The 138,168-nt window shown below is 34.4% G+C and overlaps 6 protein-coding genes and 2 long non-coding RNA genes across 21 annotated transcripts; 4 read left to right on the plus strand and 4 right to left on the minus strand.

Moving 5' to 3' along the window:
• Positions 1-19,499: 19,499 nt before the first annotated feature.
• Positions 19,500-22,651, plus strand: LOC108325102 (sulfite exporter TauE/SafE family protein 4). The gene is made up of 12 exons (XM_052874556.1): positions 19,500-19,738; positions 20,079-20,238; positions 20,403-20,603; positions 20,703-20,764; positions 20,856-20,946; positions 21,029-21,084; positions 21,192-21,278; positions 21,366-21,416; positions 21,510-21,749; positions 21,835-21,928; positions 22,053-22,193; positions 22,295-22,651. Exons 1-12 carry the CDS (start codon positions 19,586-19,588, stop codon positions 22,375-22,377), a joined length of 1,419 nt encoding a protein of 472 aa, XP_052730516.1. The 5' UTR covers positions 19,500-19,585; the 3' UTR covers positions 22,378-22,651.
• A 6,472-nt stretch (positions 22,652-29,123) lies between these two features.
• Positions 29,124-40,928, minus strand: LOC108325902 (uncharacterized). 2 transcript variants are annotated; one of them, XM_017559030.2, is made up of 4 exons: positions 40,473-40,928; positions 39,262-40,215; positions 30,018-30,065; positions 29,124-29,926 (listed from the first exon to the last, which is right to left on the minus strand). In XM_017559030.2, exons 1-4 carry the CDS (start codon positions 40,665-40,667, stop codon positions 29,501-29,503), a joined length of 1,623 nt encoding a protein of 540 aa, XP_017414519.1. In that variant the 5' UTR covers positions 40,668-40,928; the 3' UTR covers positions 29,124-29,500. The 2 variants fall into 2 exon arrangements, with proteins under 2 accessions (XP_017414519.1, XP_017414520.1); XM_017559031.2 differs by having other exon boundaries at positions 39,262-40,223; positions 40,473-40,613.
• A 3,645-nt stretch (positions 40,929-44,573) lies between these two features.
• Positions 44,574-55,255, plus strand: LOC128195742 (uncharacterized). The gene is made up of 2 exons (XR_008247551.1): positions 44,574-47,476; positions 48,049-55,255. It is a non-coding gene; the product is annotated as an uncharacterized LOC128195742 (long non-coding RNA).
• Positions 55,256-80,956: 25,701 nt separating this feature from the next.
• LOC108324526 (DEAD-box ATP-dependent RNA helicase 5-like) lies at positions 80,957-81,917 on the plus strand. Its single transcript, XM_017557467.1, has 3 exons — positions 80,957-81,036; positions 81,192-81,383; positions 81,425-81,917. The coding sequence occupies exons 1-3, from the start codon at positions 80,957-80,959 to the stop codon at positions 81,915-81,917; spliced, it is 765 nt and encodes a 254-aa protein (XP_017412956.1).
• Positions 81,918-83,866: 1,949 nt separating this feature from the next.
• Positions 83,867-84,677, minus strand: LOC108324525 (protein MAINTENANCE OF MERISTEMS-like). Its single transcript, XM_017557466.1, has 3 exons — positions 84,621-84,677; positions 84,368-84,526; positions 83,867-84,157 (listed from the first exon to the last, which is right to left on the minus strand). The coding sequence occupies exons 1-3, from the start codon at positions 84,675-84,677 to the stop codon at positions 83,867-83,869; spliced, it is 507 nt and encodes a 168-aa protein (XP_017412955.1).
• A 2,232-nt stretch (positions 84,678-86,909) lies between these two features.
• On the plus strand, positions 86,910-89,060 carry LOC108325109 (60S ribosomal protein L24). Its single transcript, XM_017558121.2, has 5 exons — positions 86,910-86,990; positions 87,969-88,044; positions 88,152-88,253; positions 88,440-88,588; positions 88,726-89,060. Exons 1-5 carry the CDS (start codon positions 86,980-86,982, stop codon positions 88,880-88,882), a joined length of 495 nt encoding a protein of 164 aa, XP_017413610.1. The 5' UTR covers positions 86,910-86,979; the 3' UTR covers positions 88,883-89,060.
• A 9,214-nt stretch (positions 89,061-98,274) lies between these two features.
• LOC108326555 (uncharacterized) lies at positions 98,275-102,514 on the minus strand. 13 transcript variants are annotated; one of them, XR_008247679.1, is made up of 8 exons: positions 102,024-102,514; positions 101,702-101,926; positions 101,562-101,614; positions 99,196-99,390; positions 98,950-99,085; positions 98,785-98,852; positions 98,620-98,655; positions 98,275-98,519 (listed from the first exon to the last, which is right to left on the minus strand). It is a non-coding gene; the product is annotated as an uncharacterized LOC108326555 (long non-coding RNA). The 13 variants fall into 13 exon arrangements; XR_008247678.1 differs by lacking the exon at positions 98,620-98,655 and adding an exon at positions 98,666-98,714; XR_008247680.1 differs by having other exon boundaries at positions 98,620-98,714.
• A 27,875-nt stretch (positions 102,515-130,389) lies between these two features.
• LOC108324330 (polyadenylate-binding protein 7) lies at positions 130,390-135,054 on the minus strand. Its single transcript, XM_017557262.2, has 9 exons — positions 134,596-135,054; positions 133,210-133,328; positions 132,915-133,108; positions 132,431-132,690; positions 132,224-132,330; positions 131,954-132,143; positions 131,306-131,586; positions 130,899-131,043; positions 130,390-130,806 (listed from the first exon to the last, which is right to left on the minus strand). The coding sequence occupies exons 1-9, from the start codon at positions 134,789-134,791 to the stop codon at positions 130,802-130,804; spliced, it is 1,497 nt and encodes a 498-aa protein (XP_017412751.1). The 5' UTR covers positions 134,792-135,054; the 3' UTR covers positions 130,390-130,801.
• Between the last annotated feature and the right edge of the window lie 3,114 nt (positions 135,055-138,168).

Here is a 138,168-nt window from a genome sequence, read left to right on the forward strand (position 1 = left end):
TGGACATAACCAAATGAGGCTATAACCTCATATCTCATCCTATGTTTGAACTTAATTTGTGTAAAAGGATCACTCTCAGTAGGGACACTAAAGTGCTCAATGAATATGGTAATCAAATGAGGATATGGTATATGGGCATTGTCTCGTAATGCCTTTTTCATCCTATATCTAATTAGATGTCCCCAGTTAATCTCAATAGAATTGAAAAAGATCCACACCAGCATAATATCCTCTTCCGATGCATGTCCAATATTGTTTGCGCGAAGAACTATTAGTCAACAAAGAACGTAATGAAGTATCCTATCTTGAACCTTCATATTCCCTACATATATTCTACTGGTTATGTCAGCATCAAGTTTACAAATGAGTTGCCTAGCTCTTATAGAATCATATTGCTCTTTCTAGTCATCAACAAGAGCGCCTTCTAAACGAACACCAGCAGATGGGAGGGAAATGAGTTGATGAAAAAGAGTTGGGCTTATTCTGATTTTGACCATTCTCACCAAGCTTCGAATAACTCCGATATCAAAAATACTCATGTTGTTGTATAAAACTCTCACTAGTTCAGGGTAGAAATGTCTTCTTAAAGACAAATTCCTTCAGTCCAACATTGACCAATATGTCGTAGAATTTAAATTTCTTCCTTCAAAGTAAACATCCTCATGTTATTTACTTTTGACAATTGGACGGTCAAAAAAATTGTTAACAAACCTTTCATATTGGTTATCAGTTGAAAAAAGGTCATTGCTTGTTTGTGGTGGGGATGGTGTTGGACTGTGGCGGCGACGATGTCCACTAGTGGAAGAAGATGGCCTTTGTTTCTTCGAAGCGCGATCAGCCATTACAGATTTGTTAGGGTTTTGTGTGGGGGGAAGAAAGTTGGAAGGGTATTTGAAGAGTGGGCAGTTAAAACCCAAAATGGGGGAAGTGGGTGAGAAATAAAACTGTCACGCGTAGAGTTTTGCCAGAAAAAAAAAATAGGATTTCAACAGTGGGCAGTTAACAGGGTTTTTATATGGCCGCACCTTGTAGTGTAATCGATTAAAGTTTAGTCGTAATCAATTACAATTTAGTCGTAATCGATTACAAGAGGGTTTTTTGGGCTAATCATGCATTTTGAAACATTAACCTGTGTAAATAAGGAACATGTTTTAAGTAACAGTAGTAGACATCAAAGGGCTTTTTCATAATGGTCATCAAGCAATGTATTATCTTCAATTTCATGTATTGATTTAGACAACAATTACACAAAAATGTAAGGCTAACCTACATATAATATACATAGAACATGGAAGTTATATACATCAAAGAAGGTTGTTATCTAATTTGTTATGTACAACCGACAACAATGACATAATCCCAACTCGAGGTACTTTGGATAGTTGTGATAATTGGTAAGGTTGGGATCCTAAATCGACGACCTCCTGACTTTCTCTGACATCAGTTGTTCTTGTCTCTTGATTGAACACAATTACAATTGAAAATACATTTAACAAAATTAAGTAATAAATGAAAGACTAAAGGAAATTAATTACTCACAGCTTCTTGTACTGATGGTGTTGAAATATTTTTTGTTGTAGCGGTTTTCCTTTTTTTTTCTTTCAACGGTTGACTTTAACCTGTTGGTGCGCAGTCGGCCTTTTCGCTTCACAACTACGGGGCTACCGTTATTTTTATACTTAATTTTGATATTAAAAACACCCTTTATGATTTAGAAACTAGCTTGAACTCATGTTTTTGCTTTAGTTTTGTGAATAAGAGAGTTGAGGTTATACTTGATGATTTTATCACTAAATTCCCTTAAATTTGTAGGTTATTGATATTATTTGGAAGAAGAGTAAAAGTACCAAGGAGTTGGAACCCAGAAAAGACAGAAACAACACCAGACCGAACGGTAGGATGCGGGAAAATCCAAATCGAACGGTTAAGAATCCAGACCGACCGGTTTGATAGAGGAGAAGATAGACCGAACGGTGAAGAAGATAGACCGAACGGGAACGGTGCAAGGCTGGCCGAACGGCTGGAGAAAAAGCTTGACAAACCGAACGGTTTGTGAAAGGAGAAGTTGAGTGAAGTGGTAGAAGATATGTCGAACGGTCAACAGTGTAAGGCCGAACGGTCCATCACATTTGCTGAATGTACTCTGCACCGCATCACGCCTAGGCGCCCCACTTAGGGCGTTGAGCGCCAGCGAAGTGGGCTTAGACCCGTTTTCTGTTATTTAGTGGGCTTGGACCTGTTTTCTGTTATTTTTCTGGTCTATTTAAGGAGTTGGACGTCCTAGGGAATGTATCATTTGATGGCTTGAGCACAGAAACACACTTTTAACCCCTTGGGGGTAGATTTGAGGATGTGACAGCTCTCCTCTTCTCTTTCTAGGGTTTTTCTATCTCTTTCATTCTTTCATTCCATTGTTCATATAGTTTCTCCATTATAATGGGGAACTAAACCTTATTTGTTTTTGGGAAAGATGTAACATTTGAAACTCACATGTATTGAATTGATTCTTATTATAAAATGCTTTACTTCATTAATTGTTAGGATTTTTCCTCTATACTCTATGCATGCTTTGTTTAACTCATTCAATTGCATGATCATTGATTTTGTCACTATGGACACATATGAGAAAATCTAGAACTGGGAAAATTCTCCCAAAAGCAATATTACCTAGACATAGGGATAGGAGGGTTGGTTGCCTTTAAACTTATGTGCGAATATAATGCATAATTAATTGTTGGGGATACAAGACATTGTGATCTAGTAATTAAGAGTAGGCTTTCTTCACCGAGACATCGGGTTTAAGGTAAATTAGAAAGTGGCATTAACATTAATGAAGAAGATGAATTCTTATATGCATGAGAGTGATTAGGTGAAATCTAAACCCCAACGACATATTCATCTCATATTTTCAATATCATCCATTCACCCTTGTGTTTAGCCTCAATTGATCAAATTTGCATTCATGTTTATTTTTATTGCATTTGCATTCAAAAATCCCAAAAATTGTTCTTAAGTCTTAATTGGTTAAGCGATTACATAATTGTTTAGTGTCGTGAGTCTCTTGGGAAACGATACTTGGTCTTACCATTTATTATTACTTGATACGATTCGGTACACTTGCCGAAGTGTTAACAAGTTTTTAGCCTACAGTACCGCTGACCAGATTGTCATATCTTAGTTGACCTCCCTCACTGATGATGTTATTTGTCAAGGATGAATTGAACCCAAACTTTTTAGCAAGGAAATTAAGTTTTTTTTTCCAACTCATCAGAAGCATCTTCCGGTTCACAAGCTACCTCAGCTATGTCATAGAATCATTTACACAAAAATTGGTATATTTGCATCGTCGGTTCACGATTCAAAGTATTGTACCCCGCTCTAATGAGCGTGTGCCTTCTACGGACATTTTTGCTCTAATGCCGTAGAACGTATTTAGAAGGCAGATTGTACACGTCTTGCTAACTAAATACAAATAGTGAATGACGACAAATTATACCTCTAAATTAAAACAATAGGCAAGAGCAGCTCGTATTGACTTTAAGGGCATTATCGTATTGAACCACAAATTATTGAAGTGTGGTACTGAAATTGATAAATCCATCAAAAAAATCATTCATTCCATCACTTCTTTGAGTAGTGGACATACCAGCCCAAAAATGATTCTTCAAGTAACAACGTACCCATTTTTGTCTCTCGTTATACAAATTACATAGTCATTCATTGTGTTGTAAGCCATGTTTGGTTAGTAGTTGTTCCCAACCATTCTCAAAGTCGGTTGAACTACCATACTCATACACAAGCGCTTTTAGATTGCTCTTGATAGCCACATAATTTTTATAGCCTTGAAATTTTTCTGGCAACTTTTTCATGATATGCCATAAACACCACTTGTGCTTTGTATTGGGAAAGACTTCTTCAATGGCATCTGTCATTGCCCTACATTAGTCGATTATAATATCATTAGGGGCCTTCTTACCCATGCATCTATGCCAACACTGGGATAACCATACAAATGAAGCAGTGTCCTCTGAAGAAAGCAATCCACAACCAAGTAAAATGGAGTGTCCTTGATGGTTTACTCCGACAAAGGTTGCAAATGGCATGTTGTACTTGTTTGTTAAGTAGGTGATGTCGAAGGACGCGACATCACCAAATTCTTTGCATGCAGATCAACTTCTAGCATCAGCCCAAAAGACACTACAAATTCTATTTCCTCTATCCAATTCGATGTCATAGAAGAACTCGTTATTTAAATCTTTCATGGGTTAAATATGTTTTTAGTCCTTAAACTATCAAGCGCTTTTGTTTTTAGTCCATCCTTCAAACTTTGCTACAATTTGATCATTTTCCTTAAGGAAACCATAATTTTTCGTCCTCCAAAACCAACAACGTTAAAAAGAAGCAGAGCTGGCTAACGGTGGAGTGACATGCCGTCTCAATGTCGCACTGCCAAAACAATGTCGTGTCGGCCAGCCACCATGTCGTCGTGAAGTCGCCCCCCCAGAAACCCTAGCTGCTGCCATCCTCCACCATCAACACCTAGACGCGAGCAACCTCATCGCGCCACCACCTAACGCGAGCAGTGCCATTACGAGTTCAATCTCTCCGCCACCACTCTCCCTTCATCATCGCAAGGTTGCCATCAAAACCTTGTCATCCTCTAAGCTAACATCGGACCACCACCATGAGCAATCATTCGTCGTCGTCGCGAGCCTCCACAGCCATAACCACCAGAATTGCAAAACCCCCAATCCTTTAGGAAACCTGCACCGTGTGACTTTTCTCTACATCACAAGCAATGTCGTCGAACATCCAAACGGCAAAGGTCCTCACGACTTTCTCCTCCTGACCTGTAAGACAAAATCCAGAATACGCAGCAGCCCAAAAAAAACCCCAAATCAAACCCAGAACAGAAACCCTAATGCATGCCTTGAGCTCGCGCAACCCCCATAGCACCTCACCACCTCCATCCACAACACCATCAAACCTGTAAGCATACCCTAAATCAAAACCTCCAACGTGCTACTACAAGGAAGAAATTTCAGCGCGTTTCTCCTTCGAGACAACAACCCTCGTCCCTCCCTCACTAGCGTCGTCTCCTTCCTTGCATTTTCGGAAAACACTGCCACTTCCTCTGCAGTGACGACAACCTGTTCGTAGGTACCAAGGCCTTTGTCGCTGGGGTGATTCTGGCCACAGGATTTGTCCACATGTTCTCTGATGCCACCGAAGCGCTCCAGCACCCGTGCTTGCCTTCGTTCCTGTGGTCCAAGTTCCCTTTCACCGGCTTCTCCACCATGATGGTTGCGCTCTTCACTCTCCTCCTCGATTTCGTGGGAACGCAATACTACGAGCATTAGATTAAGGTTTTTGTTTTGGGGAATGAGACTGGGAAGAGAGAGGGCGTTGTGGCGAGGTTGCAAGAGTAGAGGGGCGGTTTTGGAGAGAAAATTGTAGGGGTCGAAGAGGTGGGAGAGGAAGTGGGAGAGACGGGTGAAGTGAGGGTTGGCATGGGAAGTGATCAGGATTTGGATGTCGAGGGCGTCGCGAAGTTCCTGGAAGAACTGCCGACAGTGGCCCCAAGGGGTTGCGAAGACCGTAAAGGAGTCGAGGCGGGTCTCGCCATGGAGGACCAGGTTGGTGAGGAGGAACTTCTCGGAGACCGCGAAGGAGTCGAGACGGCGCCAGTGAGGGTGGGAGAAAAGTTGGGGAGATTGACTCAGTGTTAGAAAAGAAAAATGATGTGGCACTCCACCGTTAGCCAGCTCAGCTTCTTTTTAACACCATTGGTTTTGGAGGACGACAAATTATGGTTTCCTTAAAGAGAATGATCAAAATGTAGCAAAGTTTGAAAGAGAGACTAAACACAAAATCGCTTGATAGTTTAAGGACTAAAAACATATTTAACTCATCTTTCTTTGTTGAAAAGTGACGTAGTAGGGCTTGACCATCACCATCCTTACATAACGATCTTCTATGTTGGCCAATGTTGTTTCTAGCATCTCGCTCCACAAATTCCATATTCTTAAATCCACCTACTTCGTCGACGATGCTAAGGAAACTCTTATTAATCTGCACTCTCGCATCATTGTTCACCTCCAATGTGTGTTTGGCTTGCATGCTTAACTTTCTATTGCTACGAATTAGTTTGGAGGTGTTCGGGCAAAGATAATGGTTGTGGTCTAGTACTACAATCCTTATAAACCAATTGTCATCTTTTCTTGCAATGGTTATTCAAGCTAGACATTGTTTAGTCTGACAAGGAAGTGTTTTGACCTCAGGTCTGATGGAAGACACATACTTCCCTTCCGTTGAGCAAACCAATATCAAGTAATACACATCGTTGTTGTCATACTTTTTAGAAGTTCTTGTATGCACACCAAATTCATAAAGAAGCACATGTACCTCCACACCACGATTTAGTGTGCCCTTAAATGAAGGTCATCTGGTAGTCACCAACCTCCACACCAGGATATTAAAGTGGACTTTAATGAAGACAGATGGGAGAAGCCACAAAATTGACGTTGAAGGGAAGAAGATGAAGTGTTTTGGAAGGAAGTAGGGGTTGTTGAAAAGAAGCTACGTTGACAATCAATGCATTGATTTGGTTAAGGAACCATGCATTGAATGTGCTAACAAAAAAGTACTTGTGCAAGTTACTTTTCATTCCTCATATTTAATGCAAGTTTATTCAACCAAGAAAAAAGAATTTTTCTTACATGGGATTGTGCCAAAAAGTAACTAGCATGTTATTCAACCAACCTTGTTTCATTAAATGGAACATGAAATAGGAAGCGTAAGAATATTATATTATATTATTAAACTTTAAAATTAAATGACAAATACTTAATCCAGACGGGTTTATATATGTCCATGGCACATTGTAGTATAATCAAATTGTTCAATTATTTTTGGAAGTCATGTAATTTTTTTCCATTTCTTATCAATTTGTGTTACCTTCACATACATTGTTGATGTTACATAAACATGAAATTCAAATTTTTGCAGATTATTAAATTATGGATGCATGGAAAGGACTTGCTGTGGATGACGACGTTCTTGAAGCATTTTTGAAATAATGTGATGCTTCATCAACGCTTATACCTGGTCCAACTAAGAATGTTCAAGTGACATTCATGAATAAGACAACAAAAGAATAACCACAAATCACTCAAGAATTTGCTCGTGATGTTGCTCAGACAACACATGAATGAGATATCAACTCCAACGCATGGAAATAGGCACAAATGTTCATTGAACACCATGATAGGATATTCATTACAATCATTGAAATATAATGTTAAATGAAGCACTCCAATTTGTTGTTGACATCACATTGATAATTGCAGATCTCGTCACAAATGAAAAAATCGAGAATGTGAATCCACTTAAATCTGCAAAATCATTATCGGTCCTAATTTGTAGCTTGCATTGTCAAAGAGTGTAAGTCCAATGGATTGGGAGACATGAAACTGACTATCAAGGTAATATTTGTTCCAAACACCAACTTTTGTTGTTTAAGTCAACTAATGAATGATTTCATTTGACCAGGACCCAACTATGACGATGTTGGCTTCCTTGTATAGGAAAGTTCCTGAAGATCCTCAATTTGGACCACATATTGGAGTTGGTTCTATTCTGTTACTCAACCTTGTAACCCCTCCTATGACTACTTAAATTAAAATAAGTTTTATTTACCTTTCTAAGTGTTTTTTAGATTATTTATGACTGTTCATTTAGGTACCTTCCTTCCTTTAGAATCCATTACCTAAATATCGTGCATCGCAACGTAGTCAAGGTTTTTGCAGCTGACATTTGACCTCCGACAAACGACCTCGTCAAGGAAACCCCCAAATTTGTAATTTGACCCCCACTTTGGGCAGAAAATAATGTGGTTGACATCCTCCGCAAATTGGTTCCTCCATCTCAGCAACCATCAGCATCCAAACAACCAGAGAACAATTAGTTCTTTTATGATATTATTTTATGTTTATTTCCTAATGCAGGTGACATTATAACTTTTATGGACGATTGTAATATTTTTTTTTTTACCACTAAAACAATTTCTAGGATTACTGTAATATTACTAACCAAGACTTGATGATGTTCTTAAGGTTCAATGTATTAAATTTTATGTTCTTGATGTTATGGTATCATTGTAATGATCTTGTTCACCTTACTACAAATTTAATATAATGTTTGGGATTTTTTTTGCCATATATTGAATGACCCAACCTCCTAATTAGTGCACACAACAAACAACATGTGAATGGATTGACTAAAACATGTCAACAAAGGGAAACCTTGACCCACAACACACAAAAACTCTTGTTAGGTAGTGGTGTTGTCACAACTGGTACCTACAGTTGGACTTCATGTACAAAATGTCATTTTTGTTCGCGTAATTGATTACTAGCTGAATGTAATCGATTACCAAAACCCAAATTACCAGCATTGTTTTTGAAGTCAACCTCCTTAAGACCACACAATCAATAGGGATATGCTTGGAATGACTAAAACACACAACATGTCAATGGAATGACTAAAACATGTCAACAAAAGGAAACTTTGACCCTCAACACACCCAAAAGCTTGTGGGTAGTGGTGTTGTCACAGCTAGTACCTGTAGTTGTACTTTATGTACAAAATGTCATTTTTGTTTGCATAATCGATTACGACTTGAATGTAATCGATTACCAAAACCCAAATAACCAACATTGTTCTTGAAGTCAGCTCCCTTAAGACCACTGCACTAAGAGGGACATGCTTGGCCAAACATTCAATGAGCCAACATGTTAATTAATGCACAGAACAAACAACATGTCAATGGATGCTAATGCTTTGTTCACTTAAGATGATTTGGGGGAGAGTGATTGAATGGATTTGAGGGGATTTGAGGGTAAATTTTTTGTTGTTTGTTTGAGTGGATTTGAAGGTAATTGAGAGTGGATTTGGAAGTAAAGTTTGTGAGAATTAGTGTAAGATTAGATTGATGTGACAGATTTAAAAAATTTGTTTAATTGATAGAAATTAAAGATTATCAAAATGCCCTTAGTTATTAAAGTAATCTAAAATGATAATTATTAATGTTATATTTAATTGTAAAAAAATGTTTATAAAAAGTAAAAAATTAAAAATAATTAATAAAATAAATTTTTAAAATGTAAAAAAATTAATAATTATTTAAACAATACCATATTTTAGCTTAGTATAATTTTAAGATTAAAAAATTAAAATGTACTTTTACTTTGAGGCTAAAAGTTTAAATAGAAAACTTGTTACGCTATACTTTAAAATAATATAGTTTAATTAATAAAATAAAGTCATTTTTTCTTCTCCGTCCTCCTCTCTCCCCTCCGTACCTCTCACCTTCCATCCATTGTGCGGCGCTTCTCTAAAAAAGAGCTCACCGACGAGGCCCTCTTCTACGGCATCGACGTGCACCTGTCCAGCTTGATCTCTTTCTCCAGCTTCGATGACTGCTTAAAAGAGCATGGGATGGAGATCTCTGCATCCTCCACCATCATGAATCACGGACCAAGGCTGATCGTCCACCTTGGTGACATATCAGTCGTCCACCACCAACGAAATGTATTAAGGGCAAAAAAGTCATTTGCCTTCAACTCACCGTAAATCTTCTCAGTTCTGCGAGTGATACAAAAAGGAGATATCCCGCAAATCTCCTCAATTCTGTCATCGCAAATCGATGAAAGTGAACAACACTATCGTTTCTTTTCTTCGCTCGCAAACCCACGTGAACAGTAAAATCTGTTCAAGCGAACACTGCGTAAAACATGTCCACAACGGGAAACCTTGACCCATAACACACCCAAAAGCTTGTTAGGTAATGGTGTTGTCACAACTGGTACCTACAGTTGGACTTTATGTACAAAATGTCATTTTTGTTCGCATAATCGATTACGACCTGAATGTAATCGATTACCAAAACCCAAATAGCCAACAATGATGTTCAACTCAGCTTCCTTCACACCACACCACGAAGAGTGACATGCTTGGCCAAACATTCAATGACCAAACCTCCTAATTATTGCACGGAACGAACAACATGTCAATGGATTGACTAAAACATGTTAACAAAGGGAACCCTTGACCCACAACACACTCAAAAACTTGTTGGGTAGTGGTGTTGTCACAACTGGTACCTACAGTTGAACTTTATGTACAAGACGTCATTTATGTTCGCGTAATCTATTACGACCTGAATGTAATCGATTACCAGCCCCAAATAGCCAACAGTGATGTTCAACTCAGCTCCCTTCACACCATACCACTAAGAGGGACTTGGTTTGCCATACATTCACTGACCAAACCTTCTAATTAATGCACGAAACAAACAAGTCACTCGAATGACTAAAACATTTCAACAAAGGAAAACCTTGACCCAAAATAGACCCAAAAAGGTGTTTAGTGAGTGGTATTGTCACAGTTGGGTATTGTAGTTGGACTTTTTGTACAAAATCATTTTTTTTGTTCGCGTAATCGTTTATGAGCTCACTGTAATAGATTATCAGGCCACAATTTGCTCACATTGGTCTTGAACTCAGCTTCCTTCACACCACACCACTAAGAGGGACTTGGTTTGCCATACATTCACTGACCAAACCTCCTAATTAGTGTACAGAACAAACAACATGTTATTGGAATGACTTAAACATTTCAACAAAGAGAAACATTGACCCATAACAAACCCAAAAGGTTGTTGGTGACTGGTGTTGTCATAGTTGGGTACTGTTGATGGACTTTGTGTACTTAATCAAGTTTTTTTACGTGTAATCGATTACGAGCTCACTCTAATCAATTACCAAAACAAAAATTACCTAAATTGGTCTTCAACTAAGGTAATTTGAGACCAAACCAACTAATAATCAACGTTAAATAATCAATGTAATCAATACACAAAATAATCCAAGGTAAATGAAATCAAATTGGAAACTAACATTATATTGCAATAAATATGTACATAAATATGATTGTGTCTTACAAAGCCAAAAATCCACCATTGTCTAAATACAATCAAAAAGTTTACAAATGAAATCAATCCTATAACAATCCAAAATCCTGTAGCACTTGCATTCTTCGAATATTGTCATTGTTATGAATCCAATCGCATACATATTTATTTCTCAACCCAAGCAACTTCTCCTGAAACCAAGAATTTTCACTTTAGAAATTAACACAATCATCAACTATTTCTCACAAACATAATGTTACTTACATTGGTATATTGAGGCATGATTTTCCATTGTATTTGTCCTCATCATCCCACATTTCCATTACTTTCAACATTATAACACCACAATCGTGTCTGAAAGAATGCAACCACAACATATATCACTTGTAACAACATACATGAATGACAACACCAAATATTTAAAGACAATGATACTAAGAACTTATAAGTTTGGTTGGGATGGTATATTTGCTTGTTCAACTAACAAAGGTTCAATCATCCCTTCAGGTCTATGTACAAGATGCCAAAAAATACTTCAAGATTTTCAGCCTACCAAATACGAAGAAGAAAAACAAGTTAAATAAATCACACATTCAATGACATTAAGAAACTTATTTGGAAACAAAAATTGTGACACATACAACAGCTTTGTCAATCCTTTTACACCCTTTGATATCGGTGCCCAGTTAGTCAATGACAAATATTTATAATGTGCGAAGCTTCACTGCATAGCACCCCCAATGATCATCATGTACAATTGGGATAAAGAACTACAAAGAAACAAAACCAAATGTCAAAACATGAACAAAAAAAATCTAATAACATTGTCGTTACAAATTAAAGCTAACTCACAAAGTCAGTTGTCCCAATGTTTCCAAGTCCAAAAATATCAGAACGGAAATATGATCTGTAATTATGACGTGTAAACACATGTCGATTCTGGGGACGCCTCCTATAATCATGGAGAATATGGTCCTGGAAACAATTTCAAATTCATCAAAATACAATGTCTTATACATAAATTGTACCATCAAAGATATGCTATCATAAAAATATGTTTTACCCCATATAACGGACTAAAGAGAACCCTTTTTACCACACCGTACGTCCTTTTCTCAAAGTACATAAAAATAGTTATAGCAAAAAAAAAACAATCTACAAAAATATAACGTAAAGTAACATTAACATACTTAAAGTTCTTGATTCAATAACATCAATATGAACATTTAACATCAACTCATGTGACCAAATATTTACAATGTTTTCGACATATCTGGTTGGCCCTAAAGTGTAACATTTGTTTGTGTTGAAGGTTTGACCAATTATTTCGGATACAATCCTGGAAAAAAAAATATTCATTCAAATACCAATATTTTTCTTCAATGAAAAAGAAACATTTCATCAATTACCTCCATGGAATGTATCTTAGGTTGACTGTGTAGTACAACTTATTGACATCCAAAGTACTTGAAGGATCACCAACATAATGGTGCAAAAGGGGTATCGACAATGGTACATCATTACCATCCCCTTCATGATCCACAACATCATCATCAATTTGAATCACAACTCGTTCAATGGCACAACCACCAGCTTCTTCAACCTTTGCTTCTTCATCAAATGCAGTTGCAGCTTCTTCATTAACTCCACCTCCAACTTCTTCATCAGCTCCACCTACACGTTCTTCATCAAATGTAGGTTCTTCATCAACTTGAATCACAACTTGTTTAATGGCACAACCACCAGCTTCTTCAACCGCTGCTTCTTCATCAAATGCAGTTGCAGTTTCTTCATCAGCACCACCTTCAACTTCTTCATCAAATGCATTTGCAGGTTCTTCATCAACTCCACCTCCAACTTCTTCATCAGCTCCACCTCCAACTTCTTCATCAACTCCACCTGCAGGTTATTCATTGAGATCAGAACTTGGACGACCATCATCTCCTAGGTTTGCAGTTTGACAAATGTCACATAATTCTTGAGTAATAGGTGCAATCTTCGCATTCAATTTTCTTAGTTTTTTGTTGTTTGCCCTCATTCTCTCCTCAACAGCTGCTTCCCAAATGTCATCATCTGACATTTCATTTCCTTCTTCTTCAACCCTCGATCCTTCAGCCACCAGTTTCTCATCCAAATGGAAAGCAACACGGATGGTGGGCTTTCCACGATCCTGCTTTCTTACGTACCAATCGAAATATACCTATAACAATCAAACACAAAAACCCTACTCAAATAAGAACATCAATAATTAAAGAAAAGAAATAACAAATGTTAACACACTTACATCTCTTGTCTGAAACAAAACCTCAATTTTTTTCGTCTTTGACTTAAACGAAAACCATGTCCATATGTGCAGGAATCTTCAATGAGAAGAATGAGCATGCAAAGAAAGTCGTTCAAATGCCCAAAGCTACAACATCAGAAACAATAGTTAGCCAAATTTACAATGTAATCCACCACCTTACATAATCAATTATAACTCATGTTACCTGCAGCACAACGATATTGCCACTCAAACTCAACGACTCATGGATAGCTCCTGACATTATTTTCTTACAACATCTATTTAAATTATGTATAATATTTTTATGTACAGCGGTGGCCCAATCATATAGACACAAACTGTCCAAGTCATCTAACACTGCGTAAGGCATGTTAGAAACATGTATAGACTTCTTAGGGAAAAAAGTACAACCAAACACACTAATATAGATACAACCGACAAACTACATCAACATCAATGTCATCATTATGCACAATCATATTAAATATGTTCATGAGCTCCTTCAAAGTAGTTGTTTTTGGATTAAACATTTCACCAACCATACCAACTACTGATTGATCAAAAGGGACGTCTAAACCCCCTATTTCTAAACCTAAGCTCATAAACACATCAAAAAAATGAAACCACTTGTTGACTAACTCTAAAACCTTGATGGTGCCCAACCCACCGGCAAACCATCTCTTTCAACAATTTTAAATTCACCTCCAACGGGCTAACTATTTCCAAACACCGCCTAAATGGAGTCCTATTAATGCACGCTACATGAGGTTTTCGTAGTAAGTCATTCATTTCCACAATGTGGGATGAATCCATCGATGTTCGCAACCGCCACTACACAACATAAAGAAAACATGATCAATAACTAACATTCATCAATAACACATCATCTATAAAAATCAAAAAATACATTTAAACTTACTTTTCCTTTTTGGGATTCCATTGAACTTGCTGTTATGAAATATACAACAGTTATTAAGTAAACAATACACAACAACAATTTCAAAAAAAAACAAAAAATAAACAATAGAACATTGACTTAATGATTTGTTTAGGGTTTAACAATTTAATCAACATCAAAAACAATAAACCAACAACAAATAATCCTACCAACCTTGGATAAAGCTTCAATCCTGGGTGGCTTGCGGCAAAGAAATGCAAAAATGGTGAAATGCAGGAGACGAAGGTTAGGGTTCGTGCCACAAGAGAAATGGTGAGGACGAGAGCGAGACGGCCCAAGAGCAATTGTCGAGAGGGAGTGGGATACAACTTCAATGGTGGTTCGCGTCACACACGAAGAGCTGAACAGAATACCACAACAAGAAGGACCAACACCAATGGTGGAGACGGAGATGGGAGTTTAGGGTTCCAGTGACAGAAACAAAGAAGAGAACGAAAGAAGAATGGAGAAACCACAAATGGAAGATGAATGGGAAACCGCGAAAAGGATTTTCGTCTTTCTGCCTCAGCCTTCCAAAAATATCCTCCAACAATACATTAAAAATTGTAAAACTCTTATTTGAAATGCACCAATAGCCATCCACCATGTGGCGTTGTCAAAAGGTTGACAACTTTTAGTTGTCAAAGAAACGTTTTCCTAAAAGTATGGATTCTGCACTGAATATTTGGTAAAGTCCTCTCATGAAACAGAAACCCAAATATTGCTCCCCAAGCAGCTTATTCTCAATATACTCCTCTTTACATTCAACTTAGTTAATTCCTCAAATAGATTATCAAACCCTTTTTTATTTCTCGCAACTTCCCTAGTGACAATTTCTTCACAAATTGAACCAGTGTATGGTTGATCGCACCATAATTGACTTGTCAGTTCCACTTTCTTAATTGTCATACGGTACTCTTCCAAACTGTGGAGATTCAAATCCGACCCTTAATTTATTGTTCCATATGATTGGAATTCTCAATTTTCCACTGCTCTCTTCCATATATCCCACCCTTTAATTCAATTGCACCACTTCATTTCACACTCCTGCCAATTGTTGTTATTCTACATTATTAAATACTTTAACCACTATCAGATTAACACATAAAACAAAACCAAACTTGTGAGTTGATAATGAAGCACCAGAATCAGGTTTTGAATATTCACAACTACTTGTTTTACAGTAGTGACGCTAAGAAAATTCGCTTGCAAGCATTAATGTTTATAAATTAAGTGTAGTAATCAGTTTAATAATTTTATTGTTAAGATTAGTAATATTATTTAAACATTATTTGATGAAACAGAGTGGAGACATAAGAACAAATTGATGGTTTTCATAAGAGAGAATGAAGAGTGTTAAAGCAGTTAGAATGTTTTTGGAGAAACTTATATTGAGTCCAACAAATGGCAATTAAGTTGTAGAAATAAGTAAATGATAGTGTATGGTCCAACTACTTAATCGAACTATGAGCATAAAAACCCTTCCAACTACACTAATTATATATAGTCAAAACATAATAGATAAATGACAGTATATGGGATAAATTTTAGGGAAATCGACCGGACTGAAGTAAACTCCAGAAAATAGATAGTACGGAGGAACAATACAAATTAAAATAAGAATGCAATCATTCAAGAACGCCAATTTTGTAAACAGAAAATAAGTCAATCTGTTAGAGAATAATTATACCAACATAAACCCTAATTCATAAAAATGTACTCACCCATGGCACAACACACCATGGCAAGGGTTTCACCCACCACAGCCGAGAACTTCAACCACGACGAACAACTTCAAATGCCAAACAACAACTTCACCCAACTGGAACGACAGCCGAACGAGAACAATGACAAACGCCGAACAATAGCTTCACCCAACCGGAATGAAGAAGAATGGAGGAGAATGAAGGAAAATAGAGGAGAATGGAGGAGAACGAAGGAGGGAGTACGAGAACAACAAAGAAAATTGGATAATGGAGAAGATAAAGTATTGCGGGAAAAAGAATTTGAATATGTAAAATAATTCATACCTGTTATAATGTTTAATTGATATAGATCAATAATACTTGTTCTAGGGTTAACAAGTATAAAAAAAAGGATTTCTATACCTATTTTGATTGCAACCGGTATAAAATTATTTGTATTTTAACACAACATTGTCACCGCACCACTTTCTATACCTATTTTTATTATAACTGGTGTAGAAAAGTTTCTCATATTCAAAAACTACCTCCAAGCCACTTTTTATACCTGGTGGATTTTAAAGGTATAAAAAATCGTTATAAAAAGTATATTTTCCACTAATGACACTTCGAAGTACAACTAAACCTTAACCTGCGTTCGAACGCCAACAACCCTTAATTGTAGTTCGAACGCTGGTTAAGGGTCCACCACATTTCGAATGTCAATTATGGTTTTGTCATAATTCGAAATGTGGTTACCCTTTTATTATCAATGGAAAAGCACAAAGGAATAACAAAGAGAGAAAGAAAGTACTAACCGCATAGCACGATTGAGACACAGAGAAGTGCAACAAAAAAGCAAGAGAGAGAGGTGCAGCGATACAGGAAGGGAGACACAAAGCGACGAGAAAGGAAATGAGACATAAAACAGCAAGAAAAGCAAGAGAGAGATGAAGGTGGAAGGGGAAAATTGGAGGCATAAGAGAGAATGGGTTTTGAGGGTGTAAGGTTTGACTTTTAATTTTTGAAAAATAATCTTGATAAAAGATTCTTTCATTTTTTTTTAAATTGTCCAGCATTCAAAAGGACAATGTGATAAATTTGGAAGTGCAGGAGAATTCATAGAGGTGCAGGAGAACATCTCAATTTATTATTGGAAATAAGTATACAGTAACAAAACTGATCATCCGGTCCTATTGTCGTTACTATAAATAATACAATCAAAGAAAAAAAATAAAATAACATTATTTTTTGCGTTTAGAATAAGCACAACATTAAAAAATAAATAAAAACCCAAATTTATATAATATTTACATCTTGTAGCATAACATTAATGCTTCCATGTACAATAACATTAATCCTTCCAACTATGACATCACTATTTTGATAGATTATTTTAGTTAAATAACACGTCAAATGAAATGTTACAATTAATATAATATACTAGATATTAATCTAAATTATATTCACAAGTAATATTTATATTTAATGAAAAAAAATTAATTTGAATTTTAGAATTAAGTTTGAAAAGTTTAGAAGAATTTGGTAATTGATAATTAATTTCAATTTTTAGAATTTAACATCCTCTTCCACATTATCCACAAACAAACCAGTTTGAAGATATTAATACGAGAGATTATTTTTTTTTTTTAACAATGGGATTATCTAATCTATATTTCATGTTGTATTTTTTAATAAAATATTTTCTGTAAGGTTAACTTATTATTATTATTATTATTATTATTATTATTATTATTATTATTATTATGTTATCTTAATTGTAGATATTTTATCAAATATTAGTATACTTTGTACTCTATTTTCTCTTTGTCTTAAAAACTAAAAATTATAGATTTCAACTGAGGTCTGCATAAGCACGCAACTTATAAGTAAATAAATAAATTACTCAAAAATAAACTGTTTATTGACATTTCTGTATTTAAAGATTTGTTCTGCTTTTAGATTTGATATTTTAAAATAAATGCTTACAAAAAAAAAAAAACAAATAAACTCAACTTGAAGTTTTTGTCCAATTATTTCTCCTCATCAATCATTTCATACAAAGTTCTTCTGTGCATGATGCTTCCCACTCACTCTCATAGAGGCAAAAGGTGATTTTGCCATGAAGACTATATATTAAAAAATATGGTCTTCAATTTGTGTAATTAGAAAGAAATAAAACTTTTGAAAAAGGTGGTATGAGTATAGTAATAAGTGAAATTAATTCTAAAATAATCAAATATTTCACCTAATGAACTCCAGAATGGAGAAATATTTTGAATACCAATAAACATGATTCTGGTAATCACAAATTTGAAGAATAATGACTTTTAAAAATAACTAAACTACTTTTGGTTGATTAGATAATATTGGAAAATATCTGTAATTAACTTAACTGTACATATTAATATATAATAGTAATAATAAATTTTTATCTATAATTACATATAAAAGTAATTGGATTTTGTATTGTTATTGGGTGCAAAATATGTTTTTTTACCTTTTCTTTATGAATATAATTATTAGAGATTAGATTATCTAATTGTTTTTTGTACGTTATATTACTGCTTTTATTATTATAATATAAACTTAGTTAATTGTATTGATTTGATGATTACTCCCCACATTATATATTAGTTATACTAGAATAAAAAAATATTATAAAACTTAATAAAAGATAACTATTTTATGTATATATTTTCTATAATTTGTATGTAAATTTAATGATACATTGATTTAATAATTATTATAATATTTAGTTATATTATAATTTAAAAAAAGTAGACATATATACTTGCATATGTGTATATTTTTATTTTTTAATTTAAATAATAAATTTTTAAAACAATATAATAAAAGAATGTAACTGTTATTTTCTGTATAGATATTTTTTCTCTATCCCACACCCTTATTATCATAATTAATAGAGATTTTATTTTAATTGCTTATTTGATATATATAATAAATTTTTTACTATTTTTATCCTTGCAAACATAATTAATTTTACTGATTTAATAATCTGTAAAACAATTATTAACCATAAATATCAATTATTATAATGAAAATTATAATAAAATATAATATTTTATGTATATATTTATACAATTTAATGTAAATTTGATAATATTTGGTATTTAATAATAAAAAATATATATTTGCATTTCTCCATAATATACTTATCCCAATAAATTTTCTGAAAACCATTATGATAAACATAGTTTAAGAATGTTATGATTTTAGATCACAAATTAAACTAAAAAGTATTTTTTCAATCATGAATTTTAGAAACATTACCCAAATAATCATTCTTAATAAATATAATTTATAAGTTTTATTTTCTCAAAAGATAAATCAAAGGAAAAAAATATGGAGATTTTTTAAGAAAACAAAAATTTTCCCTTTTACCAACCAATGCATGTCTCATGAATTATGATTCCTCCCTCATACTTAGGATATTCTGGTTTACAGCAAATCTTGATAAAAATGGAAAGAAAAGAAAAGTAATCAATCAAACAGAGATTGAGACAAAAGTGATATTGTGAACGACCCTCCAGTAACAAGGTGCCACGTGTGACAAGTAGAAGCAGTTATAAATTTGCTACTGTTTCCTCCACTTATATGTTTGATGTGGAGCACAACAAAAACAACACACAACATAAACACAGTACAACTTTCATTAATCATTATCGTTTCATCTTGTGTTCATCACCATGCTGATGTCTTCACGAGGCTTCATAGCTTATCTCGTATCTGCTTTCTCTTGTGCTGTTCTGTCTGCGCTTTTTCTCACCAACCATTTTCATCATGGTCAAAATTCACCTTTGCTAGCCTCCAGGTTGTCTGGAACTCTTCGAGTTTGGCCTGTAAGCACTTTCTTTTTCTCAGTATGTGATTCATCAACAAAAGAGTTAATGCATACCAACATGGTATATGACTTGTGCTGTCTTATTTAGTATGTAGTGAGATGTTCAACTTAGGAAGGCTGTGTACGGAACAAGATATGTCTTACAAAAACATGCGTATTTATTACATACTTTACAAAATCATTAAGTAACTGAAAAACAGAAGTGGTAATTTGTTGTTTTGCTGTTATCATGAAAAGTTACTTGCTTTCTTTTTCTACTGTTAATTATTCTTGATACTTTGAAAGATGGTTTTTATTTAATAATGATTGTGGATTGTGTTGTGTTTTTCTGTGTGTAGGATTTGCAGCCAAGTTGGAGACTTGTGTTGGCGACGGTTATTGGGTTTGTTGGATCAGCATGTGGAACCGTTGGTGGGGTTGGAGGAGGAGGCATTTTCGTTCCTATGTTAAATCTGCTTCTTGGCTTTGATACTAAATCTGCTGCTGCTCTTTCTAAATGTACACAGATAACACTTTCTCTTATGACCAACTTTCTCTGCCGTGTTACTTTCTAGATTTGGTTTCTCAGAACATGTGGATCTATGTTGTGATAATTGTGGGTTGTGGTTGGTGTTTAAAAATCTGGTTTTGGTGTGGCTGACATGTTTGTCGTAAATGTTAAGGTATGATTATGGGGGCATCGGCATCATCGGTTTGGTTCAATGTGAGAGTGCCTCATCCAACGAAAGAGGTGCCCATATTAGACTATGATCTGGCGCTTCTGTTTCAGCCTATGCTCATGCTTGGAATCACAGTTGGTGTTGCTCTCAGTGTTGTCTTCCCTTACTGGCTTATTACTGTTCTTATCATCATTCTATTCATAGGTTAGAAACCAATCTTTTTCATTGAACGAATCAGTTTTAGGCCACAGTCATAGAAGAGTGCTTTTTTGTCTCATTTATATGGGTTTAATCTTTCTGCAGGAACTTCTTCAAGGTCTTTCTTCAAAGGAATCGGGATGTGGAGGGAAGAGACTATTTACAAGGTCAACTTTCTTGATTTGAGGCTATGAACTTTAATTCTTTTAATCCGAGTTTTTTACTTTCCCTGTTTAATTTTTGTTTGCTATCATGCAGAGAGAAAAGACCAAGCAACGAGCGACTCTGATTAATTCCCACGATGAAGATAAGACAGGCACGTACACTTTCACAGTACTATATTTTCATATAAAATGAAAAAAGTAAATAGTACAGAAAACTTTCATACTATTGTTTCTCTGACTGAATGAGTGTTGTCTTTGTTTATGCAGTTAGAATCGACACAAAATGTGAGCCTTTGATTCCTAGAGAAGAGAAGTCAACTGTGGTATGCAAACGTGTAGCACATTTCACAGATTATTCATTTTGCTTTATCAGAAATGAATAGGCAAATTTAAGATACTTGACTTTTTTTTGTCCAATGAAAATGTTCAGGAAATTTTATGTCTGAACCTTAGGTGGAAGAGGATTCTGGTACTGGTTCTGGTGTGGGCTGGTTTCCTACTAGTTCAAATCATCAAGGCAAGTGTCCCACCTCATTTTCCTTCTCTTTATCGCTTACATTTCCATTAAAATGTGTTCAACGTAATATCTACTTTTGGTCTGCAGAATGATGTGGAGAGCTGCAGTATATGGTATTGGGTGCTTTTTGGCTTGCAGGTTAGATTATAGAACTCATTAAACACATAAACTCAACTTATTATGTAACTGGACTAATGCTCTAGCACTTTTTATTCTCTCTTTGTCTTGCAGTTTCCAATTGCACTGTTGTTGTTTGGCTATGAAGCAGTGAAGTTGTACAAGGAGCACAAAAGGAGGATGAGCACAGGGAACTCTGAATGCATATGTGGAGCTTCTATAGAATGGACTGCTGTGAACCTTGCATTCTGTGCATTGTGTGGCATTGTAGGGGGAGTTGTTGGAGGCCTACTTGGTTCTGGAGGTGGATTTATTTTGGGCCCTCTTCTTCTAGAGATTGGTGTCATTCCTCAGGTAGATTCAAATGCCCTTTTGATTGAGCTAAAACAGTTAAATTTGGATCACAATTCAAGGTGTTTGATTTGATCATATCTTGTAGGTTGCCAGTGCAACAGCAACATTTGTGATGATGTTTTCCTCATCTCTGTCTGTGGTTGAATTCTACTTGCTCAAGAGGTTTCCCATTCCTTATGGTAATTTACATTAACTCTTCAGCCTTTAATCCCTTTTCTCACTTTCTGATGATGTTATTATCTTGTTACTAGTTACATTAATATAATAATAACTTTAGTCTTTTTCTTTGGATTTTTCTTGCAGCATTATACCTCACCTCAGTTTCTATTTTGGCTGGCTTCTGGGGCCAGTTTTTTGTGAGAAGAATTGTTGCATTTCTTGGAAGAGCATCAATCATTGTATTCATCCTCTCTGGTGTCATTTTTGCCAGTGCTCTCACAATGGGTAAAGAAAACCAACCCAAATTGCTGATTACAATTTTTTGTTCTTAATGTAGTTAATACATGGAAGTTTCTGATTGTGAAATTTTTTCTTTTTTCTTTCAGGTGTCGTTGGCATTGAGAGCAGCATTGAAATGATAAACAACCACGAGTTCATGGGATTCTTGGGATTCTGTTCCAGCCAGTGATATATCTTATATTATCTTAGACTGCATGAGAAATAGAAAAATCAAATTTGGTGTGAATGAAAATGAAGTGTGAAGAACAATGGCACTAACAAATGTTGGTCAATGCCTAGTTGACCACCATGAACGTCAGTGTCAATAATAAATAAGGCTTGTGAGAATAAATTTGTGGATGAGTGTTAGCTCCTCGCTAACACGTATATCACAGTGGTTTCAGATTTCTTAAATTTGTGTAAAGAAAAAAGAAACAATGGAAATTATATCACTTTGTTTTATATGTTTGGATGTTCAAAAGATGAAGATACCTCCTCAGATATTCTCGTATAAAATTGAGTGGGTCATCTTAAAGTATTATTAGTATATACCCAACATGCTTTAAGACTTATTGGAATATTAATATATAATAAATCAGAACACCATATAGGAATTTATGTCTTCAATTTGTAGCCATATCTGGTGGACCAAATATGTTGAGGTTCATAGCTTTTTCATGTGGTATGCAAATACATTGTGTTAGGGTCTTAAGGAAAATAAATATGAACAACAATGAATGACAAATAAATATCGCTGTCGTTGTCACGGATTTTGGTCATAAATGTGTGGATGTTTTAATAATAAAAGTTTTATTTTTTGGAGTTGGATTCTTTGAACAAATTGAATGAACTGAATTTTGGTGTGAAGAGTGTGGAAATCGAATACGGAATATGCATCGTTGGAATGTTGTCGGCTACTGCCTACAGAGGTGTCATAGTCAAAGAACATCACGTGACCACGTATTTGTTTTGCTACAATAATATAATAATGATATTTAAATTTGTCCCTTTCTGAAAAAAAATTACTAAGGTGAATTCTATTAAAAAAATGCTTTATTTTGTATCCATCCCTTCAAAATTTTGTTTGGATGTGAGGGAAATTTTATCACTATTATATATTGGAAAATGTTTTTGTAAGTAAGATGTCCCTTTTGAATTATGACGTCACTCGGTTCCTCTTGGTTGGCACTTAACCTCACCTCATCATTGGATCCTTTGAATAATGTGTTTAACTTTAGAAAGAAACCGCGAGCCATAAACAAAATTCTTAGACAATGATTGAACGTTGAATGATGATGGTTGAGCTTATGCTTAGCCGAAGGTTTAAGAATAAATGAACGCTAATTAATAAGAGAAATACATCTGAGTAAACAAATTAAAAGACGTCTGTCAGCTTGTCATTCATGTCGTGTTTGACTTGATTAATATTTATTGTTTAGCCCCAATAATGGTATTTACAATATTGTTTCGTCTTTTTTTTCCATTTTTTCCTTGTAATCATTTCGAATTACTAATAATTTAATTTCTCTCTCACTCTTCATCTTTAGGGATATTTTTCACTGCGCACAATGAGAATTAGATGAATTAGAAGACAAATTTGCAAGCACATGAACAGCAACAAAAAAATGTCTATTTTAATCGCAGGTGTATTTCTTTTAAAATGTGTATAATAAAGATAGAAATTAAATTAAAATCAGATATAAATGACATATAATTGTTAAAAAACACTTCCCATAAACAAACTAAAATGCATCCACCCAAATTTGGCTTTTTTTGGTGATTGGTTTTTATTTCTGTTATTAGATTCAACTTTTGGTTTTACATCGTTCGATTTTTTTTCTGTTCGTTCGGTCTTATTGTGTGATCGTTCGGGCTTTAGTTAATGTTTGGTCTGTGTTGGACTCCTACTATTAATAATCGTTCGGTTATTGACTTGTGTTTGTTACAGTTGCTTTGACTGGCTATATATTGTAGTTTGTAAATTTCTTTTTACAATCTCGAAGTATTATTCAGATAATTTTTCTCTCTGTCTTTTACTCTCTTATTCTTTCTTCTTTGCATCTAGGTTTTCTGTTCTCCGTTTCACGCGAACCCAACAATTGGCGCCCACCGTGGGACTGTGAAGCAAGAAATTCCAGAAACGATGGCAACCAAGTTCGACATAGAGAAATTCAATGGATCAAATGACTTCGGGCTGTGGAAGATCAAGATGGAGGCTATCTTGATACATCAGGGTTGTGATGATGCATTAGGGGGAGTTGAACATGGCTGCTACTCTGACGCAAGAAGAGAAGAAAAGAATGGTTGATAGGACAAGAAGTGCAATCATATTGTGTCTTGGTGATAAGGCGCTAAGGGAGGTTGCGAAGGAGAAGACTGTGGCTGGAATATGGGCAAAGTTGGAATCATTGTACATGACAAAGTCGTTGGCTCATAGGTTGTGTCTGAAGCAATAACTCTATTCGTTCAAGATGACAGAATCAAGAACCATAGAGGAGCAGCTTGCAGAATTCAGCAAGATTGTTGATGATCTAGAGAATATTGACGTGAGGTTGGAAGATAAAGATAAGGTTGTTATTCTTCTGAATGCGCTTCCAAGAACCTTTGAGCATTTCAGGGATGCTTTGCTCTATGGTAAGGATCAGGTGATTACTTTAGAGGAGGTTGTGACGTCAATTCGAACCAAGGAGTTCCAAAAACTTCAAGATTCGAAGGCAACTGAGGTGGAGGCATCTGAGCTCGTTACGGTGAAAGGCAAAGGGAAGAAGCAGGGGGGGAAATTGGAAGAAGCCAAAACCAGAAGGTACAAAACAGGTGAGATGTTTCAAGTTCCAGAAGATTGGACATATCAAGAAGTTTTACCTAGAGAAGGGCAAAGTCGTTCGGTCACAAGAAACTGCTGATGTGGTAGAGGTGTCCAAGGGATATGAATCTGCTGGTGTTCTGGTGGCTTCATCTGAAGATTCTCAAAGGAGTTGGGTCATGGATTCTGGCTGTACCTATCACATGTGCCTGGTGAAGGAATTCTTTGAGAGTTTGGAGCAAAAGGAGCATGGAAATGTGCTGCTCGGTAATAACAAGGCTTGCCGAGTGCAAGGATTGGGGTTGGTAAGGCTGAAGATGTTTGACAACCGGGAGATGGTGATGCAGGATGTGAGATATGTGCCTGAACTAAAGAGAAATTTGATTTTTATCAGTTTGTTTAATCTTAGGGGTTACTCCACGAGAGTTGAAGATGAAGTGATGAGAGTGTATTATGGAGATTCTGTGATTGTCAAAGGCAGAAGAAACAATGGTTTGTATATTCTAGAGGGTTTGACTGTCATTGGTCATGCCTCGGAAGCAAGTGAGAAGTCAGAGAATACTGCTCGGCTTTGGCACTTGAGGATGTGACATATCAGTGAGAAGGGCCTTGAAGAATAGGAGAAGCAAGGTTTATTTCTAGGAGATAAGCTACAAAAGCCGGATTTCTGTGACCACTGTGTCTTGGGAAAATCACACAGAATACCGTTTAGCAAAGGGAAACCCTTAACCGAACAACCATTCGAGTATGCTCATGCTGACTTATGGGGGCCTACAAGAACTCAAACTCATGTTGGAGGAGCGTATTTCCTGAGTATAATTGATGATTTTCAAGAAGTGTGTGGATCTACGTTCTGAAAAATAAGTCTGAAACGTTTCAAAGGTTCAAGGAGTGGCATACACAGACCGATAATCAATTGGGGTGTAAGTTGAAATGCCTGAGAATTGACAATGGTCTGGAGTTTGTTTCAGAGGAATTTAATGAGTTCTGCAAGGTTAAAGGGATCAGGAGGCACAGGACTGTAATGGGAACTCCTCAACATAACGGTTTGGCTGAAAGGATGAATAGAACAATTCTAGAGAAGGTTTTGTGCATGTTGCTTGGATCGGGGTTGTCAAAAGCTTTCTGGGGAGAAGCAGCCAATACGATAGTATACCTAATCAACAAGAGTCCGTCTTCGGCTCTCAATCATAAAACGCCAATGGAAGTTTGGAGTGGACAGCCAACAGATTACTCAAACTTAAGGTTGTTCGATTCTTTGGCGTTTGCACATGTCAAAGGGGATAAGCTAGAGGCCAGAGCGATGAAAAGTGTATTCCTTGGATATGCTGAATGAGTTAAGGGATACAGGTTGTGGAGGTTGGATAATAAACCTTCAAAATTGATCATTAGTATAGATGTTGTTTTTTATGAGACAAGAATGGCAATGCATGCTGAAAATCCTGAATTTGTGAAGAAGACTCTCATTGAGGTGAAGAAGTCTACTGATGAAGTCATTCGGTCGTTGACTGAGAAAGGCCGAATGGGTGAAGTTCAAGATGAAGTCGTTCGGCCATTAGCTAAGAACCGAACGGGTGGAGTTCCAAGAGAGTCTATCACATATCTTGGTGATGATACAAATGAAATGTCTGGTGATGTGAGTCACTCAAGAGAGGCTGGTGTTGAATTGAGAAATTATCAGCTTGTACATGATAGGGAAAGCAGAATCTCTAAGCCAACCAAACGGTTTAGAGAGGCATGTCTAAATTTCTACGCCTTGAATGCTGCTGAAGATCTTGAAAGCTCGGGTGAACCGAGAAGTTACAAGGAGGCTCTTGACAGCAGCGATCGACATCTTTGGCAGGATGCTATGGAGGAAGAGCTTGAGACTTTAAGGAAGAATAGCACCTGGAGATTGGTGGATCTGCCAAAGGGTAAAAAGGTCGTTGGTTCTAAATGGATCTTCAAGAAAAAAGAAGTGATACCAGGGGTTGAGAAAGCAAGGTACAAAGCGAGACTTGTTGCAAAAGGCTTCACCCAGATCGAAGGTATAGATTATCATGAGATTTTTGCTCCTATGGTAAAGCATTGTTCGGTCAGAGTTCTAATGGCTATAGTTACTCATCCAATTTGCATCTGGAACAATTGGATGTGAGAATTGCGTTTCTGCATGGAGATTTGGAGGAAACCGTTTATATGAAGCAGCCGGAGGGATTTGCTTTGGATGATAGGGTGTGTCTGTTGCAGAAGTCGTTATACGACTTGAAGCAAAATCCAAGGCAATGGTATAGGAAATTTGATGATTTCCTGATAAAGCTGAACTTTAAGTGGTGCAATTATGATGACTGTGTGTATACTCTGAACCGTGACAGTAAGGTACTGTATCTTCTACTATACGTGGATGATATTCTCATTGCCAGTAGTGACGAGTGCATGATTCATGAGTTGAAAGCGAAATTGAGTGGTGCTTTCGAGATGACGGAGTTAGGGGAAGCAAGGCGGGTCTTGGGCATTGATATAAAGAGAGATCAATTAAGGGAAAACTTGTTTTTATCTCAAAAGAATTACTTGCAGAAGGTGGTTTCAAGGTATCGGATGTCTCTATCCAAACCTGTTGGCACATCGATCGGTCAACACTTGAAACTCACCAAAGAACAATGCCTGAAGACAGAGGATGAGAGGAAGAAGATGGAGTTTGTTCCGTTTTCAAATGGGATTGGGAGCATCATATATGGAGTGGTCTGCACAAGACCTGACCTGGCACATGAAGTAAGTGTTCTCAGTCGGTTTATGGTTGATCCTGGACAAATCCACTAGGAAGCTTTGAAGTGGATGCTTAGATACATAAGGGGGTCTCTAGATACTAGATTACTCTTTCAAAATAACTTTCAAGGTGGAGGTTTTATTGAAGGATTTGTAGATTTAGATTTTGTCGGGTGTATGGACACAAGAAAGTCTCGTTCGGGATATGTGTTTACTCTGTTCGGAACTGCTGTTAGCTGGAAGTCTACATTGCAATCAGTTGTTGCCCTTTCAACCACTGAAGCAGAATATTGTGCGCTTGCTAAAGGGGTAAAGGAAGCATTTTGGTTAAAAGGCTTGATTCAGGAATTGGAGATTGATCAAAAGTCTGTCTGTGTTCATTGTTACAGTCAAAGCGTCATACATTTGGCCAACCATCAAATATACCATTCAAGAACAAAACATATTGATGTCAAACTGCACTTTGTCAGGAACATTGTAGAATCCGGTGTTGTCCAAATCTGCAAAATTGCATCTGAAGACAACCCTGCAAATATGCTAACTAAGCCGCTCACAAAAGAGAAAGTTTTGAAGTTTTTGTCCAAGATTGGTTCTGTACTGTTCAGTTTGTAATTGTTTACCGTTCGGTTTGTTTTTCTTGTAATAGTCGAGTCTAGGTGGAGATTTATTATTAGACTCAACTTTTGGTTTTAGACCTTCGGTCTTTTTCTGTCCATTCGGTCTTATTGTGTGTAACCGTTCGGGCTTTAACTAGTACTCAGCATGTGTTAGCCTCCTACTGTTAATAATCGTTCGGTCATTCTGTTGTGTTTGTTATAATTGCTTTGATTGGCTATATATTGTAGCCTATCTTTGCCGTTTGTAAGTTTTTTTTACAATCTCGAAGTATTATTCAGATTATTTTTCTCTCTGTCTTTCACTCTCTTATTCTTTCTTCTTTGCATCTGGATTTTTTGTTCTCTGTTTCACACGAACCCAACAATTTCGAAATACGACTACGAGCATGATCTTTTGCTGACCCAACTAACAAGAGTTTTACATAATTTATCCTTCAACAGGATTTGTTCTCTCTACTGCAATTTTGAAGTTACTGTATCGAAAAGCAAATAGTAATAATGATTGATTTAACTGGCAGAATCAGATAGCAACAAAATTTACTTAAATCAATTCCAATTCCTTGCAAGACTCTGCACTCCTTCATTACTAGATTCTGTGACAGACCGTAACCTCTGTAAGAGACTAATTCCCCTTCCCATTGATCAAAAAACAATAAAATACAAGAACCAAATCTATCCTTGATTTTAACGAAACTGTTTACTCCTTGACTTTCAACATTCCTGTTACTATAAAATTAAAAATTAGTTAATGAAATTCCTGAAAATGTCTACGTATTGTTTTAATATCAAGAATATCATTAAGCACAAGGGCACATGATAATCAACAACGTTCACAAACAAGTCAATGGAACCAGTTGACAGAGGCTCATCTATGACCTATTATAGGCATGAGAAACAAGGCAGAGGGTATATGATAGCAGTATTCTTAGTAGTGAGAGCTCTCGTATGCAATGTGAAAGACTAGAAAGGATTTAGCTGGCACCTGGCTTCAAACATCTCCGACCCCATCCAAATCAGAAGTTCAGGAAAACCCAGGAAATAGACATGCCCCAAAAACAATTCCCATGGGCACCAATAATTGAGAGAAATAATGCAGGGGCACGCTTAGAACATAGAAACAGCCACACAGGAAAGAGCTCTTGCCAGATGAACTACTGCTGGGTGGATTGGAAAGCTTTCTTTGATGGTGATTGCATCAGTGATTTAGAATCTGAATTGATAACAATATTTCCCATTCCTGCCTCCATGGCCTCCCTCTCATCTTTTTCCCTTTTCTTCTGATCCAAAACAGCAGTTCCAGCAGCTGGGTTGTGATTAGAAGACACGGATGGCTCCAAAAGACGTGGAGCTCCATTGATCCAAGGATGCAGAAGACACTGACCAGCTGAAGGCCGCTTTTCGGGAACAAAATTAAGAATAGGAACCAAAAAGTCCGTCAAATCATTTGCATCTTTCTCACTGAAATCGTACTTCTCCATGAGGACTTTATTCAAAGGCCAGAATCGCAATCTCCGGATGTGCCTTAAATCACCATATCTATTAAAGAAATCACGGGAATAACGCCCCCCTAGTGCTATCTGGGAATTATAATTCGCACACTCAAGTTAATCATGAACCAATGAACCATAACGGTTAAGACCCAAGAAATGGATAGAACAATATTGTTACCTTACGTGGCATCGATCCAAGAAGTTCCATCATTAATGCTAAGTGGTCCTGAGAAAAAATAAAAATATTAAACATCAAAACTGGAGCACAAATACTGTGAGGAATGAAGTCCCACATTGGTGGGAACTTGTAAAGGGTATGGCTTGGTGGCTATAAAAGAAACCACTTGCCCCCTTTGTTAATTATCTCATTCTCTCCTATTCTCTCATTTCTTGTATTTTCATATTGAAAGAGAGAGGTGCTGTAAATTTCTTCCACCAGTATAAAATTTATATTTTCTCTTCTCTATTTAAGTTGTGTGTGCTTGTGCTGTATGACTGATACCCAACAGTAGTATCAGAGTCCGGTTTGTTTGCAGTTTTACCCCATCTCCTATCAATTATCCTCAAGTATGAGTCTAGCAGTGAAGTGGAGAGTCCGGTTTGTTTGCAGTTTTACCCCATCTCCTATCAATTATCCTCAAGTATGAGTCTAGCAGTGAAGTGGAGAGGATGGAGAAGTCTCGAGTACCGTATACATCGGTGGTGGACAACCTAAACCTACCACGAACATATTAACCACTCCCACGGCTTGTGCAATTGAAGATTTGATTAGTTTCATCAAAATCTTCAAGTGGGAGATTGTGAGGAATGAAGTCCCACATTGGTGGAAACTTGTAAAGGGGTATGGCTTGGTGGCTATAAAAGAAACCCCTTGCCCCCTTTGTTAATCATCCCATTCTCTCCTATTCTCTCATTTCTTGTATTTTCATAATTTTGAGAAGTTTTGTATTGAAAGAGAGGTGCTAGAAATTTTATACTGGTGGAAGAAATTTCTATTTTCTCTTCTCTATTTAAGTTGTGTGTGCTTGTGCTGTATGACTAATACCCAACAAATACAAGTAAAAATTATTTCAAAACGTGTCAGCAGCACTGAAAATAACTTAACATAATATAAAGATTTAACCAATCACTCCCAAACAAAGTAAATTACTATGTCGTCCTTGGAAAGAATAAGAACATCCAAGAAATTGCATAAGTAAACAACAGCACGCAAACTAAACTGTTTCACCAACAGAAACACAATATGCCTGAATCAATCAATTCACCTAATAATATATTCTTTTTATAGAAATTTTATCTAAAAACGATTAGGCCGGCATTTAGACATTATACAGAAGGGATATGGTGCCACAACCCACGGGGCTAAGCTCTATTCCTCGCTAGTTTGTGTATTTTCCAAGCTTAAAGCGCAAATATCTTATACATTTGGGACATGTTAGTTAAAAATAAGGCAAAACATTCATGTGTCTTCGCCAAACAACTTACTTTGTCTTGATCTAAAGCAAATCACTAGATATTGTAGGAAGGGGACACGGGAGTTTTACAGCGTACAAGCAACTATCATACAAATGCTTGGGCCAAGCTCTACTCTCTGGAAGGATATGAGTTTTGTATATTGCTTTTGTTATCGTGTAGGGGTTATTCCAATGCTTTGAAATTTCATAAGAAAAATTAATTGCTGATGAGGTTAGTCCTATTGAGAGCGGCCCTGATGGTTTTATATGAGAATATGACCTCCTAGATTTAACTTCACCTAATGTCTAGTTCACGTCAACAAACAGAAAGCACACAAATTTCTGGTTAGGAAACATTATGTTACTAGACATGGTTGTCATAAACTCAATGCATATCTACTTCATTTTATGCTTATTCCAGATACACATCATGACTAAATGTAATCCGTCATGGATTAATTTTCAAAATGCACCATAAAGATAGGTATGTGTATGTATGTGTATATATATAAAATGGTGAGTACAACTGTCTCAGAGAAAGGTTACAGTCTATGTTCCTTAACCTAATGATAGGTACACCCAAAAACAGTATTATGTAAGTTGTACACTATTATAACAAACATAGACTATGTTCAAAATGCACCATAAAGATAGGTATGTGTATGTATGTGTATATATATAAAATGGTGAGTACAACTGTCTCAGAGAAAGGTTACAGTCTATGTTCCTTAACCTAATGATAGGTACACCCAAAAACAGTATTATGTAAGTTGTTCACTATTATAACAAACATAGTCTTAACACTTCCCCTCAAGCTCAATCATATAAATTGTAGGCATCAAGCTTGGAAATTGAATTTTAGGCCCTCTCAGAAATTAGTAAGAATGGCTACAAGTTGGTCATTAGAGCTGATAAATCCAGTACATAGTTCATTGGACAGCAGCTTCTCCATGATGAAATGACAATCAATCTCTATGTATTTGGTCTTTTTTACACGAAACACAAGATTGGAAGCAATATATCTATATTCATCTTTTGCACTAGATCTAGCAACGACACTTTATTTCATGCTCTTCCATGAGAAAATATTCTCTCCAATGAATACACAATATCATGCATTGCTCCATTTATGTTTTTCTTTCTCCACAATCCAATACATGAGAAAAATACAAAAGAATAGAGAATGAATTTCAGAGGATGGTTTTCCCTCACTTGGGATCTCATATTTATAATAGCTTTGGAAATTTCAGAAACAGGGAACATAAGAGAATAAGAAAACATGTATATAACTAGGTACAGCACAATGCACACAACTTTTGAATAAATTTTGTTCAAGACAACTTATTCTAACACCAGTGTGACAATGGGGTACAATGATGCGCAAAACTAGCGACACAAATACTAGTATTGTTCTTAAGGAAGTTAAATTTAAACTTAACATGACCTCACAAAGCTAGCTTGGTAAAATGAGGATTACACTCACTTATATAATGTAAATTTGACGATATTGCTCATCGATGTGAGATCTCCAGCACATTCCCTCATGTCGAGGACTGGACATCTCGGGTGTGGGACTAGGGAGGAACTCTCGTAATGGGTGACACGTTAGGTAAACATAATTGGCTAGGATACACTTTGAATGTCTCTCATGATACCATATTTAAAATGTTGACTTTATGTGTAATTTAATCCTACAAAATCAGTTTAGTAAGGTGAGATTTACACCCACTTATATATTATAATTTGGTCATAGATTTAGTCAATGTGACATCTCCAACAGACCTCACGTACTCGATAATAGATGATACGATTGGCCCAATAAACTTGACTAGGATAAGCTCTGAATGACTCTGATAACACCTTAAGAAAGTAGAATTTAAGCCTAACAAAATTAGCTTGGTTTGCACCCTTTTACTATAACTTTGGTCAATGTGGATCTTCAACAACCACAATACAACTTCATTTGCTCAACGTCAAAAAATTTCAACTCTTGAAGGCGTTGTTTGATTCACACAAGTTTACAAGGGGCCAAAGCCATAAATCTATATTCAAATTCTGCACTAGTTCCTAGCAGCAAGATTTTGTATCTTTCTCTTTCAGGAGAAAGTATTCTCTCCAATGGAAATATAGTATCCCATGATGGATCTTCTGTCAATGGAAAAAACCAAATCTGCATGGAAACACCTTATAATTTGAGCATTTTCTTTGTCCTCATACAACAATTCTTGTCTTGGAGCCTTTTGATAAATCTAACAATGCATATTACAACATTCCAATGATCGATGTGAGGATTCTATATGAATTGAAAAAACCAAATCTGCACGAAAACTGTTAGGAATAAAAGAGGGAAGTAACATAATGCCGAACGGTAAGGCAAAGGGAAAGTGAGGCCGATGAGAACGAAAGGGGGAAGCGAGGCCGAACGGTCCGAATGGTAAGGCAAGGGGGAAACTAGGCCGAACAGAGTAAGAGAGGGGAGACTAGGCCGAACGGTTAAGACAAGGGGGAAGCTAGGCCGAACAGGGTAAGAGAGGAGAAGCTAGGACGAACGGTGTAAGATAGGAGAAGTAGACCGAACGGTATCACGATAAGGTAGGGGGAAGTTAAAGGTCGAACGGTGGTTGCAAGGAAAGAGGGAGTTAAGGGCCGAACGGTAGCAGGAAGGAAGGAGGGAAGTATATGCCGAACAATAGCCAGAAGGGAGGATGGGAGTGTAGATCGAACGGTAGCCCGGAGGGAAAATGAAAGGGTAGACCGAACGATATTTAGTAGAAGCAATTTGGGTTAGCATAAAGGTTAGGACTTGGGAAGGCGACACTATAAATAGTCTTCCTGTAACTCTATTCAAGTAGGTCATTTCATTTTGATTATAAACTGAGCATATTTGCCAGTGGAGGAAGATAGGCTTCCTTGGGGGATAAATTTGACCAATTCCTTCATATGTAACTTCAGATCCATTAGCTACATTAACAAGGTGGGAAACTTTTGGAAAAGAGATAAATAAGAATGAAGAGATATTGCCAAAAATATGTGATAGGGTATGGAGAGTTTATGAAAGGAAGAAAAAAGGGAATAAAGAGGGGAGAGGCGTTAGACAGTTATAACTGTAATCATAGCTTGGGCGGGAAATAAAGCTCCTATAAAAGAGTTGATGTATTTGAGTAATAGGCACTTTTGGAATTGTATATTGTATAGTCATGATCACGTTTATCCTCTGAAGGGAGAATTTGGCTCTCTTGGAGGTTGTTTGGTTGCTATACTAAATAGAGAAATATACAGTTTATACTTCTTTTTTAGTTGTTGAGTATGAGTTAGTGCAATTTAGATAGGTTTCCAATTCAGAAACCTATCAATATGACTAGAGGCAACTAAGTCAAGTATCCATAGACATTGACCTTCCATAGATTGTACACGCTGAAACACTTGGCATCAAAGAAGATTGACCTTGATGGTGGAATTGACCAAAGAATGTTTGTTTCTTCCATCTTACAAGAGGATATCGTGAAGATTTGTCTACATCCAAGATCCTTTCTAGTGCATTTGTGTTCAATGGCAAACCAAACACATGAAAAGAATATGTAAGAGCTAAAGTACCTCGATGCTAGAATTTGGATTTGAGTTTTATTTGATGTTTAACCCATGGTGTTTGCAAATGTGTTTACTTTCTATTACTAATATTCAACAAGACTAGATAATTATGACAAAAACTAGCCAGGCCTTTTCCTAGGGTTGACTAAAAGTATGAAATGATGTCATCATATTCTATCATAACTTATGGATGAGTTTAGAATTAGCTTATTTACAACTTATACGGGCTTATCTTATGATACAAACACTTGATACGTCCAAACGTTATTTTCAGCATATTTTAGAAAGCTCTTCATGATATCTTATGTAACTTGCATAAGAAAAAGGCTAACCCCTTTTCCTCTTTAATAAAACCAACTTATGATAAGAACTTATTCAGCATGCACTAAACTATTTGTTTACCGAAACATATAAAAGCAAATTATTGACTTACCATTTTAGTTTTTGCCTGTAGTTTTTCAGTCTTCCTCTACTTCTAAGGCCTGGCCTACCCTCCATCTATCTAATCTCCTTTACAAATCTCTCCACAAATGCCCAAACCAACCAAGACAAGATTCTACCATCTGTTCTGCAATGTGCTACCCCAACCTTCTTCCTAATGCTTACATTCCTAATCAATATTGCCTAGTAAAACAGGGCAACTTTGTTGTGGAATTTGTTTGCTTTCACGTTTCTCTATATTTTAGAAGGCAAGGCACAACTTATCCTCTCTTATAAAATTATTTGTTTATGACAAAACAAAAACCTTAGAATATAGTTAACATATAAACAGAAAAATCATCTACCAAAACTGCTCATTGAGCTAGTAAGTTTATGTTCCACTGAAGGCTCACCAAGATTAGTGATCCCAATAGCAGTTATATGAGAGCTGGAAGATACACATCAGGCCCTCAAACAGCCACTACCATATGGAAAAGGAAAGGTACAAAGCTAACATTGTGCATAGGATATGGGACGCTCCATGCATTGATGCATAAAGAATTTTCTTTTTCAAATCAAAGATATTGATAGGTTCCTGAACTGGGAACCTAATCAAGAACTCACTTCTCACAGAAAACATAGAGAAAAGAAAGAAACTGAATATTATTCACAAAAAGAATGTTCTGTACAATCTGGATACAGAGGCTTAACCCTCTTCACAGGAAGTACCTGTCAACAATGATCTCTCCAAAAGTCCCTTCTAACTATACAATCAATCTATTTATACAATTCCTCTGCCTTCTATCCTAATCCCATTTCCCATTATATCCAAATACCCTATATCCTAACATTACACCCCGCTACAGAACAACCGTGTCCTCAAGGTTGGAATCGGGAAGCTTGGTCTCATGGCTCCTCTTCCTCGTCGGGTTACCATATGAAGGGAATCCACGGGCTATGCCCTCCAATTCAAGTCAGGAGGCTTGGGTGGTGGCAAATCCTCCCCTTCTTCTTCGGCCAATATCAACATTCGTAATCCCTTCTCCGGGCATTGATGGCCTAGACTAAACGGCCCTCCGCACCTAAAACGCCTTCCCTCCTCCCTCCTCTTCACGAACTCCGAGTAAGGTAAGTTTCGGATATTTCTCCCCCTACCATCGAAACTAGATTTCGCTATTCCGCTTCCTTGGGTCACCTCCTTATCCATTGATCCTACACTCTCCGCTACCCCTCCTTGGCCCAGCGCATCGCGACTGTGTTCGACTCGCGCTACCACCCCGGTCGTCCTCCCCCACGAACTCTGATTCTTGATTGTCAGTCCGCCTCAACGAAAGGTTACACAGCTTCTCCACGTTACGCGCGATTTGCATGGCTGTCATCAAATCTTGTGGATCATGCAGTCTCACTTGATCGCTCACCTCTTCTTGGAGACCCGCCATGAAGTAACCCAAAAGTTGTTCTTCGAGAATCTTGGTCGTCTGTCCCACCAAAACTTCAAAATCCCGAATGTAATCGTCCACCGGCCCTGCCTGTTTAATGGTCGCCATCCTCTCATAGACAGACCCTCGAGTTCCCCCTCCGAACCTAATCACCATCGCTCTCTTCAAGCCTTCCCAAGAGTTGTTCTTGGTTTTCTCCCTCCAAAAGCGAAACCAATACCCCGCCTATCCCTCCATGCTAATGAAGGCCAATTGCAATTTTTCTTCCTCGGTCACTCTGTACTTCGAAAAACTTTTCCGCCCTATTGATCCAATTCAATGGATCACCTCCTTCAAACACGGGTAACTCCACCCTTTTCCTCCAGTTCGTCAGTCCATCTTGATTCCCTTCTCCTCGTCTTCCTCTCTCCCCGTCCAGTCCTCCCTCGTTATCATTCACCGATGACTGGCTTCCATCTTGGCGCTGGCCGTGTGGGTCGTGGTTGCGATCTCCTAACATCTTTAGGATCGTTTGGATATCTTGGCGCATTGCTTCGTAGTTCTGTCTTAAGGCCCCTGTTTCATACCGCAGAAATACCGTATCAGCCTTCATTTCTGCTATCGCAATTTCCACCGCCTCCAACTGTCCTTCTACCGCCACCACTCTTCCCTCCAACTGTCATCAAATCTTGTTTTAGTTTCTTCACGGAAAGAATGTTTTGTACAATCTGGATACAGAGGCTTAACCCTCTTCACATGTCAGTACCTGAGTCCCTTCTAGCTATACAATCAATCTATTTATACAATTCCTCTGCCTTCTATCCTAATCCCATTTCCCATTATATCCAAATACCCTATATCCTAACAGATATACTGAATGTTACACAAATTAAGATAAATTGTTTTACTTGCACTCATTGAGCTCCACAAAAAGGTTTTGGTGCTGACTTGGGCTATAACTGTATCATTCCGTGAGTTAAAATTTTGTATTTTGGTTAATTGAGTTTTAAAAAAAGGTTTAAAAATAGTTAAAATCATTCCGTGAGTTTTATTACTTCAGTCAGTGGTCCTATTTATGGTTTCGATGATATTTGAGCTTTATATCAGAATTATTAACTTCAGCTGTGAAGTATGGTCATCCACATTAAGTAATTTCGTGTCCGGATTCAGAACACCTTCAACAATTTGTACTTGAAAAAGTCAACATATTTAATCCCTTCAACCAAGGAATGAAGAAATTGGAAACATGAAAGGGTAAAATATACTCCACGTAAATACGGCTAAATTTGGTTACCATCCCCCAAATCACATTTGTTAATTCTGATTGACACAAGATTTCCTAGTGAGATAAGACTTTTGTTGTTGTTGGTCCTCATAAATCTTGAAATTGTTGAAAATGGTATATATCACCACTTATTAACATGACATGCATGTAAACATGTCATGTTCTTATAATTTGGACTAATGACCTAACTCAACTCTAGAAAATTGGTTTGTAAAATGAAGACTACCCAATTTTATAAGAACTACATTAGTTATAACTCTAGTGAATGTGGGATCTCAACCCACTAAGAGTTGATGTCCTAGTGGTTTCACACTATGACACTTCACTCAGCCTTCCTATCCAGTCTCTCAGTAGGTAGCCCTTTATGAGACATTGACAACTAATTGTAATAGGCCACAACTAAGGTGAACAGGCCTTCCAACACACCCTTTTCATGCCCAAGGCTATGGGCATAAAGCGTGGCATGTAGTGGCCTAATGGTGGATCTAGAATAGGTTTTGATATTATCTTAAGATTTGGGTTAATGTCTAAATCAACCTCACAAAAGTTACTTGTAAGGTGAAGACTACTCATGATTTATAAGGACTACACAGGTCATATATCTAGTCAATGTAGGATTTTAATCCATTGAGAGTCAGCATCCTGGTGATTGTACATTACAGCGCTTAACTTAACCTTTTTAGTTAGCCCTTTTCTAAAACCAAAACCAACAACAAACTCTGGTAAGCCACAATTAAGGCAAGCTGAGGTGACCACAGTTAAAGCAGCATTCAACTCACATTGTATGCCACCTTAGAATGGTTGCTAACATGCCAAGATTAAATACATATCATGTTAGTACTAATTGGTGACAAGGATCATTTTAATACTTATGAGAATCAGATGCAGGAAGAAAATGGAAGGCCAAAACCAAATTTATCCATATTTACAAAGAACAAAAAACATCTCTAAACCAAAAATACAGGAGTCGTGAAGTCATCAACATGAATAATACCATAAAATTTCTACAGCCCATTCCATGAACAATGCCGGACTTTAATAGATCTTACCATACTAGCATATGTTTTATCTAGTCTGCAGTTTTCAAACACCCAAAGTTTGTGTGTAAACATAGTGGAAAATACTTTCTTTCCTCTATTTGTAGGGAGAGGGTATGCAAACCAAAAATACATAGATTGATTCCCACAACTGGTAAGGATGGCAATCTCATTAGAATGATCAGGTAGAACGTAAAAAAAGTAAACAAAATACACATACCTCATCCCTATCAAAGTTGTCACCACTGTGAGGATCAAATAACACATCTCCAGTTGCAAGCTCAAAACAAATGCAAGCTAAGGACCAAAGATCGGCAGACGTAGAATATTTTGACCCAAGAATCACCTCTGGGCACCGATACTGTCTTGTCTGGATATCATTAGTAAACTGTTTATATGTCCAGCAGGCATTACCAAAGTCCACTAACTTGCACTTGAGATCAACCGATGCCAGCAGCTTCTGTCTCATTGATCGGCTTCCTCTTTTGTTACCCTGCTCTTTCAACTTTGTTCCATCAGCATCCCATAACCTACTAGTTCCTGCAGAACTGGAAGCCCTTGTAGAACTCGCATTAGGAGACGACTCCACAGCCCCAGAAGTTTCAGGATTACCCTCAACTCCTTCAGAAACTTCCTCAAAACAACCATGGGCTGCTTGTTTAGCTTTTCTCTTAATCTTCTTCTTGTGATTCATAACCAAATCCCCATTCAACATCTTTGTATCTTTCACACCTGACGACTCTAGCACCATCTTGTCCTTACTATTAGGAAGAATAATCTGCGCCCCAGACTTCCTAGGATCCTTAGATGGATCAATCATCGACAAAAGCAGGATGTTTTCAGGCTTCAAGTCAGTATGTATGATGGAAAGCTGTTTGTGCAAGTAATCCAATCCAACCAGAATATGAAAGCAAATCTCCTTAACCATGGCGATAGGCAATCCACGGTAATCAGAGTACTTAATAAGTGTCAAAAGATTGTCCCCAAGGTACTCAAACACCATGCAGACATGCTGCCCATTGGGACCAGAATGCTTGAAATGGTCCAAAAGCTTCACCACACATTTCTTATCGTCAGGGTCTCCCTCCGCAATCTGTTGCAAAATCGTTATCTCATCCATGGCCGCCTCGGTGTAGTGCTGAGCACTCTTCTGAACCTTCAAAGCCACATACCTCTGCAGATCTCCACACACAAAAAAAAAAAACAAAACAAAACAAGTCAACAAAATCCAAAACACAAAAAAAAAACTCTCCCAATTTGGTGTCATCCACTGCCAAAACGCCAATAATCTCTTTCACAGATTCTAGAAAAAATAACCAGACTAACACGCAACTGAACTCAAAAAGGCAAAAACAAAACCATTCCTTGAATAAACCTAAAACAAACACGGGAAAAGATTTAAAAAAAAAGTAAACAGAGAGAGGAACAGACAGAATGTTTGATGTCCCAAGCGAGCCAGACAGTGGAGAAATGGCCCCAACCGAGCTTAGACTGAACGACGTAGCGACCGGCGTTGAAGGTGTCGCCGATTCGGATAGCGTGGTAGCCACCGCGGCGGTAATCCTCGGTGCCTTCGTCCTCGGAGGTGAAATCGCTGCTGTCGTCGAGATGGTGCTTGTCCCCCATTTCATCAACCACACAAGGATAGCAATAAGAAAGAAGCACTGTATGTGTTTGTGAATTTGTTCAAAAGAAAGAAAAAATAAAGAGATTGGAGTTGAAGTAGGGGTTTGTTGAAGAGAAAAAGGAGAGGTTTCTTTCAGTTCCTTCCTTCCTTCCTGGTTAATTTAATTATTGAGTGAGGTGTCATCTTCATCCATTCATAATGACTTGGATTATGTGTATACTCTCATTCCACCCTTTTTTTTTCATTGAATCACATTACTACCTTCTCATGGTTATGTCCTACCACTCACAAACACTAGTATAAGATACACAAAACTAAATCATTTCTTTCATTTTGGCTTTTCTTATTCGTCTTTCTTTGCTTTTGATAATTATTTAATGTGAAATGTTTAATACTGTTTTTGCTTTAAGATGCTATCATATATTCCATTTTTAGAAATTATATTTTAGAAATGTCATTTTTCATAATCAAGAATGATTGAGAAGTTCTTTCTCTAAATATATTTTTCTAGAAATGACTTTAAGCAATCACAAGTGTAGTATTGTATAATATAAATGAGTTTATTTATTATGCATGATTGTATCAACTAATTAAAAGTAATTTTAAATAGATGTTTTGATAAGAAAATTCCTTTAAATTAATAAACTTTCATTATGACTTTTTATTTAAGTTTTTATTATAGGTTCTTTAAAAATTAAATTTAAGGTAAATTTTAATTATTGGGTAATATTAAAATTGTTAACTATGATAGTGAAAATCTAACAATTTTGGTATACATATTTCATATTTTTATTTTACTTTTAATTATTTGGTAATATTAAAATTGTTAACTATGATATTTTAAAAGTATAATATTTATAATGTATATTTTATATTCATACTTTATAAAAACCTAGAAAATAAAGTATTAAAGTTGGTAGGTGTATTAAAATAATGAAACCGAGTACTTTATTATAAAATAATTTCATAATATAAATAGAATTTTATAAAATTGTCTCATTATTTAAAACATACTTTAAGCATTTTAACTCCTTGATCATTTGTTTGACGATCATGAGGTACCTAGACGATCACAACGTCAAGACCTACAAATCTATCCAATCAATTCGTTGTTTAGAGCAAGTAAGTTTGTACTCCTTCCTTTGGTATTTTTAGGGTTCATGATCATGCAAAGGGATTCTGTTTTGCATGTGTTAAGAACTTTTCTTCCTGGATTCTTGGTTCAATTGAGGCTCTAAAGTCTGTCTTTGATCACCAATCGGTGATTTGTAGGTGATTTTAGAAGTTCCTTGTGGTGGAAGAAATCGGTGAAACGTTTTGAGAAGTTAGGACAGTTGGTTTAGAGGTAAGGGAAGTTAGATTGTTCTTTAATAACTGATTGGTAGTGTAAGTTTGAAAATTATATGAATAGTAAATTGTTTGGGTGAAATTCTATGGTATGCTAGTTGTAACAAAATTAATTGAGTGTTCTTGAGAATGTGGTGATAAAATGCAGTGAATTGTATTGGATGATGATTTGGATTGGAAGTGAATGTTTATGTGTTAAATTTTCTGTTTTGAATGTGTATTGTGAAGTTTAGAGAAGAAAAAGTTGAAAACTTAGGATTGTTGGTGGTGTTTGGAGAAAAATATGAGGTTTTAGGTACTGAAGTTATGAGAGAGGGAAGGAAAATTGGTTTGTGGTATTTGGGGTCTGTTATAGGAGGTTTTATGATTGTTAAAACATTAACATGGAAGAAAATGGAAGTAAGAATGTTTGGTAGTTGGTAAGTATAGTTCAGTTGGGTCTAGAATTAGTTTAAAGGGGGTTTGAACTAGTGAAAAGTTGAATTTAGGGTTATGGTTCTAAATGATCATTTTGGCTGGTGTTAATAAGTCTTTTAGGACTTGTTGGAGTCCCTGACTTGTTTAAAAACAAGCTAAAAGTAGTATAATTCAATTTGGATCTATAAACTGAAGTTTGGTAAATTTTGGAGTGGAATCTTGTAAGCAATCACTTTAAAATGAGTTTAGGATGATTTAGATACAACTGTTTAAGTTTACTTGAGTGTATAATACGATCTAGGAGTATTAGAAGTTGGGAAAAATGTATCCAATAGGTCAAGGGTGGTGCATGGTGCAAATTCTGCAGTTTGTGCTATAGAATTATGTAGACTAGTTGAGCGAGATGGGTTGTTGAACGACAGGTGAGGGGCTCTGAACCTCTATCTTTGTATTCGCACATCCACAAATAGACCACCTGTATTGGAAAATAAGAATGCAATTTTTTCTTGAATCAGTAGACAAGGGTGTATGGGATGCTACACTCAATGGTCCATTTGACCCACTCATGTGATTAATGGAAAAACTGTTTTGAAATTTTTTCCTGAGTGGACTCAAGAGGAAAATAAGAGAACACAATATGATGTAAAAGCACGAAATGTTATTGCCTATGCTCTTACTATGGATGAGTTTTTCAGGGTTTCCCAATGCAAGACAACTAAAGAAATGTGGGAAGTTTTAGAAGTTACGCATGAGGTAACAAATGAAGTCAAGAGGGCCAGAAAGAATTCCCTGGTGCGGGAGTGTGAGATGTTTAGGATGAAAGCTGGATAGACCATTTATGACGTGAAGAAAAGGTTCACACATATAGTCAACCATCTGATGGTTCTAGCAAGGCTTTTGAAAAGGAAGAAATTAACATCAAAATTCTGAAAGCCTAAACAGAAGCTGGCAACCAAAGGTAACTGTCATATCCGAGTCAAAAGATTTAACTAACATGAATGTGACAACTTTGTTTGGCAATCTCAGGGAACATAAACTGAAGCTTGGTAGATTGAGGGAAGAAGAGGAGATTGAATAGAAACAATCGATTGCACTCAAGGGCTACAAATAAAAGATCCTCCAAGAAGGGTGAATCCGATGTTGAGTCTGACGCAAAGATAATTGAGAAAGAGGTCATGAATATGATGGTAAAAAGGTTTACTAAATTCATGAAAATAAAACTGTTGCAATTCACTATGCAGGTAACTCTAAAGGAGGGAGAAAGAACTCCAAGACCAGCATTGTTACATGTTATGAATGCGGCAAAGATGGTTATATCAAGCCAGAGTGTCCAGAGTTGAAAAACAGACAAAAGGCTGACTCCAAGTATCCACAGGACAAGACAAGAAGTAAGCAAATGAATACTTACATTGCTTGGGAAAACAGTGATGGTGATTCATCAAGTGATGATGATCAAAGTGTAGAGGAGAAGTCAAATCTGTGTTTCATGGCTGGTTCAACGCATTCAGAAGACAGTGATAGCGATTTTGAAAATGAGCCTATCGAAGTAAAGTATCACATGCTGCTAGACACATATCAAGAACTGCATGTAGAAGTTATGAAACTACAATACAATGTAAATCGATTAAACTCTGAAAGAAGAGATTTTGAATATCGAATTAACAACTGATAACTCTCTATATTTGCCCATTTTTTTTGTGTTTGAGAGTCTTTCTTATCTTCTTTTAGTTTCTTATTATTTAGAATTAGGCTAGTTTTATGTTTTTCTCTTAATTCTTTAGTTTTGTAATATTTTAGTTAAAAATAGATTTTTAGGTGTAATTTTTAGTTTTTGTTAATAATTAGAATATTTTATTTTATTTTCTTAGAAAATCTTTCATAAAAATATTTCTTTATTAAATTTCTGTTTCTTTTCTTTAATTCTGGATTATTATTTTTTTGGTGCAGAATGGGCCTTATAAATTGGGCTGAGTTGACAAATGAGCTGCTGATTTAAAGCATTGAATGAAATAAACATTGGGCTGGCAGAATTGATTTTTTTTTACTTGTTGGGCCGCTGACGCTGCTGATTGGAAGAAAAGGCCCTGGAGCGCTGCTGAAATGTTGATTGAGTAGGCACTGCTGCACTTGGCATTTCTGCCTCTGCCACGCTTGGAGAATTGGGCCTCAGTTTTGGGCCGTTGTTGCTGCAGCAAGCACTGGCTGATGTTGATTGAAGAAGAATAGGTCGCTGTTGTGCATTGTTGCCATTTGGAGCTGATGCTGATTTAAGAAGTAGACCGCTACTGTTGATTGAAGATTGGGCCACTGGCTGAATATTAGGCTTTAGTGGGACGCTGCCGTTTTGAGGTCTGAAAGTGGTTTGGGATGAAATTAAGTGGAACGACGTCGTCTGGTGCATTATTGTTGTTGTGGGAGTAAAGCTCGAAGACATGTTTCATTTAGAGCAAAGCACACTCGAGCAAGTCGTTTGGTAAAGGGAGAACACACCCAAAAGCTAGGGCTCCTGTGTGAGACGAAGAGAGGAGGCGTCCTGACCAAAGATGACAACGCCAAGCTGGAGTGCATCACCTGCCCGAAGAGAAGATGAATGAAGGAGCTGCCCGGAGAGCTGACCGGAGCTGAACTGGCAAAGATGGAAGTTGATCGGAGGGTTTAAATAGAAGGATGAACAGTGGCCGTCGATTATGAAGCTTCTCGAGCAAGGTTCCTCTTTCCCATTTTTTTCCTTTCTCCACTTCTCAGACCCTATAAAAAGGGCTTTCACCATGTAAATAGACACTTTAGAACACATTACGCACTTTACTTTCAGTTTACAGTTCTCCATTCTTTAGTTTAGGGTTTTATTCGCTTTTCTTAGAGTAGAGATACTATTCTTGATTCTGGATTTCGCTGATGAGATTCTTGGAACTGTGACAATCTGTGAGCTCCTCATTCAGTGATCTCTGGTATAGTGTTTGTAATTTTCCTTTTTCATATTAATAAAATTTGATTTCGTGTTTTCCTTTTATTCTTGTTTGTTGTGTTGAAATTGTTCTATGTTTTTTATTTTTTCCAATTGTTATGTTCTGAGAAAATGAATTGGACTCTAATTCTCTGCATCTTTGCAATTCCTTTTGGAATTGAATGACTCTGTAGTGAGCATTCTTTATTGAGATGTCTTCTCGAGTCAGAGATGAGTCCAATGTATAAAGACTCATTCGGTTTTGTGTTTCTATTGTTTTTCTTCTATTATTTATGTTTGTGTGTTTTGATTTGAGGAAAATTGAGTTAAACTCGGAAATCTGCACATTTTAAATTCCTTTTTGGAATTATACGACCCCGAGGTGGGCGTAAATGAACAAGATGTCTTCTCGAGACAGATAGGGGTTCAACCAATGAAAAAATTATTTTAATTCATGTTGTTTTAGTTGCTGTTAATTAGTGTTAGTTAGGAATAGGTTCAATTGTGTTTCATTTGTTGATTTGGCTAAAAATCATTAAAATTGAATTGAATCTGTTTTGTTTTGGGAAATCAATTGATTGTTATTCATTTTAAGTTCTAGATTAGAACTTGAGACCCCGAGGTGGGCAATTTATGAACAGGATGTCTTTCTGTATTATAATAAATCAATTGATACGCCATTTCAAGCAAATTTAGTTCAGCTTTGTGACTTTTATCCAACAACTTTGTTCTGATTAGTAGTTTAGGTTGTGTTTTGTTCGTAATGATTAGAGTTAGTTTTGATTTATGAGTTTCTCGCTCTATTCTTTGCTTTTAACCATTAGTTCTAGGTGTTTCTTATTGACTTTTCTTTACTGTAGATTTTACAATTCTTTCTGCAACATTTAATTTCAGTTACCTCATATTTGTACATATTCATTTGGCTTTTAGGATTCGTTTAGCTTTTAAATTTCAAATTTGAGTTTCTTGTTTCCAGTTCTGATTTTATATCATTTTAATTGCATTTAATTTTCATATTAGTTTAAGTTTTTGTTGCAGTTTTAGATAGTTATAGTAATTAGGTTTTATTTCTATTTTGAGTAGTCTAAACTGTTATTTCCTTTTCTTTTATTGCATTTCAATTTCTTTATTCTTTTAACCAGATTTTAGTTTAGACTAGTTTCAATTCTTTTATTTTGTTTAGTTTTATTCATTTTAATGTCCCCACCTGCTTAGTAGTTAGTAAATAAATAATTAGTAAATAAACACAAGACCTTAACCATACACTTTAATCTTAATTAGTTGAGTCCTAGGATTGATATTCTGGTTGCCCTATGCTACATTAGTGGGGACCAGACTTTGTTATGCCTTAGGCGACTAAAAGGCAGTTTAACAAATGACGCCATTGTCGGGGACTCGGTGAGTTAAGTCTTAAGGTGTTTAGTTAGTCTTGTTAGTTCTGTTTTAGTAGTCTGTGTGCTTGGTTTCTGTGTGTATAGCTTGTATAGTTTTTCTTTTCTTTATTAGGTTTTTGCTTGAGTTTTGTACTAGTGGTCTTAGAGGTCTGATTGGTGTTTTTCCAGTGAGCTTTGGTAAGCATGAATCACTACTCTGCATATGATAATTGCTCTTTTCCTTATAATGCTCAACCACCGATATTTGACCTATTCTATGAGCCTATTTCTGAGGATTTTTTGCAGCCAGTTAATCAAGCTTTCCAGCAGCAACCACCACCTTGTTTTCTACCCTATGGTGAGCAGCAATCCTGGCCTATGCATCAACAGCTGCCACACGTATACTGGGACCAATATGCTGAACCAGAGCAGGAGAATTTCCAGTCAGAATAGTCATGGCAACCATCTTGGAACCATTATGATGCACCAGAGCAAGAGGAATTCCAATCAGTGCAGCCATGGCAGACGCAATTCTGTGATAAGTGGCAGCGGGGATTCCAGCATCTGATTTTCAAGAAATGACCACCCAAGTGGCTCAATTGGTAGCTTTGTCAACAAGCTAATAGGGAGAGCTGAAGAAAAGGAGGCACTTGATGCCATTGGTGAGAATCCTGATGAAGCTAGTGAATCTGCTGTGAGCACAGGTTCTGAGTTGCAACCAGTACAGGTTTTCTCTAAACTTAGCATTCCTATTAATTTGCTTGAAATTCAAACTGGTTTTGATGTCTTTGATATGTTGAACATTAAATTCATAGAACCTGCTTTGAGCTCTGTTACTTTGATGCCTGTGCATTCTTGAATTCTTAATTCAACATTGGAAAGTATATTGATATATCTCTTGATGTTTCAGATTCATGCCATGACTTTGATATTGTTTTATGTGAGGACAACTTTTCAGTATGTATTGATGTACCTACTGAGTTTCTTGATACTAGTGAGGTTTTTTTGAGTAAGCAGTTCAGGTTAACTTTAAACTTAATCATGCTACTGGTATAGCTTAAATGCACATTGTTTTCAATCTCTTGCATGAGTTACCTATTGTGCCTGATGCTCCTTATAATTCTGAATTGGTAGAAACAACTTTTGATGTGAGTCATACAAATGCATCTACTGATGAGTGCTTTGATTATGATGCTTATGTTCTTGATGATCTATTAAATGATCCTGATTTTTCCTGTGACAGTTCAGCATAGTGTGATGATTCAACTGTTCATATTAACTTTGATCTGGATGTTGCAGATGATACACTTAATGCAGGTACTGATATTGAGGAGGCTGCATACAATGAAGGCAAAAAGGTTACCCTGGTGGAGGCAAGAGAGGATGTCAATGCTGTTGATTTGGAAGATGATAAACGCACTAAAGCAATTTTTCTGGATGAAGGAGGCATAACTGATGCTGGTGGCACACCTACAAGCCCCATTCCAGTTTCATGCAACCAACAACAGCCAGCACTGAAGGGGAAGCCAAGGTTGCTGCAACAAATGCTTGAGCAGGAGAACTTCAATGCAGCCATGGAAACCTTACAAGAGGGAGCTGAGCATGGAGAAAAACCAATAAGATCTTTCTTTCGCTTACTCTTAAATAGTAGTTATAGGTATTTGATAGTAGTTAGCATAGTAATAGGTAGTATCATAAATAATAGGATAGATAATATGTTATTTTTCATAAAAATAAAAAGAATTAACTTTGATCTGTGGCCCATTTGAATAAATTCTCTTTTTCTTGTAGCTTTGTAGTTTAGTTTAGCTTTTTAGTTCTGTTCTATTGTGTTTACTTTTCTTAGTCTTGCTCATATACGTTGTGTGCTCTGTTGAGTTTAGTTTTCTTAGTTCTATTATGTTATATGCATTCTTTTTCAATTTTAGTTCTTTTTCATATCTGTTTTGAATAAGTCTGATGATGTTTGTCATGTTTGATTTGTATATACTTGTTCTGTTCTTGTTCAATTCTGGCTATTTTTGTGTTTTTCAGTTTCTGTTATGTAAATATTTGTTGTTGTTTGTCTTGTTTATACCTATTACATATGTCTGTGTTGATATAAAACCTTACTCACTCACACATTGAGGGCAATGTGCCTCTAAGTGTGGGGGTGAGAGGGTATAGTTTAAAATTTTCGTTTTCTGTCTTTTGTAAATGATGTTTGATATGTTCTGTTAGAATAGGGATAATTTTTTTTTCTCTGAACTGTTTTTCCTTTAGTTTAGGTCTGATTTGGTTTAGTTTTAAATCCCTAGTGTAGATTACTATTTCTTGTTCTAATCTGTAAATACCTTTTATGATCTGTTTTAGTTTGTAAATAGGAATTTGTTCAGTTTTTAGCCTTGTTGTTTTAGTTTAGTTTCTTTTACTTTCAATTCTGTTTTAGAACTTCTTTTAGGTCCCTTTTCTTTGCTTATTTCTATTATTTTCTCTTCCTTTGTAGTTACTTGTTCTGTTTTAAGCTCTTGATTAGTTTCATGCTTTGTTTCAAGTTTTCAATTAGGATTTTGTTCATAATTATGTTCTATTTTCTGTCTATTACTGTTTTAAAACTATTTTGAACCTGTTTATCTTTCTTTTTGTCAATTCTCTATTCTGGTTATATTGCATATGTCAGGTAGGTTATAGAAATAGGTTAGGTTTATCTTCTGTCAATATATTAGGTAGTTTAGGACTGATTCTAGGTTCCTTTAATCTCTAACTTTTATTTTCTTATTTTAGGTTCCTTTTATTTCTCTAACCTTTGTTTCTATTTTGTAGGTCCGTTTTAGGTTGAACATGGTTGTGTCTTAGTTTGGTTTAGATTTATTTTTCCTTTTCCTTTTACTGTTTTACTTTGTTTTAGCTTGGTTTAGGTTCACTACTCTATGTTTCTTGTTGTTTCTTACTTGCTCATTTCTTTTCCATTCTATCGTTTCTATTTGCATAGAAGTTTTTGTTAGTTGTTGTTTGTAGATTTGGTTAAAAATGATGAAGTTGAATGGAATCTGTTTTGTTTTGGTAAGTCAATTGATTGTTATTCATTTTAGGTTCCATATTAGAACTTGAGACCCCGAGGTGGGCATATTATGAACAGGATGTCTTCCTGTATAATAACAAATCAATTGATACACCATTCCAAATAATTTCAGTTCAGGTTTATGATTTTTATCCAATGACTTTGTTTTGTTTAGTGTTTTAGGTTATGTTTTTAAATCTGACTTCCATGATTAGATTTTAGCTACTGTTCCTGCATACTTTAGTTAGTTTCTGCTTGATAGGATTTATGTTAATAGGTTGATTGAGATAATAGTAGAATAGGTTTCTGAATCTGATCTTGGTTAGAAACAAAAGTTAGAGTTGGATTTACTGTGGTTTGGTGAATTGATTGGAAGATCACATATTTTGAGTTCATCATATGAACTTTAAGACCCTGTGATGGGCTTAACTTCCCAGGATGTCTTCCTGAAAAGTGATCACACATTCTTTGCACTGATCCGCATGGATTTGATTCTAATTTCTGCTCTAACTAGTGTTTCTTGCTTTGTTTCTTTGATTTTTCGTTTTCCTGTGAATATAGATTAGATACATTAGCTTAGATAATGAGATTTTCTATTCTTTCATTTGGTTTTGTTATGTGTACATATCTTTCATTTTTGCTGAATTGATTTCATACATAATTTGATTTCATAGCCAGTTTATTTCTAGTCTTCTTTTGTCATTGTTTCATAGCATTTATAGGTTAGTTTCGTTACTGTTTAGAGTTGTATATATAGATTATATAGTTTATCTTAGGTTTTATTTTCTTACATTTTATTTTCTTCTTTTCTTTTTAAAACATATTTCTTTTCTCTTTTCTTTTTAATTTTCTTTCTTATAATTTCATTTAATGTCCCCACCTTGTTTAGCTAGTTAATAAATAATACAAGATCTAACTTTACATTTTATAAACTTGATTTTCACTCAGTCTACGGATTGATTCCCTGGTTGTCCTATACTACATTAGTGGGGACTAGGGTTTGTTGACTTTTAGTGCAACCTAAAAGCCTGTTAACAACAACCTTGTTGATGAAAATGAAAAGCTTAAAAAAGAACTTGAAATTGCTTTAAAATCTGCTAGTAATGCTAAAACTGAGATCAAAATTGCGGAAAAAGAATGTGTAAATTGCCCTGTTCATATTGAAAAGATAGAATACTTGACCAGCACGCTATCTATCTTGGTAGAGATAATTTGGAAGTTGTGTTAAAGTCACAAGGTAGGGCAATTAACAGGCAAGGTATTGGTTATAAGGCTAAGAGCAATAGAATTAATTCTAAGAAATTTATTGATCTGAGCAAACTTGTTACAAATGCATGTTTTTATTGTAATACCATTGGGCATTCTGTTAGGAATTGTTACTACAGAAAGGTTGGTGTTACAAGAGGAAAGTACAAGTGCATTCCAAAGGAACAACCTCCTGTGACTAACCATAAAGGCCCCAAGTTTATTTGGGTACCTGCAACAAAAACTTTTGTTTGTTTTGCAGGAAAGTAAGCTGCTACAGAGGCAGAGAAGTGCTCAAGGATGGAATTCAATGGAATAAATCACAAATTCTTGAGTAACTCAATGTGGTAACGAAAAATGTTAAATTCATGCACTCATGCATTATAAGTTTTTGTATGTGAATGAATGATGTGTGTATGATTGATGAATGCATGTCTGATTGATATTTTTGTATGTAAAACTATTTTCACGACTTTTAATCGGTTATGTTATAAACGAAATCGATTAGAGTTTCTATGTGTTTCCCTGGTTTGGTTGAATCTGATAAAATTGAAATCAATTACAAATTTAATAAAATCGATTAAAAATCCTGATATGAGTTTTTCTGCTTTTTTATTTTCAAATTGAAACCTGATGAAATCAATTGTGTTTGCAAATGGCGCGAAAGTGGAAATTGTTTAATTTCCTCCAAATTATATTTCTAACCTATAATCTCTAAACCAAGAAGCGTGTCAATAACATTTTCTCTACAAACTCTATGATCTTTCCTTCATGGGATTTCTGAAATTAGTCTGTTACATTCTATATCTATGGCTTCTTCTTCGGCACAAAAGAAGAGGATCAAAACTCTTGGGAGGAAGAATATGTATAGAGGACCTACCCTTGATGGGTGGATCAGCGATGAAAGTGGTCAGTCAAATGTCTTGGACAACTAGAAAATGAGAAAATTGATTGCTCACAAGTATGTTAAGTTGAGCTTCTTCAGAAGAGAGGGATTCAACTTTCCAGAGTGGTTTAGCAAACAAAGGCTGAAAAAATTCATCAAGATGGCAGATCCCTGGTATCCCGAACTGGCAAGAGTTTTTTATTCAAATTTGAAGATAAGGGATGAGACTCCATGTTCTAGAGTGAAAGGAATAGACATTAAGCTAACTGATGAAATTTGGATTGAGATAGCTGGTCTCAGACTGGGTGGTGAAAAATGTCATCTGGGTGTGGAAGGATTCCACAAGTTCACTGTTTATCAGGATTGTTTAAGGAATCCAGATGAAGTAAGGGATTACTCCCACTATAAGACGAGCAACATGAAGAAAGATGATTGCCTATGTGCATTCATCATCTCATGGATTCTAATGCCTAGAGGGAGCAACCACGCTCAAGCAACTACTGAGGACTTATGCCTCTTGTACGCTCTAAAAGAGAACATCCAAACTGATTGGCCTGCAACTATATCAGAAAACATGCTCAAGGTGACTAGACTTGAGTCTGAAATGCTACCCTACTGTGTCTTTATCTCTAGAATATTGATCCACTTTGGTGTGGAATGTGTTAGTGAGTCTTATGAATCATATGGAAAGAGTAATGTGATAGAAAAGTCCACATTACATCATATGGGACTACAACATGGTCCAAATGACTGACTCTTCAAGGATGAATACGCAGATGAAGAGGAAGAAGCAACTGGCTCATCATTAATCCCTTATCGACCTCGTTCTGAATTTGAAAAATACATGGTGAAGGAGCTGTGCTCTCTGAAAATTCTCTGTTAGAACACTAGTCAAGATGTTATGGCAATCAAAAAGCATTTGAACATGGATGGTTCTGATGAGGAAAATAGGGCTTCAGAAGAGAGTGGTGAAGAAGAGAGTACTGCCAAAGGGAATGAAGAAGAAGAAGAAAGTGAAGAGGACAATGTTGTGGAAGAAAGTTCTAGTGACATGTTAATCTATAACTTGAAGAAAAAGAAAAGAATATAAAAATTGTTACTAAAGTTTTTTTTACTCTGCTTTCTCTTGTTTTGTAATGAATGGCCTTACATGCCATATATTTTACTTCGTCTTGTTCTAATCGCTTGGACTATGAATGAAAATTATATTTCTGGTTATTAATCAACTTGTGTGAATTGTGGTTGACTGCATTGAGCTGATTAATAATAAATTCAATCACTAGTATGTATGTATGTATGCATTTTTCATATCTCATTGTTACATCTTGTTATTGAATAATCATACATAAACTGTGATAATGATTATTGTACTGCATAAATACTAAAATGCTTGATCTAGATGAATTTGAAAGGTTATGCAGGAATATTGATTGTTGGCTGAGCTAAAAGGAGAAATTCACATTACTGTGCAACATGAAATCGATTAAAAGGAAGCAATAATTGATTATGATTCGTCAATTGGTTTGAAGTCTCCAAACCTCTGATTTTCATATTTTTAACCTTGACTAATGATTAGTGATATATTTGTTCATAATATATCTCAATATGTTTAATATCTAAGTTGCTCTGATACTGTAAATGTAATTTTGTATGGTACATTGAACATATCTAGATGATACATACTCTATTACATCTCTATTATGCATATGTAATAATGAAATTTGATGTGCATAATGATACGTACTCTATTACATCTCTAGGAGGAGTATTATATGTTATTATATGTTGGTTCAAATGTTGAAAATGCTAAATTCATATGAATATTATTGAAAGGGGGAGCATTATTATATTTCTGACAATTTGTTTGATGCATCTCTACATGATTTATTAACTATGTTTCAATTACATCATATTACATATCCTTTTTTGCTATTGAAACTTGATTGAGATAATTGAGCATGGTTGAAACTGTGTAAACTGTTGTTGATTATCTACTGTTCAAACATGGTTTTGTTAATCATGGTTGTGCATCATCAAAAAAGGGGAAGATTGTTGATAGGGGGCACTATGATAGTTGAACCTAATCCCTGTGATAGTGATTTTTGATGATGACAACACATTGATAATAAAAACACATGAATATATACTGAGGTATATGCCATATGTTGTATGTGTTTATGATTATTGTGAAATATGCACATATTGTGATTGTCACATGTGTTGAACATATAATGTGTTGATTGTTGCATATTGTGTTAGTAAAGTGATCATATCTGTGTATGCATACTGTATGTTTTGGTGATAAGGAAATCATGTGCACAAAAGCATATATGAATGACTAAATAGATTACAAAAGTGTGATAATCAATTCAGGTCATCAAACAACTTGTGTTTTTAAACTGAGGCAAAACAACATGTTTTGAATCGAATACATTAATTAGTGAATAAGTTAAAACACGGATGTTTGCATATATATTTTTAAATGTGTTGTGTTGTGAATTGGATAGAAAAAGTTTTCAAAAATGTGCTAAGTGTTGAAGCTTAATTGATTACATGGATTATATATTCAATTAAGTCTGTTATTGATTTGAAAATTGTTTTATGCTTGTCATAACTGTTTCAACGGTCATATTTTTAAATGTGTTGACTAAGCATTAAATGGAAATCGATTGCATTAATTGCGAATTCAGTTAAGGAGCTTAATTGGTTATAAGTCTGTTACAAGTATTTAATGTAACTAATTAGATTAAAAGAGTAATCAATTAAATTACGTCTGAATTAACTAAAACTATATATAGACGCATTAATTGGATTTTTGTAAGACAATTTGAGATTAAAATTTTCATATCTAGTTTAGATTGTGCTAAAAGTTTCACAGAGGTTATCAAACCTCCTAGAAACTAGAAATTAAAGTGGTGGACCATTCTTGAAGATTTCTTGAGAGACAAGATTGACTGATTTGAAGATTCTGATCTTTTTGCACAACTGAGGTGTTTGCTGTGTGATTAGGAGAAGTTTCTCAATCTGTGTGTTGTACTGCCCTGTGCGTGTTGCTAGGAAGAAGAACGAGGAGTTCTTGTACTTTGAGAGGGTTCTCAAAGGGGTGACTACAGGAGAGGATTGTTCTTGCTGCAGGTCTTTGCAGTTGGCTATATTAGATTAGTGAGTTAGATAGGTGATTTACATTTTGACAGTATGGTCGCTGTAAAACCCTTGTTGTAAAAACTCAGATCTCTATAGTGCAAATTGGCTTTCAATCTTAGGTTGATTGAAAGGATATTGGATGTAGGCATTGAGGTCAAACTAGTATAAAACTCAAACTTTGATTTTCCTTCTCCCTATCTCTCTACATTAATCGATTACTTACTGTCATAATTCGAATACGCATATTGTTATATTGCATACACATTGCTTGTTGCTCGAGAAAGGTTTAAAGATTCATCCTATTTGTGAAAAAGATTTGAAAAGCGAGTATGTTTATAAAATAGGAATTCACCCCCTCTTGGTGGTGAAAAACAAAGCTCATCATTTCTAACAATTGTGGCATGGGGGTGGAGGTTCAATCTCGAGTTCCTTTCTCATTATTACATGCCCAATATTTGGCTGGATGATTCCCTTTGAGTGTGTGAAAGTGGTTGCCTCAAGGCCATTTTCCTCCCCATTGAGAGTTATAGTCATGAAGTTTGCAATCTCGTAAGTATACATTTTCTCTAGGTAGTTTTTGAAAGGTGAAGTGTAATATAGAGGGAGCCCATATGAAAGGAAGTTTTGGATCTTCTAAGCCCTTTGCCAGTGGGCGTAGAAGAAGTCTCTCCAATGGTTTTTAGTGCCTTTAATGTCTTCATGATATGACCCATTTTCTCTTTTAACGGTTAAATATTGACCTTCATCGCATCTTGAGCTTCTCCCAAATTCTCAATGATCTTTTAATCAACAAGCCCTATTAGGTGCACCTTGTTTTTGTTTTATTGGCATGCACTTAAATTAATATAGAATGAAACAAATGTTTGTAATGACGATGTTAAGTTATATGCAAAGTGACATGAAAATGCAAGATATTATGAATTTGAAAATTATCTACATGAATGTGACAACATATGAATGAATGATATGTGGTATGCAAGACAACATGAGAATAAATGTTGGATTATGCAAGATTTTGTAAGGATGCATTTGACATTGTGTACATGATACCATGAATAAAGACAAAATGTGAATGTGATGCATGTTTGTGCTCAAAAGGACACTTATTCACATGATATATTGATGCAAATGTGATGCATTTATAAATGAAAAACACTATGCATGTTATGCAACTAACTAACACAACAAAATGCAACGCATGTAGATCCATATGATGTGTTGATAAAGAATGTGACACATTTATTGATATGTAGAATATTAATGTGAGGGATGGAGAATGCAAACAATCTCTCTTTTGTGCCTTAACGAAGGTTTGACACTTAAGGGCAAAGACAAAGTACAAACGTTCACAAGGATGATTTGCTAATACTTAAGAATTAAGGTCATTAAAGCTATGACTCACTTTTCAACATTTTTCACAACAGTTAGGAGTCAACAAGATGCAAAAGTGTTAATGAAGTGAACAAGCAATGATTGAGGTTCTCATAATGACTACTTGGAAACTACATCCATTGTGACACTACTTTACAATCCCTTCCAATTTTAAGCTACTTACACTCAAACATAGGGTTTCACTTATATTATGCACAAAATGTATGTGAAAGGAGAATTATGCATACTCAAAACCTCTACTTGTAAAACAATCTGAAAATTCTGGACATATATAATAATGTCTTTTATCTTAAAGTTTAATATTCAACAATTCAATTATTTCAAAAATAAAAACAGATAAAAATATACACATATAAAAAAAGAAAAAAAATTAAAAAAACCACATTAAATTTACATATTCAATCAAGTATGTTTGACTCTCTAATAATCTTTAATAGACTCATCATCTGTCATAACAAGTATCATAATAAGACGACATATAAAAAAATAATATTTGAAATAAATATTTGAAGATGCAACATATTTTACTTTGAAAAACTAAGTAAAATCCATAAACAAAAAACATAATCTCTAAAAAATGGATATTTTTAATCAAAAAGTTAAGAAAGATAATAATATCCTATTTGTCTATATAAGATGTACCTTTTTATTTTTTTCAAAAAATAAAAAAATATTATAAAATATATATTTTTTTTATTTTAGACCCAATAAAATTTAACTTCGTTGTTACATATTTTTATTCATAACAGATAGTAAAGTTTACGTAGTTATATAAAATTATTTAAATTTGTTTTTAGATGAATTTGATATTTACAATAAAATATCAAAGATTGTGAAATTTGAAAAAAATAAGTTTTTTGAATATTGATTTAATTTTTCTTAATTTTAAAAACCTTTTATAGTTTTTTTATATATGAATTATTGAAAGAAAATGTTTATACGGTGGATCGCGTCCTCTAAAATCTTTTATACGAAATTTAAAGTATATTAAATATTGGTATCAACTTTACATTTTTTCCCCCTAAAATATATGAAAACATACTTAATTGCTTGAACGAATAAATTAGGTTTGGATTGTATTTAACGCCAACAACGATTAAATGAAAGTGACCTTTTTCCCTTTCGAAAACTGATAGTGAGATTTGTGCCGCATTCAAACTCAACCCTTACCAAAAGACTTCTATAAATACAGTTTCATAATGTAAAATAATTTTTTTTTTTTTTATATTTCAGACTATCAACATCTTTCTCTATATAGATCGTTCTATTTTTTCTAGATATTTATCTATTTTTTAGTGCATGAATATATATATATATATATATATATATATATATATATATATATATAATTTACTGGTAACTTTTTAATTGTAACAAATTTTAGTTAAAAAAATAATGAATTTTCAGTTTTAAAGTTAAATATATTGAATATTTTTATTTTTATTTTAAATTAAAAATAAAAATTATTAAACTATTTTTGTATTTAAAATATTTTTTTTTATTAATAATAATTTATTTGTCCACTAAAATTTAATAAGATTACATAAATTAACCAATTTATATATATATATATATATATATATATATATATATATATATATATATATATATATATTATGATTTATTTGACAGTAAAAAATATGTTATAGCTAACAGTCCTGGGCAAATCCAATAATAATTGATCCTGATTTGGTTGGTGAAGCAGTTCACCTGCCATCGCTTTGTTTCCCAAGTAACACGGCTATAAAAATAAGTATTTTCCCAAATCTTAAATATTTATGATCACAGTTCAAATATGAAACAACTGAATTCTTAATTACATTCTTGTTCATCCTGGCCAAAAATAGATCATAATTCAGCTATCCAGAACTAAATTTTAACATAAATTCTCAACTATTTTTATTAAATTTAAGAAAAAATTTAGAGTACAAATTTTGAAATTTGAATTAAAATATAATTGAAATCTATTTTTGTAAAAATTTAAATAAATTGCTCCGTGTAATTAATATTCAAATTTGATGATAAAAAATGGAAATTTAAATTAATGATTACAACATTTTTCGTTACATATATATTTATTAACTTAACTATACGAAATATAGAATAACATTTTCATTATTTAAGAGTTATGTTAAAATTCAATTTCTCGAGATCGTTTTGTTTTCCGTGACAACAGACTAAAACACAATTTAGAATTTAACTATTTAAAATTGAATTATGACTATACAAATTAAATAATATTATTTAGATAAATATTGTGAACGAAGACCTATGAAGATTTTATTAACATGCTGGTTGAGAAAAATTTGACTAATTATTATAATATTTATAAGTAATGAGTTTTTATTATTTTAAACTTACTTTTTATTTAATATTTTGTAAGTATTTATGACGGTATCACATATATCTCAACCCATAATATTTTTTTTTTTAAGATATACTCTACTCTAATAAGATGAGTCTCACTGCAATGTATAGCATATTACATGTGGGTCAAAACAACTTTTATAAAAGATATTATTAAATTAACCACTCTAAAATTACCATTAAGATAGTATTAACATGATTAAGTCAAAAGCTAATCAAGATGATTAACTACATATATCAAACATATATAGATAAAATTTCATAAATCATAATATAAATAGCACAATATAAGAGGTACAATATTGCGTTTATTAATTATCGAATTTATTATCATCCGATGCACTTACTTGACTTGAGTATTGAAGTGTCTTTTACATACACAACTCCTATTCGATGAAGACGAGTATCCTTGAAGTTGGAGGTTGGAGTGTTTAGTGGTGGAGTATTTGTAGAGTATATTCGGCTTTGTAAGAATAATTTAAGTCCACCTAGGGACGGTCATATACTTTGTGAAGAGAATAATTATATGGTGTCTACAAGGAGTAGGATGGTTAGAACAAAGGAAACAAGTCCATGACCCTTTTTGGCTAACATAACCGTGATGCTTGAGACACAGATACTAATGTAAAGAATTTATTGAGTTCAAAAAACGAAGTGCTGAAGAAATGGATGCCTTAAGGCGAGAGAAAGCTAGGTTGAGAAGGAGGGTCAAGTTTGAAGGAGTAACTTATAAGTGGAAGGGGAAGGAAATTCTTGAGAATGTAGTTAAGTGTAGAAAGTTGAATCTCATCTTCGTGTTGTTCATGAACTTGAAGAAGAAAGCGACTATAAGATTGTAGGGGTAACAAACAACTCCTCGGCAATAGGAGTAAATCGTCGACACCCCTTCGTCGATGGTATCACGGATACCCTACTCCCTAAGTAATGGAAGACCCTAAAACTATACTGATATGATGATAGCACTGACCCCAATAAACTGCTTGCCTACATATCACTCAAGTCACCTTGTACTTGACTAACAATGTTGCTATGTGTAAGACCTTTCCTACAACCTTGAAAGGAGTCGCCTTGGAGTGGTTTGCCTGCTTATGTCCCTACTGCTTTGACACCTTGACATAGTCCTTTATGATGCAGTTCTCTACTAGTTGGCACTACCATCTCACTTCTCAACGTGAGGCAAGAAAATGGGGAATATCTATGAACATTTATTGATAGGTTCGACAAAATGGCATTAAAGATTAGGAACCTGAATCCTAAATTTGTTTTACACTACATGATCACGACGCTAAGGTTGCAAGACCTTTTGTGGACGATTTGTGCATAATGTCACTTGCAAGTATGGATTAGTTGAGGTAGAGGGCTGCCAAGTTTATGCGGCTAGAGGAAATGAGAGAGTATAGAAACAAGATTAGAGTTGAGACCATGCCATGTTGAAACCATTATAAGACATACCTATTACTAGAAGACACTAATACATTGGGCTTCTCTTAAAAGATGTTGATAGCAAAGTAAACTCTCAACAACCAGGGTGCTCAACTAGAACAAATGAATCCCTTATTTATAGCAAAATGTTCACAACTTTTCGTCTCCCAAACCCTTTATCTCAACCTTTATATCTCTTTAGATCTAATGGCTAGAGGGAACAACTTTTAAACTTCTCAACATTGTCTTGTTTCTTGTGTAGCCTGACTACTCTTCATCTCTTACATCTAGTGAGAACTGACATTTCATCATTACAACCTCTTTATTGTTACGATTCTCAAGGTTGGAGGGTTATTATACCCATAAGGTTAGATAACCAAAGAGTTTGAAATTTTATTTGCATATAATTGCGTGCCACCAAAGACATATCCAGTCTTAACACTCAACTATAGACATATCCAGCTTGTGAGACTACTTTATCATATATATTCGAGCACATCTCAACCTCCTATGCATAAATGTACTCAGCCCTTAAGTCTGCATCACAATGACATGACTGACTACATGTCAATCAAAACAACTTATAAGCGCTAACTAAGTTGACCACTCTAAAACCATGATTAAGGTAAGATTAGCACATTTATTAACCCATAAGCCAATCCAAGTAATTAACTTCGTAAATGAGATCCATCCAAGTAAAAGACCCATAAATCATAATATAAATAATACAATACACAAAATACATTATTACGTCCATTAATACCTTTATTACTATTTGACGCACTTAATTGACTTGAAAGTAAAAATGTCTTTTGCATACATAATCTTCATTTGAATTAAAGAGGACGAATATCATTAAAGTTAAAACTTAGAATGCTTAAAATATTTAAAATTAAAGTTTTTACAAAATATATTCGACTATATAAAAATAAGGGTTAAATATGTTTTTAGTCTCTAAACTATCAAGCAATTTTAGTTTTAGTCTCTCTTTCAAACTATAGTACACTTTGATCCTTGTTCTTAAGGAAATTATAATTTTTTGTCCTTGAAAACTAACAGTGTTAAATATAACATGATGTGGCTAACGGAATGCTACGTGTACACTTAAAAATTTGGAATCTTTTCACAACAATGATCATCTCTTCTTTTTATTCTTCGTCACCAATGACCAACCTGCGTTTCAACTTTCTTTATCTTCTTCTCTCTTCTCTCATCTTAAAAATATTTCCATCACATTACCTCCAACCATAAACAGACACACCTCTTCAAAACCCCATTCATTCATCTGCAACCAAAACCCTAAACCGCGCCAGAGTGCCTGGCAGTGGAATTGATTGAGCGTTTATTTTTTAGTAGAAAGAGAATTGATTTGATTTGAGTTGAAAGTCAACGAAGTCACACAGCACATAGTCATAGAGTCCTAGTGTTGTTAACAACCAGATCGCTCTTTTCTTTCTCTGCAATCCCAATCTCAGTTTCTTCCATTCTTCCCTCCACTCTCACAATGTGAATCCTTCTCCTTCTCTCACCGGACCACCACCAACACCACTTCGATGACGGCAATGACGACTTTGACGACTCCGAGGCCTACAAGCAGCCTCAGGTTGACGAGAAAGATGTCGTCGTTTTGAAGGACAAGAATTTCAGCGACGTCATTAAGAACAACTGCTTTGTCATGGTCGAATTCTACGCGCCGTGATGCGGCCACTGTCAGGCACTCGCACCGAAGTAATCCGCCGCCACCGAGCTCAAGGGCGAAGATGTCATTTTGGCGAAGGTCGATGCCACGAAGGAGAATGAATTGGGGGTGTAAAACGATGTGCCGGGTTTTCCCACTTTCTACTTCTTCGCTGATGGCATTCACAAGCCTTATAATGGCCAAAGGACCAAGTAAGACTCCCTCCCGTTCTCTCTCTTTCATTGCAACTCTTGATTTGATTGGATGAATGGTGGTTTAGGGTTTAGGCACTCTGGCACGGTTTAGGGTTTTGGTTGCAGATGAATGAATGGGGTTTTGAAGAGGTGTGTGTTTATGGTTGGAGATAATGTGATGGAAATGTTTTTAAGATGAGAAAAGCAAATGCGATGTCTTTTAACAAGAGAGAGAGGAAGTTGAAATGCAGCTTGGTTGTTGGTGACGAAGAATAAAAAGAAGAGTCGGTCGTTGCTGTGGAAAGAGTCCAGATTTTTAAGTGTACACGTAGCATTCCGTTAGCCACATCATGTTAAATTTAACGCTGTTAATTTTCGAGGACAAAAAATTATAATTTTCTTAAGGACAAGGATCAAAGTGTACTATAGTTTGAAAGAGGGACTAAAACTAAAATCGCTTGATAGTTTAGGGACTAAAAACATATCTAATCCTAAAAGTAATAATTATACTAAATTTCAAATAATGTGCATATTTTAAATTTTTTAAATAGAATAAGACGTTTATATTAGATAATATTAAAAATACCAATTAAAGAACCTTTTACAATTTATCATAAATGTAAATGTAAAACAAATATAATATATTTGATAGTTAATATTTTATATCTCATTGAGATTAGAAAATAGTAAATAAATATTTAAAAGGTAATTGTTAACAATTCATTCTAATATATTTTTTTTATCACGTTATAATATTTTTATATTCTTGTATGGTAACATACAAATAAGTTAGAAATTGGGTAGAAGTAACGGAAATAGGGATGACATGTAAAAACTTGTGTTTGGTTACTTTCAGATTTTCAAAATTTTGATCAAAATTAATTTTAAAAAACACTCCAAAATGTTAGTAATTAGAGTATTAATTAATGGATGAATTATTAAATATTTACATACTGTAACATCCCAAAAATACAACATAAAATTATATCTAGAATACTCACAATTAATAATATTACAGTTCAGTTCTGAGAAGCAAAGGTACAAATATGGCCGAACGGCCTTACGAAAATACTACAGAATTCAAACTTTACAGAACTACAGTCTAGACCGAACGATTTCAAAACTAAGCTTATACCGAACGGTTTTCAAAATAAAACCCAACCTAACGATCGAACAGTTCTAAGGTTCCGCTTTCACTTCCACTTCTTCCATAGCCTCTTCCAGCAGCTCTTCTCCTTCTGCTCACATCCACATGATGATCATTGCAACAGGAAAAGACAACCGAACGGACAAAACAGACAATACGAAAAAATAGGGTAAGCTTATGTAATTTAATTAATTCAGTAAAAACCTAAACTTCACATAAATCTAACATAATTCAATATACAATCGTGTAACAACCAATCATGCACTTCCAATCAAAATTTCAAGTCAAAGCATGCAATGACCGACAACTTTACGTTGACTATCCGGACTGTATAAATTATGTTTAACTATGATGTTTTTGCACCCGGGTGATGTAATAGCTGGGATGCCCTCAACAGCGGCCACCCGAGGTTAGTCCGTTCCGTCCAAGTTCACCTTATGGACTAGGGCCTCCTGCCATTCTCATACATGACTTACTCCTCTCTACTTGAGAATGAGTAATCACAAAATATCAGGATAACCGCCAGCTAAGCATAACCACATTCATACTCTACCATTCAATAACCACTCATGAGATATTCCTCCCTGGAATACTCTTTCATTTCCATACTATTCCATTTATATTCCATAATACAATCAAACCGAACCAATAGAAACAGATCCCATCTGAAATTAAAACTGAACAATAACATTTCCCCCAGAGACAAGACCGAACGTTTCAAATACGTTCCAGACTAACACAGCTGAACACTTAGTGTAAGACCGAGCGGTCTTCCACTTATATACAGAACAGGATCGAACGGTCCATTCCAGATAAAACTCATCATAAGCCGAACACTCATGATAATATTTGGACGTTTACGGATTACTCAACAGTTACTACAGAACGTTAATTTACTAGACAAAACTTCTAAGAAGGTACATAATACTAAAGAATACTTATATTTTAGATTTAACTGAAAATCATAATAATTATTGATGAAACCTAAGAACTTAAACCGAACCCTACAAGCTTAAACCAAATACTATTGAATTGGACCGAACACTCTAAGTTCAAATATAGTACACATTAGAGTATAATGAAACTACCGAACGCTTGGTGAAAGACCAATCACTATGGAGACCGAGCGCTTGGTTCAAAACCGAGCACTACTGATGAGTCAATATTTTATTGATTTCACTTAGTTTATTGTACCGGATTTAATCAAGGAACTGTGCTTGAATGTACAATATTATCCTATTTTTCCTAATTGTGCTAAATTTGATTGGAAATTCATATTTTAACTAATTTGAATTATCTGAGCTAATTATTTTACAAGGAAAATTTGGAGATACAATTTGGGACATTTGAAGGTTAAATGAGAAATGGCAATTAAGCCCAATGCATCTCAGTCATTTCAATTTTCGCACAGTGCTGCGTGAATTTTGTGTCAACTTGTTTGTTTTCGTTCGAGTTCAATTCTTATCTGTTTTCCATGCAATTTTTTTTTCATAGTTTCGTTTAGATGTCTATTTTCACGTATAGTTTTTCGTTTGTTCAAATTCGTTTTGTGCTGTTCCCAGTATTTTTTTTTACTCTCCTATGTCAGTCTAGTGTTTACTGTTTGAGTAATTTCTAATCTTTTTGCATTGTTTGATTGTTGTTTGGTATTTGTGGTGGCTGGAATATCATGGTATTGGCTTGATCCAACAACACATCTCATGGCCATGAGTGGTTTAAATTTTAGGACTCTTGCTATGTTGACATGGAGGTGCACTTACGGTAGAAAGAAATTTAGCAACATCCAAAATGGAAAATGGGCTTGCAAGTGAAAGGAAGAAAGTAATTCAATTCTTGAAGCACAAATTATCTTGCAACCAACACACCACACGGCCCACAATAAAAGAAGCACATGCACTCATTTGCTAAGAGGTGTTCACGGTTCTAGCTGGAAAAGCACATGCCGTCCTTAACTCATTTTCTTTATTTTAGAAAAGCTAGACCAAGCATTCATTTTCCAAGTGCACACAGCTGCGTTTATTTTTGGCCTATGAAAAGAAGCGTTGATTCATGGTACAAGGGTGACATCCAGCAATTCCCATCCAACAAGCAACACAAAGCATGCAAGGACTTCACACTTCAGTAGCTAATTCACGCATGCAGCAAAGGGGGTCCATGTTCTTTGGGATTGGGTCTTGGTGTGCACGGTCTTTATTCTAGCTTGGATGGAGAATTTAGTGGGAGGAAGCATCATGCAGAGGACGGGCTGCACTCATCTAGCAGTTTTGAAGCAGTAACAATACGTCCAGCAGAAGGAAAGAGCACACCACGGCTGCCTCATTTGGAAGTTGTTGTTACGTATAACCAAGAGAAGCGTGATGGTGATTGAGTTGTGGTACTGTACGGAGAAGGAAGTGTACCATGGTGATGGATTTGTAATTTCCTTCTTGGAAAGAAGCAAGTAGAAAGGTGTGTACCAAGAGTATTGATTCATTCACGGTAAAAATTTTGTTGTTCTTGAAGTGAAGAGGTGATTGGTTGAATGAAGTGGTGAAGAGAAGGGAAGAGAGGGCCCTTTCACGTCTGCTGTTGGAACGTAGGATGGTGGAGAAATGATTGAAGTAAATTTCCTAAAGGACAAAACTTCATGAAGAAGTGGGCCGCTTAGTAGCACCATGTTTAATTCTTTTATTAAGTAGATGGTGAGAAGGTAGAGGGGGGGAGAAGCTCTCTTCCAGAGGGCTTCAGCAGAGTAATTTCCAGTAACTCCAATAGTGGAGTGGAGAACCGTGAGCAACCAGGGATATTGGAGGAAGAAGGAAACAAATCTCTGTTGGAATGGAGGATGAAGTAGCTTGAACCCTTGCTGTCTTCTCATCTGGTTTTATTCATCTTTTCATTAAGTTTTTGTTCATTTGCTGTTACACTCTTGTATGGATTCTATAAATTGTAATCTGGACTTTGTTTGTGCAAGTTAGTTTCATTTTGGAAGCATTTTCTTTCTTTTGATTTATGATGCAAAAATTCACGGTTGTTAAAAGCTATGTTCATTTCTTCATTTAGTTTTCTTTGATGCATTTGGTTGAATGTTTCTATTGTTCAAAACTTGAATGATTCACGGCTGTCCAAGGGTTAAAGGAGATTTGTTTCATGATTTTGTTTTAATGTTTTTAAGAATGAAAGTAAGCTCTGGGTTAAATTCAATTTCAGCATCAATGTTTTGAATTCTTCTTGTTTCTTAGATGATCATTCATTGCTGAAAATAGTAGGTGTGTTACGTGAAAAGCCTTCTTTTTTTTGTAAGAAGTCCAATAACTTTCTTCTAAAAATTCCATTAGTATTTAACCTTTTCTTGCATTGAATTGTATTTTCATGAGCTGTATTGGAGAAAGAATATCATGGCTGGAATCTTGTGCACGTTGGGTGATGTGAGAATACAATTTAATTTGCTTTTCATTTAGGAAAAAGACAAGAAGTGTTAAATAAAGTTGGTAATATGTTTTCTTTGTAAAATAAATTTGGCATGGATGTTGTAAGGCACGGTGTTGGATGAAGGAACCTAATTTTATTTTTCTGTTTTAACTGAAACAATGTTCAAGGCACCTAGAGGATTTTTAGAAGGCAATTCTAAAATTTAATTTCTTTAGGAGGATGTTGTATATTTTCTACTTCAAATTTACGATTTCTGCACTACTGTAATCAAATTTCGTTTTTACCATTTTACCATCTTTTACTGTTCCTTCTTACTGTTTCACATTTGTTGTTTTTACGTTTACTATTTCAATTCCATTTTTACCATTTTGTGATTTTACTATTTTCTTTATTTTTGGTTTACTGTTTTAATTTTCGTTTTCTGTCTTTTACTGCTTCAATTTACTATTTTTAATTTATTTCAAGGTTAATTTTGAATTACTGTTTCAATTGTGTTTTTACAGTTTTTAATTTATTTTCATAATTTAATTTTTCTGCAATAAAAACAATCAATCAAACCCCCCACTTTGTGTAAAAAGATCTAAAATTGAACTGCAAAATTATTGGTCCTTGAGAGACGACATAGGAGTCACTTCCTAGTATCTATACTGCATTATTTTGTTGTATCAAATTTGTATGACCGCGACAGTCGTATCAACTACTTGGACCAAACGCTACTTGGTGAAGGAGAATACACATATATATATATATATATACACACACACACACACAATTACACAACATTTATTTTCAATGAAGGATGAAGACAACGTCTATGACTTTAAATATTATAGAATATATTAACTAATTGTTTAAGAAGCATAAAAGAAGAAACTATACTTAGACCGAACGCCTACTTACAAATATACTAAGAGAAAATCGATCGGTCATTAACTGAAATTCTTCATAGAAGAAGAATCCAGTTCAGACCGAATACCCAAGGACAAACCGAACGGTCAATAATGACTCTCGGTTATAGTTTACAGAATTCTACAGATTAATGCAGAATCACGATCAACTATATTCCTACCCAGTTATACATTTTCATTAATCAGTAATACACCCAAACAAACATGCATTATTACAACATCAACCAACTCATCAAACATAACATCATTCCATCCAATAAACCATCATCAAGTAAGAATTATAATTAAATTACAAGCTTCCCTTACCTCTAAAAGTAGTCGAACGTTCACAGATGCAGGATATGGCTCACCACTACTAGTCTTATACACTCAGAGCTCACCGATTTAAAAACTAAACCAAATACCAGACCAGAATTGCTATCAGAATGAGATAATACACTTATGCAACCAGAATTTAGGTTTGCATGTGACAGAAAAACGAACGGTCTAAGAAGAGAAGTACTCACTCGTTTAAACCACAACTTGATCGGTTTAAATGAAAGCCCTTGACGCCGGAAGAGTTCAAACGGTGTCTGATTGGTGATCGGAAGAAGAAAAAGATGATAATTCTTAGAGAGAAGGTGGAGGAAATCTAGAGAGATGGAGGAGAAAATGGGGTTCAACAGTTTGGAGAAGAAGGGTGCATGCAGAAAGTGGCACGAAGTTTGAAATTTAGCCTTAAATACTACCGTCACTAAAACTAATCGGCCACTCAGCGCTGCACACTTGTCTTCCACTATCTGAAAATTCGAACCCTTTTATTGACACCTGACTTCCACTACTTGGGGTTTTTAATGGGTTTTAACACATACCAAACATAAAATGAAACATTCAATCTTAAATTATTATAAACCTAAGAGTTAAAATAAAAATACATAACACAACCATACATTTCTCTTTGAAAAGATTACATTATTAAGGTTATTATTAAGGTTATTCTTAAATAAACTTTAGGATTAAATATGGTAGTAGTCTCTTGATCAAAAAATTGAATTTCATTTTCTTTTTTTAATCCTTTTATATTTTAGTCTTCAAATTTTGAATATAAGGGAATATAATCATTTTAATATTTGAGTTAAACTTTTTTTTTATAAAATGATATTTTAGCCTAACATTTGAAATATTTATATTATTTAATATGTTTCAATTTAAACACAGTCTAAAACATCATTTAATACATAACATAATTAAATTAAAATGATTATATTTATTATTTTTAAATTTTAAGAACTAAATATATAAATATTTAAGATTTGAACAAATTTTAATTTATGTTTAAATTCAAAAACTACAAACATATTTAACGTTAGATTTTAATTAAATAAAAGCATAGAAAAACTAAAAAGAACATTAACATATTATATAAACAATACACCCATACAACCCATCATTGAAAAAGAAAACTATAATTTTTTTGGATTAAAAAGTACATTGGAATTTTATCATGGTTTTGAAGAGAGAAGTTATCTTGGTTTAAAATTAAAGAGGGTTTCACTTTACAGTTCTAAGCTTTTCATACTACACCTCCAATTTTTTAAAATACTCCACCTCCAATTTTTTAAAATACTTCTAATTAATTAGGTGATTACCTCCAATTTTTTAAAATACTCCTAATTAATTAGGTGATTATTTATTAATTTTATGTTTATCGACTATTTCTGTGTTTAGCATTGACTACACCCCCATTTTTCTCCTATCACATAACATGCACCCCTATACCCTAGCACCCCATTTGAATTGCACCTCTGATAATCTTTCTTCTCCTTAATATTTTTTCTCTCCATTCCATTTGATTTATTTTGGTTGAAGTTTTTCTTTTCCAACTTATATCAATTGTTATATTTGTGAGTGAGTGTGGTATTCAAAATTAAAGATATTTTAGAGGGGTTGTTAGTGTTCCACTGCAGCTTGGAGTGGTGCTTCGAGCAAGCTTGGGTTGCTTTGTGGTGGTGCGTTCCTAGTGTGCTTGGGGTGCTTCGTGATGGTGCTTGGGGTGTTTCTTCTTGGTGTTCTTGCTAATGTTGGTGGGAGATTACTGGTTGCATTGCTTCGAGCAAGGTTAGGATTTTATTTATTTTAATATGTTTGCATGAGATACAAAAGACAACAAACATGATTCGGATATGAAAATCCGAAAAGGAGAATATCAGCTATTGAGATTCGATGAAGGATAAATCGGATGTGGACATCCAATGTAAGGTTTTTCGTCTTTTCACATCCAATTAATATTTAGGTTTAATGTATTCGGAGGTCCCTATTTCTATGGATTCGTATCAATTGGGTCATCCTATTTTGGAAGTGCTCAATTGGGTCCCTAATTTGACAAAATTGAGTCAATAATACCCTTTCCATTAAATGCAATGGACGACGTTAACTTTTTAAACAGGTGGCATGCTGAGGCATCCTTTTATTTGCAGGTGGCACAGTTTGAGCTTAATACGTGGATTTTATATCATTTTAAAGCATTGGTAAGAAGTTGGATTTATTTAATCTCTCAATTTTAAGGTCAAAATCCTTAAATTCAAAGGGTGTGTTAGGAGGTCGACCTTGTAGTTCTGTGACGCAGGTGGGTGTAGTGGTGTTGGAGCTTGTGCTTGTTCTTGGTTGAAGGCAATGTCGAAGGAGCACTCTTGCTATTCATCGAGTTGCAGTGCCAGGCGGAAGGAAAATGGTACGTCTTCACCGATCTGCCACCGTGGTCAGAGATATGTGGTGAGAACTGCCAAAACTATGAAGAATCGGGGCAAGCAATTTTAGGGATGCTCCAAGTATAAGGTATGTTAGATTCAACCTAATTAAGTTGTGGTACTGTTTCTGAGAACACGACATTGTTCAATGGTGGTGAAGACAATGGTACTCACTAATTAAGTTGAATGTTGTCTTTACAGAACGGTGGTGAAGACGGTGGTTGCAACTTCTTCAAATGGTGCAATGATATTAGGTTTAACGAAAGGGGTAACTACTTCAACAGTGAAGGAAACAAAGAAACTTTGGTGAACAGTGAAGACATGGATAGTACTAGGAAAATCATACTGAATTTACAAAAATCAATGTTCATTGTTCAAAAGTGGATGAAGGTGTTCATGTTGTTGGTTTCTGTTTTATGTGTAATAGAGATAATTTTAGTTTCAATGTTGATGAGGAAGGGATGATTTCTTGTAACTTTGTTGTAGGTTGGTTCTGTTGTAATGAAATGAATGAAATGAAGAGTTGTTTCGTAATTAATGGAGTTGTGCTTATAAAATCTGATATGTGTTCATCAGTAAGCATGGGATGATTGTAATTTGACTTGAATATAAAGAATTGGTTTACATAGAATTGAGTTATAGAATTAGTATAGTAATGCACATAATCTGTTAAGGTAAGGAAGAAAACATTGCAGTGTTCAGCTTGATACTTCTGTTTCATATAACTTATCAAACCTTAAGTGTACTCAGTCCTGTTTTATATAACTTGATATTTTATCCTTATGAAACCTTAAGTGGTATGAATCATTCCATAAAAGGAAAGATAACATTCAATAAAAGCAAATATAAACAACAGAATTGGTTACAGCAGTGAGATAAACATCAGAATTGGTTAAAAAAAGATTTGCTGAAATTGTGACATCAGAATTGGGTCAACATCAGAATTGGTTCAACATCAGAAATGTTTACATCATTAAAAGGTAAAAAAAAGATGTACTGAAATTGTGACATCAGATTTGGTTCAACATCAGAATTGTTTACATCATTAAAAGGTAAAAAAAAGATGTGCTGAAATTGTCACAGGTAAACATCAGAATTGGTTACAGCACTAAGATAAGCATCAAAATTCCCTTCCTATGCTTCAGGCTCATTTGATGATGGTATGTTTGGTTCATTTGCTGGGTTGCTTTGTTGTGTTTGGTCAGGGTTGACATCACGATCTTGGGTTGATTTCTGGCAAGAAGTTATGTTGTGACCCAGCTCCCTGCAAATGCCACATCTTTTATGTATACCACCATTCCTCATTCTTGTGTCGTCCCTAACTAACTCCCATTCCTGCAACCTTCTTTTCTTCTTCGGCCTCCCTGGAAATATTCTCTTTTTTGGGGGAACACATCATTATATGGGGTAATCTGCCACATGTTCTCACCATTAATTTGATACACAATGGAAGAGTACATTTCTTCATATGTTGACTTCCTAAAACAAACAGGGATGAAGTCCTCTGCATCTAAATTCAGAAACTTCATAGCAGTCAACGCATGACAACATGGAATGCCCGAGATAGCCCATTTCCTGCATGTGCATTCGTATTTGTTTATATCAACTATAAACTTGTCCCCAGCTTGGGACACATGACAAACTTCAAACAGCTTCAGTGCTGACCAACTGGAAAAACAAAATTAATATTCAGAACCTTCACATTTGTTTAAGTGTTGAACAGATGATAAATGTTAATAAATTAAGCTTACCTAGGAATCCAAAATTTAGTTAGCTGAGAATCCTTATTAACTCTACTCTTGATTTTAGGACAAATCAACCCAGACAATGATTCACTTTTTGTTCGGTTTGTTGCCCATCTGTTCATCAAGTAAAGGCGGATCTCCTCCAACATGGTTAAGATTGGCTTTGACCTTGTATGCACAAAAACACTGTTGAATGCCTTTGACATGTTGTTTACCAAAGTATCACACTTAGAAGTGGTGGTAAACCTTGATCGTGACCAGTATCTACATTGCAAGAGATTATGAAATATTATTATCACATTATGGCACTTGCACAAGTATGAATTGAATCACAAACACATTTATTGAAGAACATACCTAGGAGGAATTTTTATTAGGTATTTGAAAGCCTCAATGTTGACTTCCTTTAATTTTTTCATTTCAGTTTCCCAAGCTTGTGGATGGGTTGCTGTAGCTGCTTTCCAGGGAACTTTTTCCTAAAATTTGCGTAAAGGTGCCTAACACAAAAGCGTTGATCAACTCCAGGGACCACTTCTTGAATAGCTTGCATTAAGCCCTGTAATTTGAAATTGTCAGTGTTGTTAAAGGTCTGATATCAATAACAATGAAAATGAACATACGTTTTTAGGAAAAAAAGGCATGTGAATAACCTTTTGTTGATCTGATATGAATGTCAATGATGCATGTACTGGCTCCCTACCAACGTCTTCAACCAGAAGTTCCAGAAACCATTTCCACGTGTCCTTGTTCTGTACTTCCACAATGGCATATGCTAGAGGTAGCATCTAGGCATTTGTGTCTCTTCCAACAGCAATTAACAATTCCCCACCATATTTACCTTTTAAAAAAGCACCATCCAGCCCTATAATTGGCCTGCAGGACACAAAACTGTCCTTGTAGGCCTTTAGAAAAACATAGAACCTCTTGAAAATATGTCCACCAACATTCGCTTCCACTTGCACCTTCACTGTGGATCCAGGATTACGAGTTAGGAGCTCATTCGCATAATCATATATTCTTTTATATTGCTCTTTGAAAGACCTATCTACATGGTCTGAAGCAATGGCCTTTGCCCTATAAGCCATGGATCTAGTTACACCTACATTCCACTTTCTACTTATCTTGTCACGAATTTCCACTCCCTTGACTTTGGGATTTTCTATCACAGTTTTCTCCAACCTCTTACTCAGCCATTTTGAATTAAGTAATTTGACTTTATGCTCTCTACTACAATTGTGGTTGTCAACAATAGTCCTTAATTGCCACGTTCGTACTGCATTCATATAAGCACAATATGCCATCCAGGGGCAGTTTCCTTTACCACCCATACATTTGACCCTAATTCTCTTCTTATCATTTTTAACATATGTTAGATTTCTTCCATTTTCTACTGCATCACCTTCCTCTTAACACTCACCGTCACCTTGTTCACACTCACCATCACCTTCCTCTTGACACTCACCATGACCTTGTTCACACTCACTATCATGCCTCACAGGTTGAACTTCTTCTTCACCTATATTATGAGGAACATTTTCTAACTAGTGCATGATCTCAGGTTCAGACATTGTGTGAACAACAAATAGATGAACCTCACCATTTAGCCTAGCTAAGTTAATCATGTGCATGACTCCTTTATCATCACACAAAGGCTCTAACCTATTATCTAACACAGAACCCCCCTACACAATACCACAACTCCTTAAACCCATCATATCCAAGTCCTTTTACTACACTAACTACAATGAAGTAGCTCCACATGTCTAGGTCAAAAGATAGAGTTGTACTTTCCTCCTCATACTTAAGTGGCCCATCATTTATGAAATTACCTCCATGATGGATGATAACTTCAAAATGATCCTCCATGTACAACACTATAATAGTATATATCCTATAAAATAATTAGAGGGCCAACGACAACAAAAATTATACAAAATTAGAACCAGGACAAGGAAACATGGGGACCAACGACAACATAACTTAAACAAAATAAAAAGCACAAGAAACAAACATGGGGGACCACATTGCAACAACAATATAAAGCACAACAACAATTAAACATGGGGGACCACACTAGCACACCACTTCAAACATGGGGGACCACGAATGAGCATGCATCATTGTCCAAAATATACCAAAAATTCAACATTTACTAACCTGAACACGTGTTGCACCTCCAACGACCTTCGCGAAACTCTTCCACGTGATTCACTGTCAACAATTAGCTGCTTCCACCGAAAACCACCGATAGATTACTACAATTTCATACAACGAAAGGTTATGTATAGGTAATTTCTGACATAAGCGCAATGTTTCCCAAATCCCAGCACAAGGACGAACCCACCCACGAACCTTACTTTCCCCAATTTCGCACACACAAAATATCTGACCCCAAAATAGGAAACATTGGTTTAATAAGTTTTAATTATATTATACTTTACATTTGATCATAATCATGCTTTTATTATATTTTACAATTTAAAATATATAAAATCCACGTATTAAGCTCAAACTGTGCCACGTGGAAATAAAAGGATGTCTCAACATGCCACCTGTTTAAAAAGTTAACGCCGTCCATTGCATTTAACGGAAAGGGTATTATTGACTCAATTTTGTCAAATTAGAGACTCAATTGAGCACTTCCAAAATAGGAGGACCCAATTGATACGAATCCGTAGAAATAAGAACCTCCGAATACATTAAACCTAATATTTATCTATGTTTAAATTATATTCCTTATTTATTTGTTATATTAGTTTACAATTATTTTTAAAATTATGTATGAGTTTATAATGTAAGTTTATAATTTTTAATTGATATCAATTTAATTTTATGAATTTAATAAAATTAATAAAATTATTTTAGAATAAAAAAAACTTAACATGTGCCTATCAAACATAAGAATCCAATTATACGGGTATCGGATATGGATATCCAATGTTTTGATGCTCACATGTCCATATTCCATTTATGTTTAATATTTTACATAAAAGTTTTATTATATTGCTTATATAATTATTTTATTAGTTTATAATTATATTTAGGTTTATGTATGAATTTTTATGAATTTATAATTTAATTAGATAATATTTAATTGTTAAAAAATATTTTTTATGAATTTTTGTGATTTAAGATAAATATTTTAGAAAAAATGAAATTGTGAAGATTTGTATCGGATATGAAAATCCGAGAAAGGTGTCGTTGAATATTCGATAGAAGAACAATTAGATTAGATTAGATATGGAGATCCGATTAATTTATGTTTTGTGTGGTTACTTTATATCCGATGCAATGCATGTGTTTATGTTTTTCTTTATTTGTTTTTCATCTTTCTTTATTAATGTTTGCTACATGTTTATTTTCATGTTCCTTTATTAATATTATTTAACCAGTTAATTTAATTTTTATAATTATTAATTTTTGATAATATAAACAATGCATTTTAAACGTTTAATTTTTATAATATAAATGTTTAACTTTTATAATATAAAAAATTGCATATTTATAGTTATTTAAATTATTTGTAAGTTGAATATATTATTTATAAATGTATAATTTATAGTATTAGATTATGATTTTATAATTTAATTATAAATGATTAATTTATTGTTTTAGTTTTGTATTTGTTCAAATTTTTGTATAAAATAAATTAATAATTTTTGTTTTATTTAATAAAAAGAGTTTGGTATTTAAAATTTATATCAAAACTTTTAATAATTATTTAGATAGTTTTAAGTATTTTTGTTTTGGTGTTTTTTTAAAGTTGGTACAATACCTATTTTGATCCCAATTTTAGTTGGGAATATTCGAAATGGTCCCAATTTTTTTTTGCTGTTTAATGTAGTCCTAAAGAATGTAATTTGTGTTCAATTTGGTTCTTTTTGCAAACGTCGTTTAAATCGTTAATGGCCAGTTGGAAGGCAGGAAGAGGTCGAGCAGTGAGGGAGAAGAAGAAGGGAACCGAACGACTGAAGGGATGAGGCTACCGAACGGTGGAGGTGATGGAGGTGTGTGCCGCGTCGGTGCGTTGAAGGAGGGAGAGTAGTAGTAGTAGCGGCGGCCATGGAGATTCCGCTGGTGGCTATGAATGTTGTACGAAACTCGCGATTTAGGTTGGTGCTAAAGGAGGAAGACTCGTGATTTGCTGCAGGTTTGATGGCGGCCTAAGGTTTTGGAAGCGCGAGGAAGATGATGCGCGAAGATGGTGGTCTGGCAAGCTGAGACCCTAATCAGAAATACATTTTCAACAATTAGGGCTTAGGTGGTGGAGAAGATGATGGAGGTGCGAAGATGGTGGTTGGTCGTGACCGTGGCGGCGACGGTTAGGGTTAGGTGGTGGCTAGGGTTTCTGTGTTGGGGAAATTAGGATTTCTGGAAGTAGGAGATGATGATGACGTGTCAAGGGTCTTGACATCTGGCCGTTAACGATTTAAACACCGTCTGCAAAAAGGACTAAGTTGAACATAAATTACGTTCTTTAGGACAACATTGAATATCAACAAAAAATTGGGACCATTTCGAATATTCCTAACCAAAATTGGGACCAAAATATGTATTATACCTTTAAAGTTTATTACATCATTAATAAATTTATAAATGTATAGTTTATTGTATTAGTTTATGATTATATAATATAATTTTAAATTTTAAATTTATTGTATTAGTTTTTTATTTTGTTATAGGTGATTATAGTCTAAATGGACGAATATCGTTATGGGATGGATTCTGAAATAAATTCTACCATGCTATCAAATGAGATATGAGGAGTATTGAAATGCAAGAGAGAGAAGTATAAGGGAAAGCATATTCGTGCACACTAACAATGTTCAAGAATCTTTGACCACTTTTGTTTTTTTTTAAATATTAAAAACTTCTTTACTATGGGGTAATGTAGACATTTTATAAAACTTTGGAAGTGTAGGATGAAGAACTTGGAAGTACACGATGAAACACCCAAAATTAAACTAGTTGGCCCCAACTCTATGGTAAAGCGATTTGAGTGTTTCACCCTGCACCTCCAAGCATTTCACTCTACACCCCCAATTTCCTAAAATGCCCCTAACTAATAAGTGGTTTAAAAGTTTAATTTTTTTATTATTGAAAAATTTTGTGCGCTACCATTAACTCCACCTCCATTTTCCTTCAATCACCAAACATGCATTCCTGAACCTCTACACCCTTGCATCCCTACACCCATGCACCCCATTTCACTTTTATAAAGAAACCCTACACCCCATGTACCTTTGAATTGCAGCTCTTTGATAATATTTTTCCTCAGCTTTTTACTTTGCAGCTCATATCAATTGTTATATTTATGAGTGAGTGTTGTCTAAAGATAATTGAGAGGGATTGTTCGAGTGCAGTTTGAAGTGGTGCATCCACAAAGCTTGACTTGTTTTTGTGGTGGTGCACTTGATGTGCTTCGTGTTAGCTGATTCTTCTTTGTGTTCTTGCTGAAGAGGGATGTTAGTATTTTTTTTTAATCTGTGTGCGTAGTTAGACTTGTTGGTTGCATTGATATTGATGGAGAGGTATTTTATTTTTGTTAATATGTTTGCATGCATGAAATGAAAAACCGAAACTAAACTTATCGACTATGAGCATGCAGGTGGACTCGGATGTGGACATCCGATTTACGAAGCTTCGGATATAGATATCAAATACACGACTTACATTATATTATGTATGTTTACATTATATACTTCTTATATTAGTTTTTTTTAATACTTCTTATATTAGTTTTTTTTATGTATGACTTTATAATGTATTATATAATTTCTAATTAATATACATTAATTTCTATGAATGTATTAAAATAAATAAAACTAATTTTGAATAAAAAAAAACTTAAAATGACCATATCGGATATGAGAATCCAAATGTACCAAAATCAGAATTGGATATCCGATATCATCATTTCGGATATGGAAATATGAGTAATGTTTAATATTTTATATAAAAAATTTAATTATATTACTTATTTAATTATTTTATTATTTTCTAATTATTTTTAAAATTATGTATGATTTTGTATGAGTTTATAATGTAATTATATATAATTTTTAATTAATATAAATTAATTTATATGAATTTATTAAAATTAATAAAACTGATTTTGAAAAAAAATTAAATTTAATACCTATCGGATATGAAAATCTGAATGTGTAAGAATCGGATGTGGAGATTCGGTGGTGACAATTTCGGATATCATGTTTTATATGTTATATATAAAAGTTTAATTATATTACTATTTTAATTATTTTATAATTGTTTTTAAAATTATGTATGATTTTGTATTAGTTTATAATGAAATTATATATTTTTTAATTGATATAAATTATTTTCTATGAATTTATTAATATTAATAAAACTAATTTAAATTAAAAAAAATTATATATTACTATCATATAAAAATCCGATTATATATATATATAGATGTATGTGTCACATCATTAATTTATATAAAATTTTAGTTATATTACTTATTATTTTATAATTATATTTAAGTTTATGTATAATTTTTATAAATTTTTAATATAGTTAGATAATATGTAATTGTTAAAAAATAATTGTTACGAATTTTTCATATTTTTTCATGTTGTTTTATTAATATTATTTAACTAGGTTTGTTTTATACAAAATTTAATAAAACTAGTTAACTTCATTTTTATAATTATTAATTTTTGTTAATATAAAAAGTGCATTTTAAATATTTAATTTTTATAATTTTTTAGGTATAAAAATTGATGTGAAATTTTTTAATAATTTTTTATATAGTTTTAAATTTATTTAATTTGGTGTTTTTTTTAAAAATTGATTACATTGTTAATAAATTTATAATTGTATAATGTATTGTATTAGTTTTTGATTTTATAATATAATTATAAATTTTAAATTTATTGCAGTAGTTTTTTATTTTGTTATAGGTGACTATAGTCTAAATGGACAAATATCGTTATGCGATGGATTCTCAAATAAATTCTAGCATGTTATCAAAATTTTCATCTTTTATAAATGAGGTTTTTGAGGGAAATCTAACGAATAATTTCACAATAAATGGAATTTTTTCTTCTTGTGAAAACTTAATTGAATGGGTAAAAGGGATTACATATAATTTAGGATTTGTTGTGGTGACTATAAGATCCGTTAAAGCTACCGGTCAACCTAGGAGGAAGACGTTTGTGGTTCTAGGATGTAAAAGAGGCGAAAAATATAGAAAATACAAACCCGATGTCCAACCTAGTAGGTAAGACACCCAAAAATGTGAGTGTCTTTTCTAGTTAAGGGGCAAGCCATATCGTAATGGCGATGGGTGAGTATTGCAAGTGATATGTGGATACCACAACCACGATTTAGCAAAAACTTTAGGGGGATATCCTTATGTTGGTAGGTTAAATCCTACTGAACAAGCAGTACTTGTTGATATGACTAAAACCCAAGTAATACCGACAAATATTTTGACTCTGAAGCAAAATAATAAGCATAGTGTAATTACAATAAAACAAGTTTACATAGCAAGGTATACATATAAACGCTCATTGAGAGGATCGAGAACTGAGTTGTAACAATTGATGATGATGTTGGATCGCGACAAATACATATATTGGAGTAGATGTGCGGAGGATTCCGAGGTTGTCAGTCACCTATTTTAGACACATCCTGATGCAATCAAGTTATTGAATGCATTTAATGTTGTTTTGTTAGTGGATTCAACTTATAAAACAAATAAATATCAATTGTCGTTGTTAGAGATTGTTGGTATGACATCTAGTAGGTTAACCTACCCAGCTGCATTTGCATTCTTATCAAGTGAGCGTCAAAACAATTTCACTTGGGTTCTTCAAAAGCTTAGAGGTTTATTTTTGACATTTGAGGCTGGTCCACAAGTCATTGTCAGCAATAGAGACTTGTCTTTGATGAATTCCAGCGGTAATGTGTTTCCTAAGTCATATCAGTTGTTATGTCGCTTCCATATTATAAAAAATGTCAAAGCGAAGTGCAAAATGTTAATTGATTGTGTGGAAGCATGGGATGTCGTAATGGAAGCATGTAAGAACGTCATGGATTGTGAAGATGAATTGATGATTGTGTGAATCGCCTTGAATGCATATGTCGTTCATGGCCTTTATTCTTTGAATATGTGAATAATACTTGGTGTTAAACTGATTTTTGTCGCCTAAAATCAGAACAAACTAAGTTTCCCCACTAATGTAGTAAAGGGATAACCTAAGTATCAAGCCTCAGACTCAGTACAATTAAGTTAAAAATTGTTTGGTTAAAATCTTGTTATTCTACTACTAGTATTTATTAAAACAAAACAGGGCGGGGAAAACAAATTAAACAAAAAAATTAAAAAGAAAAGAATAAGGAAACAAAATCTCTTTTAAAAAGAAAAGAAGAAACTAAAATGTAAGAAAATAAAACCTAAGCTAAACTATAGATTCTGTGTATAATAGAACATAACCTAAACTAAAAGGAGAAGTGAATGCAACTAAAACTAACCTATGAATGATAAAAATTAACAAAGCAAGGAAACTAAAATTAAAACTGAATAAGAAACTAAGGATGCATAAAAGAAGTGGTATATACATGTATTAGAACCAAAAGAATGGACAGTTTAACATCTAAGCTACTGAACCTAATCTTTATTCACAGGAAGACAAATATCAAAGAATCAGAGTAAAAAGTATTATCAACTAAAACTGAAATCAACAACTAAATGAAATATGCAGATTTAAAACAACACCAAATCAGAAAATATAACATGCACAAATCAACTAATTACAAGCCTAAGAAAGCAAAACAAAATCAAAGTCTATTACTATCAAAACAATTAAAAATCTCAAAGCAGAATTGAGTTCATAGGTGAAATTGCTCCATCCCCTTCCTCAGTAAATCTTCTATGGCCACCTCCATGGATCTCACGCTTGTGCCGTTGACGCCACCTTCTTATGCTCTTGATTCTTCTTCAACTTCTTCTTTGTATACATGATTTCCTGTTATAAAAGAAAAGTATGTGATTTACTTAAGTCCCTAATTTAACCTAATTTGAGAGAATCCTAATTAAAAGGTGCCTGAATGTTGATGGAGCCTGAATGTGCTCGCAAAAATTTGAAACAACTTACTCACTCTTGTAGCTTTATAAGAAGAACATTGCATTGGATGATAGGAACCAAATCGAAGAAGAAGAAAAAGAAGAAACACCACGACTCCAAAGAGAATGTAGGGGAAACCAACGGTGATATGAAGAACGGCAACAGTGCTAATCGCGATGAAACGGTAGCAGACAGGTCTGTAGTGGTTACTGGAAAGAATGTCGGAGATGCGAAGTATGTGGTGGTGAAAAGCTTTTCGGATTCGGGACTGTTAGAGAATGTGGTGGAATGTTGCAAGGGTTTCGAGAAGCCTTCTTCAATTCAATCGCGGGCGTGGCCTTTCTTATTGGATCGTGTGATTTGATTGGAATCGCTACCACTGGATTAGGGAAAACGTTGGCGTTCGGGATACCGACGATTAAGCATGTTTTGGGAAAGCGAAAGGGTAAAGGTTCCAGGGGACAAAACCCTCTTTGCCTCATGCTCTCTCCTACTCGAGAGCTAACACAACAAATATTAGATGTCATCTGTGATGCGAGTAGTTCTTGTGGTGTTGAATCAATTTGTTTGTATGGTGGAACCGCCAAGGGCCCACAAATCTCCTCACTAAAATCTGGAACGGACATTGTCATTGGAACTCCTTATCGTATTCAGGATCTAATTGAAATGGGTGTCTGTTGCCTCAAAGAAGTATCTTTTGTGGTACTTGATGAAGCAGATCAGATGCTTGACAAGGGTTTATCAAATTTTCTTTTTTTCGATTGTTGAGGCTAACTGGGTTAATTAAGTTCGTCTTTTATTGTTTTGGAAAAGGTTTTACAGAAGAAAAGAAACATGGAAGGTGGATTTTTTCCATCTTGGGAAAATGCTTCATGGTTGGAGATAATTTGAGAGGATGTGTAGGAGAATGAGCAATTTAAACTGGTATCATCCTTGTCGCCGTTGCCTAAGCCACAAACATTGCGTGAACCCATGGAGTTCTTGTCCAGGTCTTGGAGTCTCTTTGTACATGGAGTTCAAAATTTAAATGGATTCCACATAAATTTCAAGTTAAGACACACCAATTTTAACGTCATCGATTAAATTTAACGGTAAAGTCAAAATTGATCAAATTTTACAGAAAATGGACCTAATTGGGATCAAACAAAATACGAGGACATATTTAAGACGATTCTATACAAATAGGAACCTCTGAAATGATTAAACCTATTATGTTTAATTTCAAAGATTTATTACTAATAGGTAATTTACAGGTTGAACTAGAAGATGGTTGTCCTTTGCCTATGATAGATGTGATATGCTCAAGTCATTGTTATCCAGAGGCGCGAATGTGGTCATATTCGTATACAAATAGGATGCAAGCATTTCCAGAGTTGATGGATGTTACTTCCTCCTATGTTGACTTAGTAGATTCATGATGTAATGTTGTTTTAGTTCAAAAATGTAATGTAAAGAAACATTAAATATCATGCATATATAAAATTTAATGTTATTTTACAGGAAAAAATAACATAAAAAATTAGTCCAAAATAATTATTTAATGGGATACAATAAAAGTATAAAAGCTAATTCAATTTGAAGTAGACCATCTTCCACGAACATGCCCATCACGAACATTCCTGACAGCTGTTCTAGTCGGTGAATACTCTTTAACGGTTGCTTCAGGTAGATCTAGTAGCTCCCGTGCATGAGTATCCTACCGTCCCCACGGGAATTTCCTGCAAGAGAGCATTTGGTGTAACCTTCTGGCAAATGTCCTCACTACACTCTGCATTATAACAATGACACAATTTTATAAACAATCACAACAAAATTATATAACACAAACAATGTAGGTCAACATACTAGCACATGAGACTGTGAAGCCGATCTACGACGTTGCAACACTTCATATGGAATGTCATGTCGGAGTTTGGGTGCAAGACTCGACCGATCTTTATCAACAACAAGAATAATGTAAGGATGAGATATCATCCTAAACCAAGGAAGGTAACCATCAACATAATCAGATGTGAATCGGCCGATGGACACACCCTAACCACATGGTCATGATAGTGCAACCAGACATCATCAATCGCTAGTATGTCAGTGGCTGCAACAACGGGTAGGTCTCGAGGGATGGACTACTGAAACTCAAACTGCCTCAAAACACACTCACGTAAATGTCAGCAGAACGTGTCACCAATCTTGATCCATCCCGAGAACATACAAACGCTATAAAAAGGACGAGTCTATGTGACTCATAAGGGTACCAGATGACTGAATCATATGTAAGCGCATCCAAGTGTACCCTAACCTGTAAAAGGATGGAACCCTGCCTCAATGACTCCCACTTTGTAGCACAAGGTATGTCTTCCATGTACGAAGACATTAGACACCTAGGGAAGTGTTCATATATCAAACTCTACAAAATAGAAAATTACAAATTATTTCATAATCCACATCGAAAAAATTCAACCAAATCAAAGTGTAAACTAAATTTGTACCTATAACAAAGTCAAATAATCTCCCATCTGTTTGGTCGAAGCCAAGCTGACATCTCCTAACTGCTCATACATATATGCTAGTGCAACAACGTCCCAAGCATGTCAGCCACATGCGTGTATGCCTCTAAAGAGAAAAAGATAAGACACACGAATGGATGTGGCAGTCTTATCAACAAATATACTGCATCCAACTAGATGCAACAAGTATGCCTAGATAGCGTACTCCTAGTGCTACTGCTCACAGTGCTCAATGTAGATTTCTCGAAGCCAACTCAATATGACTTTCACACCATGAGCTACATGTAACTCAACACTAACTCTCTCGCTATCCACTCCTAAAAGCTCCACAATGGCGCATCTACTTTCTTCAAAATCTACTTCCTTTAGATGACATAGCTGACCTAAAATTGGGAGGTGCAACAAGGATGACACATCATCTAAAGTCACAAAAATCTCACCCATGGAGAGATGGAAACTGCTAGTCTCGAAATGAAATCTCTCTACAAATGCCAACAGTAGTCCCTATCAACGTAGTCATATGAGATGCCCACCAGAGACATCAGACCAGAACCATTAACGATGTCTCTAATGCCCTCATGGTAGGATCCTAATCTGTTTAGCTTCTTCCCATGGGAGATCAACTTGATTTCCTCCCATTTCCTAAACAATAATATTTAATATAAAATTATTTCAACTAAACAATAATCATTAAAATTAAAGTTTTGCACTTACCCGACTATGCCATATCGCATAAGCAACATGGTGAATGTAATGTGTCAATACTGAAGCGTCTACTGGACCTCCAGGAAATCCACCTTCAGCAACATCCTCATGCTCCTCCTCTTGCTGAGTATCATGCTCCTTAAATGCATGATCCTCAACTGCATCCTCCTGAAACCTCACATCTCCATGGTCCTCAACATGAACATAAGACTCAACTACTCCACGTCTTTGCGAGTAGAAGCAATAAGTTTCCTCCTTTCACCTTGTGAGGAACTCTCTTTTTGCGATGTGAAGATAAACCTCCTCGAGTACGAGCCATATCTATTTTTATTAACAACATTACACAAAAAATAACCAATTCAATTAATTATACAATTAAAAAAAATAATTAAAATATTTATATAAATAAATATTTATATAAATAACACTCTTTGTTATGCAACACCGTCGCTCCTATGTTAGTGCTGCATTTTGATTTCTAACACCGTGGCTCCCTTACTTAAATCTCCATTTTGATTTCTAACACCACCCAATGCCAAGTCGCATAATCTTCCTTATCTTTCTTTGTTTTCTTCTCCCATAATCAAACTTATGTACACCACTTCCCCAAAATACATGCTAACCCTCCACAACATTAAATGATTCTAACTAATACATGCCTCAGATCATCTTCATAGGTTTGAAAACGCTCCACCACCCTCACTTTTCTTTATATCAATGACCCATGCATCAATTCCACTTCTCTTCATATATCTATTCTACTCTAATCCCATGAGTACATCAAAAACCAACCCTTAATCACTTCTCTTAAATCACAAGCCCTCACTCATTCACCATAAATTCTAAGAAAACATTCTAAATCACACACCTTCACCAAAAAAAACTCCTCCATTTTCTATACTTAACTCAACCACATAACACTCACTTTTTCCTCTCATGAACACCAATGTCAGAGTTAGAGTGTTATTTACATAAATAAGATGTTATTATGCTACTAAACAACTTAACAACAATTTCAAATATACCACAACATACTAATATATACTAATATGGAGTATAGGTCATGTACAATTTAGGTTGGAAAGAGACAAAGGAAAATATACGGGAAAGGTTGAAGAAGATAGATAGCATACATAGAGGACAAACAGAGGTCAAAGACGAATCTGCGTTTGGTGGGATATGCAAAGGCGAAGGGGGCTGAATCAGATCTGCATATTCGATTCAGCCTACATCGGATATAGAAAACCGATGTAGTATGAATCGAATATGCAAATTCGATTCAACCCCCTTCGCCTTTGCATATCCCACCAAACGCAGATCATACCACCGTAACAACTTCTAATCATCTACACTACTATATCCACAACACAATATCAAAATAAATATGGCACGATCCACCAACCTTTGGCCACCAGCGAAAAGAAGCGAGAAATTATGTTGTCTGTATGCCCTGGAAGCAGCAGAAGAACACGAACCTGTGGAAGCAGTGGTGGTGTGGTGTTTGTGTGTGCCGCTTGGAGTATGCATCCAAGTAGTGAAAAAAGATGAAGAAAAGGAATTGTGCTATGTGTGTGTTCGACTGAAATGAGATGCGAAAACTGTGTCTGGAAAATGAGATGAGAGGGTTTTTTAAAAAATGAAAAAGAGTGAAAGTGTTTTTTCAAAAATGAAAAAGAGTGAAAGTGAGAAAGTGAGATTTGAAAGCACCGTGAAGAATAAAAATTGACTAGTGTAGAGAATCTTTGACCATTTAAATGATTTAAATATTAATAATGTTTTAAGTAGGGATAGAGCTGACATTCTGAAAATACTTGAAGGTGTAGTATGAACTGCTTGGAGGTGTAGGGTGAAACCCTCAAACGATTTTGGGTTTTTTTAATAAATTTCTTACAATTAGCCGATGCCCAATTATCTAATATGCTTTTTTTTTCGTAATAGGTGCACTTTTGTAATAGTTATTTTGGAATATAAAATAATTCTAAAATAGATGTTTCAAAATAAATTTTTTAAATTTGAAAATATCTTTTGGAATATTTATTTTAAAACTTATTTTTTCATTTCTAATTTAAAAATATATTTAAGTGATTCTAAATATAAAAAGGAGTTACATTCTTGGATGTTTTAAATTTCTCTTTTAAATAACTCAAACAATTTCTTTCTCATCATTATTTTTCTTCAATTTTTCTTTTTTCCTTCTATCTTTCACCTCTCATCAATGTTGAGGGGGATTTTACATTTAATCTTGTATGACTTTGTGTGAAAAAAAAAATTAGAGGGAGGAAGGTGCAGAACATTTTGCGATACAAGAAAGAAAAGGACGGTGAAATTAGGGTTTTTAATACTTTTTTAATAAAGGGTAAAGTGAGATATTATAACTTATGGGGGTGCAGTTAGAAATGTGGAGGTACAGGAAATAGCAGCCTTTTCCCCTCCTTCTTTAGAAGTGGGCTTTCTAACTATACATGTTGACGGTCCGGCCTAATTTCAGGTGGCATTATCGTATTTTTATTACAAACCAAGGCTATTTACTGAGATTTTGGGTATACATAGATATAAACAACCATTACATCCTAGGGTTTCTATACGGAAAAGGAGATTCAGGAGGAGGAACAACAGCGACAATGGTTCTCAAGTAAGTTTTCTCCAAAATCGAACTCTGTGCTTTCGCTCAATAATCTTATTCCTTGTTTTCATGCACTCTAGATCTCTATTGAAACGTCTCTGCTCTTTGTTTTCGTTTTTTTTATCGGTGCGAGCACGCGACTTTTCCTTTTGTCATTCTTGTAGTTGATAGCTGCACCATCTTTTTGGGATGGGCAAATTGTTAGAGTGTTGAACAATCGATTTAGGCTGGCTTAAGCGGGGTTGTTTTTTCTATTAGAGATTATTGTTGTTTTGTTATGTATTTGTTAGAAATTGACATCGTTGATCGAATAATTTATAATAGATGAGAGATTTGCAATGCTGTCATGTTTTGTTTTTTTTTATGTTTGGCAAATAAAACCTTTAGTTTTCTGAAATGCCGAAGTGTATTTTTTGTTTTTGTGATTGTTGATCTGGTGATATGTTTGAATGTTGATCGTCATGATCATCATCCCAGTGGAATAATAAATTTTTAGATCGTTTCCGAACTACTTTAGATCGTTTCAGAACTACTGTTTTCTGTTTGAAACGTTTTCTGCCTGAGTTTGTGCTGTCGAGTTGATTTGCCTGAGTTTGTGCTGTCGAGTTGATTGGATGTATTTATCCGAAATTTGTTATTGTTAGACTAGATAATAAAACATGGAAAACACACATTGCAGTTACTCTTGGTGTTATCTAAGTTTTTGAGGCGCAATATACGTGGGAGTTCAAAATTTTTCGCACTTTTTATGTATCAGTGCTAGTATCAAGTAATTTGCACTTTTTATGTATCAGTGCTAGTATCAAGTTATTTGTTTTTTCGAAAAAAAAAGTTGTGTCTATATATATAAAACTCTTGTTCACTAATAAAGGGTATAGTCTTTTATGGATCATTGTATTAGTATGAATTAAATGGTTGGTGATATTTCAAATTATAATCTCTGCACCTAAACTGTATGCTAACTGGTAGCTGATGTTTGTATGTTAGGACCGAACTTTGCCGTTTCAGTGGTGCAAAAATCTACCCTGGTAAAGGCATAAGATTTGTGCGTGGTGATTCTCAGGTAACATTATTGTGTCATTTACTGAATTTTACGGATGGTATAGTACCATGCAATGCTGCCTTGATAATTGGTTACTTATGCGAGAGTATTGATTTTTAAATGAGTAGGTCTTCCTCTTTGCGAACTCCAAATGCAAGAGGTATTTCCACAACCGATTGAAGCCTTCAAAGCTCACCTGGACTGCCATGTACAGGAAACAGCATAAGAAGGTAAATATGTAAATGAAATTATTTGTTTCATAACAATCTTATTATTCCTTATTTTAAATTTTTACACACTCAAACAGCTTACTGTACCACGATATTGGTGATGATGTTACCTGATATCTCTATGCACCTGTGTATGTGTTGATTAAATTTTACATTGGTTTTCAATCTGTGTGTTGTAATGTGTAGGATATTGCCCAAGAAGCTGTGAAAAAGAGGCGTAGGGCCACAAAGAAACCTTACTCAAGGTCCATTGTTGGTGCTACACTGGAAGTTATTCAGAAAAAAAGAACAGAGAAACCAGAAGTTCGCGATGCTGCAAGAGAAGCTGCTCTGCGGTGTGTTTTCTTTTCTTTTTAGTTATCTCATGCTAAAATTCAATGTTGTCGTTGAGTGATTATATAACAACATCTGTATTTCATCGCATACAAATATAGAACAGTATCTCATTATCTGAAGTTGACATGTTCTGCAGCGAAATCAAAGAAAGGGTAAAGAAAACAAAGGATGAGAAGAAGGCAAAGAAGGCTGAAGTTCAGGCAAAGTTACAAAAATCCCAAGGCAAAGGTGCTGTCAGCAAGGGTGCTGCACCCAAAGGACCCAAGCTTGGTGGTGGCGGTGGCAAGCGCTGAGTCTAAAGTTTTGTTCCATTTTGGCCTTGTACTCAAATAGAGCTGTTTTGTTCCTTTTGTGCTGATATTTTATTTGCTTCATTATTCAAAACCTGTTTGGGCTTATAGTACCTTATATTGAATGGATTTTCCCGTAGAGCTAATTTTAATTTTATAAAAATACCTTGTGTTTTTCAAATCGTAGAATGGAATATCACTCCTTACCTTTCCAACCAGTTCTTAGTCATGCATGTGGTTCAAATATCAAATAATTATATATTTATGTTGTCGTTAGAGATTGCAGTATTCTCAACCCTGTGTAATGGAATTGGGACCGTAACTTAATGCATGTGTTTCAAATATCAAATATCAAATAATTATATAGTTATATTGTTATTAGAGATTGCAGTATTCTCAACCATGTGATGGAATTAGGACAGTAACTTAATTACAAGAGGTTGATTTTAATTTTGAAAAGTTTACAAGCATCTATTCAGTTTTATTGTACCTCATAAGACGCTTTGTTTCAATATATGTAAAATCAAAGTTCTTAATTGTGCAACAATCCTTCCAGTCTCAAAAATCATATAGTTGGACCGTCACTTTAAGGGTTTTTTTTACCTACTCTTTAAATTACATCTCTTCGTCGGTACCCAAAAGAAAAAAAAAAACTAAATTATTGTCTCCCAATTAAGAATTCGAATGTATGAGTAAAGATTGAATGCTTTTTACATAATTAGAAAATATATTCAAGATAATCGTTTGATTGTAGAATGAATTTCTTTTGCACTTGCAGTATCAAAATCAGTGATATAGTTGGGAAAACAATTCCAGCATGTATTAATTAAAAGTAGAAAATTTCTTATAGAGGTCGATTACTATTGTTCATTGACAGAGACAAATAACTTTATTAACGTTGATTGACATTGGAAAAGAAGTAGTTCTATGTTATGTTTTTTGTTTCGATTAATTTTTATTGAAAATATTGGTAATTGACTTCAATTAAAAAGAAAACAGTTACTAATATTAATTAATAAATATTATTTATCTACGGTGAAAAAAAAAATTGATGATGGTGATTGAAAAGTAACCTTGATTCATTTTAACCTGAAAGAAAGCATGTCAATATTAGTGTACAAAATACCGAGTAGACGACTTTACGATCTTAGTTGAATTAATAATGTTTCTACTATAGTCAAGTCAGAAATATTATAAAAAGAGAAAAAATCATAAATGAGAGTATAAAATCTTTAAATTCTTATTTTCTTTTTAACTAAATTTTAAAATTATCTAATTATTAAACTATTATTATAATTTATGTTGAGCTTAAGTACAATTAGGTAATATTGATAGAGTCAATTTGTAGAGATATTGTCTGATTTTTTTGTATGAAACTTTTTCATAGTTTTGTTTTTAAAATATGTATTGGAAGATTGGAGAAATAATGTGTTTAAATTGTCATTGAGGGACGTAGGTTAATTATAATTAGTTTTTGGAATTTCATTTCCATTGTTACAAAAGACTTTAGATCTTAAGTTCATTGAGATGATATCATTAAGGTTAATAGCTGCATTTAATGATGTACTCTTTTAGAGCTTAAAATCTTTTTACGATTTTATTTTTAAAACATGTTTCGAAAGATTAGAAAAGAAATGTGTATTTAAATTAGAATTGTCAAAATGTGGCTCTGAGTCGACTTATCAAAGATTGATCACTTAGTAATTAATCCAACCTAACTCATTTACTTAGGAAGTCTAAAAAATTTGAATCCAACTTAGCTCATCAAGGATTGGTGGATTAAACATGTTGACTCACTTAATTGTAATTTTTTTTAATCGAAAAAAATAACACTTTCTTTTAGTTGAAAACCAAGGTTGTTGTCCTTGAAGTGAAAAGAGGAACTTGTGAAGGAGCACGGTCAGTGGAGCATGGAAAGTAGTACGATCTACTTTAAATATGCGGAGCATGGAAAGTAGTACGATCTACTTTAAATATGCGGAGCATGGAAAGTAGCACGATCTACTTTAAATCTGCGAAAAAGCATGATTTGAGAAACACAATCGGAGAAACATGCGAAGGAGCACGATCTGCTTTAAATCTATGAAGAAGCACAATTGAAGGAGCACGGTCAGAGGAGCATAGTTGGAGAGTACGACCTCTTTCAAATCAAATCAGCCAGAGCATTTAAGGTTTCTAATTTTTAATATAATTTAATATTTAGAATTTATGAGTGGATTGGTGAGCCAACCTAACTTACCACGAGTTCAACTTCAGTGAACCGAATTTTTAATGGGCTGAGTTTGCTCATGGATTTTAACCCATTTTGACAATTCAAATTTAAATTATCTTTGGTCTTGTGATAACGGTTGAATATACTGTTATCTATGATGCAACTTTGATACTAAAACAACCCTTATTGACTTAGAAGCTTGCTTGAACTTATGTTTTTAGCTTATTTGTGTGAATAAGAAAGTTTAGGTTATACTTGAGGATTTTATCACTAAATTCTCTTGATTTAGTAGGAAGTTGGAATGAATTTGAAGAGGATTAAAATATCAAGGAGTTGGAACTCAGAAAGGACATAAAGAACACCAGAAGAGAAGGCTGTAGAAGCTCGAGAGACGCTTGGGTACCCTTTTCTGGAGCCCTCAGCGTTGGAAGTCTCACACCCACGCCTGGGCCCCCTTTTAGGGACCCTGAGTGCCAGCCTTCGAGCACCGTTTCACGCCTGGGCGCCCTTCTTAGGGCGCTCAGCGCTGACGACGTTGGCCCATGATCCAATTCAGCCCTATTTAAGGACTTGCACGTTTTAGAGAGGGTATCTTTTTGACAGAAGGGACGCAAATTCAAATATTCTCAGCTTTCTGGAGGCAGAATTGGACGCAGAAGCTCTCCTTTTCGGTTTTTAGGGTTTATCTTTCATTCTTATTCCATTGTTTATCTAGTTTCTCCATGACAAGGGGGAACTAAATTCAATTTGTTGTTGGGGGAAGATGTAACCTCTAAACTCTCATGTATTTGAATTGATTCCAATTTATTTATGCTTCTTCTCCTTTGCTCTATGCTTGTTATGTTTAACTCATTCATGGCATGATTATTGGTTTTCTTTGATATGGGCACATACGGAGAAACCTAGAATTAGGGAATTTCTCCCATGGGAACTATTGCCTAGACATAGGGATAAAACGCTTTTGTTGTCTTAAGCTTACGTTCGTAATGCAAAATTAATTATTAGGGAGACAAGACATTGTAAACTAGTAATTAAGGATAGAATTTTTTCGCCAAGACATCAGGTTCTAACTACTTTAGAAAGTGACATTAACAATTAATAAAGATGAAGAATTCATATATGCATGAGAGTGATTAGGTGAAATCTAAACCCCAACAACATCTTCATCTCATAGTTTAAACATCATCATTCACTTTTTTGTTTCTTTTCAATTGATCAAAATTTCATTCATATTTACTTTCTTGTTTTTGCATTTAAAAACCCTAAATTGTTCTTCGAAGTCTTAATTAGTTAAGTAATTACATAATTGTTTAGTGTCGTGAGTCTTCTGGAATACGATACATGGTCTTACCATTTTATATTACTTGATATGATTCGGTACACATGCCAACATCTTAACAAGCTTTTGGCACCGTTGCTGGGAACTCGTGGTTTAAACTATACTTTTGTGTGATACTTAACTGATTAGACTTTATTTTATTTTTATTTGTTTGTTTTTAATGTTTTTATCTGTTGGTGCTAATTGGGTGCTCTAGCGTTTTGTTCTCTAGTGTATGCAGGGTACAATTCGGACTAGAAGCACGAAAGTTTCTGAACCTCTTCTTGCAGGTCTGGACAATAGTAGAAGAAAAAGGAGGAATAGGACGTCCAAAGAACTTTTCCCTTCTCCTGAGGCTCTTTTACAGTCTTCACCTCAAAGATTTGACCAGGAAAGAAAAAATATGGCTGAAGAGCATAATGGTAGACGTACCTTAGCAGATTATGCAATAGTTATTGGCCCTCATCATTTTAATATCATTGCAAGGCCGAGGGTTAATGCTGCAAATATGGAGATGAAACCTGCTTTGATTCAATTGGGGAAGAGCAACCGATTCAATGGATTATCACATGAAAATTCATATGAGCATTTGGCCACATTCAATGAGATATGCAATATTGTGAAGATCAATGGCGTGCCAGATGAAGCTATTAGACTTAGCTTGTTCCCTTTCTCTTTGGGAAGCAATGCTAAGATGTGGTTAAACTCTTTTCCAAAGAACAACTTTACTGAGTGGGAACCTGTGGTTGCAAAGTTTCTAAAGAAATACTTCCCACAATCAAAAGTAAACAAAGGTAAACAAGAAATTTCTTCTTTCAGGCAGAGCATGGATGAGACATTAGGTCAAGAGTGGGACAAATTTATAGGCCTGTTGAGGAATATGCCCACTCATGGATTTGATGATCCTACAGTAGTCATTCTATTCCTTGGAGGTCTAAGCTCACAGACTAAATTGATGTTGGATTCCTTAGTTGGAGGTAATATCAAGTGCAAGACTCCAAAGGAAGCCTATGAGTTGATTAAAAATATGGCTACAAATGATAATGAGATGCACAATGAAAGAACTCAACTTCAACAAAAAGGAGTTCTACAACTACAATCTCAAGATGCTCTGTTGGCACAAAACAAGATTATGACTCAACAACTGGAAACTCTGATGAAGAAAATATCTATATTACCAAAAGAGTTGCAGAATATTTCACAAGTTCAACAACAACTCTGTAATTTATGCGGTGGAGATCATATTAATGGTCAATGTGATATACCATAAGTTACCCAAGAGGAAGTCAATTTTATGGGTCAAGGTAATCAATTTCGTCCAGGTAATTACAACCAAGGGTGGAAACCTCACCCAAGTATGAGTCAAGGGTAAGCTGGGCAATTCAATAGACCACAACAACAACAATGGCCGCAACAACCTTACTTATCTGACAGAATGTCAAAGCTAGATGACACATTTCAACAACTTATGCAAGTATCCAACTCCAATCACAAAAGCACTGAAGCTGCAATTAGAAGGTTGGAGACACAAGTTGGTCAACTAGTTAAGAAGATAGAAGATTTTGGGGCTAATATTGAAGTTACCCCTAGGGAGGAGTGTAAAGCCATTACTAGAAGTGGCAAGGTCTTAGATGAGAGAAAAATAGAGAGAAAAGAAAAAGAGAGGTTGAGTGAAAAAGAAGAAAGTGAGAGAAAAGAAAATGAGAAAGATGAGGGGAGAGAAAAGAAGAAGATGAGAAGAAAAAGAAAAAATCATTTGAAAAACCCATTCCTTACCCAAAGAATTATTCTAGGAAGGAGAAAGAAAAATAGTTTGAGCATTTTATGGAAATTTTCAAGAAATTGGAGATTAACATACCCTTCTCTGAGGCACTGCAGCAAATGCCTTCATATGCTAAATTTTTGAAGGAACTTCTCACGAAAAAGAGGAAATACATTGAAGAAGAAACTATTGAAGTGCAAGGGAATTGTAGTATAAAGATTCATCATTCCATGTACTATAGGGAAGTTAACTGTTGGAAGAACTTTGATTGATTTGGGAGCCAACATCAATCTAATGTCGCTTTCTATGTTTAAAAAAATTGAAGGTTTGGAACTCAAGCCTACTCGGATGACTCTCCAATTAGCGAATAGATCTCTTAAATATCCTTATGGGGTGGTTGAAGATGTGTTTGTTAAAGTGGACAAATTCTTATTTCTGGTGGATTTTGTCATCATGGAGATGGAAGAGGATATTGATTTGCCTCTTATTCTTGGGAGACCCTTTATGAAGACGGCTCGAGTCTTAATTGATGTGGAAAATGGCAAACTCAAGGTGAGAGTACAAGATGAAGAAGTGAATTTTGACGTGTTTGAAGCCATGTTTCATCCAAAAGGCGTGTTTTCATCTTGATGCACTAGATGAAGTATGTATGATTCAAGAGAAGATGATCGTTGTTCTTCTCCTTTGGAGAAAACGCTCATTGATGCATGTAAAGATTTGAATGAGGAAAAAGAGGAATTGATTGATGAGTGCTTGACTGACTTGGATTCATTGAAAGAAATCCCTCTTCATGAGGCGAAAATTGAAGAGATTAATACCAAGGAAAAAGTCAAGGAAAATAAACCGGGATTGAAGATGTTACCTCCACATTTAAAGTATGTTTTCTTAGAAGAAGGTGGGAATAAGCCGGTCATCATCAATAATTCTTTATCCTCCAAAGAAGAAGAAAAGTTGGTGGAAGTATTAAAAGCCAACAAAGGGACTATTGGATGGTCAATCTCAGATCTCAAAGGCATAAGCCCAACTTATTGCATGCACAAGATAATCATGGAAGATGAGTATAAGCCAGTTGCCCAACCACAAAGAAGACTGAATCCTGTGATGAAAGAGGAGGTTAGAAAAGAAGTGTTAAAGCTTCTGAAGACTGGTATTATATACCCTATTTCTGATAGTGCTTGGGTAAGCCCAGTACTGGTGGTGCCAAAGAAAAGTGGAATGACAATTATATACAATGACAAGAATAAGCTCATACCTACTAGGACGGTTACTGGGTGGAGGATGTGCGTTGATTATAGAAAGTTGAATAAAGCTACAAGGAAGGATCACTTTCCTCTTCCTTTCATGGATCAAATGTTGGAGAGATTGGCTAGACAAGCTTGTTATTGTTATCTGTGATGCAATTTTTATACTTTTGGGGTTGTGATAACGGTTGAATATATTATTATTTGTGATGCAATTTTGATACTGAAATAACCCTTTTTGACTTAGAAGCTTGCTTGAACTTATGTTTTTAGCTTATTGTGTAAATAAGAGAGTTTAGGTTATACTTGAGGATTTTATCACTAAATTCCCTCTATTTTGTAGGAAATTGGAATGAATTTGAAGAGGATTAAAATATCAAGGAGTTGGAACTCAGAAAGGAAAAAAAGAGCACCAGAAGAGAAGACTACAGAAGCTCGTAGGATGCTTGGGCGCCCTTTTCTGGAGCCCTCAGCACCGGAAGTCTCGCAGCCATGCTTGGGCGCCTTTTCAAGGATGCTGAGCGCCAGCCTTCGAGCACCGTTTCATGCCTGGGCGCCCTTCTTGGGGCGCAGAGCGCCATTCTTCTCGCAAGCTCGCTTGGGCGCCCTAAGTAGGGGCGCTGAGCGCTGACGACGTTTGCCCATGACCCAATTCAACCCTATTTAAGGACTTGAACGTTCTAGAGAGGGTATCTTTTGATAGAAGGGACGCAAATTCAAATATTCTCAGCTCTCTAGAGGCAGAATTGGATGCAGAAGCTCTCCTTTTCGGTTTTTAGGGTTTATCTTTCATTATCATTCCATTGTTCATCTAGTTTCTCCATGACAAGGGGGAACTAAATTCAATTTGTTGTTGGGGAAGATGTAACCTCTAAACTCTCATGTATTTGAATTGATTCCAATTTATTTATGCTTCTTTCATTAATTGTTAGGGTTATTCTCCTTTGCTCTATGTTTGTTATGTTTAACTCATTCATGGCATGATTATTGATTTTCTTTGATATGGACACATACAGAGAAACCTAGAACTAGGGAATTTCTCCCATGGGAACTATTGCCTAGACATAAGGATAGAACGCTTGGTTGTCTTAAGCTTCTGTTCGTAATGCAAAATTAATTAATAGAGAGACAAAACATTGTAAACTAGTAATTGAGGATAGACTTTTTTCGTCAAGACACCGACTTCTAAGTACTTTAGAAAGTGACATTAAAAATTAATAAAGAAGAAGAATTCATATATGCATGAGAATGATTAGGTGAAATCTAAACCCCAACAACATCTTCATCTCATAGTTTAAACATCATCATTCACTTTTGCATTTCTTTTCAATTGATCAAAATTGCATTCATATTTACTTTCTTGTTTTTCTTTTAAAAACCCTAAATTGTTCTTCAAAGTCTTAATTAGTTAAGTAATTACATAACTCTTTAGTGTCGTGAGTCTTATGGGATACGATACTTGATCTTACCATTTAATATTACTTGATACAATTCGTACATTTGTCGACATCTTAACATCTTCACTCCTAAATAATATGAGAGTATGAAAGTTGAAAATATATTTAAATTATTTATAAAAACTTAAGGAGTTGAAAATTGTTTTGTCCTTCATTCTTAGAATTTTAAATTCTTTTAATTATTAAAAACCAACTTATACGTTATTATTAGACATTCTAATATTTTTTTATAAAATTATTCTATGAAACTATTTTAAAGTGATTATTAGTTGGGAATACAACTATTTTATTCTCAGTAATTTTATATTGAATGTTACGGTTCACTATTTTGTCAACAAATAAATTGAAATATTTAGAACTTTAATTTCTTTCATTCAATTTTTCTTAAATGTTTTTTTGTATAATTCAATTCAAATATTCTAAATTTCAAATTAGATAAAAAAATTGATATTTCCTGAATACAGAACAATTAAATATAATTTTAAAAATAAAACTTCATAATTAAATTATTTGAATATAAAAATAAGATTATTTAAAATATTTAATATAAATAGTATTGAAGTAATTCAAAAATACAAATTTTAACACTTTTTTATTATATCAATATAATAATATAAAGAAAAGAGAAAGAGAGAAAAGAGAAAAGAGAGATAAAAGATAAAGAAGAGAAATGAGAAGAGAGATTGAACAAAGAAGAGGATAAAGAATATAAAAGAAAAGATAATACATGTTGTTGAGAATGTATATTGATATGCGATGTGGACATGAAACTATGTTATTTTTATGTACTGTGATCAATCATCTGTGAGCTTTTCGTATTGCGTTACATTAAGAATGTGTTGAACTCTCGTTTAGAGATAGTGATTCGAGTGTAACTTTTCTCTGCGCAGGGATGTGGATGTCTCGCCCAAAAAGACTTCAGCTCGTGCTGAGTATAGTGTACTAGTGGAAAAATCACTTTCTTATGATAGGTAACCAGACATCATAGTTCTGGGCATCATAATAGGTTATGATGTACATAAAACTCCATCATAATAGGTCCAGCATATTTTGATATACTTTTTGTCACCTATCATAATAGGTTCAGTTTATGATAGATTTTCACTTATAAGTCATAATATAGCAAATTTATTATGATGCAGCTGAATTTACTTATCATAATCCGTAGCATTTTATGATGTAGATTTTTTCACCTATCATAATATGTAAAATATATTATGACAAGTAATTATTCACCTTATCATAATATATGTTTTTCAGAAATAAGTTTTTGTTACATACATTGTTCACCTATCATAAAAACTTGTTTTGTAAAAAAATAAATTCATTATTACATTTGACATATCCATTCAATTTACAATTAATTTCCTGTATTATAATCTCATCAATCAATTTATAATCAATATAACATGAAATGAACATATTCAATTAAACTATCATAATGAAATTCATTTCAAACATTCAAATATGTAATAATATTTAATACATAATTTCTAAATCAAACCATATATTAAATCCAAATATAACATTAACCTATACTACATTGTAGTCAAGTTTCTACAATTTACTAACACTTAAAATAAAAGAAGTCTACTTGGTATTAATGTCTTCAATGTTCGGAACTTCCATTCGAGGTAAATCATTAAAGATCTACAAATAAAATAATTAAGTTAGAACAATTTTGTAATGAACCGTTAGATAAGTATTTAAAATAAGGACACACAAGATCATATTATACTCTAGCTATAACCTTTGTAACATGTAGCTTTGATAATTTTGGTAAACCCTGTACATACCAGTCTTATTAATCATGTCCTTCATGAGGGAGCTTGTAACGATAATAAGCTATTAAAACAAAGGAGACAGAACAGTCACAATTCTAGAAGGTAGGGTGACTATAAGAGAGCAAACATACTTGGAGGGTGCAGTAGAAAACAAAGTGAAAAAGTGCTAGGAGGATGTGGCTGTTGCAGAAGGCTAGCTCTGTTTGTACAATATATATACCGTAATTAACTTGGATTTTAATGACACACCAAAGAAGAAAAATTCTAAACAAATTTAAGGATGAATTTTATCTCACGTGATTATACCAAGCTTGGTCCTTGTTGTATATGAGAGTTACGCCTAAACTTCTAGCATGGATAAGTTCCTGTCATAGGAATTGTAGCCAAGTGCACCAGAAAGACAGCAAAACCAATAGGCAAAGGTGCTAAAATCTAGCACATTCACATGTGTATCATTAGATTATCATAGAACACAATGTTACATTACTAATTTGATATAGTTGAATAGAAAAGATGCATTATTATAGAAAAGTATTGCTCACAAGAACATGCAAGTCTTTAGCATTTCGTTTTGCATGTGGTTGAGAAAACTGACTAAACCAGAATAAATGTGCCTACAATTTCTGCTCCAAGATCACCTTTAGAGTATCTTTTACTCAGAGTGTTAGCACCACCACCAAGCCTCTCAAATTGGTTTAATTGGAATCCCTTGACCACAGCAGCACGACATATAGCTCCTAGGTTAAAAAAAAACTTTATTAATTGCAGTAATAAATGTATTAATTTTTTTTATCAATCTATAAATGTATTAAAGCTAAATCTGAACAATTTTCTGTAGATGTTATTCTAATGTACTAAAAGTAGTCTACTAAATGCCAAGTGGATTACAATGGAAATTTAAAGGACAATCTAAATGCAACTGGAAATAATTAAACAAGGAATTAGCCGTAGCTTTAGATTCCAAAACCAACATAGACTGTGATACCCAAAAAAGCCTGAGACAATACAAATGAACATAAACGGAGTTTTAAATTAAATAAATAGTAATAAATGAGTAAAAAAAGACCAGGGAACATAACGTGGTTAAAGGAGCTCACAATACAGAGAGAGATCATAGTGTGTGCATAAGGGAAGAGATGAACCAACAACATAAGTTATGCATCCTATTCTACTAATTTACTAATATTTTGTTTATTTTAAAATTAGAAAAATTACACTATTTTCATTTTCCTAATCTCCAGATCATAAAATAAGTAATGAAAAAATTAGTCCGTTATGCGACATGAGTAATAAGTACTATTGATTGGTTAACTAATGCAAATTTGACAAGCATACTTCTACAAGAATCAATTGTAGTACAGGAGAACTTCTATTCGTATTCCTAACATTGAAGCAAGACAGATAAAATGATGTCTCAAAACTGAAGAACATATCACAGGCTTGTTAGCATAAAGCTAAAAAACAAAATTTTGATGATATCTCAAAGTCAAAGTCTCAAGTGCTCTTATTGCAAGAAGACTTGTTTTTATATTAAAGCTTTTATAATTTAGCAAATTTATGTATAAGATGTGGTTTATATTTGATTCTATGTATTGTTTGTCTTAGGTTACATTAAAATTTATTTTGAATCAGAATTTTATACTCAAATAATCGATTATCAGTAATCAATTATGACAGTCATAATTGATTATAATGAGCAATTATGAGAATTTTTAAGCACCGTTGTGCATTCATTAAATACATAATTAATTATCATAATTGGATAATTGATTATCACACGTTAATTAGTTGACAATGGATTTTTGGAGGTATCCTTGAGTGAGATCTCTATAAATTTGATTGGAACTCTCATTCTAAAATACAAAATATAAAATATAAAATAAGTGTATTTCGTAAAATCTTATCTGCAGTGTGCAGTGATAAGTGTTGTAGAGTTTGTTAAACCTTTGTGTTGTGGCTTTGAGAACTTGGCATGTTAGCATAGAGCGAGAACTTTCACAAGGAGTGTGTTTATCTTGTTTTGAGATAAGCGACTGAATGTAGTATTGGTAAGATCCAAACCAGGATAAAATCATTTGTGTAAATTTCTCTCAACCTTACTCTTTTTATTTGTTATTTTTATTTGCTTGGTAAGTTTAATTGATCAGAAATTAAAAGACAGGTTCGTATTAAAAACCCTCTTGGTTTGTTATTCTACGCTAATCATTCCGCTGCAGCCGCTCTGACAAGACTACTTTAAAAGAATGTTTAAATTCCATTATCAACAAGTTCATGCAGTGGCAATCTAATTGTCTAGCTAAAGCTGCCAGTGCGGATGAAGATTGTTAAGAGTCTGTAGTATGAAAAAAGATTCACATGCAATCCCCTAATAGTTTAAGTTTATTTTATGGTTGGTTAATGACAAATATATCATTATGTATTAATTAAGAAGGATTCAGTTTTGACCATGTTCAGAACCAAATCACCCCAAATTTAAGTAGGAAATTGGTTCCATTACTGTGTTCTGTTTCATTTCAAAAACAAGCAGAGTACAGAGGAAAAATAAATGTTACTTTTATGTTTTATGTATTTCCTAAAAGTATGAAAATGGAGTAATAATATACAAAAAATAAAAGCACCTAATTGACTATTAAAAATAAAAGCCAAAGAATCCCAAACATCCTAAAAGAGGCAGAATATAATATTCAATAATTATGATTCAAAATGGTACCAGTGGGGTGCGAACTATCACAATGTGATTTTCATAAAGATTCCTCACTACTCATTTCTTAGGTTATATTTTCTATTCTAACCATAATGGCACAGCGATAGATACAAGCAAAAGGCCTGGCTTATATGCATATGAAGCACAAGTTTAACAATGCGAAATGATTTGTAACAAGAAGCACAATGATTCAAGAGAAAATACCTTTCTGACCACAAACGGTCGCTGCAGTTCAAGTTCTAGAGTATGGAAAGCTCCTATATGCAACGAGTTACAAAATGAAAACTTAAGTTCGGCAGTAACAATTTCGAGAAGAAATCTGGATGACAGTCACAGTTCACTACCTTGACATGTTCATTCTCTAAAATGTTCTTTCCACGAACACGCAGAATAGAACCTTCTTTGTCATAATCAGCAACTTGGTATAAAACAAAATCAAGATAACACAACTTGAAAAACCGAACAAAAATCCTACTGATAGCACAAATACCTCTTCGACTTTAATTTCCAGTTTGAGCTTAACGCGCTCTGCATCTCAACCGTCATGAGCGACCTCTCTAACAACCTTCCTATTAAAGTTACAACAAGCAAGAAAACGAAAGAAATATGAAAATTGAAAAACAGATTATGCAATCAAAGAAAGCAAGAATTGAGAGAAAATAGAACCTAATAGTAACTGCCATGACGGAGTCACCGGGAGCAATCAAGTTATACGTAAACCCTATTCTTTTATTACACAAACTGCAGTAATGGGAATCTACTCGAGGAAACCCTAGGTGAACCGATTAATCGGTTCAAAGGCGAGATTGAACGGTAGAAATGACGAACGGACAGAGAAAAGGTGTTTTAATCGGTGGAAAAGGTGATAAACGATGATTTAATCGATGAAATCGAAGAAAAAGGTGAAAATAGAAAGCAAATTATGGAGAAGAGGATGATGCTTAGAGTTGGAGAAAAATCGCAAGACAAGAACGAAGATGTGGTTATGTGATGTACGAATGCGAAATCAACAAGAAGCAGAGAGAATGAAGATGTATGGTCCTGTTGAAGAAGAAGTCTCGAGGATGAGAAAAGAAAAATGTGACAAGATGGAGAAGAGAGGGGTGCGCGAAAATGAGTAGGGACTTCAGGACAAGAATTAAATTTGGAAACGAAAAGAAGAGGGGTATGCAATTATGATAGTTCTTTTAATATCTATCATTATATTTTTTACCATAATTTCTATTTTTCTATTACGTCAAACTTATTATGATAGAAGCTTTTTCATCTATCATAATACATACAACTTTTATTATAAAAATGTTACTAGTACACATATTATGATAGGTTTATTAAAATACGTCATAATTTATCTTAGTTTTATTATAAAATTATCACTTATCAATGTATTATGATAGGTGGATTTCACCTATCATAATAATCCGTTATGGAATCTTCTTTTTCCACTAGTGACTGATGCGCGTAGTGTCAGTATTTTTATTCGTTAGTCCTTGAGAAGTCGGGAAGATAGGTCGAAAATCGCGACGGAAGACGACTTGGATTGCCCTATTAGTGAGAACAGGTTTCTGTTAGTGATAACAAGTTCCTGTTAGTGATAACAGGTCATGACGACACAGTAGAAGGAAACAAAATTGGTTTATGAATGGTGTGACTATGATATTAATGTTGCGATGGAATATGTTATATGATTATATTACTCTGTGATTAAAATGAAATATGTTTTGTGGTATGTTATGATATTTCTGGTTGCTCACCTTGAAATGTTGTAGTTGTGGTTTCCACCTACGATGATCGTACTTGTACGAGAGTAGATAATCTTTTAGATATGACCGGATCTGAGCAGCTGACGAGAGTTGAGAGTTTAAGTTCAGGTTTTATAATTATGTTTATCGTTTAAAAGTTTCCAGACCTAGTATTTTCATGTAAAAAGGATATTCAGAAATTTTCAGACGACGTTTATAGTTATGTTTTGCTTTCGCGTTTTTATCGAATAAAGTTGATTATCTCAAATGAATGTTTTACGGAAAGATTTAAAAAAACGTTTACACTGTGACATCTCAAAAATCGGGGTGTTACAGTAAACATCAAAATCATCCTCGCAATATTCCTCTTTATCATATTCTTTTGTTAATTCTGCATCCACTTATTTAAGATGTCTACTTCTTCCAATTCAACTTGTAAATCCTACAATCCAGAAATACCTTAAACTTTAATAGTTTCATCCACATGTAACATTTTATCTACTTTATAGGTTGATTCATCTTTCACATCAATAGACTTTGATAATCCTTGGTTTTGTTTTAATGGCAACACATCAATCACATTTATCCTTCTACAACGATTGATATGGTAAATAATAGACTTGTCTAGCATTGTGTGCAATAATAAACGGATAAAAATGTTCATATCTTTTTTCAATTTGAATATCTACAATCCCATATGTAGATCACCCTTAGTACCTTTACTTATGGATTAAACCAATTACTTTCTTAGAATAACTTGAAGTATCGTACTCCAATTCATATATGTGTTGAATGACCCCATAAAAACCACTTTCACCTGCTTCTACAAGACCCTTTAACATTGATCCCACTATTAATTGTTTTTTTGTTGTTGATAGAGGGAGTTATGTTTAGCTAAACCCATCTCACATATGAGTTTTTGATGATGAACAAAAGAAATGTTTTATAGCTCTAGCACAACAAAATGGCAAAATTGTTGCTTGATTATATTTGTGTTTATGCTTGAACTGATTCGTATATGTATTTGTTGATTGAAAATGAATCATGAATTGAAACACACTACACATTGCATATTTGTATGAAATAATCAATTACAATGTTTACATAATCTATTAAATTTCGTCATATTTCAGTATATGCTTTACAAGGGCAAAACAACTATGTTTTAATCTATTACATTAATTGTATAATTGATTAAAACACGTTGTTATGTCAGTATATGTTTGATGAGTGCATTGATATGTTTTGAATGGAAAATGTTTTCAGATTTGCTTAAGTGTGGAATTTAATCCATGGCATTATTTTCTTAATCAGTTAAATTGCGTATCTTCTGAAAATCATTTTCTTGAAAAGCCATAACTGTCTATAATGGTCATATTTGTTAGTTATTGGCCTGTATGATTTGTATAATCGATTATATGCTTCATTTAATATGTTAAATCTGATACAGATGTAAAAATGTTAAAGTAGAAGAAAAAGCTTAACAGATTACCTTAAAAGCATAATCGATTAAACTGCATCAGAGTTTGATAATTCTATAAATAGACGCATTTCTGGCTGCTTCAACATGATTTTATGATCTTACACTTTCATAACTAATTTGTTGGTTGAGAATTAATTGCAGGAGCGTTCTAATCTTCTTGGAGAATCAAGATTACTTAATTGGAAGGAAATTCATCAAGATTCTCACAAAGAAGTTGTTCTTACACATTGATGATCATATTATGCACTTTAGGTGTATTCTATCAGGATCAATGTACATCTACAATCAAGAGGATTGTGTTCCCTATTGCTGAGAGCCTGGAAGAGAATCGTGTGTGTTCTAGTTTTTAGAGTTGGGGTTGCTCTAAGGTTACAGAAAGTTGGGATTGCTTTCTGGGTTGAGATTTTGAGGTGATGCACATCTTGTGCTATAGGTGATATTAAGTTGGGAAAGAAGAGTGCATTTGAGAGGGGAGTTCTCTGTATTCTTGCTTGTATAACTTTATCAATATAGTGGTTCCCTTCAACTTAGGTTGCTGAAGGAAGACTGGATGTAGGCTTGACTAAACCAGTATAAATCTTTGTGTTGATTTTTCTATTCATTCTCTTTTATTATTGTTCATATACTTGTTTGATTGTATTCCAAGAAAATCTCAGATTTTGAAAAGCTGTTGAAAGAACAATTTTTTAAAGGGCTAACCAATTCACCCCTCCTCTTGGTTGAGATTATTGGCACTACTTTTTCTACAATTGGGACCAGAGCTAGGAATTCAAATTTTACTCGAATTTTAATCCTTTAGGTTTTAAGTATAATCGATTAAATCATTCCTGATGGTCAATATGTCGCAAACCATGACCAAAAGTGTAATTGATGATGGTTTCTTGAATTCAATAGGCAAAGATGTATGGAGTTTTGTGATTAACAATTCTTGTGAGCCTATTAAGACAGGAATACCATAGAAATCAAATCAAATGGAGAAAAGAGCCATCAACATCCTAAAACTTGCAGAAAATCCAGAGGATGAAGAAATTGACTTAATGGCAGAAAGGTTCTCGAAATTCTTGACGAGTAAAAGGAAATCTGACATGAATCTTGTAGAAAATCAAAAGCACTCTAAAGACCAAGATTCAGAGCAAAATGAAGGCAGTGAAGTTGACTGCAATCACTCAGAACAACAAACATATTTGAGCATGATGGCAAAAACTGCACAGGCTGGAACCAGTGAAGAAAAGGGTGAAAAAGAAGTCATATGACCGCAGATCCTACAAGGTTCATCATCCTATCCTACAAAACAAGTGGTCATGTTACATATAGGGATAATAATAAGGATAAAATTGTTGGTATTGGTAAAATACAAACACCTTCATCATACATTATTGAGAATGTTTTACTTATTGATGGGCTGAAACATAATGTGCTTAGTATTAGTCAACTGTGTGATAGAGGATTGAAAGTTACATTTGAGCCAAATCATTGTTTAATTTGTCATGCTTCTTCAAATGAACTTGTGTTGATTGGCAAGAAATGTAACAACATATACATGGTTGATTTTAAAAAGACTTCTTTTAAATCTGTGATTGTTTGTTGTCCAAAGAAGATGAGCCCTAGTTGTGGCATAAAAGACTTGCACATATTCATTCACAACTTATATTGCTTAACAACTATTGATTTTATCTTGTTTAATTGGTACTTACATTGTACTCTATCAAGAAAGTTGTGTTTTGCATGTTATACAATGATCTTGACTGGTTAGAAGATCAAAACTGTGTAATTGATCATCATCACGAATTTTAACAGATTAAACAGATCCATAATCTGTTAAAGAATTTGTTCTACTGTTATTTTAATCTACTACATTTATAATGCAATCGATTAAATGGTATTAAACTGGTTTTCATATTTATAACTACTTATCTTCATTGCTTAACATGTTATAACTGTCATTCTATACATATTAAGCATATCTTTCATATCATATGTTGCATATTGATAAAAAATGTTTTGAAAATTAATACATATGCTTCATTTTGAAAAAGGCACCACCGTTGCAGAATTTCTTAAACTTTTATAAACTTTCTACTGTTGTATTATCTAGTATCATACATTGACACTGCAATTATACTCTGTGCTTCATTTCATTTGCATAAATCATATTGAGTACTTGCAAATTGCACATGATATTACATGATTCTTTTGAAATCAATATATGTACTCTGATATGTACACATTCTTATACTATTATAATGATTTCAATATGATTAATTGAGCTCTGATTTACATTGTTACAAATCTTACACTACTCATTTTGGTTAAGTGCTACATTGCTTAATGATAGGGGGCATCACATTCTTCTATGGTTTGCAAGGATTTCATTTTGATGTATCTCTTAGCACTTTATTTCCATGTTACTTGAATTGTCATTTTTTTACTAATGCCCAAAGGGAGAGAGTAACTAGAAAACATATTTCTTGTTGTGCATCATTAAAAAAAGGGGAGATTGTTCATAGGGGGAGCTATGTTTAGCTAAACCCATCTCACATATGAGTTTTTGATGCTGAACAAAAGAAATGTTTTATAGTTTCTTGCACAACAAAATGACAAAATTGTTGCTTGATTATATTTGTGTTTGTGCTTGAACCGATTGGTATATGCATTCATTGATTGGAAATGAATCATTGATTGAAACACATTGTACATTGCATATCTGCATGAAATAATCGATTACACTAATTACATAATCGATTAAAACACGTTGGTATGCTAGGATATGTTTGATGAGTGCATTGATGTGTTTTAAATGGAAAATGTTTTTAAATTTGCTTAACTATGGAATTTAACCGATTACATTATTTTCCTAATCGGTTAAATTACGTATCTTGTGAAAATCTTTTCCTTTAAAAGTTATAACTGTCTATAACGGTCATATTTGTTAGTTATTGGCTTGTATGATTTCTATAATCGATTATATGCTCCATTTAATCTGTTAAATCTGATACAGATGTAAAAATGTTAAAGCAGAAGGAAAAACTTAACAGATTACATTAAAAGCATAATCGATTAAACTGCGTCAAAGTTTGATAATTCTATAAATAGACGCATTGCTCTCTTCTTCAACATGATTTTATGATCTTACAATTTCATAACTAATTTGTTTGTTGAGAATTAATTGCAGAAGTGTTCTAATCTTCTTGGAGAATCAAGATTACTCAATTGGAAGGAAATTCATCAAGATTCTCACAAAGAAGTTGTTCTTACAGATTGCTTATCATATTTTGCACTTAAGGTGTATTCTATATGGATCAATGTTCATCTACAATCAAGAGGATTGTATTCCCTATTGTTGAGATCCAAGAAGAGAACCGTGTGTTCTAGTTTTTAGAGTTGGGATTGCTCTAAGCTTATAGAAAGTTGGGATTGTTTTCTGGGTTGAGATTGTGAGGTGATTCACATATTGTGCTATAGGTGATATTGAGTTGGGAAAGGAGAATGCATTTGAGAGGGGAGTTCTTTGTATTTTATCTTGTATAATGCTATTAATATAGTGGTTCCCTTCAACTTAGGTTATTATGGATCTCCAACACTCCTCAAATATTATTTAAACCTTAAACAATGGAAATGGTCACAAAAATGTCATGTTTCAAAGAGGTTCCCTCTATAGTTATTGACTAGGTTTTGCTTTGAGCCTAGGCTCGAAATTGCTCCATAGGTTTTTGCTTTGTCGAGTGTTCTTTAAGCATGTTCGAGCCTTGCAATGTTTAAAGTAGGGGAACAAATGCATGTCATTACAATGAAACTAGAAACATATCCTTACAATGTTTTTTATTACAAAAGATTAGTCTATGAATAGAGTTGAACTTTAATGTAGACCCCTGGTTCACCTATAGTTGATGAGAAATCTTTATTCAACTTATGTTATCGCATCTATCATGGAGGTTGGGTTTTCCACATTTATTTTATCTTAAATTGTTATACTCGCCTATTAAGGGTTATCTTTGCTTATGTAAGTTCAAATCTTTGTTTTACTGATATTTAACGCCTAAACACCTGCATGGCAATTAGTATTTTTAGATTTAAGAATCAATTACTTTCATTGGTGTGAATTTTTTTTCCTCTCTATTGTATGTGTTATGTTTTTGTACATTTGAAATTTTATTGGTAATTTTTCTTTGAAATATCAGGTTTTGATACTCTTGATTGGTGTTGATGAACATATGTATGTAAGTCATGTGAAGGCAATGTAGTGGATTAAAGATACTAATGTGCTTGAGATGATTGCAAATAAATTCAATTCTTTAGTAAGTACCATATGTTTTCTGAAGTTTATAGTGTAGGATTTGGATATGTTATTAGTTCTAAATTTAAATTTGTTATAGAGTTTGGATGAATTAAAAGTAAGAGGTAATTGTTTAAGTTGATATGTGAGATCAATAAGTTAATTAAATATGTGCACACTGACGTTGTATGATTTTCTTTTATCATATGGAACATATGATCTTTAAATTTTATTTGTCACTGTCTTTTTGGGTGCCATCAAACAATTCTTATGTTTATCATTGTTGAAGAACAAGGCCTCAACTCTTTTAATCGTTTTTCAGCTATCTTGCTCCATCTTCATTAGTTTGGTATCAAGATTAGAGTTGGACTAAAAGCATAAATTGAAGTATATTTCCTATGATTGTTCTTAGGGTTCTAGAAAATGATGTTCAACTTAATTTCTAGAAAAAGACTACTGTGCTTCGTTTTCTAGAGAAGCTCTATGATGATTCACAAATATAGACATTTTTTTTTTGTCAATTATGACTCTGATTTCAATTCAACAAACATATTAGAGAGGTCTGCAATATTTTGTTTTATTTGGTATACTATGAAAAATTTGTTTTATATTATATTTATGATATGGATCCCTAATTTATTATAATTTTATGTTCTTGAACTTATTTGTGCAGCATTTGTGCTAGTGTGGACGTGATTGTTTTTATTATTGCTTTGTCTATGTACTCTATATTTATATTTAATTATTGTGTTACCCATGGTGTTCCTCATGGTGCAACAATCATAGTTTTTTTTACTTATATCTAATTATTTTCATATATGTGGTTTATTATTATACTTTTCTCATGCTAAAAAGGAAGGCCCAAAAGTTGACCTTGACCCATAAGGCTTTGTGGATATTTAATCCTATGGGTTTCTTGATAAAATATTTTTTTGTGGGCTTTTTTGGCCTTGTAATACCTAAGAAGACTTAAGTATGTTATTAATGTAATTCACATGTTTCACAAGGTGTTGTGTAGCTCAGGTTGTGAAAGCTCTTTGATGAGCTAAGTGGTCATGTGTTTGATTCTTGATTAGAGATTATTTTTTGTGTTATCCATCTATTTTATTTTAACAAGTGCAACACATGTTATTGTATGTGTGTTATACTCAATTATATAGCTTGTTGGTGGAGATGATTGTTTAAGATGAATGAATGACAGTTTGAATAAGGGCTTAAGGAGCATTTATTATTTTTTTAAGGGCACACACAGTTGTTAATAAGCAAAAAGATAGTGCAGACGTGAGAGCCTTGAGGGGAGAAAGGAGTGCATGGCTGGAAATTTGTAGAAGGGTAAGGGCAAATCATTGGACAACGGAAGTGAGTCTGGAAGAGGTTTTGGTTGGCTGTGATATTATGTGTAGTTAAGATATTAGAATTGGCCCTAGGTATGGGGAAGCTAACCTAGACAATTCCTCTGTTTATGTATGTGTTTCTATGATAATGTTCTGGAATCATTTGTTTTATGTCACTCGATGAATTTTGATAGACGTTCTATTTCCTTAACGTTCACGTCAATTTGTGATATGCTATTGCTTAATTGATGAACTTGGATAGTTGCCATGTTTGTAATGTATTGTTGGTTGAATTGCAATGGTATATATAACTATATATTTATGTTATTGCTGGATTGGAATTGGTTGCGAGTGTAGAAGATACCATCAGGTTTGTACGTTCCTAATTAATAAATTGAAAGTTGTTTCGGTGTAGCAGTTTGGTCTTGGAAAAGCTTGGTTGGTTGATTATCTTTTGTAGAATTTCTATATTGATGATGGTCTAGTTTTAAGTATGCTATATGTTTAGAATTTATCTTCTGTTACGTGAAACTAGTGCATATAGCAATCACTGTCTTGAATTGGAATCTTGGATTTAGTGAGTACATCAAGATGGGGTTAAGGGGTATGAACCTGTTGGTTTTTTTGTATGGTCTGGTGCAACCCAATTTAGACCAAATAATCAGTATTAGAGAATGACATAAATATGTTGGAGTGAAAGTTAGTCTTGTACGTTGTAAGGATTTTTGTCTAAGGGGTGAATATTTCTGGGTTCTATAATAATTTGTTGTCATAAGCTATATTGTCCAAGTTGGGGAGGACCTTACTCTTAGATGTGATAGGTAGGTTGTGGGAAGGCTTGGGCTCAAGGGGTAGTTTCGTAGGTTTGTGTTTAAGGTATTGTTTTGGTGTAATAGGGGTTGTTGTGCAAGTTAGTACAGATGAAAGCCTAGTTAATGTGTAAAAATAGTGTTTCAATATTAACGAGTATATTTCCAGTGATTAATTGTTATCAAGGTTAATTTCATGCCATAGTAGTTGTTATATTATTACTGTCTAGTGTTTAAAGAAGCGTTGCAATTGCTATAAGGTTCCTAGTCCAATGTTTAGTGACTAGAGTGTTTTAGATCACGTTCTAGTTACTTTAGTAGTCACATTGAACTTTCTGGACGATATTGATTTTTGACGTACCCTTTCAAAATCTTCATATAACGCTCAATAGGGTACATCCATCTTAAGTATACTAGTCCACACAACTTTATTTCTCTGACCAAATGAACGAGTAAATGCACCATGATGTCAAAAAATGATGGAGGGAAAAACATTTCTAGCTGACACAAGATGATGATAATTTCGCTTTGAAGTTCATCTAACTTTGTAGGATCAATGACTTTACTACAAATTGACGAGAAAAATGAGCACAATCGAGTTATGGTCTGCCTAACTTTTTTGGGCAAAATTCCACAAATTTCCACCGGTAACAATTGTTGCATTAAGACGTGGCAATCATGAGACTTGAGTCCAACAAGCTTTAAGTCCTGCATTGACACTAAGCTCTTGATATTTGAAGAGTATCCTTGTCGTACCTTGATACTCTTTAAACAAAGACAAAAACTTATCTTCTCTTGCCTGTACATTGTGTAACATGTAGGGGGCAAATAAGTACGTTTACCAATCTCTCTTAGTGCCAACTATTCTTGGATCTTCATGTCAACCAAATCCAAACGCGCATTCACTCCATCTTTTGTTTTTCCTTGGATGTTTAGTAGTGTACCAATCAAGCTATCACAAACATTTTTCTCTACATGCATGACATCTATGCAATGTCTAAAATCTAAATTTGACCAATATGGAAGATCAAAGAATATTGATTTCTTCTTCCAAGGGGTCATTACAAAAAACTTCTTGGACGTTTTCCTAAATACATGATGTACTCTGTTCACTTTTTCAAGAACTTCAAGTCTAGTAAGTGGAGTGGCTGCATTGTCTTTCTCTTGTTGTCCATTGAATGCTTTCTTTAACCTTCGATATGGATGATTAGATTGTAAAATTCGCCGATGATGCATATACACTATCTTCCTTCCGTGTTTTAATTGATGAGCTGTAGTGTTTTCTTCACATATAGGACATGCTTTATGACCCTTCACATTGTACCCCGACAAATTACCGTAAGCTGGGAAGTCATTAATGGTGCAAAATAACATGGCATGCATCATGAAAGTTTCTGAAGCAAAGGCATCAAATATTTCAACCCTATCAACCCACAACAACTTCAAGTCTTCAACTAGTGGCCTGAGATAAACATCTATGTCATTTCCAGGCTGCTTTGGACCAGATATTAACATTGACAACATCATGTACTTTATTTTCATGCACAATCCAGGAGATAAGTTGTAAACTATCAGTATAACGGGCCAACAACTGTGATTAGTACTTAAATTACCAAATGGGTTTATTCCATTAGTAGCTAAGCCAAACCTAAGATTTCTACATTCTTGACCAAATTGGGGAATTCTTGATCAATATTTTTCCATTACTTTGAATCAGCTGGATGACGAAGTAACCCATCAGTTGTTCTCTCATCTGCATGCTATCTTAGGTTTTTAGCGTCTTTGGGATTCGCGAACAAACGCTTAAGTCTGGTCACGAGTGGAAGGTACCAAACTACTTTTAAAGCATAACCACTCTTTTCTGTGTGACCACTATCTTCACCGTTGTTTTTTGACTTGTATCGTGATAACCCACATTTTGGACACTTTATCAAAACTTCATTCTCATTCCTATATAATATGCAATCATTCGGACATGCATGTATCCGTTTATACTCCATACCTATCGGACAAAGAATTTTTTTTGCATCATAATTACGAGTGGGTAATGTATTTCCACCTGGCAACATTTCATTCAACAACGACAACAATTCTGTAAAACTCTTATCAATCCATCCATTGCTCGCCTTTAAATTCATGAGCCTTAACACCGCTGACAACCGTGTGAACTTAGTTGAACCGACATACAAAGGAGTCTCTGCATGAGTGGACATCGTTTCATACACATGCGCTTGGGCAAAAGCTTCTGTGCTAACATCGCGGATCATGTTCTCTAAGTTGTCTTCTTCCGGTCGATCTTCCATATCCATGGCGGAATCCATATACATTTTCAGTTGGAGAAACAGTTGGAAAGTTTGTTAATTCGTCGTGCCATATCCATGTTGTATAAATTTGTACGAAACCATCACAAATAAGATGTTCCCTAATATTAGTTGTGTTCAACTTCCTCCCATTCAAACAGTTCACACAGAGACATCTAAACTTAACTTCATCATCACCACTTGTACTCGCATTACATTGCGCTAACTCTATAAATTCTTATATCCTTCTCTCGTACTTAGTGCTGATGCGTGGTAAATTAATCCACCCTCGATCCGTACACATGTTTACTGAAATTGTTTACACAATTTCAATAATCTTGAATCATCACTTTGATCGTGTTTGTATTCAAGGTGTGACCCTATCCCATTCAAGAAGATTCACTTTTTTTAGTTTATTAAACATATAAATTTTAAACAACATATCTAAAATTTCACGAAATTTTGCCAACATTTCGCATTGGTCTTCAGGTTACACGAAATGAAAGTGATTATAAATCACAATCAAATATGCACCCGAAGATCAATACAAAACACAACTGCAAAATTTCATGAAATTTATGTAATGTATATTAAAATAGATATGTATTAATAAACTATGAAAAAGTTATTACTCTTCTTAAACTGTCCAACCGGACAATTCAAGATTCAATACTTGTAAATTATTATTATCATCTCCTCTATTCATTTGTAAATAGTACGTTTGTTCAAAAAATCTGGAGATAGTAAATAATTTTTTTATTGAATCTCAAACGGGAAACTAAGGCTAATTGTCAACAACAATATATATTCAAGCAAACAAATAATTACAATATTGTCACTGCGTTTTGATACGCTTCGGTTTTAATGAAACCGAAACGTAATGTGCGAGTTTGAATCTCTTTTTTTACTAGTGAGTAAATAATTTGTTGGACGAAAAACTTATTATGAGAATTTAGTGAGTTGGGTTGAGCCTAGCTACTCAGGAAGATCTATATTTGATAGGTTAATTTTTATATATTTTTCTTCCAACACTCATTCGTTAGGCGACCACTTTACTAATTATGGATTGTGGTTTTATTTGATGAATCTCTCTCTCATATTTTCTTAGAAGACTATAAATACACCTTATATATTTATATGCTTGTTTATATTTATTATCAAATATGTAATAATATAATTAGTAGTATATGCTAATTACAATGGTTAGTTTTTTTTATATGAAATTACATAAATAATGATAATATAAAATAATAAAAATTTATATGATTATATCGTTTTTTCTTTTACTTTATCCCTAGATATGATTATTGCTTTTCTCAATAATTAATGCAGCTATAAGAATTTTCTAATTTGTAAGTTCTCTTTTCATATCTTATTCCGTCAATTTACTTAAGTTTTTTCCCATGATTTAAAACTCTCATCTATCATACTATATACATTTCATTCATTATTGTTAGTACTATTTATTGTGATTATTAGCTTACAGTCATAAATTTTTGGGATACATATATGAAAAGATACTCTTGGCTTCACTTGAATTCAGGGTCCTACATTGTAATAATTGCATAACATTTTGGTCTCTTCCATCCACTACAATCACTAACATATTCCTACCTTTCATCTCAACTTTCTAAACATCTTCATAACATCTTTAATTGTCTTAATGCTAACATACTAACAGATCATATTATAAATTGCATTACCCCATTTAAATAGTAAAATTCTCACCTCTTTTATTCTCTTGATAATGTGCATTTTTGTTCCAAACAAAATGCACCACGCAGACATTCCTTTCTTCATTCAAACCAATATCAATCACCATAGACAAATGAAAATGTAAAGGGTTTTAAAAACTTACTGTGGCGGCAAAGGACGACAGCAAAGGCAGCGGAGCGGCGGTGGAGCGGGGGGAACGATGGTGGAAGCAGCGCTTGGAGAGAATACTCCTGTAGTTCCCGCGAGAAATAAAGCCACCCAACTTGGACAGCGCTTCGCTAGAGACAATGGAGGCGAAGGAGGGGGACAAACTGTGGCGGCATGGCGGTGGATGCACGGAGAAGAAAACAATGGCCAACCCACGAGAGAAATCGAAATAGAGACCACGTTGCGCGACAAAAATGGAGAACGCCTCAGGAGCACTTCGCGTTTGGTGGTGGAGGTTCACCCAGTTGCAGCAATTCGCGTTTGGTGGTCGCTCTGGTCGAAGAGAAAGAAGGGGGAGGTCGCTCCGGTCGAAGAAGAACTGTAAACCCTTTTTTATGATTCTATAAAATAAACCAAAGAGATATTACCTCGGTTTCACGAATAACCGAGGCAGTACGCAAGCTACTAAAGCGGTTCAACAGAAACCCAATGCCTAAACAACTTAAAAAAAATTCAAAATAAACCTATATGCTTCGGTTGGCTTCCAAACCGAGGTAGTAGCCCATTTCGGCACCAATTCTGGAAAAACGAAGCAGTCTATGTGGACAAAACGCATTGATGCAAACATTTGTCAGATGCAAAGCCTTAATACACAGTCTTTTATGCTTCAGTTGGCTTCCAAACCGAGGTAGTAGCCAGTTTAGGCACTGATTCTGTGAAGAACCGAAGCGGTATCCCCTTCACGAAAAGGTAGCCAGTCTGACTTGCAGAGTTGCAGAGAGTTTTATGCCTCGGGTGGCTGAGATAACTGAGGTAGTATCACATTTTGGCACCGGTTCCTTAGTAACCGAAGCATATAAGTTCCCGTTAGTTACAAAAATGCCACCGCATTTTAATATGCTTCAGGTTTTCCAAAATCGAAGCGTATTGGGCGCGTTAAAAAGCTATTTTTTTACTAGTGTTTAGAACTCCGTTTTAATGGTGTTTTTTAGGTTGGGCGAGTTGATGGACATAGTGGTCGAGTTGTTTGAGGAAGTGGGTGAGATTTATGGTTGCGTGATCGAGTTGTGTTATGTTGTGCAGAGTTGTGTTCTAGTGGTTGTGGAGTATGGACTTCGGGCTAAGCTATTTGGTAGTCTATGGGCTGGCTTTAGATGACTCTTGAATATTAATGGTGCATGTCTTGGTAGTTGTTTGGTACCATGTTATGGAGGACGGGTCTACTCATTGTACTTAGTAAATCCTGAGCTTGGTGCTTTTGGTCGTGCGATGCAAGAAAGAGGTATTTTTCAGTTGTACGATGCGGGAAGAGGATGGAGTTTGAGTGTTGTACCCTCTCACTTGTGTGAGACAATGAAGAGGGGAATGGTGTTTTGCCCAAACTCTGACTTGTTTGCTGAGTATAGTGCTTGATGTGCGATACACCAACGTTTTTACTCCTAAGTCCTTGAGGAGGAGGGAAATAGGTCCTTTAGTCACGAGGTCGGGACGACTCGAAGCACCCTATTTGGAAAAGCAAGTGTGTGAGGTTAGGTACAGGGGATAGACCAATGTCCTACATTTTGAGAATGGTGGTGGTGATGATGAATGTTTGGTTTAATATGTTGTGTTTACTGTTATTCTTATTTTCTTCTTCTTATTGGTTGTCTTAATAATAGTTTATCTCACATTTATTTGTATGATGATCGTATGACCTTGGTTATACGATAGCAAATAATGTTATAGATATTCCTAATGCAAAATAGGGACGAGAAAGGATGGGGAAGACTTGGACTTTTCATTTAAGTTGTTTATTTTCATAAATTTTAGAATTATGCAATTGGATAATGTTTTTGAACAGTTATGACCTTCTTTTATTTTTTTCTTAATTTTCGTAATTTTTTAAACAAAATTATCAAAAGTGAATTTTTTTCTACTTTTATATATATATATATATATATATATATATATATATATATATATATATATATATATACTTAACACTATTTCCGCAATACTAAAATTAAGAATATTGCAAATTTTATCACAACTCTAACATTCTGAATTGAGATGTTATATATATACTTAATATTATTTCCACACTTCTAAAATTAAGAATATTTCGGATTTTATCACAACTCTAACATTCTGAATTGGAATGTTATATATATACTTAACACTATTTTCGCACTACTAAAATGAAGAATATTTCGGATTTTATCACAGCTCAGTAACATTCTGAATTGGGATGTTATAAGTCTCAACTCACGTGGACTAGAGTCAAGTATAATATGGACTAATTTGACATGTCTAAAACATTGCATCGATAAACTCGTTTAACACTTTTTGTTATATTTATCATAATTAGTGTAGTGTAAATCATTTGTATTATTAATAAATATATATTATCTATTTTAAAACATAAAAGTAAAAAAAAATTATTAAATGATTAAATAATTAGATATCATAAAAGGATAAAAAAATTAAAAATGAAAAAACATTTAATATTGTAAATATTAGTTATTTTTTAACTATTTATTAAATGACCAAATAATTGGAAATTATGAAAAGATAAAATTAAAATAAAAAAAATAGTATGAAAAAAAAAATACTTTAAATATTAATTATTACTTAATAGTAAATATGTTAAAAATAAATTAAAAAAAACATTTTAATTTTGGTAAGAAGGTATCTAATGATACACATTAAAAAGAAGTAATTATTTATTTATTCTAAAAATCAACTAATTTTATTCATAATTTTTAAGAATGTTTATTATGGATTAAATTGATTAAGAAAAGAATTTACATTTTATACGTAATTGATATTTTAAAGATTGATTTCAACTTTCGGAAACTAGTGTTGCTTAAGAACTAAAATAATAATTTATTATCAAATGATGAAGTTGAAATATATTTTCATTGTTATGGTAAATCAATTTAAAAACAAATCAAATAGAGAAAAAAGGAAGTAAAATAATTCTTGAGAGAAATAATTTTTATATAATCAGTGTAAACAATTTGTAATGTTAATAAATATGTATTATTTATAAATAATATTATTTTGAGAAACAGAAATAAAATATATTTTTCTAAATTTAACTTTATTAAATGATGAAGTAATTATTAGGTGTATAAGTCAGTTGTATTCTGTTAGACAGCTGTAACTACTACAGCATAACAGATGTCATTGTAATCTGTATATAACAGACATGCGGGTTCTCACATTTTTTGAATAATACAACATCATCATTCAGTACTTGTTTTTCTCTGTTCTCTCTCTATTCTTTCTCTGCCACTCGGTGCATACTTTCTTTGCTGGTCCAACAGAACTGGTATCAAGAGCTCAGGTTGCAAACTTGGGAGCTTCAGAGATCATCAAAGCTTGGCGGAGGCTTGGCGGAAAGGTGGTTGAAGCATAAAGAAGATCAAGACCGTGTTTCTTGGTAAAAGATTGGAAGTGGGAAGTATGGCCAGCAGTGATATCTCATCTGCTAATCTACCAATTCTTACTGAGAAAAATTGGAGTAGATGGAATGCACAGATGCAGGTTTTATTCCGATATCAAGATGTGCAGGAGGTTGTCGAAGGTGATTATCAAGAGATTCCTTCGGGTGCGGCAGATGAGAGAAAAGCCGAGGAGAGAAAGAAGGATAATAAAGCATTGTTTCTAATCCACCAATGCGTGGATGATGCGCATTTTGAAAAAATCCAACATGCAAAGACGGCGAGAGAAGCTTGGAGCATTCTTGTTAGATGTCATACTGGAGGAGAGAAAATAAAGAAGGTCAAGTTACAAACATTAAGAAGGCAGTATGAATTGATGCAGATGTTGGATGGTGACAAAATCAGAGAATATTTTGATAAAGTGATTGCCATCACCAATCAAATGAAGGGATGTGGAGAGGCTATCACGGACCTAATGGTGATTGAAAAGATCATGAGATCTTTACCTCAGAAATTTGACTACATAGTTGTGGCCATAGAAGAATCAAGAGAGCTGGAAAAGATGAAAATAGAGGAATTGCAAAGCTCTCTGGAAGCACATGAGATGAGGATGTTTGACAGAAATCCAGTCAAGATTGATGAACAAGCCTTGAAGGTTCATCATGGAAAGAATGATGCAAAGAAAAAACAGAAGACATGGAAAGGAAAGAAGGGGAATTGGAAGCCCAACAGATCAAATGATGATAAAAATGGTGAATCAGATTCTGTGGAAGACAAAGGCAGTATGGAGAAGTATCAAAAGAAGAAAGACAAGAAGAGTATAGAGTGCTACAATTGCCACAAATTTGGGCATTTTGCATATGAGTGTTATGCCAACAAAGGAAATCAAAACTGGAATCATAAAAAGCACCAGAGCAAGGAGGCTTATCGAGCTCAAGAGGACTCGGACTCAGAACCTATCACCTTAATGGTAACCATGACTGCAACTAATTCTGAGTCTCAAGATAAGATGTGGTATTTAGATTCGGGATGTTCGAATCACATGACCTACCACAAAGAATGGCTGGTGAATCTTGATGAATCCAAGAAGAGTAAGGTGAAGGTTGCTGATGACAGTGTCTTGAAAGTAGAAGGAATTGGAGATGTGATTATTAGGAGGGAAAATGGTTCACAAGCAAGAATCACCAACGTGCTGCTTGTTCCAGAAATGAAATGTAACTTGCTAAGTGTTGGACAATTGGTGGAGAAAGGATTCACAGTTGTGATGGGAAACCGTGACAGGATGGAGTTGTATGATGACAACAAAAACTTGATCTTGCGGTGCAAGATTTCAAAGAATAAAACATTCCAGGTTAACTTGAATACTGTAGAAAACTTGGAGTGCATGTCTGCTGTGAAGGAGGATGAAAGTTGGACTTGGCACCTAAGATTTGGCCACTTAAACTTCAAAGACTTGAAACACCTTGGTGAGCAGAAAATGGTATCTGGAATTCCAAGTATAACAATTCCAGACGGTGTTTGTGAGTCGTGTTTGGCTGGAAAGCAGTCAAGGAAACCATTCAAATCTCAGATCAGAATGAGAGCCAAAGATCACTTGGAGGTGGTACATTCTGACATTTGTGGACCGTTTGAGGTACCTACGTTGGCTGGAAATAAATACTTCATAACGTTTGTGGATGAATTCAGCAGGATGCTATGGATATATGTGATCAAGGTGAAGAGTGAAGCTCTTGACATCTTTATAAAATTCAAAGCCTATGCTGAAAGAGAGAGTGGGAAGAAGTTGAAGATTTTGCGCACTGATGGAGGAGGAGAATACAATTCTGGTGCCTTTGAGAAACATTGCCAGATTTGTGGAATTGTGCACGAGATCACAGCACCTTACACACCACAACATAATGGTTTGGCGGAGAGAAGAAATAGAACCATTGTAAACATGGCCAGATGTCTCTTAAAGGAGAAAAACATGCCACGCCATTTTTGGGGAGAGGCTGTGTCTACATCTGTCCATATTCTTAACAGGTGTCCAACTAAGAGATTAGAAGGCAAAGTGCCTCTAGAAGTCTGGACTGGAGAGAAGCCAGTAGTTAGCTACTTCAAGGTGTTTGGCTCACTTGCTTACAGCCATGTAGCAGACCAGAAACGCACCAAACTTCAGGATAAGAGTGAGGCAATGATATTTGTTGGATATCATGCTACTGGTGCCTACAAGCTATATGATCCAGTCAAGGAGAAGATGGTGTTAAGCAGGGATGTAATGGTGCTTGAGAAAGAAAGTTGGAACTGGGATGAGATGCAATCCAGCCTGAAGAAGACTAAGGTGACTGGAATTATTGATGACTCAATGTCTACAGAACCAGAAACAGAAACTACAGAAGTCAATAACTCATTTCAGCACACTGTGAATCAGAGACAGCAAAGGCAAAGGGTAATTCCTCAAAGATTTTCTAAGTTTGAAGTATACACTGATACTCAAATTGACGAAGGAGGAAATCTGGTGCACATAGCATTAATGGCTGGAGCAGAACCATTAAATGAGATGGAAGCTATGGAGCAGCCAGTTTGGAGTAAGGCAATGGAAGAAGAAATTAAATCTATAGAGAAGAATGCAACCTGGAGGTTAGTAGATCTTCCTGTTGGAAAGCAATGCATAGGTGTGAAGTGGATTTTTAAGAAGAAACTAAACCCATATGGAACGATTTCAAAACACAAGGCAAGGCTTGTGGCAAAGGGCTTTCTTCAAAAGCAAAGCCTAGACTACTCTGAAGTATTTGCACCAGTGGCACGAATAGAAACAATCCGATTGGTAATTGCAATGGCCTGTGCAAGGGAATGGTCATTATACCAGCTTGATGTTAAATCTGCATTTCTTCATGGACCATTGGAAGAAGAGGTGTATGTGCAGCAACCACCTGGTTTCATTGATAAAGGGAAGGAACATCAAGTGTATAGGTTGCAGAAGGCTTTGTACGGGCTAAAACAAGCTCCAAGAGCTTGGAACAAGCGGATTGATTCCTACTTAATCAATCAAAAATTCTGTAGATGTGCAGTTGAGCATGGTGTATATGTAAAGGGAGAGACTGTGGAGGATCTGATCATCATTTGCTTATATGTAGACGATTTACTTGTTACTGGATCAAATCCAGTGGATATTGATGAATTCAAGAAGGTAATGGAAGCAGAGTTTGAGATGACTGATTTAGGAAAGTTGAGTTACTTTCTGGGAATGGAGTTTACATATACAACCACTGGATTAATTCTACATCAGAGGAAGTATGCTGGAGAACTGTTGAAGAGATTCAATATGATGGAATGCAACCCTGCACGTAGTCCAATGGAGGCTAATCTGAAATTAATAAAGGAGGAGTCTGAAGAAGATGCAGATGAAACAAAGTTTAAGCAAATCATTGGATCATTGCGGTTTCTATGCAACAGCAGACCTGACTTGGCATTTTGTGTGGGGATAATTAGTAGGTTCATGAGCAAACCGAAACAATCACATATGCAGGCTGCAAAGAGGGTGCTACGATACATCAAAAACACACTGGATTATGGAATTCTATTTCCTGGAGGAAGAAAGAAGACTGCAATGGAGATAACAGGCTACACGGATTCAGATTATGGTGGTGATCCGATTGAGAGGAAAAGCACATCTGGCTATATCTTCATGTTGAATGGTGCTCCTATTTCCTGGTGCTCAAAAAAGCAACCGGTGGTGGCTCTCTCAAGCTGTGAAGCTGAGTATATAGCTGGGAGTTTTGCTACTTGTCAAGGTGTTTGGATTAAGGAATTGATGGAAGAATTGAAAATGCCTATGGAGAAGCCAATACAGTTGAAGATTGATAATATTTCAGCAATCAATCTAGCCAAGAATCCTGTTAGTCATGGAAGAAGTAAACATATAGAAGTTAAATTTCACTTTCTAAGGGATATGGTGAATAAGGAAAGGATTGCTCTAGTCTACTGCAAAACTGAGGTGCAGTTGGCTGATTTATTTACCAAACCATTAAAGGTAGATAGGTTTGATTCTTTGAAAAAGAGCATAGGAGTTGTATCCCTTAGACATCTGACTTAAGGGGGAATATTAGGTGTATAAGTCAGTTGTATTCTGTTAGACAGCTGTAACTACTACAGCATAACAGATGTCATTGTAATCTGTATATAACAGACATGCGGGTTCTCACATTTTTTGAATAATACAACATCATCATTCAGTACTTGTTTTTCTCTGTTCTCTCTCTATTCTTTCTCTGCCACTCGGTGCATACTTTCTTTACTGGTCCAACAGTAATTAGAAATAAAAAAGAGATGAAATTAAAAATAAAAATAAAATAGTATAAAAAAGTAATTAATACTTTAATTATAAGTTATTCTTTGGTAATTTTTCAAAGGCTTAAAGGTTTACTTTGTTTTATACCCAAAATGAAGACATTGAGTTTTTATATTATAAAAATTGTATGAATAAAATGTTAAATTGACAGTAACAGCGTTAATTTCATCATGATGTGACGTATTTTTTTCTTCTTCTCTCCCTACTATTCAGCTTTTTCTCTGTATTATTCAACTTTTTCCACTCGTAGGGAAATCATATTTTCCTCATTTGCAGAAATCTTTTTGGAACAACCACTGAACTAGGATACTAAAAGAAAATTCAAGTGAAAATAATATTTTCCTCATTCAAGAACTGAAAAAAATAACTCAGGGAAATCATATTTTCCTCATTCAAGAACTACTTCCCTGCTATAAAAAAACGCATTAAACTGAAAATAAAAATCCTCATCGTCAGCCTCATTCCAGTTAGAAAAATTAGTTGGTGGTTATAGACTATTAATCAGATAATTAAAAGGAGGAAAGAGAAATGAGTAATTAATCACCGCATGAGAGTTAGTGATTGAACGAAGCTTTTGTATGCTCCTATACAAACGTTCTTCTTTCTGCATTGGCGTGAGTGTGGTTAAGTTTACATGCTGGAAAGGAATCTCCATTGTTGATTGAGACAGAAATCCATAGTAGCAACTAGCCAAGCTAAGTGTCAAAAACATGTTACAGTTTTATGTGCCATCTTTGGATGCCTCCAAGCCTTTCTCACGGGGAAGGGATTCTCTCTCTCTCCCTCTGTTCTTCACTTGTTGCAGAGGACCACGTGGGACTTTCAGATTCTTGTCAATGCCGTGTTTTCATCAAGGGCACGTTGCAGAGAACCAAGCCAGAACCTCTCGATAGAACGTTGAGCAAAACAACATATAACATACACGCTCACCTTTTCTTCCAACCCTGGAATAGAAAAACAAAACAAAAATACCATTTAAGAGAAGAAATAAGATTGAGAAAATGTTAAAGGAAGAGTAAAAAGAGAGAAACGTTGAGAAAGAGAGAAACGTTGAGAAGGTTACGAGATAATGAACGAGAAATTGCCAGCCTTTGAAATTTGGGATAAAAGAGAAGAACAGATGATTAGAGTGGTTGACCAATAGCTTCAGTTTCTGAACAGAGAGTGTAAGTGATTAGAGAAACGAGAGAGAGAAAACGAGAAACAACAAAACTGAAATGAATTGTATTGAGCGAAAAAAGAAATTACAAGCAAAGTATTTATACAAAAAAGAGAAACAAAATTAAGAAAAGCAAAAAACACAGAGACTAAGCGGCTTCCTAGACCGAACGGCTTTCGAGAGTTGAGCCGATCGGTAGTTAGTAGACAACCAAAACAGTCGATCGGTACAGCCGATCGGTACAGCCGATCGATACAGCCGATTGGTACAGCCGATCGGTAGTTAGTAGACAACCGGAACAATCGCTCGGTAAGGTCCTAAGACTGTTCGGTAAAATGAAGAAGAAGAGATCTGTAATGATCTCTGTCACCCTCCCTCAAGATGAACATGGATATTATGCATGTTTAGCTTGGAAGTAACAGTATTAAAAGGAGAAGGATAGAGAGATTTGGTGAAAACATTTGCAACTTGATTGGTAGAAGAAACATGAAGAAGTTTGATGAGACCATCTTGAAGCTTTAGTCTAGTAACGTGACAATCTATATCAATATGCTTGGCTCTTTCATGAAAGGTGGGATTCTTGGCAATGTGGATAGCAGAATTGTTGTCACAGTAGACTGAATAAGGGGTCGGACACGGTATATGCAAATCTTTTAAAAGATATTGTAGTCATTGTAATTCACAAGTTAAGGAAGCTAAAGACCTGTATTCGGCTTTAGAAGAAGACTTGGAAACAGTGGTTTATTTCTTTGATTTCCAGGAGATAAGAGTAGTTCCAAGAAAAACGCAAAAACCAGAAATGGATCTTCTAGTGGTAGCACAGGTAGCCCAATCGGAATCAGAATATGCATGAATGCGGAAGGAGTTATTGGCAGCATATAATAGACCAGAACCAGGAGCATTCTTTAAGTATCTAATAATCCTCATGGCTTGTTGCATGTGAGGTTGGCGAGGAGTGGAGATAAACTGGCTAAGTTGTTGGACGGCAAAAGCAATGTCAGGCCGTGTATTAGTAAGATAGAGAAGTCGACCAATAAGACGCCAATAAGAAGAAGGATCTGTGAGAAGAATGCCGTCATCAGCATGAAGTTTGATAGAAGGATCAGCAGGGGTAGGAGCAGGTTTACAGCCTAACATACCAGCTTCAGAAATTAATTCAAGACAATATTTTCTTTGATTGATACATATCCCAACTTGAGATCTAGCAATTTCGAATCCTAGAAAAAATTTGAGATCTCCAATATTTTTAATGTGAAACTTGCTGTGGAGATGATCTTTGACAATAGTAATTTCAGACAGGTTATTTCCATAAAGAAGTATATCGTCAACATATACCATAATAATAGTGATAGCAGAGGGAGAATGTTTGATAAAAAGAGAGTGGTCGGCAGAGCTTTGTCTAAACCCAAGAGAAAGCAATTCAGATGTGAGTTTATGATTCCAATTTCTGCTAGCTTGTTTTAAACCATAAAGAGACTTTTGAAGTTTGCAAACGAGATTAGGAGTAGATGAACAGAGACCAGGAGGAGGCTTCATGTATATTTCTTCAGATAAATCACCATGAAGAAAAGCATTGTCGACATCCAATTGATGAAGAAACCATTTGTTGATGGCAGCAAGAGCAAGAACAAGGCGAACCGTGGTGATTTTAACAACAGGGGAAAAGGTTTCATAGTAATCCAATCCTTTAGTTTGAGCGAAACCTCTTGTCACTAAACGAGCTTTATATCTGTCAATAGAGTCATCCAGCTTATGCTTGATATGATATACCCAACGACAATTGATAGGTTTCTTACCAGTAGGGAGATTCACCAAAGTCCATGTTTGATTTCTTTCAAGAGCAGCAAGTTCAGAATTCATAACCTGTTGCCAACATTCAAACTTGCTAGCTTCTTTAAAAGAAAAAGGTTCAACTTGAGCAGAAATATTATGACAAAAAGAAGTGTGGTTAGAGGAACAATTATTATAAGAAAGAAACAAATGCATGGGATACGGGGTAGTATGGGTTGGGTTAATGCTAGAAGTAGTACCATAGTAGTAATGATCTAAATATTTAGGTATAGTTTTGTTTCTAAGAGAAACTCTTTGTTCAACAGTAGGAATAATGATACTATCAGAAGTAGGATGAGAAATGTTACTAGGTGGATGATTTGGGACAGTGGAAATAGGTATTAAAGTAGGAAAATCAAAAAAGATAACATCAAAATTATCATCATGTGTAGGAGAGGAAGGTGAAGTTAAACAATTTTTATAGGGAAAAATATATTCATGAAAAATGACATTTCGTGAAATGATAGTAGAATGTGAATGCAGATCATACAGCACAAACCCTTTGGTTCCAGATTTGTATCCAAGAAAAATGCATTTATTACTTCTGGAATCAAGTTTTGTACGTCCTGTAGTAGCAGAGCTGGAGTATGATAAGCATCCAAAAACTTTCAAATTTGAAAAATCGGGTTTGATAGAATAAACTAATTCATAAGGAGATTTATTTTGAAGAAAAGGTGTTGGCAACCTATTAATAATGTGAATGGCAAGCTTTATAACATAAGACCAAAAAACGTTAGGAACTTTAGATTGAAAAAGAAGAGATCGACAAACATTGAGAATGTGTTGATGCTTCCTTTCAACAATGCCATTTTGTTGAGGAGTAGCAACACAAGTAGTTTCATGAAAAATACCTTTAGTAGAATACAAATCATTAAGAAGAAATTCTTTGCCATTGTCAGATCCTAGAATTTTAAGTGTACAGGAAAACTGATTTTCAGTTAAAAGAATAAAGTTTTGAAGTAAGGTTTTAACATCATATTTGTGTTTCAAAAGAAGAATCCATGTGAAACGACTATAATCATCAACAATAGTTAAAAAATATTTGTATCCATCAATAGAAGAAATAGAAAGGGGGCCCCAAATGTCAACATGAATGAGATGAAAGAAACAAGGAGATTTAGTTTTGCTAACAGAAAATTGAAGACGTTTTTGTTTAGCAAAAGCACAAGCATCATAAGCATCAATAGATTGAAAAGAAATATCAGTATATTGAGAAGCTAAAGTTTGGAAAACTTTATTTGAAGGATGTCCAAGTTTCATGTGCCACAGGTTACAAGAATCACTAGAACTATTATGAAAAGCAGAATGAAAAATGTTTAATTCAGAAGTAGTTGTTGGATTATTACTAAGAAGATAAAAAAGGCCTTTTGTATTTCTTAGCTACTCCAATCGTCTGGTAAGTATCCATCTGCACAATGAGACAACTATTTTGATGAAAAACAATGAAGAAATTATTGGAATGTAACAGTTTAGAAATAGAAATAAGATGAACAGAGAAATTGGGAACAAATAGAGTATTATGCAAAATCAAATTGCCTAAAATAACAGTGCCAGAAAATTTAGCAGTAACAAAACTGTGATTTGGTAAACGTATAGAAATAGGAGTGATGGGATGTAAAGAATTAAAAAGAAATTTTGAAGAACATATATGATCAGTAGCGCCACTATCTATAATCCAAGAAGAAGAATTAAGTGAAGAAAAAGAACCTGATGACTGTGGAGTGCATTGATTAACACTTGCCTCCCTAGGAATAGGAGATTGAGACTGTTTCAATAAACCAAGAATGGCGTTATACTGCTCTTGAGAAAAAGTGCATTGAACTTGAGTTTTATCAGCGGAAGAATCATTGGAGGTGTGTGAAACACCATCAGTCAGGTTGGCAGAAGGATTGGAGATGGCAGAATTAGGTTTGATGATGGGTTTATAACCTTGAGGAAGGCCATATTTGATCCAGCAATTATCAGAAGTGTGATTGGTTCTTTTGCAATGATCGCAGTATTTTGAACGGCCACCAAATTTAGTAATGCGTCCTCGTCCACGACCAGAAAAAACACCACGAGAGGTAATATAAGGCTTGTTCTGAGGGTCTTGAGAATTGAAATTAGCCATGGAATCTTGTGGAATTTATGAGGAAGAATTGTGAAATTCTCGTTCTTGTTGAAGGACCAAAGAAAAAGTTTTGGGAAGAGTCGGCATGGGTTCCATTAGCATGATTTGAGAACGTACATAAGAGAATTCATCATTTAACCCACGTAGAAACTTGATGACAAAATCATCATTGCATTCTTGTTGAATCTTGATCAATAATCTACAATTGCAAGGAGAATGACAGGTACAGACAAGAATGGTTTGATACAGAGAAAGCTCTTTCCAAATTATTTGAAGACGAGTATAAAACTGAGATACAGTGGAATCACCTTGTTTGCAAGAGTGAAGAGCTTCTTGAAGATCAGCAATACAAAACTTATCACCATGAGAAAAACGTTGAAGGAGATCAGTCCAAATCTCGTAGGCAGAGTCCATCCCAATAACAGATTGTTTGATGGGAAGCGTCATGGAGCGCGTCAGCCATGAAATCACCATCTTGTTGCAGCGTTTCCAGGCTTCGTGAAGGACATCATCAGAAGGAGGGCAAGAAATAGTACCAAGAACGGATTTTTCTTTATTCTTGGTTTCAAGAGCAACGAGCATATTGTGCCGCCATTGTTGATAATTGGTGTCAGAAAGAGGAGGAGTGACAAGAACGAGAGCTGGGTTCTCACCGGGATGAAGAAATAGAGGATTGGCAGGATTAGAAAGATAATCGGTGGTGGAATTGGAGAAAGCCATGAGAATAGAACAGAAGATAAAGAAAGAGGGCAAAAGAAGAACTGTAATTATTTGTCTTCTGATACCATGTAAGTGATTAGAGAAACGAGAGAGAGAAAACCAGAAAGAACAAAACTGAAATGAATTGTATTGAGTGAAAAAAGAAATTACAACGGAGCAAAGTATTTATACAAAAAAGAGAAACAAAACTAAGAAAAGCAAAAAACACAGAGACCGAGCGGCTTCCTAGACCGAACGACTTCCGAGAGTTGAGCCGATCGGTAGTTAGTAGACAACCGGAACAGCCGATCAGTACAGCCGATCGGTAGTTAGTAGACAACCGGAACAGCCGCTCGATAAGGTCCTAAGACCGTTCGGTAAAATGAAGAAGAAGAGATCTGTAATGATCTCTATCAGAGAGAAAAAAAGATGATAGAAAGAGCATAAAGATGACAGACGTTACTTTATTCGTACAATTTTCATAACACAGTGACTCAATGTTTTCATTTTTAAAATCAAGTACTAAACAGAAATTCACCTCTTAACATGGAGACGAAGTAAGCATTTAAGTCATTTAAATGACCTATTAATTAAAAATTATAAAAGAATAAATTAAAAATGAAAAAAGTATTGAAAAGGAAATTAATATTTTAAATTTAAGTTATTCTTTAATAATAAATATACTGAAAATACATAATAATGATTTATTGTGGGTAAAGATACACATTAAAAATAGTAATTATTTATTTACTTTAAAATTAACTAATTTTTAAGGATACATATCGTAGATTAAAAATTATTAACATAAGAATTCTAAATTTATATATAATTGATGTTTTGGAGATTAAAATTATTAACATAAAAATATCCATGATTGCCAACTTCAACGACAAACAAACAAAGATGTATTGAATTATTTTATTAGAAGAATTGGCTTTATTATTTGAATTTTGAATTTTGAAAATGAAGAGTAGTTTATAAATCTATTTTTTATTAGAATAATATTTTACTTTTGATCTATTAAAAGATGAAAGTACCAATAACAATCACTTATATGATTTAATAGATCAAGATCAATTTGCTCAGTGATTTTTGGACAGGTAAAAGTCACGTAATTTTAGTGTTATAAAAACATATTATATTCGTTATTAAAAAAGATATTTAAAAAATAATTCATTAACCATCTCTTTTAAGTGTAAAATTAGGTGACTTTTCCCACCCCAAAGTCACTGAATTCATTCTTGAATATGATTTAATGTGTTTTATTATTTAATATATTAAAATATCTTTCAACATATTTAATCAACATGTTTGAAAGCCTGAGTTAAATCACCACGAACATAAGCTCTAATAGTTTTAATCAATCTTAATTTATTAAAATAGAATGATTGTAAAAATAACTAAAATTTCTTTTTTAATGAATTAATACATATAGAAAAAAATTTGCACCCGCGAATATAGAATCAAAACATAATGCTACACAACTAGTCCAGGATTATAACATTAAAACATTAATATTCAAATAAAAAATTATTTTTAGTAAGAGATTTGGTGAAAATATTAGCCAATTAATTACAAGTACCAACAAATCTCAATTGAATGTATATTACTCAAACCAGAAATTCCTGTGTAAAGATTTTTTAAGAAAAGACTTTACAATTTTGGTAACTAAATCTTCCAATCAAACCAAATTCTGATTTATTATTACACGAATTGCTAAAGGCGTATTGATGAAAGACATTATTTATTAACAAAAAAGTAAGATGAAAATTCATACAAGAATCCAAGATTATCCATGTAATCAAAATTCTAACAAAGTTTACCCCGAAAGATACCATCAGTTATTCACTATCAATACTATGACAAAGAAAGAAGAGTTCCCTTTCCGTTTATTTCTATTTTTTTTCTTTTGCTTTTCCAGATGCAAAAATCATTTATCAGATATCTCAGTTATTGGAAGCTTCTACCACGTCATGATCTAAGCTCCAAACTGGTATCATCTCAAGGTTGAAATCGTCAACAGAGCACAACAACACGTCACTTACGCAGGAAGTGTCTCTCCATAAGCATTCCTGGAATCTTCGCAGCTAAGCTGTGCAAGATAACATAAATCATTGCAGTTAAGAATTACAAAATGCAAAAAACAAAGAGGGTAGTGCATGGTGTCTTGACAAAGAAGCAAACCTGTCAGGTACTCTCTTGAGTCCATCGCCTGATAATAGTGTTGCAGTTGCGGGATATATACACCAGAGTGAGCTTTTCCCACTGAATTTGTATGCCCATTCATTCTTCCCCTATTTAGCCTATGATTCCTATTAGTGCTAGGAACCTGAAAATGAGAGAAATGAAATATAAATTTCATGTCTAAGACTCATTCAAATCAGATTTGCTTGTCCTACGTATTTACATTTCCACGGGCAGGATTTAGTACAATTAGTTTGACAAATGATTTGCATAAAGGAATAAAAGTTAGAGATACCTTGTAATGATATAGCTACTTATTTTTTCCAAGTAAATATATTTCCCAAAATAATATAAAAAAGTAAAAAAAACATTAATTTTTTAAAGTTCTTCTCTAAATTCGCACTCACAATAGGAACCTGTGATTGTTGAAATGATCTAGTAGGAAGCGTAAAGTCATTAGTCCTCCATCCTGGTCCCAATCCCAGAGGTTGATACAAAAGCCCAGATTGAAGCATATGTGAAGTAACATTTGGATAGAAGTAAGATGAAAAGCCACCAGGGATAACTGCAGCAGAAGATCCGTTCAATCGTGCTTGTTGTGGTGCATAGTGGAGCTTCAACTGTGTTTTCCTATCCTCTTTCCTCTGAGCGAAAGCAATATACAGTGGCTTACCATGGAACATGCATCCTGCAGCAAGTAGCAGCATTGTAAATAAGAGCATAAACAACGTAATAAAAGCAGTGTTTTCAAAAAATGGTTCTAAATGGAATACGTGTTCAAATTCATTGAAGTAACATGGATGTAAATTCTCGAGATCAGAACTTTAATTAAAAATTGGTATTAAAAGGAAAAACAAAAGACAACATATAAATTATATCTGATCTTTCAATCCCCCAAACTAAGAAAAAAAGTTTGTAATCCTATAAATGTAATATACAAATCTTGTGTCCTATTATTGAAATCTTGTGTCCCCTGTTTCATACTATCTAGCTAAAAACAGAACATGGTCGCATTCAATCCTATGACCTTACAATAATACATCGGCAAAACTCACCATAAAAAGTGCTCACGGCTTTATTAGCCTCCTCAGGGTTGGAGAAGCAGACAAAACCAAACCCCTTGCTTATCCCTTTTTCACTTCGCATAACTTTTACAGAAGTTATTCTGCCACATGAACTAAACAGATCTCGTAGTTCTTTTTCACTAACAGCGTCATCAATGTTCTTCACATAAAGGTTAGAGCCCTGGAAGTTAAATGAAGACATTGTCAGAAGAAAAAAAAGGAATTCACAAGTTAAACGTAAGAGAAAGGGCATGGAATTACCTTTGATTTCAGTATTTGCTCCTTGCGTTTTTCCTCAAATTGATTATGCAAGATTTGCTCACGTTCAGCCTTCTTCTGTGCCCTAGAAACATAAAGATTCTTTGAACCTACATATGACAAATCCAAAGACAGATATGAATTAATATCAAAAAAGGAAATTTTGTGAATAAACACCACCTGTATACATTGAAAGGGTAAAAACACTACCAAATTGCGATCCATTCATTGCTTCCATCGCCTTTCTAGCATCATCTGGCCTATCATAGTTAACAAATGCAAAACCCTTGGATAGCCCATTGTCATCCTTTGCAATAGCCAAGCTAATAATTTTTCCAAAAGTGGAGAACTTTTCCTGAAGAAGTGCTTCCGTAATATCCGAATCCAAGTTTTTAATGTACAAATTTGTATACTTGGAATCATTACCAGGCACAATGCGGTCACCTTTTCTGACAAACTTCCCAACATATCTATTAGAAAATTAGACTCAGATTAATATTTATCTTAGGCAAATATCTGTACAGAAAGCGGATAAATCATAGCGTGGTGCATGAAAAACTAGTTAAGGAATCAATAATGAAAATGTTATCGAAAAATAAGTTGGAAATCACAGCGTGGTGCATCAATAACAAGTTCTAGTAAAGCTCCCACTTTAACTAGCATTTGCCCTGAAATAATGAAGAGCTTTACATACATCTGCTTGTCTCTCACAGTAGAACCATTCAGGTTCTCAATGGCACTATTTGCAGATTCCTCTGACTCAAATTGAACAAAGCCATACCCTTTGCTCTTCCCATCGTCATACACGACTACTTTGCTGGACAAAACATTCCCATATTTTTGAAATAAATCATGTAGCACCGCATTATCTATTGAATCTGCCAAGTTCTGCCATGGTATTGAACAACAGAAACTTTCCATTAGAATTCACTTCAAGCAATAATGAACCAGAAATGATTTAACTATTCATACCAAAGCTGTAGATATACCTTAACAAACACATTCCCTCTGCCACTTTTCCTTGCATTAGGATCGCGATGTGACCACATGACCCTCATCACTTTTCCAAAGAGATAAGAATTATTTTTAACCTTGATAGCTCGAATTGCTACACAATAAGCATACCAAGGTTAATGGAATCAGACTACGTCAACAGGTATAAACATGCCAAGAGCAACAATAACCCCAGAAAGCACATTCTTTACTCTTTTCAGAAAGTACAAATACAACTAATAAAGTGAAATTGAAGTAAGCACTGTTGCTTCCACGTGAACAAACTAATTTAGGAAATTGAGTTAGTGAGCACCTTGTCTTAAAGATCGTCAAAGATAGCAATGAATACGCTCTAACTTTTTCAAAGAGAACATCTTGCAGTTAATGAAAAAATTACAATTACAAATTTCAAGCCACACAGTATAACACAATTGGGTCAGAAAAGTTTAAGCAAGAGCACAGCCCGAAATCAAAAATACTTTCACAAACTTAAAATCCTTTAAAACATGTCTTTAATTTTTTTTTCACCAAGAAAACTGATTAAAATTACAATGAACAAATCATAAGCACTACAGTTTAATTAAACTCACTTGTGTATATAACTTTTTAACAACTACGTACTTTAAAACCCAAGAGATTACCATTAAAACTAAAAATATGCTAGGCAACCAGAGATCATTTCCCGGAATTTATCAAATCATAGTTTAGTGTGTATTGTCTGAATTCTAGGCAAATTTTCTCGACACATAAAACAAAACCGAAAAAAGCTAGTTTCCCTGCAATCATCGACATTGCAGGAAATCGCAGATAAATAACCACAATTGCAGTTGCTATGCACCCATAGATAGCCCAAGAGCCTAGACGCTACGACCAAAATTGCATTCGCTGACCACTTTATAAAAAAATAGTTTTTACCTACATTCCCACACGATAAACACGCAAGAGTCTTCCAAGATTAGCGTTTCTTTACAAAAACAACAATAGTATCAACTTACCCTCTGAAGGCCAAATCTCAAATATCAAACTACGTACCAAGAAATGAAATACCCTAGAAAACAAAACACTAATTCAAACTAGCAATATTTGTACATCATTCCTTTACCACGTTATCGCCATCGATAAATAAAAATCCATGTAACTAGCAATTTCCAAGATCTCTCTCTTGAAAACCTAAAACAAAACACCAATTCAAACTACCAAGACACGTTAGTGTAAAGATAAATTAAAAAGAAAAATCTCTCTCAAAACGCAAAGACGAACAAGAACAATCAAAGAAACGATAAAGAAAACCGCAGCAATTCAATGTATCTAAGCAATTGTTAATCGTGAATGTTACTATATATGAATATCTCAGAGAGATAGAGAGAGAGAGAGAGAGATACCGTCTTGCTGAGACATAAAGTTGACGTAACCGTAACGGAGCGACGTCCTCGTCATGGAATCCCTGCAGACGCGAACAGAAGAGAGGCTTTCGAATTCCCGGAAGGCTTGGAATAGTTGGGTGTCGGTGACCTCAGGGTGAAGATCTCCAACGTAAAGTGAAGCCTGGGTGGCGGCAACCGTCGCGGGAACGGCCATTGTTGGATCGAAGAACGAGGGAGCGGTAAAGAACGGAAGATCGAAAAGGTGGTCACTAAAACCCTTCCCCGAACGACGGCGTTTTCTTTGAGAATCTTGACGACAGACTGAGAGTGCGTAAACGCAGAGAGAGAGAGAGAGAGAGAGAGAGAGAGAGAGAGAGAGAGAGAGAAAGAAAGAGAGAGAGAAAGACAGAGAGGAGGTGGTGCGACTGTGTGACTCAGTGAGTGTGAGGATCTTGCATGCAAGCAGACGCAGGAGGATCGACCGTTCAGTATTAATAGGTGAACGAATATGGAATTATGATCACGCGCTTTGCTAGTGCGTCACTGCACATCGTTTTTATTGTTTTACGTAAGTGTAATTTTTTTATAATTATTTATACAAGAAAAAAATGTCAAAAAGTGTATAAAATATGATAATAATGTAAAAGAGATAAGAGAATGTTTTATGAAAGATACATCATAAATATTATTCTATTTTGTCCTGTGTAGAAAGTTCCAAACTCAGTTATGTTTTCACTTTTAATGAAGCATTTATTTGCTTTTAATATGTCCTCAAACTAATTATTTATGGAAAGAGTGAGACTATTTTATTAAGTTTATTTTAAAAAAATTTATATTTATTATAATTTGAATTACTTTAAAATTATTCTTATATATATATATATATATATATATATTTGAAGGTTTGAAATTTTTTGTTTTACTCATTTGTCATTTTACATAGTTCAAGGTCACGTTAATTATTTGTTTATTAATTATACTTAGGAATGAAAAATAAATTCTCCGGTATAAATATGTGTGGGTGGAATTAGTTAGACATTTCATATGGTTACTTAAAGGCAAGAAATACAGATAATTTTTTTTTTCATTAATGGTATGTTTCAATATTAATAATTATATACATAATAATATTCTCATTAAAAATTGTTTAGTGGGAATTGAATTTATTATAATACGTTTATACCAATTATTAAATCTAGTATTTATTGTTAAATAGAAAATAATAGATAATAGTTAAGATGTAACTTTTTCTTTTTAAGAATATAGTTGTCTAAATTTTATTATTTGATTATTTGGCTTACCACGGAACAATTAATATAGCATGAAAAATAAATTACATTCAAATTCTTTAATGTCCAAAATTTACTATGAAAGGACATAAAAAGGTAACTAAGCTAATATTTTAAATTAAATACTTATATTTATACATATTAATCGTTACATAAAGTTAATGAACTAATTTCTTCTTAAGCTTTTAAAATGGAAAGTGAACGTGAACAAGAATAATATGAGACTAAATAATATATTAGGAGAAGCTATTGATCATGATGATGTTACAAGTTTTTTTAACAATTCATTAAAATTTAACTAATAATATCATGAATGAAGTTGTTAAAGTGATTGATGGGAAAACAACACTGCTAGAGTCTGATTTGATTTAATTATGCATTTTTATTTAAACTTATCTATTACGATTATTTTAGATTTATTTAAACTCACGTTTATATTACTATTTTATTTAGATGTATACACTGGTTTTATTCACTCTTTATTATGTTTCTTTTATTTAAAAATGTTGGAAAAAAATCGATTTATAAGGAGGATAGACTCTAACCATAGCTATATACCATGTTAAAAAGTGAACTATAAGTCTAATTCAATTATACAAAATTGACTTGCAAGATAAAGTTTGCACTCACTTATATATTATAAATTGGTCTTATTTTTTAGTAGACGTGAAACTTTCAAAAAAAGAAAAAAAAATATTAAAACTAAAACTTAAAAGTTGATTTCTTTTATTTGTATACTTATGTAAAATTTTATTTTACCACTTTTTTTTTTGGCACTTGCTTTAATTTATATTTATTATTGTTTATGTACGGTGATTCTCGGATTCAAGGTTTATTTTCTTCAACATTTGTATTATGTGGTATCATATAATTAAACAAAATAAGGAATACACTCTCTTAAAAGAAAAATGTAGAGACGAAGATTCTTGAAAAGTTGTTTCTTGTTAATCTTCATCTTCATTTTGTTATAAAACTTAAGTTTATATATATATATATATATATATATATATATATATATATATATATATATATATATATATATTATAAAATTCTCTCCTTTATTTGTTTTGGATGAGTTTAGGTTGATCAAGCTCATGTCAGTCGAGCTCACGTCGACCGAGCTCGTGTGGCGGAGTTCAAGTGGCCAAGCTTGTGTAGCCGAGCTTGTGTGGTAGAGCATGGTGTGTGGCTGGTTTTGTTGGCCGCTCCAACAAACTTGTAGGTCAAGCCTTTCTTTTGTAAGACGCGAGATTTCTTTTATACTTTGTGTGTGTTGAACGGTATCGTCAAACCATAAGGTGTGGGATTCTTCTACATGTCATGGACCTTAGGTCGATCTCATATCTCATCCCCACTCTATAAATAAAGCAGTTGTGGTCATTCCAAATACACGAAACATATTTGATGAGCTCTCTCCTTCACATAGAAACGTTTAACTAGCTCTCTCTCTCGCACAATAAACATCATGAGATCTCTCTTTCACTATTCAACATCTTAAGCTCTTCCTCTCATGGATCACCTTCACTAGCTCTCTTTTTCACACAGAATACATATAGATTTTGTTCCCTCTCGTCTCTGCTCTACCTCTTCTTCATTATTCTCAAATATCCTTGGTTTATTTACTTTTAAAAAAGATTGCTTGTTAGTTCAGTTATCATCAATTTTTTTGAGAAGTTTTTATTGTATCTTGGAAGAATTACGCAACACACCAAGGATATGTCCTTAAGGACAATGGATTTACACCCATCAGGAAATTGTCGTTCATGATTTTTGCTAGCATTTTACAACACATTTTTCTTCCTTTATAGTATTGCATTGGATGCACGTGCAAGACCTATGAGATACTTAAGAGGTTCAGTAGATTATGTCATTAAATATATTGAATTTCTCGATGTATTAGAAATGTATAGTGATGCTAACTGGATATCCAATTTAGATCAAACAAAGTTCATTATTGGTTATGTTTATTCCTATGGTGTGTGTAAAAGTTCTTTTTCTTTCAATCTTTCTTTCTTATCTTTTGCAATATGTGAGAGATTGTTATAAAACATGTATATATATATATATATATATATATATATATATATATATATATATACACACACACACATTAGTACAAAAAGTACGTATAATGTCACTCGCATAACGTCTCATAACAGAATAACCAACATAAAAAAAGATCGGTGGAAGTTTTGTAAATAAAATAGCATTATAGACATCGACTACTAGTTCCCCCAACGTCTTTATGCACTAAGGCGTCGACCCCCTCATACCAGACGTCAAACACTATGCCAGAATCTGC

Source organism: Vigna angularis, chromosome 3 (assembly GCF_016808095.1).
Source record: "Vigna angularis cultivar LongXiaoDou No.4 chromosome 3, ASM1680809v1, whole genome shotgun sequence".
NCBI lineage: Eukaryota > Viridiplantae > Streptophyta > Magnoliopsida > Fabales > Fabaceae > Vigna > Vigna angularis.

What these genes read in the sequence shown, in the direction of transcription:
- LOC108324526 (XM_017557467.1), top strand. Translation starts at nt 80,957, where the DNA reads ATGGCCACCTCCATGGATCTCACGCTTGTGCCGTTGACGCCACCTTCT. An exon ending in TCTTCTTCAACTTCTTCTTT is followed by an intron (nt 81,037 to 81,191) that starts GTATACATGATT and finishes TCACTCTTGTAG; the next exon opens with CTTTATAAGAAGAACATTGC. An exon ending in AAGAATGTCGGAGATGCGAA is followed by an intron (nt 81,384 to 81,424) that starts GTATGTGGTGGT and finishes CGGGACTGTTAG; the next exon opens with AGAATGTGGTGGAATGTTGC.
- LOC108324525 (XM_017557466.1), bottom strand. Translation starts at nt 84,677, where the DNA reads ATGGCTCGTACTCGAGGAGGTTTATCTTCACATCGCAAAAAGAGAGTT. An exon ending in AAAAGAGAGTTCCTCACAAG is followed by an intron (nt 84,527 to 84,620) that starts GTGAAAGGAGGA and finishes GTGAGGTTTCAG; the next exon opens with GAGGATGCAGTTGAGGATCA. An exon ending in ATGCGATATGGCATAGTCGG is followed by an intron (nt 84,158 to 84,367) that starts GTAAGTGCAAAA and finishes CTACGTTGATAG; the next exon opens with GGACTACTGTTGGCATTTGT.
- LOC108325102 (XM_052874556.1), top strand. Translation starts at nt 19,586, where the DNA reads ATGCTGATGTCTTCACGAGGCTTCATAGCTTATCTCGTATCTGCTTTC. An exon ending in TACTAGTTCAAATCATCAAG is followed by an intron (nt 21,279 to 21,365) that starts GCAAGTGTCCCA and finishes TTTGGTCTGCAG; the next exon opens with AATGATGTGGAGAGCTGCAG. An exon ending in GGGTGCTTTTTGGCTTGCAG is followed by an intron (nt 21,417 to 21,509) that starts GTTAGATTATAG and finishes TTTGTCTTGCAG; the next exon opens with TTTCCAATTGCACTGTTGTT.
- LOC108324330 (XM_017557262.2), bottom strand. Translation starts at nt 134,791, where the DNA reads ATGGCCGTTCCCGCGACGGTTGCCGCCACCCAGGCTTCACTTTACGTT. An exon ending in ACTGTGAGAGACAAGCAGAT is followed by an intron (nt 132,691 to 132,914) that starts GTATGTAAAGCT and finishes ATTTTCTAATAG; the next exon opens with ATATGTTGGGAAGTTTGTCA. An exon ending in AGCCGTGAGCACTTTTTATG is followed by an intron (nt 131,587 to 131,953) that starts GTGAGTTTTGCC and finishes TACTTGCTGCAG; the next exon opens with GATGCATGTTCCATGGTAAG.
- LOC108325902 (XM_017559030.2), bottom strand. Translation starts at nt 40,667, where the DNA reads ATGGGGGACAAGCACCATCTCGACGACAGCAGCGATTTCACCTCCGAG. An exon ending in ACAACTTTGATAGGGATGAG is followed by an intron (nt 30,066 to 39,261) that starts GTATGTGTATTT and finishes ATTTTTTCTCAG; the next exon opens with GACCACTTAGCATTAATGAT. An exon ending in TTGGATCGATGCCACGTAAG is followed by an intron (nt 29,927 to 30,017) that starts GTAACAATATTG and finishes TATAATTCCCAG; the next exon opens with ATAGCACTAGGGGGGCGTTA.
- LOC108325109 (XM_017558121.2), top strand. An exon ending in TTGTGCGTGGTGATTCTCAG is followed by an intron (nt 88,045 to 88,151) that starts GTAACATTATTG and finishes TTAAATGAGTAG; the next exon opens with GTCTTCCTCTTTGCGAACTC. An exon ending in ACAGGAAACAGCATAAGAAG is followed by an intron (nt 88,254 to 88,439) that starts GTAAATATGTAA and finishes TGTAATGTGTAG; the next exon opens with GATATTGCCCAAGAAGCTGT.